The sequence below is a fragment of the Plectropomus leopardus genome, chromosome 17 (genome assembly GCF_008729295.1).
Source record: "Plectropomus leopardus isolate mb chromosome 17, YSFRI_Pleo_2.0, whole genome shotgun sequence".
Classification (NCBI taxonomy): Eukaryota; Metazoa; Chordata; class Actinopteri; order Perciformes; family Serranidae; genus Plectropomus; species Plectropomus leopardus.
In genome coordinates this window covers 16360764-16490627 of record NC_056479.1, presented here as the reverse complement: position 1 = coordinate 16490627, position 129864 = coordinate 16360764, and the positions used below count along the sequence as shown (strand labels likewise).

The following is a 129864-nucleotide window of genomic DNA, read 5'->3' as shown; positions in this document are numbered from 1 at the left end:
TTAATACTTTAAGTACATTATCCTCATTATCCTTACTTTTACTTTAGTACCATTTTCATAGCAGGACTTCTACTTGGAACAGAGTATTTTTACAGGGGGGTATTAGTATTTTTTACTTAAGTAAAGAATCTGTATTCTTTTTTCACCATTGTTAATATGGGTCTAATACTTGTTTTATGATTTGTATGACTCATGCAATAGGAACATTTAAAAATGGTGAAATACCATGATGATGCAACATTACAATAAAGACAGTGGTACATTCACATCTGATTTAAGCAGCAGAATTTGAATGCAAGAAAACACACACACACACACACACACACACACACATATCTACTGTAAATACACAAATGTTAATAAATAAATTGTGTAAATAGGTCAAAAGACTACTACAAATATGTTATGTAAACTGTCATGTAGTTTTCCCCATTTTTGCCCATTTCTAAACCATGCAATATTGCCACATGACACGATGATGCTCATGACATCACATGATACCAGTAAACCCTGTGCTCACTTTCAGTTGAATTATACAGTCTTGCTTTATTACACAGCCAATGAAGCAACTGATTGTCTGTTTACAATTATATAAACCCCCCAAGTTTTCTCCAGGTCAATGAGCATATTACACCAGTGTCATATGAGCCTGGGGTTTTCGTCTGCTGATGTTAATGTGGCTGACGGACTGATGCCTATTAAACTAAGTCTAAGTACTTTTTGTACGCAGAATGCTGTATGCTGCTACTGCTCTGTCTGGTTTAGTTTGTGTACGCATAAATATAACTCCAAAGATAGATAGATGTAGAGGGAGGGATGAATCCACCACAACTGCTCACAATAATGAGATTCACATGTGTGGCATGCCATTATATTCCCATCATTGTTGCTGAGATTCCATACTTGACCTCGTGGGATTCTGCAGCCATGTCTTAATCATTAATTCACACCCAAACCTCATGGGCATTCCCCAGTGTGAGACCATGTACAGAAACTGAGGCCAAGGCTTTTTTCACAGCAATTATCTGTATATCTATACATTTTTAATGTAACTGAAAGAAAATCACCAGTAAGACACGCAATTCTTCTGCTCTTTAAAATCTGACCAGTTGATTTTAATTTACCAGTTCTTTTATGCTTACTTTATATCTAATTGTGAGTTTACTTAAAATTTAGTTAAATCTACCTCATCTTACAAAGTTGTTGCAACTTAAAAATTATACATTTTATTAAATAAATATTTCTCATTTTTAGCAACTTAAGTAAACCAAGTATACTGTGCTATATTCTGTATTCTGCTGGTTGCAAACTAGTAAATCACGTTTGTATACTGTAAAACTTCAAATATAAGCCTGTCTCAGTTAAATGCCCAGTCCCTTTTGTGTGGCTACACATTTTGACAAATAAATGCCTGTCCCAAATAGAAGCCCAGTTACCATGATGTTCATATGTATAAGATACCAAGTAAACATTAATCAAGATTTATAGTTACATCCACTCTCCCTTTTTCAAGGCAACAGTTTCCACGATTATTTTAGGTAAGATCTACTTGTCAGATTTTACAGTATGGGGAGTTGCTTCTATTTTTAGGGTACTTTAATACATTATGCATTTAATAAACTACATCTGTCAAAAGTAATAACAAGGGTGCAGCGCCTAACAATCAAACTCACTTTGCTTTATACTGTAAAAGAGGAGATTTTCATTAGAGGAAATGGAGCTTCTCCACTGCTCCAGGTAATGCACGCTGCTGCTGCCGCTCCACCTAATGAAAAGACCATCATGGTGCATTCCATCATGGTTTCAGTGAAAGCTCAGATCCACCTGGGAATATTCTCCAGGAGAGAGATGGATGTTAGGAAGCAGAAGGTTTCTGAGGTGCTGACAAGGGGTACCAAGTGCACACTTTTCCTCAGATGCGGTTTCAGGGCACAAGAAGCTCAGGTTCCTGGAAAAGTCTCCCTCACGATTGCTTTGATGTACTTCTCGATTAAGACACTCAACCACTGAACTTTCTGCTATTAAAATAAAGGAAGACATAATATGATATCCTATTTTTATGCTGACAGGGTGGAAGATTTCTTTGTGTAACAAGGAATCATAGGGGGGCCTGAATTTTACATTCAGTGGTGTTTTCCAGACCTAATAAGAAGTATTCTGACACTTCAGATAAAATATAAGAAACAAATTTAGTGAGGTAAACATGGAAAGTAGAATAAAATGAAAATACTTACGTAAAGAGCAACCATCTCAAAAATGGAAGCTATGTAGAGTACTTGAGTAAATGTCACTATCCAGCACTGCTTTTTTAGTAAATGATGCTCAATCACATGTTGTACATTTGTTTGGCACAATGTTAATTTGGGGGCCTGTAAAGCTATTCTGAAGCTACACTATTCCATGAGATACACCAACACAATCACTAAAATAAATGTTGGCATTGTACGTTTTTGCAAACCATGGATATACATGTATGTTATGTGGCAGATAGTCAAATCTTTATGTTTCTTTGTGTTCCAACAATGCTGGGGTTAATTTGTGGGTATATTTAGGCACAAAAAATACTGGGTTAGGAAGAGATCATGTTTTTGCCTAAAATACCTGCCTCTGAAAGCACTATCTCGGCAGGAAACACAGTGATGTCTCAGTAAAAAACAACTGCTTTTCTGGCATTATTGGGTTGTCAAAAACCTCCACATTTTGTTGTTAAATAGCCTTTTGAAATGCAGCGATGGGTTGAAAAAAAAAAAACAACCACATTTTGTGGTTAAAAAGCTACCGGAAATGCAGCAACAGGTTGCGAAAAAATGCCCACATTTGGTGGCTTAAAAGCAAATGGAAATGCAATGATGGGTTTTGAAAAAACAAAACCACATTTTGTGGCTTAAAATGACTCACTGCAAAAAAAACCCATTTTGTTGTTTGTTGGTCTTGAATAGCTGTCTGCAGCTTGGCAGAAATCTATATAATCAGCAGAAGTCAACATAATTTCATGACATCTAACAATATTCTCGCTACAATATAATCAATATCATAAAGGTCTAAAGTGAGGCTTTGAAATTTTGTATCACCCCTCCCCCGCAGCTCCTCCACAACTCAACACTGTCAGTAGCTCTCCTCCTATAGAGAAAGTAATATCTGTAGCAAGAAACATCAAAACCAAATGTAGTCACTTCACACAAGAGGGTAACCCAAAATTTACAACAGGCTCACAGCAGACGATTCAGAGCTGGTCTTGTTTCTAGTCCATAGCATAAAAGGCTAGATCGTCCTCTCAGCTCAAGTCTCCTCTCCATCTTGCACCTATGGGTCTCGTTCCCCCTGCCAGTGTGACTGATAGCTGCACTGAAAATCGTGCTGATTCAGAGACATGTTACTAAACTAGTCAAAAGACAGCATTTCCACCACAGGAGTTTATTGGACTTCAACTCTTTTACAAGTACTTGGCTGTGTAAGGACCGTTCAGAGGGCCCACCGGGACCTCTGATTGATATACCATGAAGTTGTAGTAATTAATGGTGACGTTTCCCCTGGGATAGAGGAGGGTTGAAGCTGGGGCAAAGGCAGCAATTAGGAAGCGATGGAGGACCTGTAGGAGCACTCAGGGCCCCCTCAAGCCCCATCAATCAGACACAGATAAAAGGGTTGAGAGCAAGGGTAATGTTTAAGCAAAAGGACATCGTCAGATGGCCCATAAACAGCTTCCTCTTTCTTTAACCAAGCAGAGAAGTGGGAGGGAGGCCGTCATTTCTGGGTTAAGACCACAGAGGTTTTTACTTGTACATGGGTGACATGGTTTTCCACACCAACGAAATACTAAAAAGAAGCCAAATACTGTTAACAAGAATGTGAATCTCTCAGGATGATTTTATGGGTCTATTGTTTTGGGGTTTTTTTGTTTGTGTGGGGTTTTTTTTAAGAACATTTTTTAGCTTTTTGCCTTTATGAGAGATAGGACATCTCAAGCATGAAAGGAGGACAGAATGTGGGGTGACATGCAGCAAAGGGCCGCAGGTCAGAGTCAAACCCGTTGCCACTGCGGTGAGGACAGCAGCCTCTGTGCATGGGGCGCCAGCTCTACCAGGTGAGCTAATTTTTTTAGGAAAAGAAATGTCAGTCTATTCTGTCAGAATTGATGGCACAATCTTATCCCTGCTCATTATATGTTGACGCTTGGGCAGCTGTTTGCAATGTCGCTTGATGCAGAGGGGTTGCATTAAGTCATGTGAGTTGACTCGTGAGTTAAAAGGGGTCATTGGTTGGTTTAGGCAATAAAACTACTTGGTTAGGATGAAGAACAAGCAGCAACCTTTGTGGCTAAAAATGGAGCCAACACAGAAACTGCAGTTTGTCAAATGGCCACTTGAGAGTCCTCACAGAAAATCCTCACAGACACCCATGTTAAAATGCCAAACTTTACAGCAAAAATACGCATGTTTACAGCCTGGTAAAGAAACAGTTTTGCCCTCTAAAGACAACTTCCAAGGTCATAACAACTGCGCAGGGGGTGAGCCGAAGAGGTGACATGATTGAGCTGAAGAGCTAAGATACAGAGTTAGAGACAGGGCCCCATTGATGCCTATGAAAGTTGCTAAGTGGAACATGAAGCCAAAAAAGTTCAACTGCTATGTATAAAATTTCCCAGATGATAAGCACTGCTGTGTAGAGAGCACTAGAGACTTCCACCAGCCGAACTGGCTACTTCAGGTTTAGCACTCTGCTAACTTGAATGTGATACAATTATTAAATTGTGCAGCTTTTCTAGACCTCTCAAATGTTATCAGACAGAATGGATCAAATTCAAATGGTAAAAAAAGTCATTTTGCAGACGCTGTGAGGTTCAAAAGGAAATGTATCCAATAATCTACATACGTGTCTTTTTTCATGTAAGTCAATGGGAAGAAAAGTATTTTGGGGCTACTTTGTATCACATGACGGATGTAATGACACTGTTTAGTCACTACGAAAATTGGCTTCAAAGCCCATTAAACTTCCTGGGACCTGGTCACCACAGTCCATGAACCAGATCCACCCCCTTCTCCTCCTCAGCACCAACTTCTCATCTGAATATGGTCACTTCTGGCTCCATAAAACCAAAATGGCAACAGGCAAAATGCCAAACTCCACAAACCAATAGGTGACGTTACAGTAGTTGCGTCCATTATTTTATATAGTTTATGGTTAGGAGAAGATTGTGGTTAACATTAAGGGCGGTCAGTGATCATGATCAAAGTCCTGTGCTTGTAGGAACCATCCACTTCCTCTCCCACCCAATTCAACCTTGCTTTCATACTCTTTACACGACATGCAGTAATCCAAAAGTCTAATATTAATGCAGAGTTTGCTGAAAGCCTGGTGCATCTCATACAGATGCTAACGGGTGCCCCTGGCATCCCTGCCCTGGCAGCATGTTGTGATTCTCTGTAAGTGAGACTATGCTGTTTTCCTACAGTAAAGACATGCTATCTACAATAAAATTTAAGTTTTTGTTTGTAACACTGACCGAGCAATCCATAGATGGAGTGCGCTGAAAAACTAAAATACAGCACATGCTGGGTTTCATCACGATTAGACCAAATACTGTGCATTACTGGAAAAAGGTAATCTGTGCTGCTGCTAAATACCACAGCAGAAGGAAGCTGTTAAAGATATCAAAGTGGTCGGAAAAGCTTTTGCTGTGTGTTCATGTTGAGCGGATTTATACTCCCTTGTTTTGGCGATAAGACCAGTGAGATCCTCTCTGCCTAACTCAACGGTTGTTCCCTTGGAGAGCCACAGGTGTGAGCTGAGACAAGGAAGCTGTTATCAGAGTTAGACCACAAAAGGTCAGGGGGGCTGGAGGCTTTAGTGCAGGCTCAATCAATAAAGTAAACAGATGGAAGGCTGAGTTTTTGTCTTTTAATGATCCACTAAAACAGCCCTCAATCTCTTATTGACTCTTATGTTTGCTTTTAAACCGCTATATGGTAAAAAAAAAAAAAAAAAAAAAAAAACTACTGTGGGTTTATTTATTGTACTTGTTAGGTTTAAATCTAAGATTTTTGTGTTTGTTTTTCAATTGTCTCTCGTGCTCGACAGATACATTGCTCATTTTCTATTATGCAGAACAAAAATATGCTCGTGGTCTAGACAAATACATACAGTAGACACATGCATGCATGGTTTTTCCTTACCTGTGTTTATACTCCAGTGGTGCTCTTCAAACCAGAGGGCATTGCAGATGTGGAAGAAGAACTGTTTCTCCATAAGCATGTCTCTGTTTTGCAGGTGTCTGAACTCACATGGAACAATCCTCCTCTTTCTCCCTCCCAGCGAGAACGTAGCCACCTGTGCAGCAAACAAGAAAAGAGACTCATAAATCATTAATTGTCATCGATTAATAATTAATCCCATCAAACACCAAGGATGCAGATGACTACCAGACACTCACTGGCACAGTGAGGGAGAAGGCTCACTGTTGCATAAAATGATTGCAGTTAAAGGTGCTACTGGAAGCGTTTCTTTGAAGCCATTTCAGAAGCTGTAATTGAAGCAGCCTACCGAAAGATAATCTTTGTGTTTATGTTTTGGTATTTTTAAACGTTTGCTTTTACTTGTACTGCCGTACCTTGTAATGGAATGAGGACTGAAATCTGTTATAAATATGATCATGTCATGTAAGCAATGCAAATTTAAACTCAGTATAAAACAAGAGATTATCTCAGCACCTATAAAAGCTATGACACATTGCCACTAATAGTTTACAGTCTTTATTTAAAACAAAGAACATCAGAGACATCCTTTTTTAAAATGTGACTCTCATATAAAAGAGCTGCAGCAAAGTCTGACACAATTAGCGTTTGTCAATCATTTAAAATTTGTAATGGCAGAAGAAACAAACACAGCTTTAAGACAATAATTGTAGTTTTGACATTTTCTTTAAGTGCCAGTTTACTATTGAAAGCTTTCTGACTTCTGCGCTGATGGAAGAGTTAAGATATCATAAACATGGTGGGTCAAAATAGTGATATTATTTTAGTTCATCTTCTTCAGTCATGTGTTTGATGTAATATTTTCATGCAGCCAGATATAAACCAAAGATAGCAATGTCAGCCTGTCGTGGATTTGAAACCAGGGCCGGGCCAAGTGCATTTGGTGCCCTTAGCAAGTTTTCCCTGACCCCCTAACCCCACTACAGTCCACCCAAAAAGAAAATCTTAACCGTTCTACTGTAAAAGCATTGCAAATTTAATTGCAAAAAAACAACTAATGACAACTCAATGCAAATACAGAAATAAACAATAATATTAAAAATAATTAAGTAATAATAAAGTAATCTTGCCACGTGAAATGCTCATCTTGTGTTCGGAATACACCATAATGCTCTCCACATACACTCCTCTCCCTCATACCCATCAATGCTCTATAGCATGTACTGAGTGTGATGATCACTCAATGCTAACACATTAAGGTGAACTGCATTGCCAGGACTACAGACGGTACCTCAACAGACTGCCCGTTAGCATTAGATTTTTGGATTATTTTTCCCTTATGTTCAAATTTTTTCATTGTCAAAATTTTGTTTGCAATTCTGGCGCCCCCTCTGTGAGGCCTCTGTCGTCTATGGGAAGATGCTGAACACTATCTATGAATATGTATTTACAGATTCATGAAAAGTTAGGTCAAATTAAAACTTTTTACTGTGTAAATTTCAATCAATATAAAACTCATCTAAATAATCACAGCTTTAATCAAAAACAAATATAAGGAGTGACTTCCTGACTAAACACAGCATGGTGGGAGGATATTATACCCAGCAGATCAAACCTAATTCTTCATAGGATTCTCTGACTCATGGCGTAGTAAGATATTTTCAGTCTGCCTGCATTCTGCTCGTCCATCTGCACACACAGATGAGTCTCTGGCGTCCCTGATCAGCGTCACTATCACTGCGGTGACTGCTAGAGTTGAAAGTGATCCAGAATGCAATGCTACAGCCAAGCTGTAGCTGCTAAACTTATCAGTGGCAGCAACTATGAAAGCTGCCCTGCCCAGACCTCAGCATCACTGCTGACAGGCAGTAGAAACACAGTCCAAGCAAACAATGGCTTTCAGTGGTCCGCCAGCCATGACAAAGTCAACAACTCATGCCAGGACTGTTCTACTGAACACGCTCAGCACATTTCTGTCTGGATCATATCCTGGCTCAATAAATCTATCCAGTTCTTTATGTCTTTAATTCCTGCACAACTGCTCTAATCTTTCTTATTTGTGAATAAACAATGATTTGACTAAAAATATTATTGTATCTTATGATTTAGGAATATTAACCTCAAATGTTTTTTTGTTACATTTGGACAAAACAAAGGCAGCAATGACAGATACTACAGAATAGGTGCAATGCCAGCAAATGACTCGCAATGAAAATATTTGAACTTGGAATTTTTATGATGCTTTTTCATGTTGCCGCAGTATCTCAACTTACCCTCAAACCAGTGTCATGTACCCTTCACCTATTTCTGCAATGCCACACACGCACACACACACACACACACCACCGCCACTTCACCAGCATGCTGCACTTTCTGGCACCTCTCCAAACATCTGACTGGAGCCTCCGTGGGGAGAGAATTTTTTTTTTTTTGCAATATTGCTCTGTGTTTCTGTCCTTTTTTCATATTAATAAATAATAGGCTGAGGATAATTCACAATTTCTTATACTATTTGTAAACCTTAAAAAAAAATAGCATTTTTGGAGTATTAAAAGTAGAAATGAGAAAGTTGCTTTCTTACCCTGCAGTGCATTTATTCATATCTACCATGCATTCAAGTGTTTTCTCATTCTGACAGGTTTGGGAAACTAGCTCGGTGCACCTCCAATGTTGTTTTGATAAAAATACTCTGAATTAAAAGTAGAGTGCCCAACAGCTCTCTAACATTAATGCACAAATCACTCTCTATATTCAGTGCCTCTCCTGTAATCATACTTTTTTGATATATCAGGTCCACTATCAGACTACTTCTTCCAGATAACATTATTGTAGACGAGGTAAACAAGAATCTGCAGCACCAGAGCACCAGCTCAGCTTTAGGGGGCACAAAGGCTTTCCAGAGTAAAGACAGGGATGTATCAGGGCTCACTCTGAGCTGTGGAAAGCTCAGGAGGATGTGCACAAGAACACTGCCAAAGTTGAGTCCAGGAGGCAGAAAAATAAGGCTGCTGAACTGCAGAAATAAGAAAATGCCCATGCTGTAAATAAGGGTATTGTGAATTTCATTATGTGCAAAACTGCAGCAGAAACTGACAGCAGTCATGAAAAAGGCCATCAGTTTGTCTCCTGCAATACAGGGAAAAAGCCAACTCCCAGCAGACCAGGTTTGTATAAGCGGAAAAGATTGAGAAGGTCAATACCACAAGTGCAAAACATTAAGAAAAATAACTGCAGAATGCTGAACTCTAAGAAGCTGTACAGAAGAGGGGGCTACAAAAAGTTTGACAAGAAGTCCAGAGGAAATTTTACACTTTTTTACACTTCCGTGCATTAATCTGATGGCTGTTTTGGTTTAGTAGCCAAACGTGTGAAACACAAAGCAAAATTAGAAACATGTAAAAAACTATTTCCAAAAAAGAATCTAAAAAGCATAACCAAGGTTTGTTTTCAATCTTCTGTTAGCAATACATCTCCAAAATGTATCAATGTATTTCTTCAACAATCTAAATGACACAACATAACATAACATCTATATCCATTCATTCTCTCTCATTTACTCGCATCTAGCTCTTGGCCTGTCCATCCATTGTTACATTACTTAATGCATGCAGCCATTTCAGCTTCAGGGTGATCGCTGTGCCTCAGAACAACAACGCAGCAAACTTGCACTTTCCTGATAAAGTTGTGGTTTGTGGCATGGCACCATGTCACACACTGTTAGTCTTCCACAAAGCCACATGGCCCCATGATGCCTGGAGCCAAACTGGCGCCATCCACTTCCTGGGCACAAGCAGGCGAGAGCACACCAGCTCTATTTATAACCTCTTATTAAAGCGGAGTGTTTTCAAATGAGGCTGAAAAGATAAGACAGCTACAGGAAAAGGCCACTGTTCAGGGAGGTAACCTCTCAGCAAATTTGGCTTTTATTTGCAGCAGGAAGCAGGACTGTAATCATCACTGGGGGGGTGCAACTCAAATCGACACTTTCTATGACCTAATCCCTGACGTGTCTGGGGGGAATTACCCCAAGGAGACATTTTTAGAAATTTGGCAGCTTAACTGACCATTTTAGAGCAATTTAAAATAGAAGTGTCAGATCAGGGGTTCTCACAGTTTTGGGGACTTAATTGCCATTTTAGAAAACCAGTATATGATGAAGCCCTGCGCAGAAAAATTCCACATACTATGACTTTTTATGCCATAATATACTATGACTTTTGATAACATTTTTATTTTTATGGCATATCAACACCTTACATAAACTATAACAATCGAGTGATATTGCCAACTGGACAATCGCATTACATTCTAGTTTGCTTTTTAATTTATTTAAAAGTGATGAAATATCGAGACAATACAATGTTTTACATTGATTTCACGCCGCATTCAAGCAACAGCTTCTGCTGGGGTACGGCAACGCCCCATGCATTCACCACACACAGAACTGCAGTAAAAAAAAGGAAAAAAAAACACACCCAACCCCATCAAAAGTATTCTTAAAAAACACCCCAAAAACTCCAAATTATCTAAAAAAAAAACCCTCATTTTTTTTTTCAAAAATAAAAAACATAAACTCAAAATCCATTAAAAAAGGAATTGAAAAAAACCCAAAATGTTAAATTATCATATAAGAAAAAAATGAATCAATAAAAAAATAGGAAAAAACTTAAATGTTTATCAAAACAGTTGGCAAATTCATTTTCTATCAATCAACTAATTGATTAATCAACTTACCCTTGCAGCTGTACTTTTATAAACTGCTTGATAATTTTATTTATTTCAAAACATTGTGTTTAATTCTTGTAATGTTTTAATACAAAAATCTTAATATGTAATCTCACTAAAGTGCTCAGATAATTATAGTGAAGTAAAAAGTAGTGGGGTAAAAGTATAAAGTGGCATGGAAAAAATACTCCAATAAAGTATAAGTACCTCAAATCTGTACCACTGTCCACCACAAGCAAGAAGTAAATGTTGGACAGAAAAGTCCTGTTTGGGAATTTTTGTGGGGAAAAAAAACACATAAGCTGGACCTTCCTCCTCATAGCCTGGAAAGACATCCTTAATGGGAAACAGTAAACAGCAACATAAACAACATCAAAACACATATTTGCAGTGACGTCTATGAGCGTGAAAGGGTGCGCGGTCCCTTTAAGAGATACAAAACAATCGCTCATTTCCTGTATGTTAGCGTTAGCATTGATCGACCTAAAGAATCACATACATGATAAAGAAAATAGTTTAAAAAACACAGAAACGTGCTACAGCGTCATGCAAAAGACAGTGAGGGTGTCGTAAAAGTACTTTTGAATTTTTACCATTTGCGTTTAGCGGTTTCGTTGATATTATGATGGCAGGGAGAAAAAGAAAGATGCTAGCAGTAACAGTCGTAACAGCAGCTGAACAAACACTAAATAAACGCAAAAACCAGACGAATGTGACATTAAATGTTTCACCTATTGAGCTGAAGAAGAAGAAGTGTGAAAATGCTCAAAGTGCTGAGACGGAGCGAAGCCATTATTTCTCCAAAAACGGGCTGCAGCAGAGACTGGGAGAGGAGTTTTTCAACCAACCCTGCATCGGTTTAGCTAAAGCATTCCTCGGCAAGGTAATGCCGCCTCACCTGCGTTTTACATCCGTCTATAGAGTTTGGATGATTTCTTAGACGACCTAAGTCAACACTTCAACCTATCAAAGCTGCAATGGCCTGAGACAGCACAGCCTTATGTGAAAGTCTCCACCTCTGGTTGCTTTGTGTTTCATTCATGCAGGAGCTCCACTCAGTAACCTGTCAGTTCAGTCCATTTCATTTTTAATTGTAATAATGAAATATTGTATTTCAGTAGCTAAAGCTTTGCAAAATCTGAAATGCTTCCCCTTAATTGTAGGACTGTAACCAAAGATAATTTTATTTTCATGCTGAACCCTTTGACTTAGGTAGGCGATGATTAACAAAAGAAACGACCAAAAAAAGCAAATCAGTAAAAAAAAAACAAAAAAAAAAACAAACAAAAAAAAAAACAACAAAACAAGGTAATGAATGGGGGAAAGTGCTGAAAAATAACAATAAACGTGTAAAATAAATTCAAATATGTAATTATGATTCATTTTTTTTCTTTAAAAAAAAAAAACAATTCTCTAAAGCTACTGATTTCTTGCTGATTCCCCCCCATGATTTTATAAGAAATTGCACCAATTTGCTCAGAGTTCAAAGGGTTAAATACTTTCTAAAGGCATCTGAATGCAGCACAGGAAAAGTGATATGCTCCAGGTTTTGAAAGGGTTAATCAGTTATTTTTTTCTTTAAACATAAATATCTATAGTCTATAGACAGCAAATGTCTTTGTGTGTAATAATAAATTATGCCCACTATAAGTTCCCAGAGGCCATGATCACATCCAGACAGCTTAAAAAAAGAAAATATTCACATTTTTTTTGTTGTTGTTGCCATTTTGGCTTTAAAGATCAACATCACTATACTTGTGCTGCATTCGGACACCTTTCACAAGTATTCAATACTTTTAACCTTGAGCAAACTGGTTTAGTAAAAAAAAAATAATTAAAAAAAACATGAAGAAAAAAAGGCATTGAGCAACTTTGCAAGAAATGTCCCACAAATTGCAAGAGATTATACATTTGGGAAATCTTTTTTTAATATCTTTAGCTATGTGTATAGTTATCATGATATTTTTTTTTCTAAATTGCTATAATTTTAAGCTGTTTTAGGTAATTTCCTTGTTTGTCTATTTGTTTGTCGTTTTCAATTTTGTTTGTTTTGCTTTGTTTTGTTTTTGTTTTTGCTAATTTTCAGATAGTAATCTACTTGTACTTTTTACTCATATCTTGCTAATTAATTTCTTTTGAAGTTGCTCATTGCTTTCTTCTCGTGTTTTGAAAGAAATAAAGCCAATTTGCCCAGGTTTCAAAGGGTTAACATTCTGTCAATTGATTAATCCTAACAAAACATTAAACATTATCTGTCCTGCCTCTTGTGCCTGCAGGTGTTGGTCCGCAGGTGTGCAGATGGTGCTGAGCTGCGAGGGAGAATAGTGGAAACTGAAGCCTACCTCGGAGGGGAGGACAAAGCCTCACACTCAGCAGGAGGCAAACGCACTGAGAGGAACACAGCCATGTTCATGAAGCCCGGCACAATCTACGTGTATCCAATCTATGGCATCTACCTCTGTATGAACGTGTCTAGTGAAGGTAAAAGCGTCACCCACTAAAGGTTGTGATGGATGCATGCAGACAGAAAAAATATATTTGCAGTTTAATGTGTCCTCTAAGTGTCTAGCATTAATATGGCACATTAAATCAACACAGCAGTGTTTTTTTATCGTTGGTGGGTAAAAGGTGAAAGGAAGGAGACAGAGTGGAGCCTTACTGACTGATGCATATTGTGTGTTGTATTCGCAGGGGAGGGTGCTGCCGTGCTGCTGCGGTCCCTCGAGCCCCTGCAGGGTCAGCCCGTCATGAGGCAGCTGAGGGCGGCCAGACGCAAAGAGGGAGCCCGGCAACTGAAGGACAAAGAGCTCTGCAACGGACCTTCCAAGCTGTGCCAGGCTCTAAATATACCTCGCTGTTTTGACCGTAGAGATCTAGCGTCAGACCCCGAGGTGTGGCTGGAGAGGGACCCAGACACAAATCCAGCAGAACCACAGGATATAGTATCTGCACCGCGCATTGGGATTGAGTCTCATGGGGAGTGGGCCAAGAAGCCTTGGCGGTTTTATCTTCGTGGGCACCCTTGTGTTAGCGTGGTGAATAAAGAGGCAGAAAGACAGTCTCCGTCTGGAAATGTAATGAACAATTTAGGTCCCTCAGATGTGCAGTCTGACACAGGACAGCACAATGTCAAAATGACTTAACAGGAATATTTCTGAAACTACTCTGCCATCTGTTCCCTTTGTGGACCATTTAGGCAGTATAAAAACTGAAGAAAGTCAAGATGATAGAATAACCCCCAACAGTGGTTAAATGCCTATTCCAATCTACGGTAACTAAACAAAATGTTTATCATCCATTTTGTAAACTGCAATTTTTATCGACTATCTAAGGCAATGATAAAAAGTTATACTGGAAAGGTTAAGTTTCAGACAGCTAGAGCTTAATTAATCAGTGCCTATTAAAAATATAAATTCTTAAATGACATTTACTCACTAATGGGCATTTTTTGTCAAGGTCTTCCATCTGTGTTTTTTAATAAACATTCAAACTTGGGAAAGATTCTCTGCCGAGTGACTCAGTGATTTCACAGATGTTTGGATCGCTCTGCTTGAGCCTGTCTGATGTTTGGAGTCTTCTCTTTTCTTGCCGTCTTTCGCTCCCCACCTCTGGGATTCCTGAGGAGAGGTAGCTGGAGGTCTGGAATGATCATTACTCAGTATGCCCCTCTTTGGTCAGCACAAACGATCTCACACATCTGGGAGAGGGAGATGAAGTTATGCACTGATTATGAAATACTGGGCCGATACCACTGCTTTTTTGTTGTTATTGTTTATTATTTTTTTTATTGTTGTTAATTATTCCCTTTTTGTGCCAGGGAAACAAATAAATCTTCCTCGTAAAAAATAGCTTAAGTGTCAGTCTTTCGGCCCTTTAAAACCCTTTCTTAAAATGCACATAAACTCAATCACATAAACAACTTTTAAAATAAACTTCTTTCATATGAAAACATTCTTTTAAAGAAAGGTAACTGCTTCAAACGCTGCATATATCATAATTCCATTTCTAATAGGGATGATTTTTTTGTAGGCTGACACGGAGGTTAGTCGCCCAGGTTCCCTCTAAAAAAAGCCGATGGGAATTTTCTCTTGGATTATGGATAACTGCAGAAAATGAGCTCTGTGGCAAAAAAAAAACATGTAGGATACTTAAATGTTTTGTTTAGTAAGATGACAAATTATCATCACTTTAAAGCATAAATGCAATTGCAATAAGTAAAAGGCTATAATTAGGCTATAAACGAACTACACTGCAGTCACATGACCTAACGTCGCCAACACAACAAGGCTGTAAAATCGTTTTCGGTGTGATTTAGCCACCTAGCATCCACCATGTTAAAGACAAAAAGACTTTAAGGTTTGTAAGTATTTACTGACATATTTTATGTTGTTGAATAAAATGTGAGTCTCTTAAGAGGCAGTGTTAACCAAAAACCCATAAACTCAATAACTTCAAGACAAGGCAGCTCAAAATGGTAAATTGCTAACTCATTTCTAGGTTTTAGGACTCATTTCTGCACTACTCTGTATCTATTTTACATTGCTGTGAAAACATAGGAAGAACTCTCCTTTAAACAGCTGTATATATTCAAGTTTCTTGCCAAAAACAAAAGTCTACATGATTACAGTTGAACAAATCATTAGATCATTATAATTTACCTTTGGCCAATACTCATTTCTACTGAACAGAGCTTGAACACATAATAACGTAACTCAAGGCAACCCTGTGAGCTGTTAGCGGCTGCTACAGGCTGCTAATAGTTAATGTAACTAGCTCTACTGATGCTTTTAACACAGATTTGTAGCTCACACTGTAGCATTATCAGAGAAAAAATAAGGGCATCCCCTTACAGGTTGAAAGTGAGTCTACATCTTTTTGCCCTGAAGGATGTCCCGGGCAAGATCTCAGTTCATCCCAAACAAGTAAAACTAGTCTCAAGCAATGCTTTTTAAAGTGCAAAACTGACATGACACAGCAGAAAAACATTGGCCACTACCATCTGTCAATGTCATCTTATTTGCCAACAGGCCACCAGCAGCCAACAAGGAGAATATCAGGCGATACCAATGTGCTGCCAATCAATCATGCATCACTCAAACTACACCCATCTTTCAAATATTCAGAGTGAACAATTGAGGCGTTTCTGATATGTATAAAATAATTTAATATTGTAAACAAACATTTGGCCCATAAAGGAAAAAAAAACACTTTCTACATTTTGTAAATCTGCACTCATGAACGCAATCATTGTGTCAGTTCATTTTAAAAACACCGTTGAGCAATAGCACTTAGCTGTGAGCACCGCAGGCTAACTGCTCACAAGCTGACATTTCTTCCAGTTGGTGAGAGCTGATACAGTCGATATGCCACTACTCCATGGGTGACTGAAAGATTGAAATAATGGGATCCTCATGGTTGGTCACCACAAGGACACTGCGGAACTTGTCAAACAGCGTCTTGAGCTGTGAGCGCCTCATGTTCTCATTGTACATAATCTCTTCCAGGTGGTGATGTCCCCGGAAATAGTGCAGCAGCCTGGAAGCAGTCAACATAACAGGCGGACAAAATGGGTTGAGAGTTTCATTGAATTATTAGCTGTGCAAATCAACCATGAGACAGATTTTTTTGCAGCCCTGATTAAATTTTTCCTTACTGTGCAGCAGTAGGTAGCACACAACACTGATTACCGTACTGGGATGTTCTAGACATTTCCTATTTTAAACCTGCACTCAACTAACAGCTGGCAAACTATCGCAACTCTCCAGCCAATATTTTCTGATTAGATTTCCCAATATTCTGTGAATGCAATTAAGAGAAGTTTACTTTCCAAACCGATGCAAATGTCTTCTTTTTTTCCTGTGAGAGAAGGCATTAGCAGTGATTTATAACAACGTGAATCACTGGATGACTCACTAAAAAGCGCACCCCATCTGTTAAGGCGCCTTAAGGCTGTGTGACAACAGCAATCGTGGAAGGTTATTGTAAGTCACACTGTGTAAAATGGGTCTATCTGTTTTGGTAAATCTTGGTCTCAATCTGTGTCAGATTGTTCAATATCGACTGATTGACGACTGATGATTTCTCTCATGATTTTCAATATTTTGTCACAGACAGCCCCAAATTGCAAAGTGTGAAAGGGCATTTCATCTGACTGTCTAAAAGCAAACAGCAGTGGAGAGCTGAGAAACATTTAAAGGTAGACTATGTAGGAATTATTGGTTACCATTTGTGAACAATATCACGTGGAACAGGTATAACCAAACAACTTCATTTTAAGACTTCTAATGTTGTGTTCGCATTAAGATTACGTAAAAAGACAATGCACGACTCGAACAGACGCAAATTTGTAGCGGGCAATATGAATGATGCAATGGGAATGACACAAATACACAGTATTTTCTAGTGCATGAGAAATTAGCATGATGCTGTGTTTCAGAAACCTTTCAGTGCTGAGAAGTAGTTTAGATTTCCTGACATTAATGAGAATCAGAAAAGGAGGACAAATTTATTGTCTCTGTCTGCTCACACCCAGAGTGTTACCACTCTCCGTCAGTACTTTACAGAGGCTCAACAAACCAGGAGAGGGCTCAGAGATTAGTGACAGGAGCCATAGGACTACATGAGAAGCTCTGAAAATAAGTTTTGTGACTTGTGTAAGCTATTTTGTTGAGTTAATTCTTAGCAAAATGCTATTAGTGGTTTAAGTTGGTCTTTTATTGTGGAAAGTAAGCAAAGGAAGGCATGAAGCGTAATGCGCTGCTGTGACAATAGGAAAAATAAAGAGTGTTGTTGTCTTGTTTCATGTAGGTTCAAAGCCTGGAGCCTCTGAGTTCACTGTGTTTATATTATTTGATTCTAGCTATCGGTTGTACTTAACTACAAACCACTTCAGCCATTAGCCACCTGCCCCAGGACAAGGCCTAACAGCCACCCTTAAGAAAGCAAACCCCAGAATTATTCCCGTTCCCTATATTTGCATTTTTATTTCGGCTCTATCTACGAATTTCATAGCTTCCTTTGGATGTGTGCTGCTTGCAGTCTGGCACCTGTTGGCTACCTTTTATATAAAGTCAGCGCTGCGCCTAGAAACATCCCAAACGCCCAGAAACATCACGAACACAACAAAATAAGAAGAAAATTAAAAAAAAACAAAACAGGCAGAGGACAGTCTCTGCAGAAGAATAAACCGCTACACACTACTAGTCTGTCATAGGTAATCATTGAGAGGAATTACTTTCACATGAGTCTATACACTGTTTTGTTTTTAGAAAAATCCTGCATAGTGTACCCTTAATGAACAGATAAAAAAAGCACAGATTATGCACTAGGCTTCTTCTTAATTACCTGGCGAACATCCGCAGATCCTCTGGATTTTGTGCAGCCGGGATGTTGAGAATAACCTGCCTCTCATGTTCTGACAGGCTGGCAAGCAGCGTCTCTGTCATCCTCTTGTTTAGTGGCGAGTCCCCACCAGGCAGTAGCTCCGCACTGGAGTTGTCCATACTGGGACTGGTGAGAGTCATGTCATCACTGCTGGCTATACACGGGAGGTAAACATATGATCATAGGTTACATATTACCATGTTACACCTCTAAAGAGATGGGCAGAGAAGAGAGCTGAGTGAGGATATACTTGGGGAGCCAAAGCTGAGGGCGCTAGGGGTGCTGAGACTGCGGCCTCCTACTCTGGCTGCCAGTGGAGGGTCTTCATCCCTCATCCCGGGCTCATCCTCGCTGGGAGGTACCAAAAGGCAGACATAAGTGTGCAGCTGGATCAGCAGGCGGCGCTGGAGCATCCACACCACCATCTGGATCAGCTGGGCCTGGTCAAGAGCAGAGCAGCAAACTGCATCAAGGCTGAGCGCAGGATAAAAAGTGAAGCTCAGCACACTCCTGTCCCCAACCAGGTCAAATGTTTTTTATCAGCCGTGGGTACCATACGCGCTCAAAATAGAGCCAAAAGAAAGAGCCCTGGCTCTGATCTTGTTCTCATGAAAAATAGAGGCTGCAGAAGCTGGAGCTTATGTCCCTTTGACATTTATAATTCAGCGCCGACGCTCCAGCAGCTATGCCAAAACAAGACGAGTGAGCGGAGAACACCAGATGGTTCTGCTCTTACAACACAGTGTCCAAATTTACAGGAATGACTTTACACAAGGGATTAACACGGACACTATTATTTCACTTTTGTTTAACTTCTACAAAAATGTCTGTTGGTGTTCATAATGGCACGATCAATTATTCTTCAATATAAAAATGTGGTATTTCTTCAAACTAGAAACATCTCTTCACAATTACAATTGTTTTCAAGAGAGTTCACTTAGTTCAGTTTTTCAGAAGAAGACTGACAGTTTTTTTGTTCTTTCTGACTGAAAACGATACATATAAATCACATTATTCCCTCCGCCCCCCAAAAAACCATAAGAAAATAAAGCTGACTTACACTAAAAACAGAGGTATTTAGTTCATTTTTTCACAGTATAGTATAGTATAGTATAGTATAGTATAGTATAGTATAGTATGTATTTATTTAGGGCTGACCCGAATGCTTCAAAGCTTCAATCTCAACCCCTTCAAACCCAAAAATCCCAAATAGCTTATAAATTAAGAAATAGTAATTCATCCAACATTATTCATTATGCATCAATAATGATTATTAATTATTCTCAAGGACATTTAAATGTATATTTTTTCTATGTTTTATCTAGTTTTGTGACTCTGACAGTTTCACCACCTATAAAATTTTTTTAGCAAGATGTCAAAAAAGGTAAGTGCCTGGAATAGTTTCAAAATTTATGAAGACGACCCCAAAAAAGTTGTGTGCCAGACATGCCAAAGGAAACTGGCGTATCATAAATATATATAATCATCTTGGCAAATAATAATTAATATTATATTAATATTATTATTTATATTTTTATATAAATAATAAAAGTGTGGTAAAGGAAAATACTGAATAATTATCCAGAAAGAGCCTGGGAGAAAAGAAAAAGGGCTCTTTATCGAGACAATTTGTAAATATTCAGTATTTTCCTTTACCACACTTTGTTTGGTACATGCAAAACCGGAGAATGGTTCTAAAATAACGGTGTCCGGTAATCATGTATAAAGGGCCAAAAAAAGTGTGACACTTAAATAAAAATAATTAATGACAATTAATGAAAATACAATTGTCCTACCTCCTGTGCAGGAGCTTCCAGAGGGTTTCTGAACTCGGCCAGTGAGACAGGCAATGAGAACTTGGCTAACATGGAGGGCAGATCATGACCAGGAAACTGCTGTGCAAACTGCTCAGCCAACGGTGAGTATCTATCCGGGTAGAGATCGCAGACATTATTAACACAGCTTTTAAAAACATAATTTTCAACGATGATGTCAGGAAGAGGCTATTTAAAGTTTTATCTACACAGAGGAAAATTACAAGTGCTGCCAATTACCCAATCCAGCTCTTTCATAAACACATTTAATTTAATTTGTTAATTTAATTTAACAAGCCATATCATGTTGTAATATAACAACATGGTTAATATCCCATCATGGACACTCACAGGCAGATGTTGGCATGAGGAGACAGCATGTAGACGTTGTTTTCACATAGTGGGTAGATTATGATCGCTTTGCCCCAATAAACCAAGTGAGCAGCAATTTGAAAAATCTGAAAGGGAAAATGATTTGCACATGATGTAAAATAATCTAAATAAAAAATACTTTACACCTGAAAACCAACAGAAGAAGAGAGATATGAGTAACACGTTCTTTTACAGCTCAGACTTTAGTGGTCTTAGATGTACATACTATATTTTGTCCACTAGATGGGAGTAAGACACCATCAACGCAGTAATCTCTCTGTGTGAACAACTTCAATTGGTCATCATTTACAACTGGTTGACACTATTATAGACAAAAAATCATAACTTAGTTACAATGATATGGTTCATTTTATGGACAACCTGGATGCAGACATTTTATATATTGTTTGCTTGTGATTACTTTGGCTAAATATCACTCATACTTGTAAGTGGAAAGGATGTACTCCCTCTTTCACTGTGTTCTTAGCCAACTACACCAAGATGCTAAAATATATGGAGAAAATAAATATTAAAGCTAAAAAAACTGTAAATATTTATATCTAGGTCTTTGCTGTTTTAATGTCTCTACTTCTCTCTTTTGTGTTTTTTTATTTGTCTCTTCTTTTTGTTTATATTGCCTTTTGGTTTAAAAAACCTTTTTTCTTTTTTGTTACATTTTATTTCGTAATTTTCAATATATTGGTATCTCTATTGATCTTTTGTATTTGATTGAATTGTGGCTAAATTCTGTCCTTTGTCTTCATATATCTATTTCATGACTTGTTCTGTATATTTCCCTTATCTTAGGTATACAGTATTGTTCCTCTTTTTGCACCGTGTTTTCCTGTTTCTAATGGTTCTGTTAAAGTGCCACATACAGCTGAAGGTATCATGATCGTCTATTAAAAATGTTCTGTTGACATTCATTTTGTCTTTTATTTACACGGAAAAGGCTTTACAAGACAAAATAATCACTAAATTATTTATTTCTGAATGAGCTTAAGGACTGTACGCAGTTATAAATATTTAGGTGTTTCTAATTTTAAGATAGATTTTGAGATCAGAGAATGACATCTAGAGTTGTAAAGTGCGCTGGTGATGCAGGCGGTGGAACTGTACCTGAAGTAAGGCCAGGTCAGCATCCTGTGCGAGCTGCTGCAGGTTTTTCACAGCTGAGCAGGTTTTGATGAGGCGCACCATTGCAGGCGAGCAGTCCAGAGGCAGCTGGCTCAGCAGTGCCTTTTCATTTTCCAGAAGCAGCAGAGCATGATAGGGTCTGGAGGATCAAACAACAGAAGACACAGTCTATGAATACATAGAGCTCATCTTTAGAGAGGCTTCTGCAGAATCCATTTTAGCACCAGCCTGCACAACAGAACAACTAAGTGTATCTGAAAGCATGAAAGCAGCACTCACATTAATTACTTATCAAATCGTCTTTCTGCAGAGCTGTTACGATTTAATCATTTAAACGCACTCGCACTAATTTCACATGTGCAGCTTCAAAAGGCAAAAATGAGGAGACAATCACAACTCTGATGTAAGTATGCTTAAGTATCAATAGGTGGCAGTACGGTCCACAGAATACTGGCGAGGTCACTTAAGAGGCTTTGAATAGTAAGCCAGTATTGAAGCTAATGAAATACACAGCATTTAGTTAGCAATTAAACACGCAATACTACTTTGACATGCCAAAATGACAGAGGATTATACTCAGTTTCAAGGATCAGAGACTTCTTGTTAAGTAAGTTGGCCTGTGGGTCAGCAGTTGGGCTCAACATGAGGAAAACTTTGCGATTTGCGATTGTAATGTGATTACAATCTTACTTACAATAAATATGCATTAAAGTGTGCTCACCTCGCCTTTCTGCTGCTTTCAGTGCACTGCTAAAATACAACAAAGTGCTTAAAATTTTTTAAAAAAATGATAGGAAATTATTCCCAACAGTTTTCTGTCAAACAAATTTAACATTTAACTAAACACAGAAGGCACACATGAAACAAAAGAATGACAGTTCAGCATCTATATTTCAGCATCTATATGTGTTTAGTGACATTAAAGTGAAATTTTCTACTGTCATTTAACTAAAAAATCCCAGAGTGCAACACTGCAGTCTTTTGCAATGTGTTTATAATGCAAGTTTATGTCATGATGACAAAGAAAATGACTGACTAGGTTGACTTAGCGTATTCTACCTTTATTATTCTGAGATGACAATTACAGACTCATTTTGGAGTTTTGCAGCCAAGTCTGATTAACAAATTAACACTATGCTGCTTTCCGGTTCTATTCAGAAATAAGGTTGTTAAGTATGAATGAGTATAAATGAATATGAGAGCAAATAAGAGACAAATATTTCATCTTTCCTCAAGAAATGTTGCATTTGTAGACAGAGAAGAAGGAAACTACATTAATAACTAATAATAAATATTATGAATCATATGTCGTAAATTAAAATGTAGCATATTTATATGTAAAACCTCAATATCAATAACACTTATTATAGAATTTAGTAATCATTTCAGTCATTTTTTAAGCAAAACTATAAAACATTTGTTGGTTTTAGCTTCTTAAACTGGACAATTTGCTGCTTTACTTGTCATTTATGATGGTAAATGATGTATGAAGAAGTAAATGTGTGATAGATACAAAAGAAGAACTTTAAGGATGCCAGTTTGGGCTCTGGGATATTGCAATGAGCATTTTTCACAATTTTTGAGCATTCAATAGACTAAAAGATGAATTATGAAAATAATCGGCAGATGAAACAATAATGAAAATAATCTTAAATTGACAGCCCAACTCTACGTCTTTTCTCTTTCAGAAAGGCAACATTGGGTGGAGTATCTATGGTCAGTTATGATAGGCCTTTTTTTCAGTGTCACATCCCACAACTGCTGATTGAGGTGTTGCCAGAAGTGTAGCTCTGAAAGTTTAAGCCCACAAAAAACAGTGTAGAAACTAACTATTCTGTGCATAAGAAGTAAAAACACACCTTATAGCCTTAAGGCTGCGCTCTAACGCCTCAGGGGGGATATAGTTGCCGCCAATCCTGTGGATCTTGTGTGGTAAACAGAAGCTCACCTCAAGCCAGTTGTTAATATGTAGTCGCACTACGCCGGTTGTACAAAGGCTGCAAAAACATGAATATTAGAGTCAGCTGTTTGAAAAATGTATATTCTACATAGTCAGAGAAAGGGAGAAATAAAACAATATAAAAACAAATAAAATAGTAAATTACACACCTGTCATAAGCCTCCTTCAGGTCTCTGGCTAGTTTGCATTTCGGAAGAATTTGTCTAAATGGGGACTGAGGACTTTCATCCGCTTAGATCAGGAAAAACAGACAACAAAAACAACAATCAAAATAAGCTTTCACAATTGTAATACATCATCACAACATCCTGACAGGCCACATGGTACTATAACAAATACAGAATTATACCCAATGATAGTGCAAGACCTGCGTATCTTACTTTCTGTCACAGTGGTGATCTCATCCTGGACGGCCAGCATCAGTTTGGCCTCTCTGGTCAAGTACTGGCAGCGCCGCTCCTCATGCTGCAAGGCTATGGCAATACGGCGTGACAAATTATGCATGCAGCTGATCACTGATGGGTCAGCATTTGCCTGTAGAGGCAAGAGATGAGACGAAGGGAGACACTTTTAAACTGTTGTATTTTTGATAGAAACATTTAAGTAATACATATACAACTTGGTGATTAGTCTTTGACATTGCATTTGGAATAAAGGTGCTTTTATTTGTAGCTCAGTTAAATTAATGTCAGCCAGTTAACTTTTAAACATGAGCTTTTAATATAAAAATGATTTCTGTGCTCTTTCAGGGTAAGATTTTAGCATGCATGTAACTTAAAGATCAATAAAACTATAAAAAGATCCAATTATTACATACAATTCAAATAATAGTTGCACTACATATGTTGACAGCTACGAGTCACCACTGTGTAATACAAACATAAAATATTATAAAAAATACACAAAAATTACCCCCATTTGCAAAAACGCACTACTATATTAAAATAACCCATCTAGTTAACATTATTTTTATGGAAATGTACGGGTGCGAATACCACAGTTACTAGACAGATATAGTTGAGAAAACATGACTAAGCACTTCTCACCCCATGTCAGCTGTACTGGATACAGTGACTCAGCATGGGCAGGGACAGGCTGTGCCATGTTGGGGCAGAATGATTACGCAGAGCACATAGGCCCCTACTCGCTCTGACTTCCCATGCTCTCACAGATAGGGTATACAAGAATATTATCACCCATACACACCTCCTCCCACTTTCAAGACACACAGATTAAAAGACAAAAAATGTGTGTCCCACCCACAGCCAGCTGACTTAATGGTGCCATAATTTAAAATGAAAATATCAATTCACAATACTATAACTTTTATACACCAATTGTTTTAACTTGTAGAGCAAACAGCTAGAGAATCAATCTTTAAAATCTGTCTAAAAAAAATATAATAAGAGTTTTCGTACCCGTAGTGCAAACACCACATTAAACAAGATCATCGTAGGCATTTCCCTCTTAGGTGAGGGATCTGTCTTAGAAACCTGCACAGAAAGAAAACAAGTTTTTTTAGTGTTTTTTTTTTTGTTTGGTTGTTTTTTAAAGATGCATAACATGAACATGTTTAAAAGAGAATTATAACTGTAAACCTACAGTGTGCAGATTTAGATATGACATGTCAATACTGAATGTAAAATACTGTTAAATTCCCAAATATAACACAATAAAAGTTGCACCAGCACAATGTTTTGAAACAGAGTACAGTATCTCTGCCAAAAATCAATGTTTCTAACCTGAAAAATTCAGCTTTTATTGACACTGTGTCAGCGAGGTGTTGATTAAGCTCTATTCATGTACAGTACATGTTGTTATATTATATGACACTTAACTGCAGGTTGTTCCTATTATTCTCACAAAACAACTTATATATTATTAGACTGCACTGTTTTTCTTTTTTTGTTTTTTTTTTTTCGGCTCCTTTGCTCTGTTTTGGTCTCATTGGCTTTATCTCTTTCAAATACCTTCATCTTGGCAAAACCGCAGCAAATTCATCATCATACAAACAAACAGTCAGCAGGGGGCGCTGCTGACTGTTTGGACTTTTGTGCCAAATTTCAAAGCTAAAATAAATTGAGAGGATCACGGTGAAATGAAAACAGCCTTATCGCCTCACAAAAGCCAGAAAAAGAAAAAAAAAAACAGAATGTGGTAATTTTTAATCGATATTATCAATCATGGGAAGAGCTGCAAATATTCATCAATTAATTGATTAGCTGTCAAGTATTTAAATTAATTGCTAATCAATTAAAATGTCTGAGTAATTTTTAAAGAAGAAAAAAATTTGTAATTCTCTGATTCCAGTTTCTTCTTCTCTGTGAGTACTTTCTGGTTTCTCTCCTCCTTTTTGAAAACAAACTGAATCTCTTGGGGCTATGAACAAAACGTGTTGTCTACAATTTACTGATGTTCCAATGGACATCTTACGTATTGGCCAATGCTACTGGTAGCAATAGATGATTGTTACGTCCAGCAACTCCACAATTCTGCTTGAAACAGCATTTCATACGGCTACTGTTTCAAAATCAAAGAAAATATTTTTTAATCACCGAACTCACTTAGGATTGTGGTACTACGCATGCAGCGCTACATATTTTTTGAATTTATGAACGACTGTCAAAATCAGCAGAGAGAAGTTTGTAGGTTTGCAGCATAAAGGCAGAAGTAGCAGCTATATTACCTAAATGTATTCCCAAGTGGGGCACACATGCACAGAAAGAATATCTTTACTCCAATCACAGAGAAACGATCAGATTAAATGTTATCGTTACGAGGAAAATTCCTACCGATCAGGCCAGTCTCTTCCAACTGAGGTGGTTGCATGAGGCATTTTTATTCTGATCTGACTTTTATTCTGACTATTAGGGGAATATTAGGGTCCATATAAATGTATCTTTGTGACAAGCTATCTGACCAGAGGAGCACTGCATAACATCTTGTTTACCCTTGGATTTCTGTACAAATCTAGAATGACTTATTTTAATGAGACTCTGTGAGTTGCTTGCCTGGATGATGGGAGGATGCTGAAGGAGAGTAGGGTGACCCACAAATCGAACATTGTCTATCTTCAGTTCAAACTTCTTCCCGCACATGTCAGATTTGGTGGCCAGGATGGTGGCGAGGATGATGTCCGAGAACCTTGAAGAAGGAAGAACAGCCCGAATAAGAGAAGTGTGCAGGGTGTGATGAGAGGGGCAGAGCACAGAAACAGCCGGGATAAATAAGAATGTTTTAAATTAGCTGTTTGTTTACAATTTTCACATTCCTGTCTATGAAAGGGGTTACGTTAATCAGATGCATCTGCCTGTAATGTAATTGAACAGTACAAATAAAAAAGCTTGTGTGGCTACTGGAGAGGAGAAAAGAGGAAGAAGCCTCCTTGCAGAAACAGTGAAGTCGCTGTATGAATTAAGAATGTGAAAGACACATGCTGGTTTGACTTAAGTAACTCATGCTGCAGTCAAAGGGATAAAAATCATGGCGTTAACTTCCAGAAAAAAAAAATCAAACACACTATAGACTTACCTCTCCAACGCAATTTTAAAAGAATGTGTCATAGTTAGTGCAGTTTGCATTTGATTTATATGTTGTTTTGTAATGCTGACTCTACATGCTAAAGGCAATATAATCAATGTGAATTAAAACTTTAATTATATTTTTAAACTGTTGGATTTTTATTTAAATGGCATATAGTTAAGAGGAGAACAAAACTGAAATCCTGAATCAACCAAAGTACCGATTCACTGGATCTGCTGCTGATAATTTACAAGGATTTTACTGAGATCAGAGTTGGGGATCCATATAGGACACAAAATAGGAAAGAAGGGGATAAAAAAAGACAGGGGTGATCTAAGCGAAGGAAAGGTGGTTTAGAATGATTTGGTCTTACCCTGCTACCAACTGTTCGTCAGTTAGTGGAGATTGTTCTCTGAAATGGGAATTGGGCCATAAAAAAGAAGAAAAAAGCAAACAAAAGGGAAAATGCAACACACAGTTGGGCTGAATGCATAAAATGGACATCAGAACAACCCAAACAAACATGTGATACTGTGATGTGAAAATGCTGGTCTGCATGTTGATTCGAGAAAATTAGCAATTTACCCTGACTAAGCCTAAATGTCATTAAAGTTGAAATATGTGAGATTAAATGCCAGTTCAAAACTGCCATAAAAGCAAATAAAAATGTTAAATTACTCAAAAAGATACAGTAAAGCTACTTAATGTAGTCATGACCAGCCACTTAAAGGAATACTTCACCCCCAAAATGATCAATTATGTGTCAATTACTCGTCCTGTGTTACCATGCATTTGTGAAGAAAACATTGTGCCTCCATGGTTAACCATAAATCCGAAAGCAGAATTTGTTTGATGAATTGGAGTAAAAGGGGAACTATGTTAAACAACAGCGACACTATATTAAAACATAGAATTACAAACTCTCACACAACTTGTGCAGTATAATCAGAGTTTTGCATGAACAGCGTAGGCGTGCTACTCGTCCCTGCATGACAGCATTTATGTTAAAGTGTTTTAAGCCCTGTCTGCAAGTATACAACTATTTAAAAAATTTTTTTTTTCCTCTACATATTAGCCTCTCGTCCATGTGCAAACAGAGTTAAGGTCAATAAAATGGAGAATTTTGAAAATGCCCTCTAGAAGGAAGATTTTTGTAATCTTCTTGTGTGTGAATATGTTAAACGAAGTGTTTGGGAAACGATGACAACAATAGCTATGGGTGACTAACATCAGTTTGTTTGCGTTTTGTTAGCACTGCTTGGACTAATGAATACTTTGGCGTCTGCTGCACCCTGTAATATTTGGTTCACCTCAGCAAACGCTGTTTAATGTCCACCAGAAACGGCAGTTTTGAAACAGACCCGGATGAACCAGCAAATGATGGAATCATTTTAAGAGTGTGATTGTTGCTGAAGGAAAACTTTTGTGTGTCCAGAGCATCACTTGTGTCTTTGAATTAGCTCCTTTGGCCTCATATAGAAGTGAAATCCACGGTGATGAGATCCACAGTTGGTGTTTTAGAGAGGTAACGTTGCATATACACTTCACTACCCTTGAGACACGGGGAGACTGCAGATGACAGCGAACACCGGTGGGCCTTTGGATTCATGTTCGCCTTCTAATGTGGACAAAGTTATTTTATAAAACTAAGATTGTATGAACAGAATTTCTTTTAAACAATTTTAAATATATCGAAATATGTGTAGACGGGGATTCAAATAGTAAGGGCACCCGACTGGATAAATGAGATTACACTGCACAAGGTGTGTGCGAGTTTGCATAGAAATGTTTTGATATAGTTTTGCTGTTTTTAAACATGGCCCACTACTACCAAAATGAATTTGTAAAAAAAAATCTGTTTTTGATTTATTCATTCACTGTGGAGAAAAGCAGAGTTTTCTTCACGAATTCAACAGAATATAACATGAATCAATATACAAAACGATCGTTTGGGAGAAGAAATATTCCTTTAAATGCTGCACATCATTTAATACTGTTTTTTATAAAGCTATTACTGTGTGACTTCAAACTGTTCAAAAGGAGTCCACAGGATTTAACAAAGACAAAAATGACATGTGTCCTATATACTAAATGCTCAAATCATTCCGATAAGGTTCTGTTGTGCTGTTAACAGTTTTATATACCCTAGTTTAACCTCTCTAAAAGGTCATATAAGGTCATGCTTTTTTTCTTGTTTGAAATGGGAGTCTGGTGGGGTCAAACTGAGCGAAAGAAAAAAAAACTTGTGCCTGTTTGCCTGTTTTATCTGCCTGGTGAGCTGTAGTGATAAAACAGACTTTAAATTATCTGCTTCTTACAGCCCTGTGAAGTAATTTCAGCCAACCAACAACTGACCAGCATGACCATCCATAAAGCAGAAGCAATGATGAAAACTAAATGCTGTTTCAAACAACAGGCAAGACAGAAAGGTTCTCTGTCTGATATTTTCATTTTATTTTTATTTACAGGCATCAACAACAGTGAGGAGATCAAATTCTGTCCATGTTTCCTTGTTTGGGAAATTGTCCTTTCCTTTTACACTTGCTGCTAATTTTATAGTGTGCATTTGTGGCTACATAATATTTTAATTCTGCATATTTTTACTACTTTCAGTGGTTCTATGCATGTTCATGTGACTCAAAGCCAGAACATTTTATACCATAAATAACAGAAGATCATTGGTTAAATATCTGCCGCATCCAACAGCAACCTTCTTTTACCCTCTGGATAAACAAGTAGTCCTCTCGTTTCATCTCTTAGCTTTTGTAAAATCATGATGTACCATCCTTTTTTTTATATGATCAATGCGCATTTATAATCTTATTGACAGCTTCTCACAAACTTATTGTTTAGTTTAAAAAGAGTCTAATGTGGTTTAACTTGTTTATTTAAGCATGTGGAAACTATTTGTGCCCTGTTTTCTGATGACCAGGGCTAACAAGAAAATAAAGTCACTTGAAGGGGAGGTTTTTTTTCTATTGCTAGTTCAGATAAGCAAGCGTATTCCAACAGCAGCTGGCGCTATGACAAATTTCAAGGGACATTTCGACATATGGTGAGACGATAGCTTTAGCTTTAGGAGCACCACCCATACAGCATTTTCTTTTAAGTATATTAAGGAGTTTAATGTTGCTCACACCACAAGGGTTAAATAAAGCATGCTCCTCAACTCCTCTTGAAAAATACTATGAGGTTTTTTGGAAAAAAAAAATACAAAAAAAAATCAAATAACTTGGGGAGGAAAAAGCTAATGAGAGTAAGTGGCTTAAAATATCTTCAAATTGGCAGTGTGTCCACCTACATTCAATTTACAAACTAATTCAAAATCCACAAAAAGAAATGAAGACCAACTAAATACCTTGAATCACCATCCTGATCTTCAAGACCATCCCCGGTTGTGTTCAGAGCATATGGACTCCGTTGTTTCCCTTGTGGACAGAGATAAACGTGTTAGTTTACATGATTATTGATGCCAGTTAAAAACAAATTTTAAAAAAACAAACAGGTGTCAAACCAGTGTGTGTGTCAAACGTGTCAGAGATGTGTTATGTGACCTCAATATGCTCTTTTACTGTTTAAATCCCAATAGTACTGTTTGTTATTTTTGAGGGTCGGTCTCTGTGTTGATAAAAGTCTAATCCAGACATTTAATTCTCTTTGCCAAAGCAGTTTTGCAGTCATTCTTGACCTATTATTGCCATTTTAGGCATACGTCCAATTTATGATATGCTGCAATGACAACAAACTTAAATGAAAGTTATACAAAAGTCAAATCTCAGACATATTACTAGGGGTGTAGATCACAACATTATATGATAATATATTGATTCTTTGGAAAACAATACAACATTTACTGATATCACAAATATGATAACACTGTTTGAATATTCGGGACGGGGTTGCACTTGGACAGAAATGTTGAGACAGATGTGCAATGAGAATTTCAAAATAAAGGCATTTCATAACGATTACAATATGTATCAATATTTTCATTTTGCATCAGTTATATTAGATGGCTACTACTTTGTAGTCAGATAACTCTGTTTTACAGGGTGTGACTCTAATAGGGATGCACGATAATATCTGCATGTCATCAGTGTTGGCAAATAACAGCTTTAAAAGGAAATATCAGCACTAACCAGATATGAACTATTCTGCCAAAATGACAGGCCGACAAGATGACACTTTAATTATGCGACTTTAAAAAGTTGATATAGGTCAAATTTGCCCTGATTTTAGCTATTGTCAGGACTGTCTTGGGGAGACCATCGTCCAAGCCTGTTAAAGTGGGAGGAATTTAGCATTTTTTGTTACAAATTTGATGCATAAGAATAAGTAGAGCAGATTTCTTGTTTTGCCCAGTGAATGTGTAAATTTCAAAAAGCATTGTATTTTATGTCTACATCTGCCACCAGTGGGTTATCGCACTAAGAGCAGACGTAATATGTAAATTCCACAACAGGAGAGACTTGATGTTCTATGCAATTAGGTAGAAAATATAAGCACATATGTCATTGTCGGCATTGACAATCACCCAACATGTCGCAAAATATCAGCATATTGGAAATCAGCGAAATATTGTGCATCCCTAGACTCTGAATTTGAAGTAATCATCTAAATCACAGTTTACTGTAAGCTCAAACAACCTATTAACATACCAGTGTGCAAAACAACAGGAAGAGTTTTTCAAAAAAGGGGAACAGTGTACAAAAGAGGGGTTTTCCATCACATAATGACAGAAGCGCCATGTTTGCTTGAAACTGAAAACTGTGGCTTCACACACTCCAGTCAGTAAAATACATATAACTAGGCTGCTGTATGGAGGTGTATCAATGCTCAGTGGATTCCATGTTCCCCAGCATAGTATCCTCTTAATATCACAGGTTAGACATTTTTAAAGAGTTTTCTGTTGTAGTCAATGTTTCCACCCTAAGTCAAATGTTCAGTGCATGTTTTCCGGAGTCAGTATGTTGAAATGGCTCACCTACAGCCATTGGTGTAATGTAACGAGGTGAAAATGACTTATTACAATGCTTTATATATACATATATATCAAAAGGTGTCGACCAATCAATTTTGAGCTTTGGCCTTGTCTTGAATGCAGCCTGGTATAAATACACAAGAAGATTAGTATTGTGTATCTCATATTGTCTGCTCTAGAGAGTTCAAGACATGCTAAGTGGAAAGGGAGGTCACACTAAATAAATGCATCTTTAGACTGAGTTAAGGCTGAAATATGCACGTTTTTAATACTGTGTACATATCTTCTGTTATTTTAGTAAAAAGAGTACTGAGAAAATAAACATTGCTACAATAACATAGGGGCCAAAGACTTGTACACAGTACAGTAGGTTTACATCAAGAGACGGATGCTCAAAGCTCTACACATGGCTAGACTAGGCCCTCGGAAACATAGGCATGACCCCCAGCTGTATAATATAGTGAGTGTTTGTAGCCTTGCCCAGCCTCTGTAGGTGTGTAAATATGTGAAAGTGCGTACACGAAGCCACCGAGTTTATCCCCTGAATAAAGTGTAACTCATATCAGCATTGATTTCTCGGCTAATGCTACTTCAGCTAATCCTACCTTTAAGAGATGACGGACATTCAGCCACTCTTTGGAAAGGGTATCGGAAAAGCAGTTTGTTCCCTCGACTGCCAGAGCTAACCAGTATGACGCTAATCGGGCTGGTCTTATCGCCACTTTTGTACACGCTGTTTTGTGACTGACCGTACATGGATTTTCGGTCACCTGGTAACCCGGCTAATGGGTTAAACATGATGTTAGCATTCTAGCTAACTTCGCGTTAGCTGCGACACAGTAGAGTCGGTCGCGAGCTGTGACTGTTTTCTACAACCAAACAGTGGCTTTAGCTTGTTGAAGGCGAAATAATGTATGCCATGCAATAGAGACGAATACAGTCTGACTGGTTTTGACTGGAAGACCTGGTTGTAAAGTCTATCCTACCGCACATCCATATACTGTCGCTGCCATTGTTATGTGTCACCTTGAAAAATGTCCGGCCGGAACAGAATATTCGGCGATAGGATCCCCCTGCTCCAGCAATAGCTTTCCTGAATGCCAGTTCAGGTATCTAGCCATTTATCAGTCTCACTGACAATAGCTTGGTGTTTAACGATGAATTACAGATATTCTACAACATTGTAAAGCAACGTGTTATCCGCATAAGGGAAACAATGTCTCATAAAGCGTGCAATACAAAAAAAGCTAAATCTTCAGGGTCAAAACATGCAGTAGCCACATGATGTTACGAACAGCGTTAATCAGTTACACTTAACAGTGTCACGTAATCAAATTACAGAATAAATGTAATTGTAATCCATTACAAAAGATGTGTCATTTAATAACAGTCATCTATCAAGATGTTGGTTACACAAAGGGGTTACATCCAAATATATTTTGAGGGTAAAAGCACTGCAACCAAACACTGCAGTGAAATGAATAAAACCACAACCCACCATACTGTACCTTAGGAGATATCACTGCACAGTCTTATATATGTAGGATACTTATCAGGGTGCACGCGCAGCAGCACCTGAGGATTTATATAACTTCCGGCACCCAAAACCCAGTTACTATTTCAAATCAGTAACATCTAATATTTAATATTTAATATTTAATTGGCTAGACCAACAACTTTAAATTGATAAGATAGCCTAATGTAAAATCCTTTAGCTGGCCCGGGGCTCGAGACCCTCCCCTGGAGTCAGTTTTAGGGTTAGTCTTTGGCGCTGGTCCGGCTTCAGTGACTTTTGACTACAATGACTGATTGTGGGACACTAGGCTTGTGAAAATCTATTTTAATCCAGAAAATTATACCCCAGATCTATCAGGGTTTTTACGTCACAGCTCAAAAATCCCAAGACTCATTGATTTCGATCTCGAAATGCACCGTTTTAAATGAGCTGGTGACTTCAGTGAGTGCATTGTATTAGGTGCACCACACAACCTATTTAAAAGTAATAAATAGGCTACGGTAAAGCCATTAAATTAATTAATTTATATTTTTTAGGTTAATGTAAAACGAAGAAAAAAATACTGTAAGCTTATCATATTGTTCAGTCATTAGTTCCAGACGCACAATCGTAGAAGATTACAGTCCCTCAAATGAAACTGAAAAATACCTTGCATTAGTAGAAAACCAGCAGTTCCACAATTTGACAATTTGTCGCACTCATATTACAGCACATTTCAATGAACCCACAATGACTGCCGAAATTAATTTCCTTTGCAACAAAATATGCCATAAATAACCAATAAAGTCATTTACTCCTGACTCAAATGTCGAAACACCTTGAATTGATCACAGTGGCGTTGTTAAAAAATCTAACTTTCCAGCCAAATCGCATGCCTGCACGCTCACTACAGCACAGGCTCAATGCTTATCCATCAAACATTGACTTTCTCTGCAGGATTTCCTTAAGAACCTTTGCATAAAACAAGACCTCTGATAGCAGGTTGTACAACTAAAGCAGAACGTTAAATCGTTACTTGCAGATGACGTAGTAGTGATATTGAATATTTTAATTTGTTATTATAATTTACTTTTTTTTTGAGGGATAAAGAAATACAAAGAAATTGTAGAATGATTTGGTTTATAAAGAAGCTAGGAAGGGAGCTGTCCAAGGTGCTGGTGTCTGTCAAAATGAGGGGACGCTAACAGTTTTCCTTAATAATGTATCCACCTCTTTGTTTACTTTACATAAAAGTGAAACGCCTTTACCAACTGATGCAGTCAATGCACGTCTAGTGAGGTCAATTCTATAGCCAAATATCGCAGATCACAACTCCAGGAGGCTTTACAATAAGCTGTTACACTCTTTTGGATCGTCGTTTTGGAAATGCACATCTATAAATTTCACATTCACCTACTCTGAGAAAGGAGGGGATGCAACAATATCTGCCTGTAAATAAGCCGAAAATTGAAATTCTCAAGTTAAGTACAATATTTTGGGGTATCATATTTGAATAAATGTAACTTATGTTCCTTTACAGCTGTTCAGGGCACACCCCACACATAATGTGGATCACTACCTGACCCTAAATTCAGATTGTTTTCCAGTGTGTCTCAGGTTTAATCGCATCGAAAATGGGGGGAATGGATTAGGAACATGACGCTATATTTCAGAATAGGACCATCGATACAGGACATTTCATTTGAAGATTAAAATGACGTCAAATGGTAATCACTTGTGTTTTTTTGTTATGTATTGTGTTGTCTGGAAATCTGATAAATGCACAGGCTAAACTGAGCTCGGGGAGAAGGCGTTTGTCATTTAACAAAAATGATTTTACACTGACTGACAATGTTTCTATGTAATGTAAGAGACACTTTCCTCATCATGAAGTTATGGTTGCATAGTGTCCAGTGGAGCGGTCAAAGCGACCTGATGTATAGAAGCGCCCTCTACTGGATTTATCACCTTCTCCTGTGGACACCACTTAAATAGACTGGATAAATTATAATGTACAACATTAGTTGTACGTATGGTAAATGTCGCCACATAGAAAGCTGATATAATGCCATTTAAATTCAAGCTAATTAAGAATATTGTAGTCCAGTGATTCTCAGCCTGTGTCGTGCCAGAGACCCCTAAACTGATACACATAAAGTCATGGACCCTATCTGATTCCACTTTAGGGACCTGAAAACATTTTGCGCGTTATATATGATTAAGACCAGCATTTAATAGTTGTCAACTACAGTTAAAGTAATAACTGCAGAGAAAGTGAAACCTGTCATCAGAAAAGTCACCCTTATGACTTCTCACATTGGTTTCACTTCAATAGTGAATTAGTGAAAATAAAATAGCACCCATTTTTATTGGGGCCCCCTGGATCTCCCTCAAGGACCTCTGGTTGAGAACATCTTCTGTAGCCATCATTTAGTTAAAAATTGAGAGTAAAAACGAGGTATGCTCAAAGTATTCGAAATGTAAAATCGTTCTCTTTTTTCATATGAAATTAATCATTGGATAACATCAGACCGCATCCTTTTTAAACAGCAATGTGTTTTTTGCACCTCTTTTGATAACACTTCACACAATGAAACCTGAGGAAATGTGCTTGATTTCTCTCAGAAACATGAAAATAAGGCAATATTACAAGCACAAAAATTAGTTTGAAAAATTCAAATAAAATAAGTTTGAAAAAAAGAGGAATAACTTGCTTAAGAAATCACAATTTTCTGTCAATTAAATGATAATTATAAATACAGTTGAATGGACATTTTCCCCTGGCTTTTATTTATTTATTTATCTATTTATTTATTTATCTAAATCCACTCATTTCTTGCAATTTGCAAGACATTTCCTGCTTGTTTTGGGCTGTTTATTTTTTCAAAAGAAATCAAAACACTTTTCTCCGGGTTCAAAGATTAAAATACTTTTAAAATTGCATCTGAATCCAGAACGAGAAAACTGATGTTGATCCAGGTTTCAGAGTCGTTAATATATCATTAATTTCTGATCAGGGCAGACGAGATGGTTCCAGTAATTGCAGGACACATACAGCGATATCTTTTTCCTCAGCTTTGGGCATATCTAAGCAGAGCAGATTAACACTTTCCTTATCATTTTTGCAAATCCGTGATACTTGGCCGGCCCACTTCCCCACTTCAACCAATGATTGAATCGGATTCCAAGCACATCATTTGGGGGAGGGGTGAAATGGCCCTTTTAAAAGTTGCATCTTTCACTGACCAACACAGGACTAGTGGAACAAACCAACAACCAGCAAAATGGTCGAGTGGACAGATTTCGAGCGCTCCACCATCGCGGACATCTTCTCCAAGATTGACTATGAATCCGTGGGCCCTGCAGCTCTCTGCAGGTGAGACACCTTTTCTGTTTTTTTGTTTGTTTGTTTTTTCTCAACACGAATGCGCAAGACGAAGTACATTGTGCATTTACATTTTTCATATATTTTGCAAGTTTTTATGTTTTTTCGTTTTGTTTTTTTTTTTGCTGTTTTTTGTTTGTTTGTTTTACAACTTATGCATGTTTTTACGTATTTCTCAGGTGTCTGATCGTCTACCCCTGGACTCAGAGGTATTTCGGCAACTTTGGAAACCTCTACAACGCCGCTGCAATCATGGGAAATCCGTTGGTTGCAAAACACGGAGTAACTATCCTCCACGGTCTGGACCGGGCTGTGAAGAACATGGACGACATCAAGAACGTCTATTCCGAGCTGAGCGTGCTGCACTCCGAGAAACTGCACGTGGATCCTGATAACTTCAGGGTAAACTGATGAAACTAATGTAACTTTTCATAAAGACTATGAAAAAAAAAAAACCCAACCTTTCATGTTGTTGATGTTGTCTGATGCTTCTTGTGTTGCAGCTGCTTTCCGACTGCCTGACCATTGTGCTCGCCACTAAGATGGGCAAAGGCTTCACTGGTGAGGTCCAGGCAGCTTTCCAGAAGTTCATGGCCGTGGTGGTGTCCGCCCTGGGAAGACAGTACCACTAGAGAGATTCAGCAGAAGATCACGCAGAGCATAAGTTCTTTTTTTTTGTCATGTCTCAAAGGCAAAAATAAATAAAAGAATACGCATATTCCACAACTCTGTGTCTGCATGTGTTTATGGTCAAATCAGGAGCAAAATCAAGTAAAATTATATTATGAATTATGAATTATAATTATAAGTTTTTTTTTTTTCAAAATGTATGTCGTTCAGTGGTGGATGGGGGGAATCCATTCAAAGTTTCAAGACCATAGGATTTGAGTTTTAGTCTTGTTAAAAATTACGAAAATGAAAGAACACGTATTATAAGGATAATATTAAAGTGAGGAATGGCCATTTTCAAAGTGTTACATCATGATTAATTATGATAATCATATGCGACATCACATTATTATAATATCTCTCTCTGAATGGGGTATAAGGGCTAAAATGAAAACATTCAAATAAAGCACAAATCACCTTAATCACACAACCTGTGAATATACAGTAGGTATTTTTATATACACACAATACATAAGCTGAGCTGAAGAATTTGACACAATACACCATATAAGCCTAATATTTTTGTTATTATTATCAGTAGTAGTAGTAAACCTGGTAGTAGCAGTATAGGCAAATGTTTTGTTGTTAATAATAATCATCATAACATGACATTTTGAAAGTGACCATTCAGCATAATGAGATGTACAATGGCTATTAAAAACTTGGGATGTATACGTATTCGTCTCATTTATACTGCAGCTTGTAGCCTAACTTTGACTTAAGGATCTAAATTCCATTGATAATTTTTGCCGCCATATAAATCCGAGCCATTAATATAATAATATAATAATACTACTACTACTACTAATAATAATAGTGATCATTATTAGTAGTAGTAGTAGTATTAGTATTAGTAGTAACATTTGTTTTGTGTTGTTGTTGATTGAAAAAATAATGATGATGAGCATGTGCATAATGAGTAGGCTACTTGCCTATTAAAAACTTCGGATGTATTATTTATTTATCTCATTTGTCTTTTGACTAAAGGATCTATCTTTGTTGTATGTATTTCTTATTATAATTGTTGTTGTTAATTTTATTTTTTGTTATTACATATTTTACATCTAACAGATTTCTCATACAAAAATCGGTAATTATATTAAGTGCAACTGCAAATTGTTAATAGAATTATCTTTATTTGGTGTGCTGTTTTAATTTTGCACCCTCAAAAAAAAAAAGAAAAGAAAAGAAAAACCACTTAAAGCATGTAGTACATAGACCTAATATATCACTCTCTGTATAGTATATTTATATTGTTGTAATAGTAGTAGTGCTAAAAAAGAGATGCATGAGCATGTGTTCTTTGGTTTTATGTGTAGAAATTCTTATACTCATATTTTCGTATAACTGGTAAATTAATACATGTGTTATTACAACTATAATGCTTATTAATTTTGCTGTACAAATGATTTTTATTTTTTCCATAGCATTTTTAGATTAATATTGTTAAAATATTGTAGACATGCATTATTCCTTTTCTATTTCTTCGAATTTTATTCCACTTGACTTGAAATCATATTAATTTGTACTTCCGCCGGAAAAGGTACTCCACCACACAAACACTTTGATTGCATTTTGTTTTTTTAATTCATTTTCAGACTGACAGAGAGTATTCAAGTACATGCTGCATGTGTCCGCCATCTGCTTCTCCTGCTTGCAGATTATCGGTATTTTCTCGGACAGGGCACGGGCCAGAGCAGCCAGGAACTTGTCAATGGACACATGCACCTCGGGGGTGAAATCACTGGGGAACATGATGGCGAAGACCACCATCATGCAGTGAGCGAGAATCTGTGAAAAGACGATAATTGCATTTAGACCTACAGAGTACAAGACCCAATATCAATATGCTGAGAAGCTTTCTTTCTTTTTCTTTCTTTAATTAGATCTTGAGGAGAAAATCAAAATGTGTGCATCATACCATTTATTCAAAATGAGTTAAACCTACCTTGAAGTTTGCGGGGTCCACTCGCAGAGTGAAGGCATGCAGCTCGCTGAGGCTTAAAAGACCCCCAGTGAGGTCGTCGATTTTACTCACAGCTTCTCCCACTCCAGCCATCACAGTTTCTCCGTGCTTCACCGCAGAAGCGGAGGTGGGGCTCTGGTCCTTCCAGTGGGAGAAGTAAGTCTTGGTTTGCGGGTACGCAATCAGCATCCTGAGTTAAAAAAAATACATAATATGATTTTAAAAAAAATGAGTCCGTGAGTCAAATAGATGGATCTTTTTAAAACGAAGAAGTAGGTTTATTTACCTGCACACAGAATCGCTGCCGATTTCCGTAGCACTGCCGGACACTTTTTGCCAGAATTCTCTGACTACTTTCTTGTCTTTCGCAGAGAGACTCATTTTGCCTTTTGATTGGGGGGTCAAAGTAGTCAAAATGGTCAACTTTGGCTTTTTATACGTGAAACTGGACATGGGCACACCCGAGACCACCTCCGCGATAGGCTGCACAGCATTTGGACGAATTCCAAATGATAGGTTGCAGCTTGCATGAGATAAACTTCCCACGAGGCTCTGAGTTATACTGGAAACACCCAGTTAATCGAAAGTAATTTTCTAATTGTTTTCACTCATGGAACTCAGTTATAGAATTAAATTAGTGTGCATGCTATTACAAAATTCACAACAACATTTTCCAGTGACAGCACTGATTTGAAACTATGTCTATTGAGACCTGCGTGTTATTGAAACAGGGACACTAAAGAAATAAGATAAAAAAAAAAATAAATTCATATGCAAATAGGAGCTCCTGTGTGCGAGCTGTTACAAATATGCATCAAACAGTAAGCTGAGAGATTTTCACAGAATCAAGACCCTGAAGTGGTTTATAAACAACTTCCATTTAAATCCACAAACGTTTGCTTCCTGTTAGATTTCATTAGATAAAACAATTATTTTGACTTATTTTTTTAGCTGTCTATATCAGTGATGACAGACTTACACTTTTTCAAAAATGAAAGCTATTTCATTGTTTCATCACGATAAATATGTAATATTGGTATTAATTTAAATAAATCCAAATGCTTAATTTGGAGAACATTAGATTAAAGTATGAAAATTTTCTACATAAAAGGATATAAACATCTATGACTTAAGTTCAATTTTGCTGATTTGAAATCTAGGCACTGCAATTAATTAATTAATCTGTGTCCCAGAGCCTTAAGGGTGGAATTAATTCTTAAGGAAGTAAAGATTTTGCAGCTGATATAAATAGCAAGGACTTAAGGTCATTTGCAGTGGAGTGCAGTCATTTTATTGTATAGAGCCTTAAGGGGTGGACCCGCTTGACAGGAAGTCAGATGCAGCAGCAACACTAACATTTGTGATTGAATATGTGCATTTTACTTTAATTGCAGCTATGCATTCAGTTGGATCAAGGCAGACACTTTGGGAGTCAGGTAAAATGAAACAAATAAGGATTGGGCTTTTTCAGTATAGGCAGCCAGTCACTTAACGCGTTATTGCATTGTTTATACAAATGTGCTTTACCTTAAACAATTATGTGTTTATCAATCTGGGATAACTAAGGGCAGCAAAGATTTAAAAACCTGTAAGGCATTTTTCTCTTGATAATAAGAGTACTGCAGCTAAAACAATAAGGCTATGACAAAAAAAAAACAAAACCTACAGGATATTGCATTTTATGAAATGGTTGGCTTATACTGAAAATATTTTTACAGTTCATATAACATTTTATGGGAAAGGGTTTTGAATGCATTCAGGTAAAATGACTCAGAAAATTAAGCTGAAGTGGAACATTTTTCTGAATTTTTTTGGATAAATATGGTTGATTTGTCTTTGTTAATATGTTTAATTCATATCATTGTATATTTTCTGATATATTTGTTAAAGAATAATAAAATAGAAATATTAATTACTATTATAACTATTGATATAACTATTAATCAAATTTTTAAATGATTGGGTGGCCCAGTAACTCTGAGGACCCTCAAAGGGTTTCATCATCATTTGAAGACCCAGAATTTAACAAATTGAATATTTAAAAGACAAACAAACATGCCTGTCCTACACCTATCCAATTTCCCCTGAACATGTAATTGGAGTGAGGTAGGTGTCTGAAGCTCCACAGTTTCTTAAATATTTTACATGGCAACATATTTTCTTTATAGAAGCAGAGCTATAAGCTCTAAAAGTAACAGTTAAGTTAATAATCAGAATTTTAGGTTTTGGTAATTTACCAAAAAGTGTCCCATTTTACTAATATCTGCCTGAAATTCCTAGGCCATTTATGGGGCCCAACCTATGGGCATTATGGAAATATGGGCAATGAAAAATGATAATAATAATAATAATAATAATAATAATAATAATAATAATAATAATAATAATAATAAAAAATATTATTATTATTTGTATTATTCCTATTTTAAAAAAGTTACAAAGTGCTTCACAGAGTGCATAAGAATAAAACAAATAAATAAATCAATGTTTAGAGTTAAGATTAACGTGCACTGGGACAAATCTAAGCAAAAGAAAATAAAACAAAAAAATAAAAATAAAAATATGTTTTAAGCAATGATTTAAAGACAAGCAGTGTGTTAGCTTGCTTAATCTTCTCAGGCAGAGATTTCAAGAGGGTAGGGGCCTCTACAGGGCCCATTTCAGCCCATTTACTACCTACATGGGCCCCATATAGCTTTATTAGGTTTCTTGCACATTATGATGATTGTTTCATAAATCAAATGTCTCCAAATTGCATATATTTTTAGCTTCAGTTCTACTGGTTGGGTCTTATGAAAGATGTGCTCCTCATAAAAACTGAAGTCCTGCTTACAGTAGTCATTGCACCTGCTAATTCGGCTCACTGAAAGTGGGGGTGGAGAGTTAGGCACAAGGGCGGAACAATAAGCTCCATATCTGCTCACATCTGTCTGTCACGTCTGACTGTCAGTACCAGAAACAAGGGATTGATGCTGAGCGTCGCAGCAGAGGTCTCATGTACCTCTCACCTTCGGCAGGTAAACACAAGATCTATTCAACCACATACTAATGCTTCAACAACCCGAGCTGTTCAATTTCAAGTTTGTAAATCTAAAATAGCTCACAAGAGGTCTGTATTTACTCTTTGGACCAAGAAGCTCGTTAAAAACACACACAAAAAAACAGGATAACCTACTTTCTCCTTTAGAGCCTTTGTAACAAGCACACGAGAACAGTGAAAAAAAATCAGGTTTATCCAACACAGAAATTCATTTGTTTGAAATTTGTTTTGCCGATGCATTTGCTTATTTGCATGGTAAAAAAAAAAAAAAAAAAACTGCTTCATGTTGGTATTAACAGTCCGCCATACCGCAGTGATTCTGACTCTGCTGTTGACAACAATTCTTAAAAATGAAAAACATTGATCGAAACTTTTATGTGGCCGTCAACAGAGATATACTGTATATAGAGCACACTTGGTCACATGTACTGGCTTTAGAGCGCCATCTAGAGGATTTGTAAGCACCCATCTCCTTTTCAGACGCAGATATTGCACCTTTCGTTCGCGCTCACATATCGTCCATCTTTAAATATTGCCGACAGTCATGGTCGTTTATTTATATAACTAGGGGAGACCGGATATGTTAGTAACACTTTTTGTCCCATCACCTAAAACTTGCTTAATTTTTATGTTAAAGATCTTACATATGCTGACATAAAGTACTCTTATTGGTCTAAAACAAATAGCAATGTTCCCAACTCCTCTGACTATATCACAGCATGCATCAACTGATGTCAAATACAAGAAGGTCTGTCGTTATCACCTGCCCCATTACAGAGGTTCGGTGTGACAGTAAAAGTGAACAATGAAAAATTAGAGTTACAAAATATATACACAAAATCTGATAAATATACTGATAACCAATTCCTACTAAGGTCTAATTCTTAAACACATACCTCTTTATACCTCGTGTGGAGTGAGTCCAAAACACAAGCCTGCTGCATCAGTAAAGAAACCAGTCAAGATACCATCTTGCTGTGTGTTGAAGATAACCACTCTCCTGGCATGCTGTGGGATAAAAGGAGTAAAGATTAATAAGTAAAATGTGTTCAGGTGTCACTGAGGTTACTTGTAACACTTTTTAAAATAAAGACTTGGTCCAAAAAATACTTTCATTCCTGAAAATCTGTGTTTTGGCTGTGAATCTGTACACTTAAGTGGTGCTGTGACAACCACCCCTTTGTTACAACTATACCCAGTATAAGATTATAATGATTAAGATATACCAAAATCAGCCCCTGGGTACCCCCACGAAGATGAGGACCTGCAGCTGGATCAGGACTAACCGGGTCCTGATCCAGCAGCTGTCAGCGACCACAGGGAGCTGTCCGAGGTCTTTTCCTCGCTGTTAATTGCTAAAGGGCCCCCCAAGCCAAAGACCGAGCATGTTTTATCATTAAAATCATGTGTTTGTCTTGAGTATAACCAGCTGTATCCTTTGTGTTTTTCTTACAAAATATTAGCAGCTCAACCTTCTGTTAAATGTTACCAATGTCCACAGCAACTGTGTGATACATGTATCATTTTTCCAAGACAATAAAGCGTTTTTTTCACATCTTCTGTTTCCTGTCTTTTACTGTATCTGCATGGTTAAACAAATGTTAAAAAAAGATTTATGCCTTGGTTAGAGAAATCAAAGTACAGTATTACTGCGCCATCACCACTTAGTGACGGTAGGTATAAAGTCTAACACAGCTCTCTGGTGGTTAATTCTATATTTTAGCTGAGCAGTTGCCTTTGAATCAGATCATGAAGATGCACTTTTACCATTTGCATGGAAAATCAAACTATTTCCTACTTTCCCTTAACCTTTTTCAAGCAAATAAGTATCAAACATATGACTACTGACAAGAGTGTACCTATAAAGATGTAGCCTACTTGTAGTCATGGAGAAAAGTGATGATGCTCCACACATTCTTGACTTAATTCATGGATTTACTTCCAACACCCACGGTGAAACAATTGTAAGTGACTGTTGATGAAGTAAATTCCCTGCTACAAAGAGAACAATTGTGTCACAATGTCTGCCCACAAACTTTTTTAAAACACTGTCCAGAACATAATTTTTAATTCTGAAGCAAAAAGCTGGCATTCATTCAAGTTAATATCATTTAGAGTCTGTGTGTGTGATCATGGAAAAAGCATGATTTTTTTTTTGGGCATCTTTTGTGTGGATGCAGGATGAGGAACCAAAATGCAGAACAGAGCTTTAATGTGAAGAATACCCACCAAAAAACAACAAGTGAACAAAAATACAAAGTACAAGTAAAACATGAAAAAAAACTAGACTGAAACAAACCAGATTGATGAAAAGAACCTCGGGTGAAGAACAGGGCACGAATGCGACAGGGAGAGGAGCAATGAAGCTGCAGGGATAACAGGAACGTGGCGAGGCAAACAGGCAAGCTGATAAAGGACGAAGGGAAACAGGTATATATACAAAAAGGCACTAAATGACACACCGCTGGGTAGGTGGACACAGGAGCAGGAGGGAAACACAGGGACTGGTTAACTAAAGAAGGTGTGACTGAAAACACTGGGCTGGAGCAAATGAGACTTCAATAGAAACAGGTGTGCAGGGGAGACTGACAGGGAAAGACAGACAAGACTGATAACACAGGTGAGATAAATCAGGGAAATAGAGACAGAGGGACACAGAATCAGGGGAACACAGAGACAGGGAGAGAGACACAGAGACAAAGAGAGATAGAGAGAGATATACATTGCTCATTTCTGGGATCATATTTGTATTTTGGGAGTCTACTAAAATAGGTTTACATGCTCTTCAAAAACACATTGTGTGTCTCATATACTACTGCCCTTTGCTTCAATACCTCTGTCTGAAACCGTCTTTCTGCACTTATGTCCCACCTCCTGGAAGCCCACTCTGCTTTGACTGGTCAGCTGGCTCCATCTATGCACATTAAAACATTGAAAATAAACACTGAAACTTGAATGAGCTGTTTGAGGAGTGTCTTTTGAGGGGGAGAGAGCACTCTTTGGCTTGGATTTTGGGCTGTATCACCTGGAGACCTTTTAGAAACACAAAAATTCTATACAGACCAATAAAGAAAAGGGACAAGCCCAAAAAGCATAATAGAGCCCCTTTAAGGCTCAGCGTAGTGAGCTACGTGGGGGCCCCGTAAAAGCTGCATTGAGACTTTTGCTATGTATATATGTCTCTCTGTCTGTCTGTAGACAGATTTTGTCACTGCCGTAGTGTCACAACTGTGCAAGATGCAGTTACTTTACAGGTGTGTCACTTCAGGGAACCCTGCTGAGAGTTATTTGTTGTTACATATTTAATAAATCCAACATGTGGAGGGACAGCAAAAAAAGTTAAATATGCTGTATGACAATGATTAAAACCCTGCAGTGTTTATACAGACTATAAATATAGACCTTTAGGTTGAAAACATTCAAGCACTGAAAATACAGTTGATTCATAATGTAGAATACTGATATTCTATTGACTGGCTCCCCCCACTGAAAATTACCTGTAGTTCTGTTGAAGACCTCAAGAGGTCCCCAAACACCAATTTAAGAACCTCTAAAAGTGTATTTTACCAATGTCAAACTGCAGTTTCACCACATATTGACCTTCTTACTACATGAAAATGGAGTATTACTCAGTTGCTTGATTTTAAGAAACTGCCTCTTTAAATGACCTCAGGTGATGGTCAGACATGCCACTGAAACAAAAACGAACCCTGTGTTATAAGAGGTTTTTTTTTTTTCTCCATCCGGATTTGTTCAGTTATTCTGTGGTGTCCTACTGACTCCCAACTACCAACATCTGGGGATTAAAAAAAAGGAATGGTGCCTTCAACAACACCTTGCTCCAGGTAAAGCTGTGGACAGCTCCCGGTGCTGAAAAGAGGCTGCAATGCATTCACACCTTTCAGAATAAAATCACCTCAGTTGAAGACGCAATAAAGACCTGTCAAAGGTCGAGGTGAACCCTTATGACCTGGAAAGGACACTTAAGGACACAAAAACATGTCACTAAAAATTGAATTTGAATCATTTTAAAAAGGCTTTAGTTTTACATATATATATATATATATATTCCCAGTGACTACTTAATTGTCCCTAATTTTGATCACATAATTAAAATATAACCTCTAAACTTTGTTAAGTTTCTTTGATGGTCTGAATGGAATATCAGCAGAATAATAATGTAATGCACAGCAGATTGTGGGGAACCGCTGAAATATTTATGGATTTATAGTAAATTGTATTGTAAATCATTCGTAATTATTCCTGTCTGAGCTAGAGAAGTGCCCTCTTCTGGTGATTTGACATGGATTTGGGTTGGAAATTAAGGGCTCTTTTCCACGAATTTGAGTCATAGCATCCCAACATTCTATATTTATTATGTGCAATAACCATTACAATAGCCTTTTAGTAGAATAAAATGCTTCCTTTTCTGTGCAATAACAAAAAAAAAGCAATTTCTGCTCTATTTTTGCTCTAGCCCTTTTAGATGTGTGGCCCATATTTTTTTGTTTGTGTCGTTTCAAATATCTGCATTGTTTCAGAAGTAGCACTTTTAAATATTGTTGTACTTGTACAGTAACAAAGGTTTTCTATTTCTAGTTCTATTTCGCTTGACTGTGGGACACAGCCGCAGCTATAGTAACACAAACCCTGTATCATTTACCATATTCAAATAATTTCCGTTAGCCTAATTCTCATTAAAAATTGCACCATTTAAAACAAAAACACGCCTGATATGTTGACAGTGAGCAAACAAATGATTGTGCTCAAACACCACCAAGAAACGGTCTCTGTTTCGGCACACTGTAGGCGGTGGAGATACCCTTATCATCGTTACAGATCCGTAACACCGAGAACATGTCTGGCCCAACGCCCAGCCAATCGCCTTCTAGAGGGAGGGCAGCAGAGTTGCTTTAAAAGCTGCATCTGGTGCCGGAGACCACAGGATCTTCAGACCCACAAAGACAAACCAAAATCCGGCAAAATGGTTGAGTGGACAGACTTCGAGCGCTCCGCCATCGCGGACATCTTCTCCAAGATGGAGTACGAGGTTGTGGGCCCCGCAGCTCTTTCCAGGTGAAACACCTTTGTTTTTTTCCCCCGTCTTTTTTCCGCATTAATAATATTTAAGGGTTATTATTCACGTAGTGTTAGCAGAAATGTTCATTTTCTCGGCTCAGATATTTGCTCTCCTGATCCAAACCTGCAACTTTTTATGTTTTTACGTGTTTCTCAGGTGTCTGATCGTCTACCCCTGGACTCAGAGGTATTTCGGCAACTTTGGAAACCTCTACAACGCCGCTGCAATCATTGGAAATCCGTTGGTTGCAAAACACGGAACAACTATCCTCCACGGTCTGGACCGGGCTGTGAAGAACATGGACGACATCAAGAACGTCTATTCCGAGCTGAGCGTGCTGCACTCCGAGAAACTGCACGTGGACCCCGATAACTTCAGGGTAAATTCATTCAACTAATGCGACTCTTAACGATTATTCTAAAAAAAAAACAAAACAGACGAACAAACAAAAACCCACCAACCTTTCATGTTGCTGATGTTGTCTGATGCTTGTTGTGTTGCAGCTGATTTCCGACTGCCTGACCATTGTGGTTGCTTCTCGGCTGGGCAAAGAATTCACTGGTGAGGTCCAGGCAGCTTTCCAGAAGTTCCTGGCCGTGGTGGTGTCCGCCCTGGGAAGACAGTACCACTAGAGAGATTCAACAGAGGACCATCAATGATCATTTGCTTAAAAGTTCTTTGTTTTTGTCTCAAAAGCAAATAAACAATGAACAAACCCGCAAATGTGTGTTGCCTGTGATTAAATCTAATGTAGATGTATATACGTATATGAAAATTAATGTATTTGACATTAAAGAATAGAGGCCATAGGCTTTGTAGTAAGGCTGACCTTTGGACACATGACGAGCGTCATGGGACACATGACATATGCTGATGGAAAAGATGATGACCTATGATGAGAGAGAGAGAGAGAGAGAGAGAGAGAAAGAGAGAGAGAGACATAACAATGTTTTAGTTTAATACTGCTCACACATGATGTTCAAAAGTGAGGTTCAGTTATGTATTTGAGTTACAGGCTAACAGTAAGCTGTTTAAGGTCATTCCGAATTTTAGAAATGTTGTTTCATAGACCATGTTATTGTCGTTCAGTGCCCATAACGTGGATTTTGGTTAGTCACTTAAAAAAATAGAAAACTTTTAAAAAATTAAATTTAAAGGAAAAAGTTGTGGGGAAGTTGGGAAATGTAGTCAAAACGTCAGGCTCATTGTAAAGTCTTAAAAGAGGTTATTTCCTGCGGTCTCTTGTGTCTTGAACATTGTTATTTAAAATGTTCAACTAATGTATTATAATTATTATTATTATTATTGTTATTATTATTATTGTTAATAATATCGGTAATCATGACAACATTTTGAAAAAATATAAGAAATACATCAATTAAAAATATAATTATAATAATAATAAAATTAATAAATTTAGAAATAAAACAATATTTATAATAATAAAAAATAATAAGAATGTAAGTATTATTATTATTATTATTGTTGTTGTTGTTGTTTGTTGTTTGTTAACTTTAAGTGTTTCTTACTCTTGTTTTATGAAAAAGTTTGACATCAGTAATTTTTATGTTATGTTTAGTGTTGCAACGATTGTTTTTATTATTACTTTGTCATTTTTGTGTAAATTAACCAATGAATCACTTTTCATTCATAAAAGAGGGTCCGGACTGAAATATTTTGTTTTGTCGTACCATCAGATATTGAATTAACAATCTTATGAAAAAAAGAAAAGGGAAAATTCTCATACTGGAAAATCTGAAACGTATCGATTTTGTCTAAAATAACAATATAATCAATGCCCAAAATAACTCCCGAATAATTTTCGAAAAATTGTTCTACTACTACTTGCTTCAGCTCATAAGGTAAGTGTGAAACGTGCTTAATTTTGTGCTGTATATGTGACTTTTTATCCACTCTCACACATTACACAAATCATCACAAACGAACCACGTTGTTTTTGCATCAATGCATTTATTAATCATCATGCAATGTGTGAGCTCGTGCTGCAGGCTCCGTCATCTGCTGTTTATCGGTATTTCTCAGACAGGGCCAAAGCCAGAGCAGCCAGGAACTTGTCAAAGGACACATGCACCTCAGGGGTGAAGTCGTTGGGGAACATAGCGGCCAAGACCACCATGATGCAGTGCGAGGCAATCTGTGAAAACAGGACAACCACACAGATGTTACAAGGCGTTTTTAGCTCCCCGCGCACCAATCACACATGAGGCGTTGGGTGCATGATAGACATGTCGCGAGGAAACCCATCAAGGTCCTAAACGTGAAGAACACGGACTGTAATATTTAAATGCTTTTGTGTCTGTACCTTGAAGTTGGCAGGGTCCACACGCAGAGTGAAGGCATGCAGCTCACTGAGGGTCAGGAGACCTCCCTTCAGGTCGTCGATTTTGGTCACAGCATCTGCAATTCCACCCATCACAGTAATTCCGTGCTTCCTGGCAGAAGGGGAGGTGGGGCTCTGGTCCTTCCAGTGGGCGAAGTAAGTCTTGGTCTGAGGGTACACAATCAGCATCCTGGATAAAATGAAAAAAAAAAAAGTTACTGAGTGCGAATACAAATGAATCAATGAATGTTGAGACAGGTTAAATCACACAGTTTTACCTGGACAAAGCCTCCGCGCCGATATCCTCGGACTTCGGGGCGATTTTGGCCCAGAAGGCTTTGACTCTGTCCTTGTCCTTAGCTGAGAGAGTAGTCATCTTGATGAGTCTTGCTGAATGCTGCGATGAGCCTAAACCGTGAGGGGTTTTTATACTTGAACCAGAGCTTAGACACACCCGGCACATCCTCCAAGATTCGGCGCAAAACAAGGCGTGACACCTTATAGGTTGCCGCCTCCATGAGATAACCAAACAAACAAAAATAAAATTCTCACGATGACTCTGGAGCTTCTTTGAATTTGACACGATGTTCTCAAATCACATGCATTTCTGTGTGTGAATTCAATCTAAAAGTCACGCTGATAACCGCTGAAAGGTGACCTAAACATTCCCAGCATCACTGACAGGATCATTGTTTCAACCTCAACTTTAAATTAGACTATTAAGAGTGCATGTTAAACTTAATCATTTAAAATGAATGCGATTCTTTCGGCTGTATTGTTACTTTTGGTGACACTTAATTGAGATAGTCCGCCTTCATTAAAGAGTAACATTTCAGCAGCTTACTGTCTGAGATTCAACAATTCAACAGTTTCACTTCATTCGGTAGATGTTAAACTATTCTTTATAGAGATTATATGAGACAATTCATAAACATAGTTACATATTCTCAGAGTTACTTGGTTGAACTTGAATGATTCACTCGACAAATGCAGCATGGACTGAGTGAAATAGTTCAAGTTCAACTACATCATCATTATTTTATTATTATTATTATTATTATTATTATTATTAGTAGTAGTAGTAGTAGTAGTAGTAGTAGTAGTATATTAAATCTGGGTTATAGTTGAAATGTCATAAATACTCCATCCACTATCTGTAGGTGGACAATCGGATTAAAGTGCTACCTCACTTAACATAACTGCAAAATCTGAGCTCTGTATGAACACGTCAAATCGGGACTGATGAGCTTGAGCTTTCACTGGCAAAGACAAATTAATTTACGCTACACTATTGGTCTATATACGCATGAAAGATGGAGGGAAATCTGAAGGTAGTTTCCACATATGACCCCATGACAACTAAACCAGGGAGTTTTCTTGATGTGCTTTTTAAAATCAAGAAATGAAACACAGTAGATGTTTGCGCTGACAGAAATGAATCAGGTGATCAGTCAACATTCGCTGTCCAAGGTGCTGAAACTGGGACCTGCAGGATGTGGGAGCTGTCCAAGGCACCCACGATTTTAACACTGATGGGCACGATTCAGACTGTGCCAGGGTTTATCCAGCTGTAGCATGTGCCAAAAGTTTATGATCTGAGGTCCTTTGTATCATTTACAATAGATGAACGGCTGTAGGTCTATGGGGCTGCGGGGAAACTCTACACAGCGGAACTATCTCCTCTATCTCAGGGACGATCAAGGCGGCGCAGAAACGCCCTTTTCCTATCGGTGCTGCAAATTCATGACACGCTTATCTGGCCCACCGCGCAGCCAATCACAGCTTTCTGGGAGGGGAGCAGGGTTTCTATAAAAGCTGCATCTGGTGACAAAAATCTTCAGACCCACAAAGACAAACCAAAATCCGGCAAAATGGTTGAGTGGACAGACTTCGAGCGCTCCGCCATCGCGGACATCTTCTCCAAGATGGAGTACGAGGTTGTGGGCCCCGCAGCTCTTTCCAGGTGAAACACCTTTGGTTTTTTCCCCCCCTTTTTTCCGCATTAATAATATTTAAGTGTTATTATTCACATACTGTTTGCAGAAATGTTCGTTTTCTTGGCACATATATTTGCTCTCCTGATCCAAACCTGCAACTTTTATGTTTTTACGTGTTTCTCAGGTGTCTGATCGTCTACCCCTGGACTCAGAGGTATTTCGGCAACTTTGGAAACCTCTACAACGCTGCTGCAATCCAGGGAAATCCGTTGGTTGCAAAACACGGAACAACTATCCTCCACGGTCTGGACCGGGCTGTGAAGAACATGGACGACATCAAGAACGTCTATTCCGAGCTGAGCGTGCTGCACTCCGAGAAACTGCACGTGGACCCCGATAACTTCAGGGTAAATTCATTCAACTAATGCGACTCTAAACGATTATTCTAAAAAAAAAAAAAAAAAAAAACAGACGAACAAACAAAAACCCACCAACCTTTCATGTTGCTGATGTTGTCTGATGCTTGTTGTGTTGCAGCTGATTTCCGACTGCCTGACCATTGTGGTCGCTTCTCGGCTGGGCAAAGAATTCACTGGTGAGGTCCAGGCAGCTTTCCAGAAGTTCCTGGCCGTGGTGGTGTCCGCCCTGGGAAGACAGTACCACTAGAGAGATTCAACAGAGGACCATCAATGATCATTTGCTTAAAAGTTCTTTGTTTTTGTCTCAAAAGCAAATAAACAATGAACAAACCCGCAAATGTGTGTTGCCTGTGATTAAATCTAATGTAGATATATACGTATATGAAAAATAATGTATTTGACATTAAAGAATAGAGGCCATAGGCTTTGTAGTAAGGCTGACCTTTGGACACATGACGAACGTCGTGGACACATGACATATGCTGATGGAAAAGATGATGACCTATGATTGAGAGAGAGAGAGAGAGAGAGAGAGAGAGACATAACAATGTTTAGTTTAATACTGCTCACACATGACGTTCAAAAGTGAGGTTCAGTTATGTATTTGAGTTACAGGCTAACAGTAAGCTGTTTAAGGTCATTCCGAATTTTAGAAATGTTGCTTCATAGACCATGTTATTGTCGTTCAGTGCCCATAACGTGGATTTTGGTTAGTCACTTAAAAAAATAGAAAACTTTTAAAATTCAATTTAAAGGAAAAAGTTGTGGGGAAGTTGGGAAATGTAGTCAAAAGGTCAGGCTCACTGTAAAGTCTAATTTCCTGCGGTCTCTTGTGTCTTGAACATTGTAATTTAAAATGTTCAAATAATTTCTTCTTCTTATTATTATTATTGTTGTTATCATTATTATTATTAACAACATCGGTAATCATGACAACATTTTGAAAAAAATATAAGAAATGCATCAATTAAATCATAATAAATTAAAAATAAAATAATAATAATAATAATAATAATACTAATAATAATAATAATAATAATAATAATAATAATAATAATAATAAAAAAAAAAATAATAATAATAATGAAGTGTTATTATCATTATTATCGTTGTTGTTATTATTAACTTCTTTAAGTGTTTCTTACTCTTTTGTTTTATGAAAAGATTTAAAATCAGTAATTTTTATGTTATGTTTAGTGCTGCAACGATTGTTTTTTTATTATTACTTTGTCATTTTTGTGTAAATTAACCAATGAATCACTTTTTTAATCTTAAAAGAGGGTCCGGGCTGAAATATTTTGTTTTGTTGTACCATCAGATATTGAATTAACAATCTTATGAAAAAAGAAAAGGGAAAAAATTCTCATACTGGAAAAACTGAAACCAACGAACGTATCGATTTTTGTCTAAAATAACAATATAATTAATGCCCAAAATAACTCCCGAATAATTTTCAGAAAATTGTTCGACTACTTGCTTCAGCTCATAAGGTAAGTGTGAAACGTGCTTAATTTTGTGCTGTATATGTGACTTTTTATCCACTCTCACACATTACACAAATCATCACAAACGAACCACGTTGTTTTTGCATCAATGCATTTATTAATCATCATGCAATGTGTGAGCTCGTGCTGCAGGCTCCGTCATCTGCTGTTTATCGGTATTTCTCAGACAGGGCCAAAGCCAGAGCAGCCAGGAACTTGTCAAAGGACACATGCACCTCAGGGGTGAAGTCGTTGGGGAACATAGCGGCCAAGACCACCATGATGCAGTGCGAGGCAATCTGTGAAAACAGGACAACCACACAGATGTTACAAGGCGTTTTTAGCTCCCCGCGCACCAATCACACATGAGGCGTTGGGTGCATGATAGACATGTCGCGAGGAAACCCATCAAGGTCCTAAACGTGAAGAACACGGACTGTAATATTTAAATGCTTTTGTGTCTGTACCTTGAAGTTGGCAGGGTCCACACGCAGAGTGAAGGCATGCAGCTCACTGAGGGTCAGGAGACCTCCCTTCAGGTCGTCGATTTTGGTCACAGCATCTGCAATTCCACCCATCACAGTAATTCCGTGCTTCCTGGCAGAAGGGGAGGTGGGGCTCTGGTCCTTCCAGTGGGCGAAGTAAGTCTTGGTCTGAGGGTACACAATCAGCATCCTGGATAAAATGAAAAAAAAAAGTTACTGAGTGCGTATACAAATGAATCAATGAATGTTGAGACAGGTTAAATCACACAGTTTTACCTGGACAAAGCCTCCGCGCCGATATCCTCGGACTTCGGGGCGATTTTGGCCCAGAAGGCTTTGACTCTGTCCTTGTCCTTAGCTGAGAGAGTAGTCATCTTGCCTTTTGTTTGACTGGTGTTGACTGACGTAAGGAGCCCAAACCGCCGGGGTTTTTATGCTTGAAACAGAGCGTGGGCACCCGGGACCTCCTCCGGGATAGGCTGCTTCAAGGCGCACCACGTGAGGGGTGGCAACTTGCATGAGATAAAAAAAGATCTTCCAGTGTCTCTTGAACAAGACCACAATTTCTCATCATCATAATAATTATAAGCAAAAGTCTGAAATTACTTGCCCATTTAAAAAATATATATTAGACTTATTTATTTTTAATGGGTAGGCTCACCTATATGAAACAAAAAGAAACAAGAAAATTACATTAATAGTGTGCTCTAAATAAAGTAAAATAAGAATACATTTTTTTTTCCTGTAAATTAATGTAAAAACTGTAATTACAATAATTAAAAATATAGATCTTTGGACATTTTCCATGACAAAAACCCTAAAAATATACCTAAAGCTAAGTCATTTAAATACTTTCCTTGTAAGCTTTTTTTGTGTGTGTGTGTGGTTTCAGGTGTCTGAATGCAGCACAACAAAACTAATGTTGATCCAGGTTCTATGGGGTTAAAACATAATGCTGCCTATTCTCATTAACAATCTGATCTCACCCCCTTGCAAAATTTCAGCAGGTACCCAAGAGCAACATGTTTACTCACTACCCAAAATAAGAGAAATGAAATGGCTCATTAGTGTCTGTATGAACTTTTTACTATCCCGTTAAAAACGTTCAAACAAGCAGAGACCAAGCATGCAAACTGATTTCAAATCCAGGCTCTGCAATCAAGCTTTACACATTAATAGATTAAGTTGAAAACCTTCCAACTTTTGGACTAACATTTTCTGCTGCCTGCCATACATGGTGTGTTTCTAAGGCTTATCTCACCCGCTACACTGCAGCTGAAAGGGTGGATCCTCTCAAAAGAAAGAATAGATAAGAAGTGTAGCTCAGCTGATATCTCTGCCGACTTACACAACTGGAAATCAGCAGCCAATTTCAACCAAATGAGCAGAGTCACTGTTTGACTTTTGTAAGGTTCAGTGCTAAACAAGGCCATGTTTCATTTTGTTACAGTCCAGACTGTTTGGCTTTGTATGTTCATGTAGTATATAGCATGTTGTAAAAAATTAAGAAGTCATAAAAATGTATAATGTATAATGTGCCATACAAATGATAAAAATTAAATTAATGTAATTTTATAGTTTTCCATAAAAAGACAATAAAAAATGACATATTGTAGTGTGTCATAAAAATGTGATGCAAACAGTGTTGTACAGTATGTCATAAAAATACAGTATAAATGTCATAGTTTAGTATGCCACAAAAATGTAAAAGAAAATGTCTTAACCATAGACATTTGCTATGTCTATGCTAAGAGATAGTAGTCAACTCTAGTCTATTAAACTCAAATAAGACTCAGGAGAATTAGTATTTTTGTCAAAATAATTCAGAATATTCAGTTTTGCTGTTGTGCTTCTAAAAATGTCTCATAACAACGAAAACACACACACACACACACACACAGAGAGAGAGAAAAAGTTCATGCACACAACCTTGCACACTGCCCTCATTGTCCAGTATCATATACTATGTAATAAAGACAGTTACTGTTTCCCTATAATGAAAAATATTCAAAACTACTTTTTGCACATTTACTCTAGGCCACACAATTTATATATATATCTTGCTATAAAATTATTTTTACACCGATGCAGTTCCTTTAGCAATAATAATAATAATAATAATAAATAATAATAATAATAATAATAATAATAATAATAATAATAAATAATAGTAATAAATAAAATCTCAACAAATGGATTCCACTGATTGATGACTGATATGCAGTCTTCCTGCACTGTGAAGAGAAAACCTAGATATTCACAAAGTTTGTGATGACTGACAGGTTGTTTCTTCATGCAAAATAGATTTGGGGTTTAAAATTCAATCAAACTGCTTTACTTAAGAGGTTTAGTGAAGGCAGGTCATTTCTGACCTGTAGGACAAGTGGTGTATAAAGAAAATTAAGACAACACAAGGGCTGTCATTTCTCATTGGCTGGTAGATGTCCTCTAAAAAGCTATATCGTCTCAAACACAGTTCATTTATTTATTTGACTAGAGTTATTTGAGAGGCACAGTACACATTAGTGTTTCTGAACATATGCCAGAGTTATCCAGAAAAGCTCATTATCATTCGTCACAGGCAGAGAATAATTAAAAGCAAAACTATTAAGAATAAAAACAGTGAAATGGACAATAAAAGGCATGATGCTCTGAGCCTGCACTATAGAGACAAGGAAGACAACGTCTATCACAGAATAATTCAGCAAATATATTAACAAAAAGGGCAACGCATCCAGTTCATGACAACAGCAGTACCATATGAGGGAGAACATTCAGGAAGATTCGTAGGGCCCATGACTGATAGGGGCCCTAAAAAATTTTAACATTATGATTTTTTTTCAATAGAAAAGTAAATGCTACAAGAGAACTGCAAGCCTGCAGAGGTGGAGTTATATAAAGCTTTGAATGGGTGGATTGGGTTCTGGCAGTGTGGTTGGCTTTGCTTGAGGTGGTGGGGTCTAATGTTCTATGTTTTCAAGGGAACAAATTTCCCTGACTGCACCCCTGCATAACGGCAATGTCATGGTGCAGACTGACGGCATTGCTTACACTGGTACATTATCTCATCAACCTCTCCCAAAGACAAGCAGCTGTCTGAGGAAAACAGCTGGTGCGATGACAAGTGCTTTTCTTTGAGACTGTGATAAGTGAAGACTTTGACAACACCTCACATCATCACAGACTTTTAAAGGTCCAGTGTGTAGGATTTAGTGCCAACTAGTGGTGAGGTTACAGAATAGAAACTTCTGTGCACCGTGTGTGGTGGAACAATAGTAGCCTTCACAAAATAGTGAATGGCCCCCGTCTAGAGTCAGTGTTTAGTTTGTCCTGTCTGGACTACTGAAGAAACAAACACAGCAGACCCATGGAAGAGGACCTGCTCATTTTGTAAACATAAACAGCTCATTCAAAGGCAAAAACAAGATTCTTATTTTCAGGTGATATATAACCGACTACATGGAAGTGTGGGGAAATACATATAAAACAAACACAAATCCAATCTTGAACCTTCCAAAAACGAACAAACAAACAAAAAAGCCAAAGGAGTTGTAAACAAAACCACTAATGGAGAACCAACAAACCCACGCTCTATCACATTAAAAGCTCTCAATTCAAAGATCTGGTAAATGTCAAAATGGTTCAAATCATGAACAATTAAAAAATCAATCACTTCCTAATAGTATCCGTGTTGTTTCAAATAAAAGAAAGTTTGAATGATTTGACAGGAATTTGTATGTTCAAGACACAGTTAGTAATGTCTCATGCTAATTATCATTGTATTTAAGTCAAAGTAGGTTAATTTATAGAACACCTGTAGTGTGGATTTGAAAAAAAGTAAAAAATGTACTAAATTTAAAGACATTTTAATAATATATTGAAGGGATATGAGATGGTAGAACAGACAGAGGAACAGGCACAGCAGGACAGGGTACAAGATAGGTAGGTTGTTTACGATAGTGTGACTTTGTTTTCTGTTTTGATGTGTTTTTTTTTTGTTTGACTTTTGTTATGTTACATGTTTGCTTGTTTATTCAAAGTGATCTGTTCTTACTGTGTCTTAATTCTTAGTTGATTTGACCAAGGTGTGTATTGTGTTATCCTTTTTTTTTTTTAATAAAATGGAAAAAAGTGGGTAGGACTTCTTCCTACTCCATTTCAGACATGAAATACTTATGTAGTTTAACTGAATATGTCCAATGGGCATTTTGGTGTTGTTTTCTTATCTAGAATGTATTTTTATGCTCCCATTTTATTCAACTTGTTCGAAATAAAAATCAACAACTAAAACGTTCAATTGTAAACTAAACAAAACACAGTTATGAATACTGTACATAACTATTGCGAATAGATAGCCTCTAAATCCTACAAATTGGAAATTTACAGGAATGTGCATAGCTGTCCAAATTTTTCACAAATAGTGAGGAGAAAATCCACATCTTATAGCCTGCTAACACAGATGATTGTAGAGCCTAAATATAGCACCAGCACGCAAAGTTCAAACAGCAGGAGAAATCAAACTACTTCTCTTCCTCCGTTCTGTCAACATGCCAAAGACCGTTGGTCACAACGCCACATGGAAACCCAACCTCATCTTGATTTTAGTGATTGTTTCGGCTTGGCTCTACACCGAACAGCCTCGCTCCCAAATGCTCTTTTTGTGCTGAAACCCAGCATGACACCCAGATGTGCACTACTTAGTATGTACTTACATTCTTGCAGGAGTCGCCTGAAAAAGGCCAAACTGGCTCCGAGGTTAACTTGTTTGTGTCTGTGAACACAGCTGGATACAACTGGTGAAGAATGTAGAAGCAGAGCAGGGATTCTCTTCACAACCTCACCTACTTCCAGGGCGCAAGGAGAGGGGACAAAGTCAGAAGAGGTAAAACTCCAGCAACACTTGTAGTACACAGAAGAGCTTTATTGTAAGACAAAAAGGCGTTTTGGTTTTTGGCAGATGAACCTGACAAAGGCTACACAACGAAACGCTTTTGTCTAACCATAAAGTTGTACTGTATACTATGATACTATGTGTTGTTTGACCTTTAGCTCTTTACATTGGAGACATCAACATGCTGAGCCATTTTTAAACAGGATAAATAGCTATGGTGTCTTCTTTCTCACCTGGTTCCATTCAAGACTCGTCCAACTGGTTCCCTAGTTGGACCTCAATGTTGTTTGTGACGTACTAGAAAACATTTAGAGCAGATCGGCCTGAACGCCATGTTTTTAAAGACAGCGACTTTTTCACTGAAAGAGAAAAGATACGTGCATGTATCATCAGTGAAGCATCTTTGCCTAAACATTATCATGGAAGAATAGCAGAAACACAGGTTAACAGACAGCACCTTAACAGCGCTGCGAACAGCCAAAAATGAGCTGGCAAAATGAAAAATAAACATGGAAAACAAAAAGTAACACCCACATACATACTTCATGCCACATTTCCATCCTACTTGGACATTTGTTAAGTCAAAATTTTGTTTTGGGGTAAATTGTTTCTTTTCTTTTTCCCAGGTCCAAATTGTATTTTGACTTAACAAAAATCTTGATTAAACCTTTGTGGCATAGAGTAAGAGTGCAGACATTATTTATTCCCCTATGTAAATTTCTTATTGATAGCCTTGTACCTAGGATGTAATCAGTGTTGTTACTGATAGATATACAACTATATCATTGTTATTTTCCAGTAAGGGAGAATGGTGTGGGTGTGTGTTTTGTAAGAGGATAATGTAAAGACAATAACATCATATTATAAATGCTATGTATACTGTATTAGTATTTTTTGTTGTTGTTTTGTAGTACTTACCTAAACATATTAAGGTTAATTTGGGTTCACAGGAAAATTCATCTCACATTTACTCTGCTGTTGAGACAGAAATGAATGAAAGTAGAAGTGTGCATATGAAATAAAAGTGATCACTAAATGGGATAGTTTTGCTGGTTGATGGGCATTAAAATGATCAAACTGTGCTCAGTACACAAGGCAGGGATGTGGTGAGAGAAGGAAATACCAAACTGTTTGTGTTGGAATGCCCTCTAGTGGACATTTCCTTACATGCACAATGAAAGCTGCATTAACTGACTTCACCTCTGTAAAAAACAACAAAGCAAATATACAGTAGAACTTGAATTACTGCTTGGCGGCTGTATGCTGCCATGATTCAGGCAAGTTGCAGTTTCAGTTTACATCCTTTTCTGATCAGACTTAACATGTTGCCATGACAGATGACATGCAGATGTTGCTGCAAAGAAGATGCAGACTCGAAAACACGGATGCTTCTCACACATCTTCCCCTTTGACAACACAGAAGATGTATATGATCAGCTCAGTTTTCAAGGTGGGAACCCAAAATAAAAATAAAAAACGTAATCATATCAAAGACATTCCTATAATTTCTCTTTAAAGAATTATTTTATTATTATACTGTACCTTTCTCCCAAAATTGCACTTAATTCTTGCACTGCTTGGTTTGATTTTAAATTAGTTGTTTTTTATATATTTTTTCTGTGTTGTATTTTTAAATTTTTTGTTTGTGTTGAGTTGTTGTGTTGTGTGATTTTAAGTGTTAAGCACTTTGGTTTTAATAGGTGCTAAAAAATTAACATTATTTTTTATAGTTGTTGTTGTTATTATTATTATTAGTAGCAGTGGTAGTAGTAGTATCACCTTTTCAGTATTTGACCAAATGTCTCTACTTCTGTCTACTGTTCTGTCTACTTGTCTACTGTCATGGCTACATGAGTTGGGACAGACACTGATGTAAACTGCAACGTGACTGATTGGTGGAGGCATACAACCACCAGGAGTATTAGATCTTGTTTTACATCAATGACAAGATGAGATAACCTTTATCGATCCCAAGAGGGTAAATTCAGGTGTGGTGATGACAACTTTCATGCAAACAAAATTATCATTGAGTAAATGCAATCGAAACAGTGTGGTCCACATTTATTAATTCATTGTTTTTTCCAAAATGCAAAAATTAGAATAGGAGAAACACAAACCTTTGTAAAACATAAACTAAAGAGCTGTGCCATTACGTAAAGTAGGTGTGAGCTTAAAAATTCTAAATGTATAAAAAGATTGATACTTAAATTAAAAAGAATTGAAAGTTTATCAAAAATTCAGTTGCTTTAAAGTGAATATGAAAATTGTGAAAAAATCTTTAAAAAGTAATAGAAATTTTGACATCAATAGCCTATGCACTTTTGTTCAAGGAATCCGATTTTAGGCATAATTACTACCAGTTTATATTGACATATATTATTCTGATATTCACATCTTGCACGGCACGTCCATTAACGACCCCTATCAGTCACTTTCTGGTTCCCTGACAAATCTAACCAGCATGACCACAGCGGAGGTGGAAACACCAGTGCTCTCAGTCTCGTTAAATCTTAAAAGCACAGAATATTACAAACACAGATACTCTCTAATCTTTCCTCACTACCATCCAAAATACTTTCACGTATAAAAATACAAAGACCATAGTACCGTAGCCTTCAGAGAATAATGTTGACCTCTCTCTTCCCTTACACTGATGCTAGACCTGTGCTAATATTATCACCACGACATACAGTGTCACAGAGCGGATAGGAGAGATACATCTTTGGGTTTATTTTGGGAAATGTGGTCGACACATAAAAGTTAGCTCGGGAAATAAAAACCATGATTCTTGGAGTTCCTGAATTCAGTCAAAATTTTTAAAAAATCAATATCAAAAATACTCTAGAGTAAATAAATCTTGTGTATAAATATTGGTCTACTGCTGGAGTGGTGTTTTCTGTATTTAGATTTTTGTAGCACCAATGAGCTACTTGATGCAAGGACACTTATCCATGAGAGGGGTGGCTTTTGTTATTCCAAGTGATGGTCACACACATAATGATGCTACTGTGTAAGAGCTATTGTACACATTACAATGAAAACACATCGCTCTATAAAGCAACTAATATGAGAGTCATATGGAATAAAACAACACGTGTATAATAATGAACTGTATAATGACATTTAGGGAACAGTTTTGACTTGTAAGTGCCACTAAAAAACAGTGTTGACAACTGGATCACTGCAAGACTGGACTGATGTCTGTACAGCTGCTCGATGTTCAGTTTTTCTACCACTTAACAAATCCATGTTTTCAACCACTACTGTGATTTACAGAGACCACAGTGTACAAAAAGCAGTGGATAACAATGGTACAAGCTGTCATGTAATTATCTGCACATTATAATGTACTTAAATTATGGAGGGTGAAAACAAAACACGCACAAACTTGCTGTTGCTCTTATTTGCACAGATATAACTAAAAATATCACACTGTAATATGAGTAGTTACTGTGGATTGGCTGTAGTAGGATTTATTTTGTTTCACCGGCCGGAGGAGAGGAGCCCAAGAGAGGAGACTTCGGGGAAACCTGGACAAGTTAAAAAAAAAAACAAGGTATAATTGTTGAAAACTTTGATATTATCCGTGAGTGCTGGTGAGATTTTTTAAATCACGGTGGTGGTGGTGGTTTACAACAAACTGTAAAAACAGAAATTATTGTTGGATTTTAACAGTTAACCATTAACACATAATGTGCGATGAAATTCAGGAAGCATAACAAACTCTGACCTTAAAATTGTGATTTATTCTACGTTTCTCATTTAAAATTCACCAAAAATAAACCATTTGCAGAAGACTGGTCCTGTTATAAAAAAAAAAAATCTAATGTTTTGCTCCTGCATGCATGACATAAGTGAAAACACAAAGGCTCTTTTCAACTTTAGGATTTTGTTTTCAATTTTGAACTGAGGGCTAGGGCCTATTTATGGCGGAGGGAGGGTCATGCACTTCCCAGGTCACTCAGAGGAAAAATACTTTGCTGAGCATCAAGATAAAAAATAAATAAATGAATAGAAAATTTAAAAAACACCCTAGCCACCTTCCTCTTCTAAGGAATAATGTATAGCCCCTAAGCGATTTGTGATGTTTAGTCTTTTCCATCATTGTTTGTACTAATTTGCTATTTTCTTGTACTATCACATCTTCAGTTAGTGATTCCCTGCATTACACTGAGCCTTACGTCGGCCTTACACCAAACAACGTTTTAACTGGTTTCACTGTTACTGACAAATTTCCAATGTGGGAATAAAATCACAAGAGTTATAACTGAGTTTGTGTGCTCCTGTGATCTTAAACATTAGTGTAAGGTGGTTGTAAAACTCTTGATTATTAAGGCATTTTCAAGATAATTTTTAACCAAATTTAGGGCAAATTTTTGGAGGTAAGTTGTACATATGTAGTCCCATGCAGACATAGATTTTATGTTGGAATATAGTTATTAGAGAAACTTAGGTGAATCTAAATTTTACCAGCAGATAAGTGTAAGTATAAAGCAAAAAGTTAAGTTTTAGATTCATTTGTAGGTTTAAAGATTTATAACATCAGACGTGGGCTTTTACACAGAAAGGCTGGACCAATTTTGACAAAAAGAAATAAATTTGTTGGAAGGTTTGTGGTGATTATGACCTCACACATTCAAATCTAAGACTATTTAATAACTTTTAAGACCTAATATTTATGAAACTGAATTTAGGACTTGGTTCAGGAAAATACTGCAAGATACCACCTAAAAAATCAAAAAAACTGTGCAACTAAAAACTCTGTCTTTTGGTGTATAGTAGGCATTATTGAGGACTGTAAGTGGACAAATGAGTCACCAATATCACCTTCTTCTTCTATATGACAGATTTCTCCCTGTATGATGGCTGAATGTTGGGACAAAACTTTAAGTATAAAAAAAGGCCCTTATGACACCAGTAAGTGTGCATAAGCAGTGTATCAAAGTACTCACAGGGGAAGGAGGCTTTGCAAAGTTGAGGTGAGCATACAGCAGCACAGCAATGTCGTTCTGGCTGGCCTCCAGGGCTATGGACAGAGCAGTGCTGCCATCCTTTTGGAAAAGAAAGGATAATAGTGACATAATGTTTTTGGGCAGGATTTGTCAAAATAAAACAAAAGAGCGACAGAAAAAGGAAATATATGCTTACATTGTCAGTAAGAGTGGCATCACAACCCGGCACAGACAGCAGCTGACGCACAATATCCACGTGACCGTGTTCGCAGGCACACATGAGTGCTGTGGAACCGTCATCATCTCTGATGTTGACCTGTGCCCCGCAGGACAGCAGCGCCCGCACCATGTCGCCTCGACCGTGGCTGACCGCCAGCATCAACGCCGTCTGACCGGCCTACAAACACGCATTTAAAATCTTTAAACTCTTCAACAAGCAGCTCTAACTTCAAAACTAAATCTGTCATTTAGACTGCTTTATTTCTTTTTTTTTTTAGATCAAATGTTTTTGTTCCCAGCAAAGAAGAAACAACTAATAATAGCATAGTGTCAGTGTGATATTATTATTATTATTATTATCACCCTCCTCTCCTGCCCACCCCACAACCTGGACAACTCAAAGAAGCAGAATAGTAAAAAAGAAAGAAAGATAGGAAAAAACAGCCAAAACAACAAATTTTTAGTTTAGTTCAGTCCCCCAATTTGGCTTTAATTTTCTCAGTTGCCGCATGACGAGACATAACATTCTCTTGTTTTGCATTGTGGTTGTGCGCTGTGGTTATTTCCAAGTAAATAACATTGAGGAATGCAAGACAGCATTGTGAAATGCTAAGTGTGTGAGGTGGTTTCCATCTTAAGCAATAAATCTTTTTGCTGCCGTTAAGCCAGCAAGTAATATTTGTTTGTGACACTGCGAAATCTTAATTGTGGATTGTGTATTTAAAATAAGAATTAGAGACTTACCAGGATAATCATTTAGACTGCATTTGTTTACATGCTGCATCTGACTAACTGCAGTGTAATCAGACACATCAGTGAGCTGAGTTCAGGTGTGCACGCTCGTTAAATCACCTGGGTTTGGTTGTGTGGAGGTGCAGTAAAACCTAATGAGCAGAAGGGGGCGCACCTGACTGGCCTTGGCGTTGACATCCCCTGTGCGGAGCAGCTGCAGGACGGTTTCAAGGTCACTGTCAGAGTGGAAGGCGGCCAGTGCTGTCAGCATGATGGCTGTGTAGCCTGCCTTGTTCTGCTTGTCAGCGTTACACAGGCCTGTCAGGGATATAGGGCAATCAGTGAGACAGGTGATACTACAGCAGCACAAATAGTGACAGGGATGTTTGACGTGTTGGAGACGGAAATGTTTTTGTTTGAAATCTGATGATTTAATAGAGGAAAACATTCAAGGATCTGACTCAACAAGATAAAAACTCTTTCATACATAATTTTTAATGCTTTAACCCTTTGAACCCTGAGAGAATTGGTGCGATTTCTATAGAAAATAGAAAGGGAAAAACTATTTTATTTATGTTATGTTATGTTACAAAATGTCTACGAGAGGGCCACACTGTGAAGATCTGGAAAAAACTGCAAACAACCGAGTGAAATGGAAGACATTTGTCAATGGCCTTATGCTCCATAGAGGAGGAAAGGGCTAAGTAATGTTAGAAAATTATTACAATTTTTAAGCACTTTTACCAGGTCACTTCTCTTTTTTTTAAAACTTTCTTTTTCATTTTTTTTCACTAATTTTCAGGTAATTTTCTTGTACTTTTTATAATTTTCTTGCTAATCTTTGGGTCATTTCTTTTTTCGTTGCTCATCACCTACTTCCCATGTTTTGAAAGATTTTTTTGCTTAGTGTTTAAGTAATCTGTTTTCACTTTTTTTCCAACACACAAACACACACACACACACAGAGCTCACCAGTGTCCAGCAGCAGTTTTACCACGGGGAAGTTGGAGTGGGAGACGGTGTAGTGAAGCGCTGTGTTCCCGTTGCCGTCTGCCATGTTAATCACAAACTCCAGCAGCTGAGGAGAAACTGAGGCGAAGGTGTTCATATAGGCTTTGACAACAGCCGTGTCCGCTGCTTTGTGACAGGACACGCGCAGCCACTCCTGCAGCACAGTGGTGTAGGCTGCCCTCTGAGATCAGACACAATGAGGACGATTAGAGACACGCTTGACAGACTGCTGGAGAAATGCAAGAGCGCAGGCATGCAGACTGACCGTGATAAGCACATCAAAATCAAAAATGAGAGAAGGGATTATAGGAAAACAAAACTCAGGAGAAACACACAGGAAATATGTTGTTTGCTCTTGTAGTACTTGCAAAAATGCAGAAAATGTGGGCAGAAAAGCATCTGAAAAACACTGTTTTGTGTGTGAAACAGCTTCATTCAGTGTTTTTCAGTGTTTGTTTTTGATTATCCACCAGAGTGGAAATTTGTCTTCAGCCCACCAAACATAGAAGACAACATAGTAAATAGCAGAAAAGCAGATAGCAAATAAACTCAAAGACATTGGTCATTGTTTAAATGCCCCAAACTTTTAATCAATAGAAATTCACATCAGATATGGTCCATTTATTCTGGAGAGAAAAAGACCTGATAATGCGGGCTCCTCCTGTTAAAACCCTCCTGAACAAAGAACACTGAAGGAATCCTGACCGGGAGAAACTGACTACAGTGACAGAAATGCTTCATCTTTTGTTACTGTTTTTGATTGACAGAATAAAAAAATGACATATTTTACATTTAAGGTGAATCAGCTCATGAGGAGCTGTGTTTTTCTTTTGGCTGTGTTTCTGATTGTTTTTGTTCATGTGGTTGCTTTGAAAAAAAGGACTCCAGCATTTCCTGGACAGCAGTATTGATTCTGAGTGGATAACCCTGGTTAAATAAAGTGAATTAAATGAACACCTACTGCTCCTTGCTGACTGAAGGCATTAGGTTCCCCCAGGGCTTTCTGCAGGGCATGAAGAGCTGACATCAGGCTGTCACTCAGGTCCAGTCTGACAGACAAGGAGACAACATCAGTCATTGATGCTCATGCACAAGCTTGATAGTACCAACACTTTTATACCCGACTGTCTGTCAACCATGTGTGTATTTACCTGACTTGCTTGGCAGATGCTGTGGCGGTGTCATGTGCGATGCTTTCAGCTGCTGGCTTTGGCTCTGTTTGGCTGGAGAGGGCGGTTGTTTCTGACTGGACAGTATGTCGCTGCTCAGTGGTTTTAGTGACACACAGCGATGAAGAACTGGTAACTGAGGATGTTATGGAGCTTTGCTCAGGCGTGGATTCAGTGCTTGATGACGTTGAGGTGATCTCCTGGGTGATGGCGAGTTTCTCTGAAGACTGGTCGGCAGTCTCTTTAGAGGCATCGTTTGATGAACAAGAAGGTGTTGGAGTGCAGTCAGGGGTCGTTGCTGGTGACTGGAGGGGTTTGTCTGGTAGTTTTGTGTCTGCAGTTGTGGGCTGGCTGGGACTCTGCTGTGAGTCTGGAATGACGGCTGGTGGTTTAACAGCAGTTTGTTGAGGTACACTGTTGCTTTCTGGAGGCTGGTTGGCCTTGCTGTGGGTGATTTGCTGGTGCTGGAGGGCTGACTCTGGTAGTTTTTCTCTGGCTTCATGATATTCGCTGGAGTCGCTCGCCTCATCTGAGCTTTCGCTGCTGCTGTCGTCTGATGATGTGGACTCGTAGCTGCATGACAAAAACAAGTTTGACGTTAAACAACTCCAAGTTTTTGCAACTCTCATCTGTTTCATCACTGAAAACATGAGCAGAATTTCTGCTCTATAACTTTGACAGTATAATTAACCCCTTCCAATCTCCAGGTTGTCAAATAACAACACTTTGTCTCACGTCTCTGTATCTGATAGCGAAGCAAAGGGCACACTTTAGTGAATCTATGTGTTGCACAGCTGAAATATAATGTAACCTTTGATTATTATTGTGAAATGATTGTGGTTTGGTTTAGGCAACAAAACTACTTGGTGAGGTTTGGAAAGATCATGGTTTGTGTGAAAATAATTACTTTTGTGAGTGTGCATACAGAAATTAATACATTAATTTACAAGTTACATTAATCTGCAAAAAGATCACTAAAAGGTGACAAAAAATGACCTAAATACTAGCACTGTTGCATATTTCAGGTAATTTTCTTTTAGCTTTTTATTATTTTCTTGCTAATTTTTGGGTCATTTCTTGTTAAGTGCTCATGGCCTTCTTTCTGTGTTTTTTTTTTAAGAAATCAAGCTAAATTGCTCAGGTTTCAAAGGGTTAAAACAATAGTTACTTATAGTTTCACATGGAACATAGGTACGTAAATAATGTAACTTAACGTTAAAACGTTGCAGAGTGAAAGTCTAGTTTTGTTTGACCCATCCACCTCTCTTCCTCCTGCCCTATATGGACTTTTTCACTCTTTATACTGTCATTTTCTCTCACTGTAAAGTATTGCAGCATATGGGTTTACATCGGAGTTAGCCGAAAGCCCAGTGTGTCTCATACAAATGCCAAAGGGTGACAAAGCGGAGTTCTCTCAGATGAACTTGGAATGAGGATGGACTGGTATACTCTTGGGGTGGGTATACTGGATCAGTGGGTGAAAATAACAGACACCTACCCTCCGTTGACTCCAATGAACTGTAGGTTCTTCTTTGTGAAGGGAGATCCTGGTTCACCCTCTGCTTTCCGCTTCATGATGGACCTCAGAGAAGACTGAGGTGATGAGGCTGAAAAAGATATCCGTGAGAATTCAGAGTGGGACATTGACGTGGTTAGAACAGAGTTAGAATGATGGTCAAAGCGTGTTTCAAACAGAGTTCAGTCCAGTTACCTTTTTGAGGGCCTTCTTGTGACTGGACGGCCTCTGTGGATGTATGCAGGTGTGTATCTTCCTCTTTCGAATGCAACAAACCAATCTGATTACCAGGCGTGACTACAGCAATGGCAGGACTAGCTACAGGTACAGAAGTGGACAACTCGCTCTTGAGGACATCCCGCACCTGCTTGGAGCTGACTGCAATCGGCAGTTCAACTGGAACATCTGTGAGACAGAAAGAAGACATTAACTTTTCCACCTAAAGTAATCAAAACAAAAAATAAAAGCATTTTTCACAAGTTGTCAACACAAGTTTATATACGTCATGTTGTCAGTTCACTAGTTACACTTGTATAATCTAATGCTATCCAATATTCCACCTTTGTAATCTTAATATTTAGTGTCAAAAACCTTCAGCTTGTCCTCTGTGGTGATCCTCCACGACTCCAGCAGCTGGTTGAAGCGTCGGGGAGCTGCAAGTCTCTGCTCGGAGCAGTGTGCCCACCTCCACCACAGTGGGCTGCTCCAGTGTGTACACCTGGATTCCCACAGTTCTCTGTTCCCTCTGTTGCGGCAGCTGTGTGAAGCTGACCAGAGTGTGCAGGCTGCAGCTTTGTGGCTCCTGCCAACCCATGCTGGTAGCCATGACTGGATGCTCCGCCTGAGGGGCCTTCTGGACTGCTGCAGCCTGCTGCTGCACATCCTGCAGCTCCTGCACCGTCCTCTTTAGTTGGCCCTCAAGCTGACCCACCTGATTCCTCAGAGCCTCTGTCTCTGGCAGCAGCCCCAGATCCTCCTCTCGAACCCCAACTCCCACCTGACGACTGCCCCTCAAGTCCTCTGGTCCCACACCGATGGTGCGCAGTTCCCTCTTTGCATCTGGTCGCGCTCCACCCACAATCACAGTGTCCTCAATCTCACACCCTGAATCTTGAAGCTTGGAGCCCTCGGGCGTGGTGGGAGACAGTGACCCTGCTGGTTTATTGCTGCTCTTAGCTCCAGCGCTCACCTCTTCTTCGGGGATGTCGATATACAGCTCTCCTCGGGAACGACCTCGGTTGAATCCCAGACTGTGACCCAGGAACTTCTGGCTCTTCAGCTGGACGCTGAGCTGCCGTTTCTCCTCCTGCAGCACAGAGATTTTGACCTGCAGCACAGGGATGGTCTTCACCTGCTCCTCGAGCTCCCTTATCTTCCTGAGGGCTGCAGCCATCTGCTCCCTGACGTGCTGCAGGTGGGCTGGTGTTGGGGTAACTGGGGTGGACAGGCCAGAACTCATTGGGGTGAAGGATCCACCTCCACCATGGGCTCGGTTGAAGCTGTGTGCACTGCTGAGAGAGGTGTTAGAGCCTGCTACGCTGCTGTGCATGCTGCCCAGGTTGGAGAATCTTCGTCCCTCTTTCTCCTCCTCCAGCTTCCTTCGTGCATCCAACAGGGTCTTCTCCACCCTGGCAGTGTTGAAGCTGGGTCTCTGCGACGTGTGATAGCCCGGGGCACAGTAGGAGAAGGAGGAGTGTCGGCTGTCCATGCTGGTATTGGAGCACAGCGACTCTGTGGAGGTCCACCAGGAGCCGGTGTAGCCATAACCACGGGGCAGGGAGCCATAACGCGGCCGGCGTTGGATAGGCACCTTCTTGATAGTGTTCCCTTTCTCTATGTCATTAACATATTTGAGGAAGTCTAGGTCCAGACGGTAGCCATAGGGGGTCTCCACAGAGTAGGGTGCCTCCTGTTCTTTGCCGTGCAGCGAAGGGGGAGCAGGTGGGTTGAGTTTCCCTAAGGGGGAAGGAAATCAACATAAACAAACGGAAATCTGCGTCTAATCTTGGGCTCAGACATCAGAAAAAAAAGCATTAACTTTGGGCTGCTGTGTATTTATGTATGTACTCTGAAACAATCAGCAAATTAGACACAAAGTAGAATGTTACAGTTACTATAACCTGACCGTGTAAAGTGTGCAAAAGTGTTCAATTTCTTAGAAGCTTATTAACAAAACATATTATCTTTAAATTACTTTATTTTTCTGTGGAGTAATAATATAATAAATAAATAGGTGCTGCACCTGGGAAGCCGGGGTCCATATGCAGCACCTGAGCCATAATGAGCCTGTGGCTGCTCCTCAAACAGTCACCCACAAACTCTCACCTGTGAAGAGACAGACACATGTTGAATTTATAACAGACCACACCAAGTATCTTCAAAAGAACAAGATTTGCTTTTCTGGAAGTAATAACACAGGGGTGAAAGGAATAATACATGCTTGTGTCTTCTTTACAGACACAACTGTGTTTTTTATATGGACATCTTACAAATACACCAGATATTTTGACTCGTCATGGTATGAAAAGCACATGTGTTACTACCAACACAAAGGATGGCTTTGTATTATTCAATTATTTTAGTGAGAGTGACAGTAGCCATGTATGCACATTACCAGGACCCTAAAATCAAAACAGCTGAATGGAAATCAGCAAACATTAATTCTATTATTCAAACCTGTGTTGTTCCTAATGTGACGAGTCAAATGTCTTCCACAAAAAATGCATTTGGACTACATAGATGTGAATACTCATAACACATGTGGTTTGGATTCTGGCAGTAAATGATTTAAGCGATATCACACACGAGCAAGTGCTGTTGTTGAGAATATCAGCACAGCTGTGATTCAATCATAGGCATAAGGCCACTTTATATACAACAGATCTACATGCGCCATTTATTAGTGAACAGCAGAGGGGTGGGCTCAAGTCACAAGATTTGTACTCGAGTTAAACTTTAGTCACAAATTTGATACCTTTATCCTCGACAAAAGTCAAAAAGATGCGCAAAATGACTTGGACTTGTCAGATTTTACAGTGCAAGGTGAGTGATACATGCATAATCAAAAGTCTGAGCTGAGTGCTGTTATATTTCATATCAGCACTCAGGGAAGGAATCGTCCAGTCAAAACACCTGATCAAAACTAACTGTTGAATCATGCTCTTTTCGAACACAGTTGGGTTTTATTTTTGTGTAATCTTAGTGTTTCTTCACCCTCCTGCTACATGGTCTAATTTTATCTGTTCATTTTTGGGAGCATAGTGGGTCACAGTCGACAGTGTGTTTGTTTCTGTTCTTAGCGTTCAGAGAAGAGGAGTTACAGAGGAAAGTTTCCTGGCAGCTAACTCCAGGACAGAGGTTTGAGACTGCCAGTTACAACCTTATTAGGAATCATCCGTGCACGCTAACTTCGCCTCTCAATTTAGGGTTTACACTCTCTCTTCTTTCTCTCCCTCACTTTCTTCACATCTCTCCCCTCCTGGGTCGTCTCTTATTTGTCTTCTTTTTGTGTTTTTCTGGTTTCTCTCTCTCAACGTCAGCTGACGATCAGGAGGTTTCAGCTGGTCACTGGCTCCCTCATTCCCTCTACATTCACTTGTTCAGTACTTCAACACAGAAAGCACAGTCAACTGCTGAGAACTTTGGTACATTTTTCTCACCAAAGCCAATATGTTTTGACTCTGTATGAACAAAAAAATGTGTTTTCTCCTCCCACGGAAAAAACACAGTGCAAGCAACAACAGAGCCCACAACTCCAATGTCTCTAACTTTGTGTCTACTTGGAAAAGATTAACTTTCTAGGTCATCACTTTGTGGGAACTGGGGATGTAATGTTTAAGCCATCCACAGCATTACCCAGTCGAACATCGTTATATTACTTTAGACTTAAAGCAGTTAAGATCAGAAGTTTGGACTGCAAACTACCACTTTGTTTTTGTAAGGGTGTGCTCAGTTCACTTCACTTTTAAGGCTGCTTCTTCTCTTTCTCCAGCAAAAACGGAGTCTCTCCTCACTAAGTCGAACTCTCTCTCTCTCTCTCGTGCTATCTTGTGACCTTAGTCAGTGCTTGCTCGTTTGTGAAAAGTAGGGCACTTGGAAACGCTGACTATATTGACTTGGTATTTTTGAAGTCCTTTAGTCAGTTTAATGTCCTGGTGCGATTCCCCTTATCTGTGCCCCTTCATCACCCTCTCATACCAAGACTGGGACATGGAAGTACTGTATACATGCAGATACAGACTCATTTTGACATCGACATACTGGCTACTGTGATAAGAAAAGATTAACAGGGCACTGACAAGCCAAATATATTTCAACTTACAGCTGAGGAATTCATCAGATGCCCTACATGTCAGTATTAAAGGGACAGTTCACACCACAATAAAAAAATAACATTTTTTCCCTGACCTGTAGTGCTTTTTATCCATCCGGATTGTTTTGGTGTGAGTTGCAGAGATTTGGAGATATTGGCCCGAGAGATGTCTGTCTCCTCTTAAATTTAATGTAGCTAGATGGCACTCGGCTTATGGTGCTCAAAACGCCAAAAAATACATCTGAAAAACTCAACATCAGTGTCTCTTTCCAGAAATAATGACCTGGCAGTGTTTCCTACACAATTACAATCTATGTGTGGTTGATGGAGCTTCCGTTTTTTGGGTTTTTTTTAAATCATGCTTTCCACTCTCTCTTTTTTTTTTCGGGTCCGTGAATGCAGTGCAGGCAGAAATGACCATGAGTTACTTTTTATCTCAGCAGCAGTTTGATGAGTTTGAGTTGCAAGGTGGATAATAGATCTGTCAAACTGGTTAGAGCTGATCAGATCTATGGATGAGAGGAGCAGCTGCTGCAGACGTTTAGACCCAATGAACAGGTTTCACTTTCAATGATTTTGTTCTGCTCTACTTGTGCGATGGGGATGCTCTGCTCTCAGAGAGTGTGGTACAATCAATAACTAAACAGTATATATATTTCATTAGTGCTCCTAATGAATGGTCAAGCTCCAAAAATATAAAATCAATATGTGTCAGCAGATGTTTTAATCCTGGCAGGCTGGCACAAATAAATAAAGGTGTGGGAAATCCTGCCCAGTTAACATCAATAGTAAACATAATCCACAGAAATTGTTGAGAGCAGTTTCTTGTAAGAACTATTTTCTTTCTACCAAACTACATCTGCTCACTCACCACTGAGCTAGCTACTGCTACAGCTCAGCCGAGGAGGACACCATTAATGTTTACATCTCTTGCTTTCATGAGCATGCGTCTCTCGTCCATGAGTAGATGCACGCTTCCTTCTGTGTGGTTGGTGGGTGTAGTTCACTAGAAAGATAATAGTTCCTACATGAAACTGCTCATATCATGGTCTGTGGATTATCTTGAGTCAGGGGGTCATGATTTCTGGAAAGAAACATTTCAGTTTTTCAAATATTTTTTTTGTAACTTTGAGCACCACAAGTCGAGTGCAATCTACGCCGGAAATCTCCATCACTCAGCAGCTCACACCAAAACAATCGAGATTCATAAATAGCTCTGCGTGTAAGAGGAAAAATATGTATTTTTGAGTTTGGCATGAACTACCCCTTTAAGGCTTTCCTTTATGAGATTTGTAGAGAAAAACTTAAGGATGGGAGCATACACGCACAAAAAACAAAACAAGTTATGATACAAAATAAGAATTACAGGCATCTGAAGCGAGCCAGCGTAAGTGTCTTTTTATCTCCAGTATGCCATGAAAGTGCTGGACTGATTATGTGCTGCATGTTGTACAGTGCGGTCAGGGTTTGCCTACATGTGTGAGAAAGTGAGAGCAGGACAGAGAGACGGGGAGTGGTTGGGAGTAGGCAAGTATGACTGTGTGTGTGAGAAACTGAGTGTGTGTACAGGAGGGTGGAGGAAAGCGTTGACAGGGGACAGTTGATGAGATATAATTAGAATCAACCAAACATCCCAGCCCAGCAGACAAGACGGCCGACACTGTCCACTGGATTCCTCTTTGAATGCAGTCCTTCGACTTCTTCAAATCATATGAACTCAAAGTATTCTCTGCTTTAAAACGTGTCTCTCTTCTGCGGGTGCCATTCCTCCGACATCGCCCCCTCAAAAACACCCACACCACCAGGCCTCCACATCTGCCTCTCTGACAGTGGCTCATTGGGTGTTTCAGATGTGTTAGCATGTGTGTACACACTATGAGTGTGTGTTTGGCTCGGGTGGAGTGGTTGACCTTCCTCCCTCTCTCTCAACTCTCAAACAGAGTTCCTTTGAGATGACATCTGAACAGAAACCAGTGTGCGCCCTTCCCCAGCATCACACAGCCATTCTTCAGACGACTTTTCCCCCGGCCAGCTTCATCTAGGACAAAATGCCTTGCCTCCATTACACCCCCCTCTACCTCCCCATACAGCTGCATACCATACTAACGGAAGTTAACATTGCTTGGTGTACTCCCTCCATTCCCCGCTATTAAGATTAAGACCCTCAGGGGGGTAAGATGCAGGTCACCGAGCACAAATTACATGTCTGCGGCATCTCCTGTAAGATGTCACGCGAATAACTGCATCAAATTGTAACGTCTGTGACCTCTCACAGTGGCGTTTGTTTTTGTGCAGCTTCAGGTTTATTCATTTACGACCAAAGTCTTTCTGGAGGATTAAAAACTGGGTTTGATTTACAGCATGTGTATAGATTCTTGTGCCTTAGCTGTTTCAAAGGATTGGGACCACCCTGAAAAGTAATTTAAGATTCCAGGCTTCATTTCGAGGTCAGCTCTCTCAAGTTTATCCAACTCATTGCTTCCACTCATTGAGTCACCTTATTATTATTGCCATTGCAAAGGATTAGAGTATTGCAAAGTCAGAAATACCACTCTTCCCACCACCCAGAGAAGATCTTTATGGATTTTTCCACTGCCTTACTGACTCTCACAGCCTTTGGTGATTACTATTCTGCTCGAGCTCGGGAATGGTTTGTGAATTAGGAAAAGAGGGATTTATTTTCCGCTTCATACCAGCTGCTTGCGCTGCGAGGACGGGATCTCTCCTCCCCAGGCTGCTTGCTCTCCCTTCCTTTTCTTGCGCTCTAACAGTCAGCACCTGTGGGAAACAAGAATGAAAAACCTTTGGCGGTCACGGCTTTTGACTGTAGCAGCTCATAGCCCAGACTGCATGATAATAAAAGGATAGATCCAGACAAGTAGTCATCATGTTAGTTAAACTCCATTAAAGGTGTGTAGCTCTGTTGACGCAGCGATAAAAACAGACAGGTTACAAAAAAGTGGCCTCCACGAGACTATAAACACAGGTTGCAACGCCAGAAAAAAACGCTCCAAAACATTCCAGTGGTTTTGACTGACACGCCGGATGTGAACAATATACCCCCATGAAATGACAATCACTCTCTGACCTCCTTGTTGTGCAGCCTGGGTGAAGCCTGAGCCATGCATAGAAGCTTTCTAGAAACACTTTTTCCCCACCCCATTCCTCTCTCTCTTTCTCTCTCTCCAATTCAAGGTTCTCTAATCAATTCAAGGCTAGGAGCCTCCCTGACATGTGATTGGGCAATGTTTTCTGTTTTCTTGCCTTCGCGACTCCCAAATCCACGGGCACACACACCCAGTTTTTGTGGGAACAGCCCGTCATCTGCACAGATCACCTTAAAGCCAGACCGATTTCATGAGCCTTTTAATGCGTTTCCTTCATGGGCAACTTGAAGCTGTAACTTCTGCGTGCGTGTCCACCAGATAAGCTGCATGACTGTGTCTGCTGATTCTCATACATTCTGCTCCGGCTGCTCAAGACTCAGGCTGCTGTGCGAGTGTGGTCGACATTTTGTCGGGGGGGTCTCGCAGCCTCAAAAATACACTTATGGGTGACCTTTACATAATATGATAACAAGATTAGCTGTTGTTCAGTCCATTGTTTCATACTGTTGTCATGCCAATACCAGAGAGGGTGGAGGGGCAGGGAGAGAAACAGACCTTTTAGACTGGAACGACAGCCAAATCACAAAGAGCCATTCATTCAGCCCCTGGTTCCACAGCTGGTTCTAATATAAAGCAAGGAGGGGCATCTCAGAGAGAGAGAGACAGAGGGAAACGGTGTGTGTATGAGTGTGTGGTGAGGAAATTTGCCTCAAAACAAACAAACAGTTGATGAAGTGCTGTTATGGACCCACACACTGACAGGAACGGAAAGGACTGAGTGACTGATATCTAAAAACGCCCGAGGCTCCAGAAATGCGCTGCTAATTGTCTCAGATAACACAAAATTATGAATGCATCTCTAGTTGATTATAGAAACGCATATATCATTGCCAAAAACTGCTCTCAAAGCGTACAATTGAAGACTATGTGAACTATGTGGTTGCCTGTGTAAGATAAATACCAAACGCTATAGGAGACAACTTGAACTCCCATCGACTCCCACACAGCACAGATGAAAACACACAGATCTCCCCAAACTGTCCGCGGTCTGAAGACTCCCACAGATCAACAAACACAGCTGTAGCCCTTAAGTTGATTTATTCAGGTTAGGGCATGGATGATACGAGCGCCAAGTGATTTAGATGTTTTTAATTCGTCAGTGTTTGTAATGATAAATCCTACAGTGTGGTGATAAATTTCTGATTTATTTTCCTTTTATTAAGTAGCAACATTTTGAAAACAGATGATAAAATGCACCATTTTTTAAGTCAGTTTAGCGCAGAAAGGCTCTCAGTTGATCACTGCTTTGCAACTGCATGTGCCACTTTGGTCATACCAAGCTAATTGGTGTGGCAAAACAGATATGTGGCAATAGTCTGAGGTCTGATGAAGAAAGGGTTACAGGAAAAGGGAGCTCCATCTTTCTATTCCCAAAGGATCCAGAAACAACCCAGTCACTTCCTCCCAGCCCAGGAGAAAGAGTAACAAGGGGAGTGAGCGTACATTTTAAAAAAAAGGAGAAGGGGTAAGTTGGAGAGAAAGCAGAGGAGTGGTACAGTATGTGAGGGAAGAGAAAAGATTGAGAATGTGAGGAAAGAAGGGCAAAACTGCAGGAGGAGGGGGGAAGAAAAAAAGAAATGCTGCTGAGAGTTTTAGATGGAAACTTCTCGAATGAGAAGACCATGACTGTTCTCAGATTTGGACTCCACCAGTATGAATCACTGCAAATCCTGCTGCTGACATCGAGTGTAGCCTGCTGCTGTTAACGCAGGAAGAACATCAGAAAGATAATATAAGCGGCGAGGACTCCTCACAATGAGTATAAACAGTTTCAAAGGACCTTTTCTCATAATCTTAAATGGCTCCGCCTAGAAGATTACCATCACTGGTGCATTCCACCCCTAAAAATAGGCCGACAATAGAGAATCCCTATGAGAAGCTGCACTTTGTCTAGCTAAATAAAGCCGATTGTTGTTCAGAGGTTTTACTTCTTGGAGTAAAAAGGCCACAAAGACCTTAATATAGACACAGAGAAGAGCTTTAAATGTTACACAAAGATCACAACAGGAGACATGCTTGTTGATCTATCTCTTAAGACTTCTTTGTCCTCCTCCTCATGCTGCAGCACAGATGGCTTCATTCAGCCAAATGGTCCGGCATGAATAATAAATCAGAAAAAAAATTACAACAAATCTCTACCCTAAACAGCTAAAGAATCCTTAATGTAGACGCAACAACAGTCGTTTGTCACAGAGTATGATGTGGCTGAACGGTGTACGTCACTGCTTGACAGACAGGGCCTTCGCCATGTGTAACGGGGCCCGATGATCTCATATCAACATGGCAACACAGTGTGCTCTTGTGCTGCTGGCTGACATGTGGTTTTTTGACTAATTTGGGCTTTTAAACTCAGGACAGTGAAATCATAGCCCAGTGGGACGTCCCCTCCAGGATTCTTTGCCCTTTAGCAAAAAGCCCTGTTTTCTACATTAAGGGGCGGTGGTATGGAGGAGCAGACGGCGCTGGGCTGAGCAGTCTGGTGCTAGCTAGAGTACGGCCAAGGGGAGGGGCTGGCCAGCTCCCATTACTCCTGGAACAGGAGCAGAGTAAACACCCGCCAGTCTGCTATTGGTCATTGTGCTGACCTCCAACAGGAAACTGAGCAAGGGTGGAGTTGAGCGGCAAGGAGCGGCACCGGAAAAAAAAGACAAAAAAAAAAGGGCATTTGGGAGAAAATTCCTGTGCAGTTGTGGAGGTGGGGATTAAGAATGATGCCGAGCAGAGAGGCCAGAGCGCTACACTGCTTCGAAGGAACGGCAGGGTCTGAAGGGGAGGACGACGAAGTCCAGATGGCAGTAAGATGGGCGGTGGAGAGCCGGTCAGAGCAGTGTTGGGGTTAAAAGCTCAGGCCAGAGTGTGTTGTTGTAGAGTCGACAGCACAACAGAGCAGAGGAAGTGACCTTACTGCAGCGGTGATGTATTTAAGTGATTTCCTCTCTGGGATATAATCAATTACTTCCTGATTCAATGAGAGCTGTTGATCAAGAGATAATAAAACAGCCACATAAACATTCACTGCACTGACTATTCCAACATGTTTATGTACTTTGCTGGCCAGAAAAGTCCATCTTGCTTTTCTGAGTGATTAATGTATTAAAGGAGATCAAGATGGATTATTTATGCAGATAATCACGGTCCGAGTACCTCAAAAGCCAGATTAGACCATATGTTCACTGTAAAGTTAACACACGGGCTGCCCCAATCAATATAGTTAAGTAGGAACATTAACCCTTTCTGCCTCAAACAAATCAGACTGATGGAGCATCTGCAATACTGGACTGCATGTTTATCCCTGCTTTATAAACTAATCAACCTCTAATGCAATTAACAACTTTGGGTTTATTCATATGATAAATGATGGTGATGTGATGGTGTGCAAAACAGACCGACATATGCTGCTTTGAAAGGTGGGAAACGTACGTACATACAGATACAAAAAAAAAGAAAAACACAACTTGACTGCATTTTTGTTCACTGAAAATATGACTGTTAACAATATTATAGATCCTAACATTCCTTATTTTGAAGAGATGAAAATGAATTTTCGGTAAGCATTGTTTCAGGGGGTCTAAAGGTATCCAAAACTTCAACTTAATAGTTTTAAAGACCTTTTTATTATAATTTTTGACAAAATTTAAAACAAATCTTTTTCTTGGTAAACTAAGCAATTGACTTGAAGATCTCCGCGTTAATTAAGATTCTCTTAATTCATTTGCATTTATATTTTGCAGATGCACATATTCCATATATTTCCATTTCTATTACTACACATTATTTTCTATAATCTGTGTTATATATTGTAGCATAATGCACACTTTTTTCTTCTTATTTCTATTTTCTTAGAATTTCTCTACGTCTGTAAGCAGTAAGACTGCAACTGTAAAATCCTCCAGTTTTCCCCAGGATCAATAAAGTATTGTGAATCAGAATCATAACACACTGCAGGTAGGTATAAAGGTAAGAGGTTTATATGTGCAAAGGTATTTTTATGTAGAAATATGGTGATTGGAGTGAGTTAGAATAATGTACATTTGGCCAATAAGTAAGTGCAAGCATAAAATAAAAAGACTAGTATCACGTTTAGAGGTAGACCACACAAATTGAACTTTAAGACATTTTTAATAACTTTTAAGACACTAATTTAAGACATTTAAGACTTTTTAAGTACCGGCAGACACTCAGTATTTTAACAAAGCAGTTCATTCATCAGATGGCAAAACTGTCTGGAAAAGCTTATCAGAGGTAGACCCCGGACAGGGACAGACAATCTCATGCAGGTTCATGGTGTAATTTCATTAGCCTTCCACTAAACCATTTAAATACCCGGCGTGTGGCCCAGAGTTTATAACCCTGCATTCCTCAACAGCACCCCTGGGTCCAAAAGCTGTAATGAGACAATCACATTCCAGCTCAGTTAAAAAAAAAAAAGACAAACTGCTGAAGGAAACTCCAGCTGCACTCAAACCTAACCAGAGAATCCAAGGTGGAGACAGGGGGACTCCCAGGGGTCTCCGATGGGATTCCTGGGGGGTTCCCAGACACACGAGGAAGAGTCACATTTCACCATTGTTACACTCACTATATCTCAAAACAATCAGGAAATATTTAGTTGCCAGTGAATTAGGTACACCTGGCTAAAACTACCACACGATCTTTACAGTAAACTCAATATTAGCCTAAATATTGAGTGTGACGACTGAATGACATTTGAGTGCCATGCAGCTGCTTCAGTCTTCTGCTGCTAGGTGATTTAATACAGCCAGCAGCCCATTACACAACAGCAGGACAGTGGTGTATTGTATGATGCAGTGTAACAGGCTGATGACTACACCCCCACATCCTGCCAACTTCTGCATGTCCTTCATCAGAACAACATCTGATGTGTTTACTGAAGAATCAGGACAGTCCACTACACATATCATGAGACATTAGGGCTTGGCGATATGGCGGAAATGAAATGTCACCATATTTTTTTTTTTTTACCAAATACCTCAATATCAATGTTGCCACGATATTAAAGGGTTGAATGGTGGTGTTTTCACTAAATATTTACACAATAGAGGACCCCAGAGATGACGCTTTTCTGTGGGCCAATACTATATTTTGGCAATTTTGTCAAGAATCTTTTTCCATAATAAAAATTATTAACATTGCAATTACAAATTAAACTTCTGATAGCCTAGTAAAATAATTGAATAAACTTTTTCAGTCCACTAGATACATTTTGCTGCACTAAAAATGACTGAAGAGGGAAACAAATCGCAATACATATTGCTAAATACGTTATGGCAACACTCAGCTTATCGCAAAACATTTAAATCCCAATATCATATGTGACTGAAGTACTGTAGTTATATTGTATAGCGGGGCCTCTGATTCCCAACCCTGATGGGGTAAAGGCAAACAGCTACAACAGTCTGATAGGTTAAGAAAATTATGCCACTTTACTGTAATACAGCCTTTAAAACCAGGAAAAGACAACACCTACCTTATATATCCAAAATCTAAGATATCACAATATCGACATGATTATCTAGGAACTGCCAGTCAAAGAATATGTGGTGATTTCAGTATATTGTACAATTATTATTATTATTATTATTATTATTATTATTATTATTATTATTATCATCATTGTTATTATTATTATTATTATTATTATTATTATTATTTTATTATTAAAACCATTTACAATGATCCCTTAGGGAACGAAAATATATTTTTTTCTTTTTTTGAACAAAAGCTTTATTATAATTTTATGACTAAAAATGACCTTTTTAAACGGAAGTAGCTCTATGTAAAAAGTCTGACCGGCATCGCTGCATCCCTGTAATTTATCTAATAAGCACAAAATGTGGTTAAATGTTGTTGCAAGTGGTTTTACACTCCTCCTGTCTAGTTGACATACAACAACTCCATCCATCCTCATCCATCTTCTGAGTATACAAACTCCCCTCAGTGACCACTGGCCGGCTACAGGCGGCGAGACGAGCAAATTTGAGGGCAAGAAGCGGCAACGAAAAGCTGACGAACATCTGGAAGTAATGAAAACTTGCAGAATGCACAGACCCACCCTCTCCCCCGAGTCTTCAGTCTTCACTGAGCTCTTTTTTGTAATGAAATTTCCAAAAAATGGTTAGAGAGTTGCTAAAGATCATGTGTGAGGCATGAGAAATGTTTCCTAATTAAGGGCAAACAGAAACAAACACTCAAATGTGTTGCTCCTTTAGAAATGACGTGTGCACGGTGGGAAAGATTTGGCAATGCAACATACAGTAAGCTCGCTGCAACAAACTCCTGCTTGAATCACTGTGGACAAAAGTTGAGGTCGCGTGGCAAAATCCCTTCACTATGAGCCCTCGGCGAAAACAATACAGACAGTACATGGTGCATATGGCAGGGACACTGTATAGAAAATGCATAGCTTTTGTAGGCATTTTTCCTGTAGCTTATTATAACAATCAAGCCAAAATGAAATGTCATTGCGACGCACACTCGCATTTCAGTTTCCAAGACTCATTTTAAGTTCACAGAGGAATACTGTTATTATTATGATATTATAGGGATTTTTCCGTTGACGGCACTTCTCGCCTTCCTGCAGCCTGAGTTAGCCCCCAATGATGCTCTGAACAAAAAAGGCACGCCACCGTGAGACTCCGTTAACTCAAAAGATGAATAAATACTCCTGTAAAATTATGAAACCAAATTGGTCCGAGTAGCAGTTAGTAATATAACTGAAGCTTGGGTGTTTTTTTTTTTTTTTTTTTTTGGAAGATAAAGGACCCGTTACTTCGCACAGAGAGGACCGGGAGAATGGGCAGGACCGACGCTTCACAAAAGAAGTCACACTCACAAGGAGGCGCCTCGTCTGGAGCGCTTTAAAATAACAGTCTGACAAAGAGAAGCTGAGACCATTTTCAAACAGAGGAAATGTAACTTGTAGGCTGCTCTTACCTGCCCTCTGGAAATCCTTTCAGCCGCCTCGGCCCAGGAGCGCTCACTGACAGAGAGACAAAAACACCGCAGCCAAGATGCTCCGCGCCCCCTCCCGCTCCTCTTAAAGGGCCAGCGGCCACGAGGCCGAGCAGCGAGCTCACCCAACATCTCACAGGAGGCCCCGGACATCTCAGTGGCCTTCATTTTTCCTCCATGGACCTTAAAAGGGGACTTAAATATATAAATAAAGATAAACACCTCCTCCACAAACACTTTAGTGATTTTAAAGTAGGTGTTGAAAAATATTTGTTTTTTTAGGGCAGATACTGATATCAGTAATGAGATCGATAACCCATATGCATTTATCATACAAAATTAAAATATTTGTCAAATTTTAGAATTTGGAATATAACAAACTCCAACATAAAACTTTGTTTGAATGCTTTTAGCAAATGTTTAATCAAAACAGAAATTTTCCACATCATGGAGCTACAGCAAGTTCCCTGCAACTTTTTTAAAAAAAATAAAGTTTAGTGAATAATTTACAAAAAAATGAATGAATAAAAAGAACTACCTGAGGTTTTACAATGTAAAAGTTCCTCCCATGCTGGGGAGGATGTGTGCACTGATTATATTTAGTTTCAAAAATCATAAAAGTGGGGTTAATTTGAGATTATCTAGTTATCTAGTCTAGAGATTATCTAACATAACGTGCAAGTATCATAAATGAGTTAGCTACAGAACTTATTTTCTGCAATAATCCAAAATCTTAAGGGGTTTTAATGAAGGAACCAGAGTTACACCACCTTCTGGTCTTCAGTCTAAAAAAAACATCATCCCAAGAGCACTCTATGGATATCAAAGAACTTCAGGAAGGATATGCCAGATCCTCATAACACTTTAAGATGTCAAGGTTTTCCAAGAACTTTCAAGGTCCATTACGGATCTTTCAAGACTACCACAGACATAATGCAAGTACAGTGACCTTTCCAGGAAGTACACGAACTTCAAGGTACCAGGAAGGAACTCAAAGAACCTGTAACGGAACTGCACAAAATACAAGCACCCTCAATGAGAAAAAAAGAGAGCAGAGCTTAAACACAGACCGATACACACCAAATGTAAAATGAAATCTAATAATAAAAAGTTAAGGATTATATGTTTACAATATAAAGGCTGAACACTCACAAAATATGTAATTGAGATACATTGAGAGAAGTCAGTCTACAACTTCGAAACTTTTCGAAATTGTTTTTTTTATCTAAAAGAAAATGTGTCTGTATAAGTTTGCACTAATGTACTAATTATGCACTGCCTTTGTATAGTTACTAATATTTCTATTTTTGTATATATTTGCTAATGACTTGTAGAAACTGACCCCACTATCAATAAAATGCTTCAAATTTACAACTTAGAAACAAAAATTTTGAGAATCACATTTGGAGCTTGGTATTTACATGATTTTTTACTTGTCCACAGCCAATCTTCAGTATTGAGAACTGACACCGGAGGGATCTTGTTAGCTGAAAACCCTACAGTCCTCAGCTCTGACTGAGTGAGCCATCTGCAAGTTTTTATAAAGTACCTGAATACAAACACGAGGCCCTTCATTCTGGTAAATTAGACAAACATTGCATGCTATAATATGGATCATCCTACCACCACAGGAAATTAAGACTAATGTTTTGGAAAAGGAAGGCCAGGAAGACATCTGGATCAAATACATCTTTGTCCTGTCCTTATAACCATGTAATACAAACTTTAGTGAACAGTGCAGCAATGAAATTTAGCACAGGAGATTTAGTACAGTGCCCTAAGTGCTGAGGCTGTCAGGATGCATGTTTTAATGTCGACCAAATGCTACAGTAGATGAACTAATCAATGAATCACTGTGTTTTATAAGATAGTTGATGGCAGGTAATTTACCACAGGAATATATCAAGTGTTTGTGGTTAAAGGTCAGTGAGGTAGTCTTGCACCAGGATTGGAAAATTTAAATATTTAAGAAAAACATATCAATGCACATTTTTGCCTCAGACTCTTTATTCTAAGAGTAAGAGTTAATGCACGTAGCATGAAATTACATTAACTGCCTTCACTAAAAGAATTGCATGAAGCTGTATTAGTTGTTAAACATGTTTGAGTGTTTGCTTTATTTACCTGTTTCGTTTTTGTTTTTTTCATGCACTCCATGCATCCATTATCTCCTGTTTATCCAGGGCCGGGTCACAGGGGCAGCAGGCTAAGCACAGTAATCCAGACGTCCCTCTCCGCAGCAACATATCCCAGCTCCTCCCTGGGTATCCCAAGGTGTTCCCAGGTCAGATGAGATATATGATCCCTCCAGGATGTTCTGGGTCTACCCTCGGGTCTCCAACCAGTTGGGCATGCACCAAAAACCTCTAATGGGAGGCATACTGGTCTGATCAGATGCCCTAGGTACATAACTGGCTCCTTTCGATGCAAAGGAGCAGCGGCTCTAAGCCAGGCTCCCTCCTGATGTTTGAGCTCCTCACCCTTTCTCTAAGAGAGAGCCCAGCCACCCTCAGGAGAAAAAATATTTCAGCCACTTGTATCCACAATTTCATTCTTTTGGTCACTACTCAAAGTTCAGGAGATTATGTGAGGCTCAGAGCACAAATGGACTGATAAATCAAAAGATTTGCCTTTTTGGCTCAGCTCCCTCTTGACCTTGATGGTTGAGCACAATGCCCGCATCATGCTGCAGTGATTCACCTGTCCCTCACACGCTCCATTTCACACCTAACTGTGAACAAGACTAAAATGCTGGAACCATGGCCCCAGATTGAAAGTTCTGACTCTCATTCTGACCGCATTAAACTTGGCTGCAAACCACCCAAGTGCATGACAGAGTTCACAGTCCGATGAGGCAACCAGAACCACATCATCTGCAAAGAGCAGAGATGCTATACTAAGGTTGCCAAACCGGACACTCCTCCGCCCAGCTGCGCCTTGTAATCCTGTCCAACATTCACTGAGTATACCGAGGCCTCAGTGAGCTTAAGCAATGGTTTACTGTTGCTCTGAAAATAGGTTGAAGGTGTGCAAAGCTTTGCCAAAATAGAGTCAAGGCGAGCGTTTTTTTCAAACAAGAGGCACACAGAGCAGGTGTAGACATCCTCACTGGGAAATACAGAAACAATCTAACTGATTTGCTGCTTGTTTGCATCGCATTCAGTCAGGAAGAGGGGTCATTGTGGACTTAAATACAAACACTACACAGGTTTGCTATATTATAACGTGATTACAATAGTAGAGAGTCACTTTTCAGGAGCACAGACTAAAACCTCAAAGGGAAAGTTACATATTTTTGGTTACTGTCACGACAAAACTCTTTAATAAGCGTATTATACAGAGTGAAATCCACAACAGTCTATTCTTCAGCTCTGTAGCTACACAAATAAAAGCTGACCAGAAGCTTAGGAAGAAAAATTTAATAGAAGGCAGTAAAAAAGACAATGTAAATAAATAAAAAATATGTTGATCTAATTGGTAAAAAAAAAAAACATTTTCCAGCCTTGTAAAAGTAACAAAAGCCTAAATATTTAAGTAGTTACAGTGTTAATGTGCTGCAGTTTGCTTGCAATAGTGCAATATAATAGAAACAGTAGTTGGAAATAGCTACAAAGAATAGAAATCTGCAACAATTAGAAACAGACAAGACATATGGAGAGCTTTTTGACAGCAGTTCAAATGCAGTCAAACGAGGACTCGGCTTATACCACGCAGACGAAATGTATTCAGCTATCAGACTGTGCTGCAGGGGCATAGTTAATGTCACAGTTTGAACATATTTGTGTGGGTGAAGGAGATGGCCTGGCCGACGGCAGTGCGTCTGCGATAAACATCAGATGTGCAGTGCATTACAAGATAGTTTCACAGTTTAAAAAACATATTTATACATTACATCCTGCCCTTTTCCCCGCTAGAATAATCATTTTCCCTCTAAAACTGCTACTACAGTTCACTGCTGCTGTACTCGGACTAGAGCGGAGGTCTGAGCTTGGACAGAACGACCCCACCTCCGCCTTTTAATGAATTCTTATAACAAGAGATCGGCAGATAAAGGTGACGACTTGAGGAGGAAGGAATGTTAGTTATTTGGTCTGTTGATAAAAAAAGAAAACTCCCTGGGACTATTTAATAACTAAGTCTGGCAGAGACTACTACCAGGCATAGTTTAGGAAAAAGATCTCTTACAAATTAAATAAGGCCACGACACAAAACAGACAAACTGCAGCCTCTTCAAAAGCAAACACTAGAAGCAAAAGGAAGACAGATCCGCTCAAGCCCCAAACTATTTGGATGCAAAATGTGTTTGGCAGCTCGAGACCTGTAAAAACTTAAGTTAAAACCAGATCAGGCTCAGAGAGATTACTGTGAGGAGACGACTTCTGAAGGCTCGGTTTAAAACACTGACATGTCTGAGCCTCGCTCCAAACGTCGATGTTTACAGTGCAGATAACCTTCCAGTGTAAACACACGGGGTTTTCTCCTACTGAGGTGTGAGAGTGGTGGTGACGGCAGAGATGCTTCAGCGCGGGAAGAGGGGACAAGTGTGTGTGGTGGTGGGGGTGGGCGGGGGGATTATGGTGTGCCGGGGGGGCCAGGGGGTGGGTGGGTAAAATAACGAGCTAGATGAGGAAGAGGACGGTGCGTGTGTGCTTGTGACAGTTGGTGCAAAGTACAGTGGGGGAAGGGGGAAAGACGGGATGAGATGTGGCTAACTTATAAAGCTTTTTCTGTGTTGTTATCCAGTTTTGCTTTGGCTCAACAGTCGACTCTGCGGAGACTGGACCTACTGTAGGAGTTCCTGCGTGAGAAAAGCAAGATGATAAAGACTTTTTACTCCAAGTGTTTTGGGTTATTTTGCTGTAAAATGCATCTGAAAAATGGCAAAAACAACTGAGGTGTAATGAGTTCAATATTGAACTCTGTGACTTGTGATTTTTTTTTATGTTTATTTTAAATTAATTTGAGACATGAAATCTGACCCAGGGAGTGAAGGAGTTCCCATGAAACCTGTGAATGTCTGTGGCGTCCCACTATAAGCCTAAATGACTCTGAATGAGTGTCTATTTTCAAAGATTAAGAATGAGGTAGCCTCGTGTAGCCAGACCTATCTCCAATGTGCTGTGTCAGTGCTAGATAAAGACTTGGAATCTCACATTATCATTTTGCTTTAGGGAAAATTCTCCTGCATGTTTTTATGTATTTAAACCAAGTCTTGGGCGGCGCTAAGTTCACGATGCAGCAACTGTGCCCTTGCAAAAGTGTTTGGGGGAGGGGGGCATTTGTTTTGGTGAATGTTTTGCAAGAAGGGAGACAAACGAGAAATGATAATAACAGAAGTATGCCGACTATAGCCAGAGGAGCCCGACTATACATTAGCTCTGGAGCTTGATGAACTCGTTAAAACCATAGTCGATTTGTCTGCTGTATGTGGCTCTTGCAGAACTTCATTACGACAATATCACAGGGACTTGTGTGAAGTGGAACAAGTAGTACATTTGTGAAGGCTTGCTGCTGCCACTAAAAAAAGATGTGGCAAATCAATTCACACTGTGTGTTAGAATACGGATCAACATCAGGCACACAGAGTCCTGTGAGATGGAGTTTTCTGAGGTGCTATCACAGATTGTTTTATTTGTAATCTTTGCAACTATTGTCTGCACTTTTGCTATGATTAGCATTTAGTAACCAATCTTACCTTTTCTATCTTTTCTTTTTTATTGCAAATCTGTATCCTTTATAATGTCTGATATTTTATTGCTCTGTGAAGCACTTTGAACTACCCTGGTGTATGAAATGTGCGACACAAATAAAACTGCCTTGTTTGCCTTGAAAACAATTCACCAAAACAACAAAGCAGACATGCCTTTTGCATGATCCAAATCTTCATCAAAACTTGTAATTTTCAGCTTATAGGTTATTATTAGATTGGAGGTTGTTGTTTCCTATATCAAGGGGATTTTGAAACTGTAACACGCAGATAGCGGCCAATAGCAGGCTGACAGCCACAGTCTACATCGGGTGTGTGAGACTAACAATGAGTTAAAACCACCTCATCAGTTTATACAGTGTGTGTTGTCTGTTCACTGAGTAATACAACTAAGGGACATTTTGTCTCGATGTAATGTTTTAACATCTATTTATATTTAGTTAAATAAATGGAAGAATATCCAGCTCTTTTCTATACATGTGTCCACATTATGAAAGCATCGCTATGGCAGGTGCTGTTGACTGTAGCTCTGCTTTTGATTATGAACCAGCAGTCCTCAGGCTCTCACATGCAAACACAAAGCTGATGCCAAAAGCAAATGAAAACAAAACACATATGGTGATAGTTTCCGTAGTCAAAAATGCTGCAATACTTCGAGAAGTGCATCAACTTTCTTCTATAAATGAACACAACCTCTCTGAGAAATGTGTCAGTTTCAAACTCACTTTAGTTTTATGTGAACAAACACAATGTTTGAGTCTATGACCTGGGGTATGATAAAGTTTGGTTTTAAGTTACTCTTGCATTTGATGAAGTTAGAGAAGCAGCATGAGCTCATTTTGTGTGTGTCTGTGCGTAGGCGTGTGCGTTGAGTGTCTCAAGTTACCGTTGTGTTTGCGTAGTCTGAGCTGGCAGGGTTTTGTATAGCTGGGGGATCTTGCGGTTGATGAGAGGACCCAGAGCTTCTTTCAGTTTATTGTAGTTCCTCTCTAGCTCTCTGTGGTACTCCTTCTGATCTGGTCCAATCAGGGCTTTATTCTTCCTCAGGGCGTCCTCACACCTGCACGAAAAAGAGAAGAGTAGACGCAGGGTGTTGGGGTTTGTTTTTATTAGTCACACAGCAGTCTGCGTCTGGGTTGTGGAGTGTGTCATCACCTCTTAGTGAAGTCTTTAAAGCAGAGGCGCAGTTTGTTGTGATGGCGAAACAGCTTTGGGTCATCAGGAATGTCGGAGAGAAAGACCTGCGCCACCTCAAGGGGGCCCTGTGAGGGGAGAAACTGTTACATATCTGCTAAGGAATGTCTGTCATGACTTAAAACAATGAACCAGACTTTTAACCTCATTTGGGTTGGATTCATATTGCAGCAGGATGTGGGATTTTGACATGTAAAGTGGATTGCGGTTATACATCATTAGTTGCATGTATCTAAACCTGGTTGACAGTGGTGCCCACACAGCCCTGCAACACCATCTGCAGCATCTTCGCGTCTGCAGGGTCTTGGTTTGTGGCGAAGGCGAGCTCCTGAGTCTTCTTTTGCATGTCCTCAATGGCCACCTCCATCGGGACAAGAATGATCTAAAGAACCAAAGACAACACACATAGTTGACTTTTTTCTGCTATTGTGCTACATTATTTTAAAAGGACAGTCCACCCCAAAATCAACAATACATATTTTCTTATACCTGTTGTGATATTTATCAGTTAAGATGGTTTAAGTCTGAGTGGCAGAGAGTTAATTGCCTGATATCAGACAGAACCGTAAACTTGTAAAAATTAATTTCCATCTTCAGTCTGACATTGCATACACTCTAACTGATATATGTAGGGGAGGAGGACCACGTAATCGTCTGAATTGAGCATGATTTTAAGACCGAAGTGATGCGTCTCAATGCTAAAATACCAATTTTGACTGAGCTTTAAGAATATAGCGGAGCAAAGTAAAATGAAACTACGATGTTGGCAATGTTGAGAAGACAGTGATTTAGAACAGCCTCCATAGCAGTGTTTATCTTGTTTACAGCGCTCATCACTGTTGTTATTACACCTCATTGTTTTCAGTGCTCTGCTCATAAGATTACTTTTTGGGCTTTTTTGGGAGGGAGAGAGAGAGGACGACATGCGGCAAAGGGCTCAGGATGGAACTGAACCTGCGGCTGCCACAGAAGGGGCAAAGACTTTGTACCTGGGGCGTCTGCTCTACCAGGTGAGCTAATGGGCGCCCCATTGTTTATTTCAAACAAGAAACCGCTATGTCATGTTACAATGCAAAACAAATGTTTCAGCTCGGTGGAGTGGGCTGATTCCAAGGTCTGGATCCAGACAAGATAGTTGGAGAAATCAGCCATAGAGATGTCTTCAACCCGAACTACACCTGCCAACCATATCACTGTGCAGAAGCAAGCTTGCACCTACTGCTAGCTCACCTAACACCACTGCACAGCTAACATAACAGCTCAGCCGAGGAGGACGCCACTGACGTCTACATCTCACGTCACAAGCAAGAGCACGAGCCTCTCATCTGAGTTAATGCATATTTCCTGCACGGTGATACAGCTGGTGGGTGTAATTTGGTAAAAAGAAAATAGTTCCAACATTAAATTGTCCACATCAAGGTCTGTAGATAATTTTGAGTAACCAGGTCGAGATTTCTGGAAAGAGACGTTGCTGTTGAGTTTTTCAAATGTACTTTTGCTGCTTTGAGCAGCACAAGCCAAATGCCAACTAGTTCCATTATATTTGAGACAAGGCAGACATCTCTGCAGCCCACACCAAAACAATCTAGACTGATAAACAGCAAAACAGACGAGGAAAATATGTAGCTTTTTTAAGTGAAATGTCTTTTTTTAACTACTGACCAAAAATACCTCCAAAACAGACACCCACCTCCTCCTTGTGGATAACATTGATGCGTGTCTTGATGTAAGGGAAGGCGTGAGATGTTGTGAGGATACTTTTTCGTTTATACTGCTCATGCAGGTCGCCGTGGGCTCGGCCATCCAGAGTGAAGGGAGTGCAGTACATGAAAGTACGCAGATTGTAGTTCTTGTCAAAGTATGTGATTCTCTCCTTTAGCTCGTATGTGTCGAAGAATGGTTCAACGTAGGTGATCTGCAGGTAGGCCTGAAACAAGCACAAACAGTCATCAGCACAATTAGATCTTTTGCAGAATTTCTACTGATATAAAATTAGTCAATTACTGCATATAAATATCATATTACCTTGTTGGGATCCAGTTTGTTTTTGTCCACGGGGTTTGAGTCTTTGATAATTTCCACCGTGTCATCACCAAACCTCTCTGAGTAGAACTCCTGTGCACAAAAAGCGATTCATCCTTAGGAATTTGTTTTACCATAAATCACTAACGACATCTTTATTAGCATCCATCCCGACAAGTTAACATGCCTCAAGTCTGTGGGAGATCTCCGCTAATTTGGTGATTGATGGCTCCTTGTAGACGAACTCTTGTTCATCCAGGTCTCCGAAGCGGCAGCCGTAGAAACCCACCCTGAAGTAGGTCCCAAACATTCTCTGAACACTAAAGACAGAATGAAAAGATGAGATGATTTACTTGGAGCAGACCAGGGTTAAATGTGTAAACAGAGCAAAACTCAGACAAATAAGACATTATGATAAGAGAAACGGCAAGTCTATCAATTCCCTACATTAAAATATCAGAGATAGCTTTTTGTAGTTTGTGGTGTGGTTAATTAGACTGTCATGATCCAAATTCAAAGACTGGTATCTGGGACGATAAAAGCATTTTTAACTGATCGGGATCGGCTATATTGAGCTATATAGAGGCTGATCCGTTGCTTTGTTTTATGTCAACTGTCACACAGGTGTTTTTACTCGCTAAGTTTTCATGCACAGCAACATGAGAGCAGTTGTCATCAACTTTCCACCTCTCCTCTGCTTTGAATCCTGAAAACACCATATTCAGTAAACAACAGCTTAGAGCTTATGATGAGAATTAACTCTGAATGACATACAGTTCATTTAAGTTCTCGATCTGCATGTCAGATTCCTCTGCTTGGATTCCCATTATGGCAAATTTAATCTTAAAATCTTAATTGGAATAAAACTGACTCAAATTAATTTTTCAAAAGTCTTAAAAATGATCAGACTTGGATAGTAAGATTTTATGAATTGTTTTTTTCTGATATTGCATTGCAAAATCTCATAATGACTGGATACATCTATTTTTTGTTAAATAAATTAAATAAATAAGTGTCCTTTCTTGTTGAATTCAATGCTTTTTAAAGGATCCACAGAAACCCTGAAAAACAATGGAGGATATTTTCAAATAAAGGATTAAAGTTCCTCAATGGCGACACAGCCAAAAAGATTAAAAACACTATTAATTTAAAATGAATTTATGATCTGTACCTTTTTAAAAAAAGGTACGCGTCAAGGCGACACAGACGACAAATAGGCTGAACTGACTGGTCTCATGTTACTGTATAAAGATGACAAAATATTAAGCAATAGAAGAGCGACTCTTTGAGGACAAAGAGAAAATAAAAATCCTGGCTAAACTATAGTTTCCCACAGTAGGAGAGTGGCAAAAAGGGATGGAAATTGTTTTGGTTCGACAGTGGTTCGACTATGTCAAAGTGTGAAAACAAGTTTTGCATCACTCACCAGTAACATGTCATTCACACCAAAACAGCAGTGGACAAGCAATGGGGAGGGAAAAAAACATTGTCAATACAAATTAAAAAGAAATTGCTTAATTAGTTTTACCTTGACTGTAATATAGTCAGTGTAACAATTTAATGTTTTACCTCCCATCCTGAACTCTGTAAAAGTTTAAAAAAAAAAGAAAAAGAAAAGACATATAAGTAAGAATACAGGACAAAACTCATTTTCTCATCTGAACTAACAGCCGGGGGTCAAACTGTCAACTCACTTGGTTGTAGACTTTGTTGAAGGCATCCTGCAGCTTCCCGTGGACAGTGGCCAGCTTTTTGAAGTCTCTGTTGGCTTCATGGATCGGTAGCAGTATCTTGTACACTTCATTTATGGCCTCGTACATCGCGGCCTGGGGTTACAGCACAACGGAAAGCCAGTTTCACACATACCACCCGATCACATAACACTCCCTTCAGCCATGTTAATGCTCTAACCTTGTGCCGTGTTAACATACAGTCTGTCACCATGTGGTCGGAGAATATGAGTCGTACCATGTTAAAAGAGGCAGCTGCTTGCTCCAGGAGGCCCACCAGACCAGACTCACTGAAGTACTTCCCAGCACAGATCCCCTCCTCCTCTGGAGATAGGACGTCATCTGATACAGCCGACTCTTCCAACACGTTGGATGAAATATTCTGATGGAAAAACAGAGAAGTCAGAACAAAAAAAAAGTTGTTTTTTTTGTAGTTTCTCTTTTCACTAATTGCAGACCTCGGTCTTAGTGCTCCAGTTTTGGGACAGCCTCCTATAAACACACTGAGTCACCAAATAAAACGTTAAGCACTGACCTGAAACGTGACACAACCAATTGGTAGGTAGCGGCAATCCTCCAGCATGTTGAGGTATTCTGCCACCAGTGCTGCACTGTGGACCAGACAGTGTGCAGCTTCAGCATGGTTTCCTCTCTCAGAGTGTTTTCCTGCCATGTTCTGGAGCCACGTCAGACGCAGGTCAGGGGAGTTCTGGTAACCCTTTGCAATCCTGGAACAAACACAGAGAATATCAGATATTTTATTTGTGACACGTTATTGTTGTATGCAGTCGTTATCAATAGGCATGACAGTACCTGTACATCAGGTCGATGAGCATCTCTGGATCCTGCTGATGCTCTTTCATCTTAACAGTGTCAGTAAGAATCATGTGCAGGTTGAACACCAGATCCTGGACCTGCAGTTTTTAAAAATGCAACACAGCACATGAGTATATAAATCCACTCCAGCAGCTCCAGAAGGATCTACGTACAGCAGCTGTGACATACCTGCTCTGGGAAGGGCGTGTCACGCAGCTCCAAGTCCTCTTCTGCATACGTCAGGATGGTCTTGAGCGAGCGGCGAAGATGCTCCTCATTGAAGTTTTGTGATGTTCCCACCAGTGATGACAGGGACATTGTGACTTGCATCTTGACTCGTGCAAAGTTCTGATCCAAAGGAAAAATTAGGACAGATTGTGACTCAACATAATTAAAGCATCTATTCCTTAAACATCCTGTATGTGTCCTGTAAATCCATTCTGTTTTACAGGCAAAGGCTTCTGTTATGAAAAAACTGGTCCCGATTCACGTGTCATGGAAGTTTTTAATGTCCTGGATAAGTGGGTGAAATTTCAGTCAAAAATCATCTGGATTTATTGAGCTTAAAACAACTGAAAGTACTGTTATGCCGTGTAAACAAAACCTCTGCGCACTCCAGATGCAACTGGAGTTGTGACCACTTAAAAGATTTAGCAAAGTTTGTACATTTTAAACAGAAAACACACATTTATATTATGATATTTACTAGAAATTACATACAATTTAGCCAACAGCAAGTAGGTATTATTAGCAATGGTGATTTAGCACAAACTTTCAGCTTCCAAACAACCTTCCTCAAGTCAACTGCCACCTTATTTAGGTTTTTGTGGTAAAATTAGAAGGTATCTTACAGATAACTGCTCATTTCAACTTCACAAATCAGCTGTTCCTCCTCCATTGCGGTGCTTTCGAACAACAACAGGAAAAAAAATAGAAACAGAGCGTCCAACAAAAGTTTAGCTCAAAAGGATAGTGCTGCGACAGTGCTGCATTGCATCGCTTGCAAACAGTTAGGACATTCCAAGATAAAACTATGCAATCGAACTGATTTTGTCACTGATGCTTGCTCACACTGCATTCACTGGGGAAACAGTGTTTTAAAAGGAATTATTTCAGTGGTCATTTTGACCTTACAGATTTAAATATGTTGGACCTCAACAGATTTTCTCTGTCAAAAAATGGAAATTACCTGAAACAATGTTACTGGCATGTCACTGGTTATAACAAAAAAAATGAAAATACAAATGATCTACAATGCAAAGAGTCTAGACTCACATTTCCGATCTCAAAGTTCTGCCTCATGAGCAGGTAAAGAGAGGCAGAGGCGTGACTTCTGACAGAGCCCACACTGCTGCTGCAGTGACGCAGGAGACGCAGGCACAAGTCCGCACAAAGCTCAGTGTCCTCTTCAAACAGCATCTCTGGGAACTAAACACACACAAGCACACACTCTCACTTTGCATACTCCTCACACAAATATATAAAGTGTGATTTGTAACTGTTTCTTTAAAATTCAAGTTCTTTGTAAATGAATAAAAACACATGCAGAGTCAATATAATTATATAAATACACAAATAAACTAATTGATTTTTTTCCCTCTAAAAATTGTAGGAGGAATATCACGCGTTACTGTAACAACATTTCAAGCAGCATTAATATTACATAAAAATCAACTAATAAATCAACAGAAAACTGTAATAGAGAGATTTATACCTTGAAGACCAGAGCTCTTTGTGTAGTGAAGCAGTGCTGCAGGAAGAGGGCGCTCTGGTTGCCTGCCATGCTGTGAAGGAGCACTCTCAGCACTCCACCCAGAACACTCTCCTTCAGCTCTGACGCCACCACAGTCTGACAGAGAGACACAACAAATTACAGAAAGCTAAAATAACATAACATGGACACTAAAGTGTGTGCTGATGATTCCTTCACCTTGACTACAATCTCCAGTGTGTCCAGAACAATCAGAGAGGCCTCAGTAGCTAAGTTGCCATCCACCACAGACTCCTGCTCCACCTCAGCTTTAGTCCTGTAAGGAGTGGGGAGAAAATGCTGTATTACTGTCGGTGATAATAATTTCATGACAGTTTTATGATTTTCAACAACGTATAATCTGGTGTTTCCCTAATTTCTTCAGAAGGAGTAGAGGGGATATGACGCCATGGACGGGCGACCAAATGAAATGCAATGTCTTGAATAAATGACACATTTCTCTTCAGTTTTGATATTGGAAACATTTGGGATAATGTAAGTACACAACTCAACAAAATATATGACACACTGTAGGTCTAGTCATTTTTAAACATGTTAATGTGGAAATGTTGCAAATTATATCTTTAAATTATAATCGATAAATATATTGGTAACCGATGTAAAGAACATACTTGTCAACTCTGTCAGTATTTTGTCTCCAGTGAGTGACATTCTTCCTCCACCTAACATTCTCCTGGCTCCCGTAGGGACTCCTTTCTGGAAGAGTAAACAAATTGCAGTTTCCATAAACACAAACTTGCCTACATACACGCACATGCGTGCACGTGCACGCGCGCACACACACGCGCACACACACACACACACACACACACACACACACACACACACACACACACACACACACAAAATACGGTGCTTTCATGTAATTACCTCTGCAGCGGCGCACCATCTCCTGACGAGCCCCAATGGTGCCCAGTATGGCCTCCTCCAGTCGGGCCTTCATGTCCTGAGACTTTTTAAATGTCAGGCTGTTGATCCTCTCGAGGGCCTTCTTCCCCTAAAGAAACCATCGAATTTTACAGTACAGGTACAAATAACAAATAAAAGAGATCAGGGAAAAACAAGATCAATTTATTTGAAATTTGTTTGGTCCAAAAAAAAAATAATTGAATAAAAACCTCCTGTAGAAATGAGCAGGAGCTGCCCATGTAGTTAGCTTAGTTAGACTAAATACACAACATAGACACTTGAGCTCACAAAAAAACACTTTTCATCTTTTAATTTATCTTCTTATGCTGTCTTGATCCTGCTTATCATTAAAATTTACTTTTACTAAAATGTTTTTTTTAATAATCATTTGTATCAATATTCACAATAATCTACTTTCTAATATGTGTTTGCCTCTGATCTCTTGTTTATTTCTACCTTCATTTTTGTACAACCTTAGTTCTGTATTATTGCTTGGCTTCTTTTTTTATATTGCCTTTGAGGCTTCTTGCTCCTGCTTTGTTTTGTTTGTCAAAGCACTTTGTAAAATCTGTTTTAAAAGTGCTGAATACAATTATTATCATGAATGTTTTTTGGAAAATGTAACTCCAGCATGTTGCATTGTTGATAGATGATGACAGGCAAACTTCTTGAAACAACTACTGACATATTTGTAATGATGCTCTGTAGCTCTGGCATGTCCAAATTAAGCTGTAGATGTTTTTTTACTCAGAATGGGTGTAAAAGACTTCCACAGTAGTGTCACTGCTTGGTTATTTTACCTTGTATTCAAAGCAGGAGACACAGAGATGCAGAAGATCCAGCAGGCGGTTGATTTGCAGCACAGACAAATCAGACACCCAACGCTCCAGGAGAGCAGCATCTGCATTCTTCAGCACCCACAGGAAACTCACCAGCAGAGTCCTGCTGCACTCGGCAGACAGAGAGCTGGACTGGCGCCCAGCCTGGTGAAGACAAACACACAAACTCAGTGCCAGTCTTTTAATCTGCTTCAGTACAAAATGGCTGTTTACAGAGAGTTTCAAAGGAAGAGGACAGAGAGCCACCTACAGGCTAAGAGGAGCAGTTGTACTTCAGGGAAGAACAACAACATTGGAAGAATGCAAATGCTTTTTGTCTGTTAGAGGAAGGCGAGAGTGATCGTCTCTTAAACTGAGGCAGCAGCCTCCCACACAGAGGCTGATCTGTGACCTGTCAGTGTGCAGGGCCCGGGGGAACAGCCTGACCCCTGCCGCTATCACTCACCACTGTGGGCAGCGCGAACGGGTTGGCTTTGACATGCGGCAAAGGGGAGCCGGCAATCGCCATGGCAACAGACTGACTGATAGTGTTGCCGCTGTCTGGGTCAGCATCGTCAGCGTGGGCTGAGGCATGGCGGACCCGAGCAGGCGAGGAGTCTAGAAAGAAAGAAGAAAAGCACTCTCAGGTGCAATAATACTGTAAATGAAATAAATGTTCAGAGGAGGTGGACAGCCATAACAACATAAGTGGGTTGCATGTATGTTCTGCTGACCAGAGAAGTCGTGAAGCTGATGCAACGTCTCCATGACGATGGGGATGAGGGGCAGGTAGAGCTGAGCAACATGCGCTTTGACCTGAGGGTCTGTGTAACGAGGGTCTGCATCATGGCTGCACAGCAGGGAGTGAACAGCACTAATGGCCTTTTTTTGAAGGAAGAAAACCCTACAGGTAAAAAAAAGAAGTATATCAGCACATTTGGTCTGTTTGTTGCTGCATGCATGTACTTTATGCCAGAGGTTCCCAACCTTTCCTAGCTTGAAACTGCAAATTTTTAGGTGGTTTGAGGTGGTTACACACTGATGAACACCCTTAAGACCTTTAAGATCCACTTCTAATTGTTAAAACATTTCCGAGGACCACCTTCCCACAAAAGTGATATTTAAAAAGAGCAATATAAAATGAGAGAAAAATAAACTGGACTGTAACATATACTGGCTGGTCTGTGTTTAAGTGTCTCTGAAGCTTTGATGGTTTTAGGTTCGCTTCCTGCCATTATGAATCCAAATTTAATGAATCCATGTTTGGTGGCAAACTCTTGCCTCTACCTGATGATGCATTGGAATTGGCAGGGCAATATTAAAAAATAACTAGTGACTGAAGTTATGCATTTTTAGTCTTGATGATATTTAGATTTTAAAGTAACTTTCTTAATAATAAATAAAAAAATATATAGTTTTATTTAATCAAACTAATTGACAGTGCCACAAGATGGCACTCTGAGGCCTTTGCAGCTTTATGCGCTGGTCACACTGCAAGTGACACTGCGAATGACGGCAACCTCGCTGAAATTCTGCAGCGTGCAGGCTTGTGGTGTCCACATAGAGCATCGTTGCTGTGGTGCGCTGCTGCAGCAGAGCTGCCTGCTGTTATAACTACTTTCCAAAATTAAAAGCGCATAATCCACTAATTTATGAAGCTGTGCAAGCAACGGCATCGTAAACAACACAGTCATGCAGATGTTTCACAGTAAAATTATTTGTGTCAACAACTGAAGGGATGAAAAACATTTCCAGAGGGCGTTTACTTTGAAACAGACACAGGAAAGGTTGAGTTTAATAGATAAATTTGTATTTCCTTATGTATGTGGCAAATAAAGACACTGAAAGTGCAGTCATAGGTGGTATGGAGTCCAAAGAATTATCAAAAGACCACTTTCACTGTCTATTTCTGCTGAAAATCGGCAAGACTCCATTTCTTTCGATGTGCTGCAGCTGAACAGCAGCTGAGTGGTGCGTGATCAGTGCTGCTCACACTGGCATTGTGGCTGCTCTAACCTGTTAACACGGGCTCCAAAATAAAAACGACAGGTTCAGCGAAGTACATTTGCCGCTGACACAGGCAGTGTGGCCCATGTGCATGCTATACTGTACAAAGTTTGAACTCTGATGATCTCTATGCGGAAACTGAATGAAAACTGCTGATTCTTAAGTATGCAGTGAGTAATTGCCTACCCTTCTCCTTCAGGATCAAGGATGAGAGAGAGCTCAGTAAGCAGCAGGCCAGACAGGAAGTGCTGCTGGCGGAAAGGGACAGAGAGCTCAAACATAGTGACCACACCCTGGTCTTGCACCATACTGGAAAAAGCTGAACTCTGTGGATACAGAAAGAAGGATAGAAGAAAATGAAAATTATATATGAGCAGTTTAAATCTGTTGTATAGCATATTTCAGCCTGCTTCAGTACCTGTGAGGTGGTGGAGGAGGTGGACGGGGAGGGGGAGGCTGGAGGGCTGAGGGTGGAGCACGGCAGGTTGAGGGTGACGTAGTGCTCGTGGCTGCAGACAATACGAGTGAAGTCCACCCTCAGGGCATTCAGGGAGCTGGGGTTTTGCGCTGTGTGAAGCTTGTTGGCGATCTGTTTGAGGCACAAATTTGTTTGAGACTGTTAAAGCTGTTTTTTTTTTAAATATGCCTGGGAGCACTGGGATTTAAAGTGTTTGATATTAAAGGAAAAGGGGGAGGGGGGCAAAAAGCACCTGTTTGTAGTAGGTGCGGATGAGGTTGAACACAAAGCCCCGGTCCATTAAAGATAGCAGGTCATACAGGAAAAAGGCCAGACTGCTATTCAACCGCTCCACAAGCTCCACATCCTGAGAGAGATTCATATGAACAGAGAGGGACAGGAATGAGGAAAGGTGCATATGATTAGAAAAAAGGGAAGCTATGATATCATCAGAAAAACAAACAATAGGTTTTTTTATGGTCACTGCACATTAGATTTTATTATTTTATTTTATTATTTAAACCAATGTTGCCAATAACAATCAAGCACTGGGTAAGAGATATGGTATACTGACAATAAATAGACTTCCAGCACTTCATTTCTTGAATGGCTTTACCTTGTGGTATCGACTGGCGATGTCTGCACTGATGGCACACACAAGTGCAGCGATGTCGTCCACAAAGCGGTCTGGAAAACGCTGACGCCTAGCAATGTCTAATTTCGAGGTCAGGAATAAGTGATGGGTCATGCTCTTTGTCTAGAGTCAAGAGCAAATAAGAAAAATTGTTATTTAATGAAATTATTAACTATCCTGCTTTAATAACGGTTTCTACTGTATTATGCTTGGTTTTTTTTTTGGTATTCTCTTTAGACTCTTATAAAGAGGTGTCAAATTAACATAAATGTTCAAAGACATACTCACCATAAGCTGGAAGAAAAACCAGGCCTGTTGCAGCGCTGCTTCCCTCACTGTGCTGGTGCTGACAACCCACTGCAATGCCAGCTCCTCATGAAGCAGCTACGTATGAACCAACACAGATCCAATGTTATCTTTCATGCGCAAACCATTTTAGAAACTAGATGAGCTACTAAGATTTAAGTGACAGTTCACCCCGGAATTAAAAATTACATAATTTTATTTTTACCTGTTGTGCTATTTATCAATCTAGACTGTTTTGATGTGAGTTACCAAGCGTTGGCAATATCAGCCGTAGAGATGTCTGCCCTCTCTTAACTATATGAGAACTAGATGGCACTCTGCTTGTGGTGCTCAAAGTGCCAAAAACATGAATAGCTCAATAGCAATGTCTCTTTCGAGATCGTGACTCAGTGACTCAAGATATTCCACAGACCATGTTGTGAGCAGTTTCATGTAGAAACTATTGTCTCTTTACCAGACTAATCCCATAGATTGTACCACTGGGCCAAAAAAACATGCATCATGAATAAGGGACTTGTGCCAGCACCAGATCTAAACATTAATTAATTCACTGCTGAATGTTCTGAGTAAATGATTTCTGGAAAGAGCCGCTGCTGTTGAGTTTTTCAAATGCTGAGTGCCATCTAGATCATTACATTCACGAGAAGGCAGATAGAAAAGGCCAGACTGATAAATACCATTGCAGGTAAAATGTGTATTTTTGATTTTGGGGTGAACTGTCCCTTTAAAGCTGTGTTTGTTTGCTTTCCAAAGTTGCAACTGTGGTTTGTAAAAGATAACAGTGCAATTATTTGATAGTTATTCAGTCCCTATTTCAGGTAAACAACTTTAAATTAAAAGCTTTATTAAAATGATTAATCAAGTGATAAATTATTGAGCCTAAAAGTGATAAAAATAAATTTAACACATTTATTAGTAAATCTGCCACAGATTGAGTCCTGAAATCTTTAGACAAAAGACTATTATATGTCAGTGTGTAAACAAACAAACAAAGAATATCACACCATCTTACAGAGAGACAGAATTGTTAAAATGTCATGAGTGGTGATTAATGTTAATGACACTGAAAGTTGATGAATGTTAGGACATCAAATGAGTTGTTGTGAAGGATGTCACTTTTACAGTTTGTTATTGTCAGTTTACCTTCTTGGTAATCTGCCTTGTGGGAACTGAAAACAAGGCCACGCTGTCCAGAAAGGCAGACATGCGATTGCAGCTGCGGTCGCTTGCCTGACATGGAGTGATGGTGAGGTGAACACACAGAAATGAAGACAAAGTGATGTGAAAATGGGTGAGTGGAAATGGATGAGTGGCCAGAGAACCCTATGAACTCTGGTAAGAAATTTGACTAGCCTCAGGCAGAGATTATGTCTCTCACACACACAACTAACAGGTATGGTCTGTTAGTTGGCAGTGAGAGGATGATTTATGAAATGCATGAGATGCGGAAGGTGAGACAGCTAGGACATGTCTTGCAGAGTGAGAGACAGACGGAAGCAGATACCGACACAATGCCTGAGAAGTGAGGTAGGAAATGACCCACAAGTGTTGATCAGAGATGGTTCAGGATGGAGGTGGTGAGGAGGTGAAGGTGAGGAGGAAGGAGGAGGGATTTGGCACCTGCTTGAGCTCACAGCTGGAGTTGGGGTTTCGGCGTAGCACAGATCTGGAGCCCCCAGGTGCATAAGCAGAGTTTACCCAGGAGTGGGAGCGGTCAATACCCTGCCGTAAGCCACCAGAGACACAAACAACACACACACAAACACACAGTGCAGCAAGAGGCAAGGTCACAGTGAGTGAAGGGAAGGTAAATACCACACAAGGTTATTTGTTGAAGGATAATACTGGGAAAGACAAAAGCAGAGTGTAGAAACGTGAGGATTGAATCCGCAAAGAAAACAGGAGAGTGGAGAATAAATGAGGGGCTGGAGATACTGAATGAAACACAAGGGACAGAGGCAGAAAGCATAATTGCATCTCTGAAATGAGCAGCATCATTAACTGTTGGCACAGAGTTATCAGTCAACCTGAGATTATTGAATCTGCTGCGAAAAGCTGAGACACTGTCATTACAACAAAATAACAGACTGATATGGGACAAACAGAAAGAGGGAATGTGTCACAAGGGGTACCATAAAAACATACAGTTAATCATGTTTTGTGCAGTTGTATCTTTTCTACTCTACTATAACAAGATGGGGATTCATTATTGAAAAACCTTGAATGCAAAACCAAACAAAATATGAGACAATTTTCAAATGAATATGCACATTAAACAACATACACTCAACAAAAACACAAAACAAAAGTTAGACTGAATACATTACTCTCAAAGCATAAGGGGGAGACCAAGAAATGCATAACTTTAAGAACTCTAAAACTGTATATAACCTGCTTTTATGACTTCTATGAAAATTACTTGAGGCTTTTCAGAACATATCAGCTACAGCACAGCTATATAGCTCCAATGAGAATAACATACAGTATTACAAAAAAAACACGTGGAGCTCACCTTGCTCCCAATGATCCTCTGCACCTCCTCATCAGGAGAAACTGGAGTGCTGGCCAGGTCTGGGTTGGAGTTGCTGATACTTTTGGAGCGGGACAGGTGGAGGCTGCTTGGGCGGGCTGTCGCTCTCGACAAGGTGGCGTACTGCATAGGCATCTCGTAGGACTGTGTGCCAGCTACTCATGGAGATGGACAAATGAAACAGAAATGTCCAGCGTTTTCACATATTTTACCAATGAACTATCAAAACCTTTCCAGAATATTTTACCCCATTTCCATAACCTGATTTAAGTAGTTTAAAATAGCCTGCCTGAACACCACTGTGACAACAAGTGATTTGAAATACGGCTCTGTTGCAAACACGTAGAAGTATGCACACCTCATTTCTCCACAACTAATTCGGTCACTATTCTGCTGTCAGGGAACAAAGCTCTGTGCAAGAGCTGTGCAAATTTTGTGAGTCCATCACCTTCAGTGCCCACATCACTCAAGCCCATAGCAGATCATGTGATGTGGCACTGGATTGGTTAGGTGTTAGTTGAAGTTGTCTCGCAGTTAAAAGTGATGATTCCTGTGCCGGTAGAATGGTAACATTATCTGGCTTTGGTACAGCAGGTGTGAAATACTATGTGCCAATGTTGGCAGTCTACATTTAGCAGCCTTTTGATACTCTTGATGCTTTTTCACCAAGCAAACATCAAACACTTTTGGGCAGGGTCTACATCCAACACAGCTAGGATCTGCCTTTCTCTTGAGCCATGTATATTATTTGTTGTTTTAAAGCAATGCATCATTAAACACACACTTAATAGGCAATACAGATAAGTAAACTGCTAGTGCTTTCTAACTTTCTAATATGCATCACATAATAGTGATGCTTCAGCAATCCGGCAATGCAGCACTACATTTTTATTAACATAAGGAACATATTGTGCATAATGTAAGAACATAACATAATTGAGGATTTTTATAGACATATTTTAAACAAAACTTTTCCAAAACAGAAGTTTAATTTTATTGAGTTGGAAACCTCCCACCTACATTATGTTGATAAGAGATGTTATGCAGCACCTTAAACTAGAAAAAAAATCTGATTTATTTTACAAGGCTCTGCTGACAAATTTAATAAGACTGGGAAACCCTTTATTGATTACGTAGAAGTGTGGCAGTAATAATTCTCCCAACTTTATACTGTTGCTTCCAAGTTAAGTGTGGTGTCAAAAGTTACCATGTAAAGCAACCCTGTGTTTTAATTAAGATTTATACTGCATATTTCATACTATGTTGTCTTTGCCGAGTTGTGTCTGTATGTGTGAATTTCTCACATTTCTGTTGCATTTTGTATCATTTATTGTCAATCTGTCCAGTCTGATAATTAAAAAAAAAAACAATAAACAGAGATAAAAAAAATAAAATAAAAATTAAGAAAATCCAAAACATTCTGTTAATTCCAAACCATTTCCCAGTCTGGAAAACAAAGTTTCTAATTTTCCAGGAATTTCATGACTGTTGGGGAACACTAAATGTCACATTATGAAATATTAGTGAATCAATTGCTATGTGCCAGATCAAATGCCTGCCAGCGGTTCAGTGAAAGGCTCTGCACACAGTTCACTGGTGACTCACCTGTCAGGGGCATTGCAGGTTCAGCGGTTGGCAGGCGGAAGCAGTAGTGGATGTAAGACGCCAGCAGGTTGTTGCGGCCGTGCTGGTCCTGGTTCCCCTCCAGATTTTTGTGGATCTGGTTGACCAATAAAGCCATCGTCTCGAAGGCAGCCCGGCCAAGGTTTACTGTGGGTAAATTAAGAGTGAGAGCAGCAAGAGGCACCTAGCATATCTGATGTCCTGTCTTTGAAGTTGAAAGTAATAAAGGTTTGGAGGCTTAATAACATTTTGCTAAAGGACAGCTGATGAAAACTAGCCTTTCAGCTAACGTGGGTGCATTAACACTTGTTTAAAAGCCAATTAAATTACATTTTGCCTTTTCAAATAAAAGATAAACATGATTTGGATGTACAGTAAGTTCCGTAAATCAAACAGTTCAGCTCTCCAAATCAAGAATAGTAATTGTTAATAATCATCGCATTATCTACTCAAATGATCAGTTAGCATTTTAGCCTTGTTTCCGAGAAGTGCACTTCAAATTTTAAATAGCTGTCCTTCAGAACTCGCTCACCAATTTGGCCAGCGATGACCGGCGGGTAGACGATGAGCTGAATGAGCTTGTTGAGCAGCTGGTGCAGGAACCTGACGCAGGTATCCAGCAGAGCCCCTCTCAGTGCAGCCATGCTGGCCTTCAGCTCCCCCTCCATGTTTGCCTCGGTGATGATGACGTCCTTGAGGCGGAATGGAAAGGAGTACTCCTCCAGAACATACACTAGAGTGAAGAACTTATCCAGGTGGGGGTCCTAGAGTTAACAACAGAATTATTATTAAAGGGATGGTTTGGATTTTTTTAAAGTGGGGTCATTTTTTAGGTACTTATCAGTAGTCAGTAAATTAGCCCTCAGTAAATGGCGGTTAGCACGCTCCCAGTTTGGAGATGCAGGCAGGAGTGCCAACACAAAAGCTCAGCAATATACTGCTGTGGAGGAGTGTAAGCAGCAAAACCTATTTCAGCTACTTAAAACAAATCTGTATTAGGAGGCTATATTGAGAATATTTTCTTCATTTTTCCTTGACGTCAGACAGGTCTTTCCTTCGAAACTACATTTTCTCAACCTTCAATAAGCATAACTGTGCTGTACACTTTATTACGCCACAGATAAGTTGTTTTTGTCAGCGTTTTTTGAAAGAGGCAACAAATACAAGAAAATATAAGCAGAATGTTTTTGACAGCAAAAATGAAAAGCCGTTCACTTTGGGGACAAAAGGATACCCTTTTGGACCACAGTATATGGATGAAGTACTTTTGCAGTTCTATGGTTGAGAAAATGTAGTGCCAATGAAAAGGGCTTTCTGACAGCAAGGTAAAGCTGTGAACATATTCTAAGCAATAGCAGACTGATACTGATGTTTTTAGTAGGGCCTTTTTTTAAAAGTGGCTAAAATATGTTTTGCTGCCAGCCCCCATACACAGCAGTGAATTGCTTATCTTCTGTGGTGGTTCATCCGTCTGGGAGGGGGTGGATTACATTGACATTATATGCATAAACTGCTGATAGTAATTGCAGGCTTACATATATGTTATGCACTAATACACAGTAAAGATGTACTTAAAACAGACTTGTCAGTATTTGAAAGGTCATTCATATGCTCCAGTTGATTTTATTTTCTCTTCAGACAAAAAATTGACATTTCCAGTCACAATAGCTGAAAGCTATGGATGCTATTTGTAAAAATGAATTACAATTTCAGAACCTGTACCAGCAACACTAACCTAATTCCAATAGGTCTTGATAGAGTATATAGAGTTGTAGAACCAACAGGATAAAAAGCAACATTTGTTTACCTGAGTGTGAACCGAGGATGCCGCTGTCACCTCAACATTGAACACTCCTTTGTGATTATCCACCCACTTCATGCCTGGGAGCTGAACCTGCCGCAGAGTGACACCCAACTCCTTTAACCCTCTGTCCTATCACAAATGAGTAGGTAATGGCAGGAAAACTGATATTAACACACTCACATCAGGGGTGAGTACAGAGTAGCTGGGTGGAGGCTTTTCCACAGAGACAGGCAAACTGAAGGAGCCGGTGCGTAGTCGGCCGTGCTGCATCAGAGGGATCCACTGCAGACAGAAAGAGAGGCACGCGATCGCTCACCGATGGCAAGACAACAGAAGAAGCTATCAGACAAGTAAGTGTGTAGGTGGAAGAACTCACGGTGTAGCCCACAGGAGTCTCCAGAGGAGTGTTCTGTTTGGGTTGGCAGCTGATGTGGTAGAAGGTGAACAGCAGATGGTGGTTGTCTGTCAGGTTGGCAGGAATCTTCATCTTCATCTCCTCATAGAACTCAGGAGACCTTTAGAGCAAAAGTTAAACACTGTGTTTAAAGAAGACATGAGCTGGACAGACTCCAGTGGAGAGTAAACAGGTTATTGATGCTTACTTGTTGTGGTAGATGATGGGAGTGTACGCATCCTGCATGAACTCGGCACAACTTGACTTCCCGAAGATGACCTGGTCAAACAGCAGAGTGTAACCATAACCATTACCATAAGCATAACCAAAAGGAGAAAGTCCTTGGACATAATCATCCTCATCACAATCATAGTCAGTCATCTAAAAAAAAAAACACTGTCAGAAAAAATTAACTCTCCTTCATGGTAATATTCACCATCTATGAAAAGATCAACTACTGGACAGACAGCCTTCTGGTGTCAAAGTCTGCACAGTAGGGATGCAACAATGAGGTAAAATTTCCAACCAGTTCATAAACTCTTGACACTACTAGTGTTACCAAAAACACTGAGGATTTACATGAAAAGATACTTATAAGTTACATTCTATATCTGTAAAGCACTGTGTTAAGTTACTCCTAACAACAACCTAACATTTTCTACTGCCCCAGCTTCACATTGACAGCATTTGATTCATGAAACAGGACGTTTATCATGAATTAGTCACAAGGAATGTAATATGTTTATCTGTGAGATTACCACTATTGTCAACAATAAACAAACCCAACAATTATTTTCAGCATTTGTTGACAACAGATCCGTTTGATATCAGGGAGCAATAGAACAAGAGGGAGCTTCCTTAGTGAACAGCTAGATATAGAGCTGCAGGCAACAGGATGCACATGTCCAAATTCTTAGAAATGAAACCAATTTCTTTTTCATCATTAAAATTCTTATCTTCTGTGTTAGCATTAGGTTCAAATCCAAAATACTGCCAAACAGGCAGTTTCGCTTTTTGCTTTGACACTAAATCCTCTGTCACTGTCTTATCAGTCAACTCTGTTTCTACTCTCATTACAAGATAAGAGAAATCTGACTCCCCGGCAGAAGCTTTCAGTTTATAATTGTAGCATCCATCATCTGACTTAGTATTGATAAATAAAGCAAAAATGACGGTGGGGGTAGTGAGCAAGCAATGTAACCGCTGTATGCCTGAACACTGACTACACAAACTACTGCAAACTACTACTAACGCACATACACTATTCTGCACAGCGTAAGTCAGACATACAACAAATATCGCACACCTGTAGACTTAAAAAGGTGCCTGTAAGAGATTGCAACATCCAAGCATAGTATTTAACAGCATTTTGGCAAAATTAATTGTTTTGAATTTAATAAGTGTGTGGACAACAGAGGACAAGTGGATTATGTTGGAGAAGTTTCTCTGGATGTTTTGACACCTTTTCTGCCTTGACTCACCAACATCTGACCACAACTTGCCTTCGTAGTATACCAGAGGTGAGTTTTTGATATTCAAAAGGTAGATTTTGGGTGACTTTAAGCAAGGAATGCATATTGTGAATCAACCATTTAATAGTCAATACACAAAAACAGTTAAACAATGAAAATAATATAATGTAACTTGACTTTCTTTCCTTCTGTGCCCCTTTTAAGAAGTACATTTTTCAAAGACAACATCATATATTATTTCACTGCCTCAAGCTGTTCTTTGTGACTAGAGTTTCATTTTCCTCAGAACATCGCAGTCACTTATTATCCTTGACTGTGACTCACCGGCAAAGCTTGACTGGGGTCCTCTCCTGCCATGAACTGAACTTTCACAGTGATGTTTCTCACTGAGCCCTGACGACTGCTGAAGTTTAGACTTTGTGGGTAAACATAGAGCAGATTCCTGAAAGGCAGAATGATGTAAGGAGAGATGAGAAAGATGACAAGGACAGAATTAAAACAACAAAACAAAACAGAAAACCATGAAAGAGTTGAGAGAAACATTGTTGGTTAATCATACCTAAATGACAGTCACATAATCATAATATACAAGTTGTAGGGAGGTAGTTTTACATCCCAGTGTCAGCTGGTTATGTTACCAACATATGGTAACAATAACAAATCACTCCTGACAACCTACGAAAGTCTTATTCTCAGAAAAGAAAAAGATAAGAGCGTGTGTACATTGGAAATGCGTGACCTAGTATTGGCTCCCCTTGGTGAGAGTCACCTTACTCTTTTCCAAAGCAAATATCAGAGGTAACATTTGTTCAGCTTTTAAACAGCTGATTTTATCCAACCATCAAGAGGCAACAAGGCAACATGAAATCATCTCATTGAAATAACATTAAATAACATTTACTATACTGATTATGTAAAACACAAGAGTGTTACATAGATTCTTATGTATGTCACATGTGTTTTTGACCTACATGACAAAATGAGTCCCTCAGGGGTTAAACTTCAAAGCGGGGTCACTGAGACTAAGGCCATGCACAAGACCTGCGATCGAACCACAGCCTAGCTAATGTTTTACCATGGTATTGCATGTACACATGCAATATAAGGCGCACTGATTGCCCTGCAAATTCAGCATCCACTGGGTATTCTGATGATGCTAACGTCGGCTCAGCTGCGATACACAAATACGTATTTTCCTCCTTGCCGTCCTAATTTTTGAGACTTTACATAAAGCAAGTTTCACTGGCTAAATTGTTGAAGGAAAAAGAATTCTCAAACCTTTGAACAACTGAGTGAAACAGAAAGCTCAACTACAGTTTGCAAGCGACTGGTGCTATGAAGATGATCTGGGGTCTGTTCCTGCTTTGTTTGGCCTGGGGTTTAAGAGCAGTCCATGCTGGACCGATCAGGAAGATAGAGGACAAGACTGCCCCACAGGAAGATGTCAATGTGCTCATGTTTGGTGTCATACAGTTCAGCGAATCCCTAAGACATGTTCATGACACCACTGAGGCAAAGATAGCTAAAATCAGCCAGACTCTGAAAAGCCACGAGGGGACTCTCGAAATGCTAGGAAAGGAGACTGAGCAGGCTGCAGAAGTGGAGAGACAGATAAAAGAAGTGATACAGCAGCTAAAGGTAAGAAAACCTTGAAGTATGTAAACAACAAATTCCCCATGTGCTGTTGAATGGCTGTGTTATAGGAAGAAAGATAACCATTGAGAATCACAATCAAACTACTGATCTCAAAGGCACAACATGCGGGAGCAGAGGGAGACAGAGGCAGTAAGTCAAGAATTTAAAATCCCCATCAGATTAAACTGATTTTGTCTGTTGAGCAGACATAACAAAGCAGCAGTTTGCTGGTTTGTAAAAGTGTTAAGCAACACGAGGCTGCCCATACCATTTCTCATGAACTCTAATGTAAATGTCCATGCTTGAGCATCTCATTTTTCTTCTTCTGTAAGACCCATAACCATCACATAATTCTTTCATTTATTTTCCTGATGTATATGGATTAATGTAACTCTTTCATCTGAGATAAGAGACTGTGATTAGAAAGCTGCATGTCACACTGCAGGGCAGGCAGCTGCCAGCTGCACTGGGATCGTTGTCGGGGGAAGAGGATAATATGGGCAGATGCTCTTTTGACAGGCCCAGATGGCCAAGCAACAGGCTCAGTCCAAGATGACTAAAGAACGGCTGGCCAACATTGAGCAGGAGGAGGCGGAGCTGGGAACAAAAGTGGAGAAGTTGGAGATGCATCTCAACACCAACATCAGCATCAAAGAGCTGAAGGTAACAGAAATCTTAAAATCTTTCTAAAGTCATAAGAAACACCCACACTGTCAAAGCAGTTTGACACTATTAAACTTTGGTTAATGCAAAAGCGCCACGCAACTAGAAACGTTTGAAAACCACTTGACACTTGTCAAACAGTAAAGAGGTTACTTCAGCTACATTCCTATTTTTAGGAGAGAGCCGAGGAGCATTCGTACATCTTGAAAGGTTTGCAGCATTTGAACCAGTTCCATAAAGAGAATATTGAGATGCAGAATGAGCAGCTCTCCAAACTGCTGAAGATGGTAAGTCTCTTGTTAGAAACATGAAATGTTTTCATTGATGTTTCTATTTAATTGTAAATAGTTTTGTTTTCCTCTCCCAGAGTGAAGCTATGGCATAGTCGTGTTGAGATTCAGCACTGAGGTCTCATCGCTGCGACATTACTGCACTCCCTTCCAACCCTGTAATGTTTAATATCTGTCTACTGTATGCCTGGTAAATATTTTTCGTTAGTAATCTTAAGATTATGTCATTGTTGTTTCAGCTCACATATATATATATATATATATATATATATATATATATATATATATATATATATATATATATATATGTGACATTTTTTGTTTCTTTTGTTTTGTGTCTTGTGCTCTGTAAACTGTTTTTAAAATGAGCCATTCAAATAAAGTTATTAAATTATTTAAGCTTTTTCAAGATTATCTTAGTATCTTGTGTTGTTTTTAAGCACATGTATTAAAAAAAAACAAATACATCAAAGATAATAACTTGTTTTTGTATTTATACGTTTTACAAAACGATGATATCAATTAAATGTCTTTCAATTTGAAATTCAGAACCTGCTGTCCTCTTTGCTTAAATATACAGACTAAAGCAAAGGTACAACAACAAAAATCAATACCCATACAAACACAGCAACCCCAATAACGGGGTTAGTGTATTTTTGTCCTATGGGCCAGCTTACAAAATGTGTGTATACATGTGTGTGATAAGTGAAGGCTCACCTGTAGGTGGTGTGCGGTGTGTACACATAGCGAGCAGGGAACTCCAGCACATCTTTGGTTGGGCGAACACGCAGGTCAGGGTAAGGCTTCACGTGTAGCAGCTCTGGTGACAGACAGTAATGAGGCGAGTCTGGAGCTGGAGAAATGTCAATCTTCAACTGGGCTGAGGGACGAAATAAGCCACGGATACGAAACAAGACAGTAAAAGTTTATTACAGATCATCCACATACCTTTCTGCATGAATTCAGACGATTTGTCACAAACACCTTGATTATGTATTGCGTTTACCTGTGACAGGCCTCAGTCGTCGCAGAACAGAGGACGGTCTGCGCATATCCGCCAGATACTTGTAGAGGTCCTCATCGCTCAGCCTGTCCCCCTCCTTCATGTTAACAAACAGAAGAGCAGAATGTGTATTAGGATGTCAAACATCTCATTATATTGTAGCTATAATAGATGTTACCTCTAAAATAGCGCAACAACAGTTTTATACTACAATTGCCAAGGTCCAGACCTTTGAATACGCCCACTTCACTGAGGTCGAGTTGACTGGTTTGTCTGGCATCATGACACGGAAATAGTGGTTTATGGTCAGAGTAAAAACGACCAGTGAGTGCTGGGGTGGAACTCCAGTATATCGATTATTGTTGGTACCAATAAGGATAAGACAAGATAAACACTGTTATGGAGGTTTTTCTAAATCAGCATGTCTTCTCAATATCACCCTACATTGTAGTTTGTTTTAGTTCAGTTTGCTCCACTCTTAAAACACCAGCAAAATATTCAAATGGATGCACTGGTCTCTAGTAGGGATGCATGGTATTGGATTTTTTTTGCTGATATCCAACATGCCAATATATAATTGGCTTCCGATTTCAATATATCCACTTTTTCCCCACCTCATTTTAATGATCAAGTCTCTTCTATAGTGGAATTAACATCAAATTATGCGTATACTAACCGTGGCCCATCAGCACATGAAGAAATAAAATTCAATGCTTTTCAGTGTATGTAATATTAATCTGTTATTCAAAAGAAGAAAAATACTTCAACTTGGGGTTGATGTTTTGTACATGTTCACTTCATCAATAAAAAATAAATATTGGTTTGTCTTATCAGCAGAAATCAGCATGTTGGACGATTCTGATATTTCATTTCCAAGCCAATGTCTGCAGATACCAATGGCAAACTTACGATGGAAATTCAATATAACGAGTTGACATTTCTTTCTGATATAAGACACGCACTACAATGTAGACCGCTAATAAAAGTATTTGTGGTTAAAGCATTTTGCATGTTTTTCAGGAGGGATAGTGCAAACTACAATCTGCATTTGATTTTATGATTAATAGAACTGTAAAATATTTAACGTCAAAATAATGGATTATACTTGAAAAACTACGATTTTTAAAAAAAATAGCCTGAATTTCTTTATTTAATGAATTTCTCTGTATTAAAAAAGCTTTCTCATTGCCAGTTTTCCACTTTTATGATAGCAAGTGTCCAGCCTCTTTTAATGACTCCGTCCTTGATTAATACTTTGTTTGTTTCCAGGTCAATGGTCAGTGTTGCATCTTAACTTGTGTTATTTCCTGTGTCTCTTAAGTGAAATGTGATGTAGTTCAAGACTCAAATCTAGACTTTTTTCCTATGAAATTATTAGTAATTGTTGGTTCCTCATTTTTTTGTCGTTATAGTGATTATACTGAGCTCAACCAGTTAAATGGTGAGTAATGTGGCCACATTACATCACAGTCTGCATAATGGTAACAACATTCACTTCTAAATGAGTCATAAGACAGAGTCTGACCTGTTTGAAGAAGTTGGTGACGGTTAACGTTGCTGGACGGAAAGTAGCAAAGTTACACATGTCGTCCCCAACGCTCATCCGCTCAAACCCCTTCTTCTTTCTCTCATTCCAAGTTCCATGACCTTTTCTCTCTGGCAGGAAGGAAAATAAATAACATTATAGAGGCATGTGAATGAATGTGACTTCTGCAATATTTTTGTCAACGTAACCAGTTGAACGCTCAGTGTACGTGCATTTGTGAGACTGTACAAAACTGAGGACGTGTCTGAGGTCAGCAGTACCAGAGTCAGAGTCGGGGTCCGAACGATCCAGACCTCCCACACTGCTGACGATGTTGAGAAGATGAATGGCTGTCCAGGCAAAAGGCATGCGAAAACGTCCGAGACGACTACATGACTGCTCCGCCTGCAGACGCAGCTTCTCCAGCTTCTCTTTGTGCTGAAGTGGGACAAAGGGCAGACAAGATGCAATAAAAAAAATCAAAAGATAAAGAAAGGCTTAAAATATCTGCAGTTGCCAATATGTTTTGGCCTGTCAAAGGAGATGGTAAATATTGCAGCTACCCAGACAGAATTGAGTAATTTTTATGACTAGACAGTAAAAGGATCCCACGTGTATTGGCCACCTGCCCTGAGCATTGCAACAGTTTAAAACACATTTTTGGCTCCATTACCTTGGAGGAATCTGACTCTTTCATAACCATGTAGGGTTCACAGCATTCTCCAATGTCTCCTTGTTGAAGGACTTTCTCAAGCTGAAATATACATGCACAATGTTGTTACCACATTTTTTTTCCGAATTCTAGTATTTGAACTTCATTTTTTTAATTAATTCTAAGTTAAAGTAGCACTCTAAAATTCCAAATAAAAGAGCAAGTGACCTATGCACCAAAAAGAAATAATTATCATTAAGTCAGACTCTTCAGTGTATAAGAGGGTTCTCTCAGTACCTTAATGACCAAAAAGATATCAGCTGAAGGGTATGTGATGGAGAAAATGGCAGAGCGAGCCAGTGTGGAGATGGCTATGTGAGGTGTGTGGGGTTTGAGCAGCCCTTTCATCTGATCCGAGTTCAAGTCAAAGTAGAAATTCTCAGAGATCTGTTGGAGGGGAGATTGAGATTAGCGGGAAACAGCAGAGGGAGGGGAAGGAAAGATGATAATGGAAATGCACGTCAAGGGATTTTAATTCAGTTTTGACTCAGTGATCTAAACCGCAAGACCACTTAGACCTTTTTGAGACAAAGGAAATTCAATTAGTTAAGTATGAGCTCAGCATTACGTAAGAGGTTCTATAGAGTCAAAGTCATTGGAAGAATACTAATTTTATCAAATAAAAAATGATCTACTGCAGCAAAACAAATACCTTTTTCTTTTCCTTGACGTCATATAGGGCAAGCGTTCCAAATATTGGCTCAATTTCTATTTCAAACCTGGAAAAACAAAGAAAATATAGCTGTCAAATATAAAGAGCATTGATGGTATTTCTAATAATGAATTAGAGCGTGAAAACATAAAGGTCAGCTGTTGTTACTCACTTCAGAGACAGACACTTGACCATGATCCTCTGGCCACAATGTTCCTTGGGCACTTCAGGAACAGAGCATCTTTCCACTGCTTCATCCTGCCACACACACAAAAGCCATGTACAATACACACACCAGCATAACATTTACACAGATGCCATGGCAACGTAGCGGCAGAGAAAGTGACAGTGTGTACACAGATATAAAGGAAGAAGGATAAAGCGGAAAAGGAGAACATGGAGGAAAGAAAAGCAAACAGTTCTGCAGAAGTGGTTGGATTTGCAGACATTATAGATGTTTACTTTATGGGGAAAATTCAATAACGTTACTCTGGGCTGAACAAATGGTGACGATATTTACCAAATATGTCCAACCAAATGTTCTGTTGGTTGTAGCTAAAAGTTGTTATCTCTGAAATTAAGATGCAATCAGTCTGTGTCGTCACACGCTAACAACACAGTTAGTAATAGTTACTAGATGAAGGTTTAGATGATCAGTTCACATATTAAAGCTGGAGCTGGAAGTTTTCTGGAACCGGCAGAAAAATAACAGCAGGGTTTCCCACAAAATCATTTATTTTGGGCGTAGGCTGCCACAATCGAAACTTCTGCCATCCTGAAATGATGTTAAATTTAAAGCTGGACTGTTCATTAGGAGTTCCATTGCTCTGCACTTTGCACTGGGTCTTAAAGTTAACCTTCACTTGTCTTTGTAGCAGCACCTTCTCTCATCCATAGATCTGATTTTATCAGCTCTGACCAGATTGACAGATCAATTATCCAACCCATGAATCAAACTCCACAGCCTGCTGCTAACGGAGAAAAATTATGGTTTCATGAAAAGGCATATGTTTGGAAAGTACTGAGCATATGACTGGATGAATGAGAGTTTAAATACACTGCGTGAGTTGTGGGACAGTTTGCAAATGTACATTATCCTATAATTGTGTTATTGTTCAGTTTTCTCTATTTTTCAATTCTTCATTCTTGTGGAGGAATGCGTGAAAAAAAAAAACAGTTTTCCTCACAATTTCAGCATTACCTAGGTGAGCAATTGATACACAAATGATTATTTGGGGGGAAGAAGTATTCCTTTAACATAGCCTGTGCCACAAAAGGGGTGGATACAATATGGTTTACTACAAACCTCGTCAGGGGGAGGGTACAGGCCCAGCAGGTCATTGTGGCGCCCCTGCAGGCGTGCCTCAGTATTGCGGCGGTCCATGTCCTCTACAGCCGCACGTTCCAGCACAGACGGCAGGAGAGCGTCTGGAGAGGAATTCTTCAGGTCAAAGATACTGGAGGCCCAGCTGCCTCGAGGGGTCTCATCGAGGCTGACTGATCGACGCTTTGCGTCATCCTGAGGCACATGAGAGTGAGATGAGGAGGTGAGATCATGTGTATTTTTTACCCTCCAGGCAAAGATGTCACCTTTAAGTGCTCAAAGCAGATGTTTTAGAAACACAAGGAGGACAATATGCTCCAGATCCCATTACTGTATTAACAATTTAATATGATTCATAAGGTGACTGTGTAATGGCTAATGGACAAGGTATACACCCATTTATCCATTACTCATTCTCCACATGACCAACTTGCGGAGCAGAATACAAGTCATACTGCCTTTCCCATCATAATGAGACTCAAGCTCCATTTAGCAGGCTATTCCCTTCATCTCTGTGTGCCGGTATTAAATGATGTGAGTTTCAGGACAGCGATATAACCTCTAAGCTTTTGCTCCTGGCAAAACTGTGTACAGTGGATCAATAAAATTTGTTTAATGAACCTAAGCATTTAGATAGCGAGTCCTTTGGACATCACCACCAGGTACCTGGTCGTCCTGGCGCTCAGCAGCAGCAACCTCATCCAGTTCAAAGGTCTGTTTGACCAGCCCTCGCTGCCTCTCCCTCTGTCGCTCAGAGTTGTGAGGTGTGTATATGGTGCTGTAGCGCTGATATCTACAGGAAATCAGAAAAAAGAAAGTTGCCCCAGTAATAATGTAAATGTCAATCACATGAACAGTGAAGATGGAAAAGTGGTTCACATTATTAAACAATAGATGAAACATGTACTGTAGGTAAATTCAGCTGGTACCACACCGACAGCTGACACCACTTACTTTCTTTGAATGACGAGCCAGTCATCTGTGTAGACCGCTAAGGCGTCTCTCACTCTGGGATCCAGACAGCTACATAGAAAAACACATTAATAATTGAGCAAAGCATGCTTTTAATATTTATGTTCATTCAGTTTCACAGAGAGAGAGGCTTTGTTCCTATCTGTGATGATGTGTGTCCTCCATTACAGTTATATGAATCCTGTGTGTGTGTGGCAGTTTAAAGACCAGAAGAGGTGTGTGTATTACAGTATGAGGGTTGTGCTGGCCATTAGCAGTCAGACTTACTCTTCCTCCTCAGGCAGCGGGGGCTCCAGTGTAATGCATTCTTTGTCCAGCTGGAGGAGCTCCAGATCATCCTGGGGGAACTCCATTAGCTGTCTGAGCGGGCCAGGCTCCACCCCAGGAGCGTGGCTGCTCACATACTCCTCAAAGTCCACGGGCTCAACCACCTCTGTCAGAGGCAACTGTCAATCCAAATAAATTATTATGTACCAATAACTATGACATGGACGTAATGACAGATTTGAATGTAATGAGGAGGATCAGGAGGTCAAGAAAAATATCATCACTCTTGCTAAACAAAGACAAAGGCTAAAACCTGCTATTTTTAAATATCCCATCAACTGGGACAAAGATTGTAAACACTCACGCCTGCTTTTTATTCAGAAAATGTTGCTGTACAATCCTGTTCTGTGGACACTCAATGAGGTATAGATGTTCCTCTGCATCGTTGGTGAAGAGGAAATGCAGCAAGAGCTTGGGCATGCTGTGCACTATTTTGCTTAGATTTCCAGGTTCAATTACATGTTTCCTTCAAAAGATGTGAAATAAATAAATGTTTGTTTAAACTTTTGAGCCCTGAGAAACTTTGTGCATTTTTTTTCAAAAAGCATATTCCACGTACTGCAAGGAATTATTGAATTTAGATTTTACTGAAGGGAAAAATGTCTTGGGGGAAAAAAGAAAAAGTGAAAGTGTTTGGTGGAAGAAAAAGTGAAAGCGTTTGTCATAATGCCATTATTATGGCATTATGACAAATATGGGTTATTTGACATTTATATATGACATACTACACAGAAACTGGAGTAAATAAAATAAAACCAGTACACATGTTAACAGATATATTTAGTGGTCAAGTGGCTATGTACACAGAAAATTATTTGTTGATGTCAAGTAATGTTAAAAAAAATCATGGCCCTTTCTCACTAAACTCACAGTATGAAAATATATATTTAGATGACTTTCAGCACATTTTATATGTCAACATCCACAAGATTCTAAAGGATAACATTAATGTTATATTTGAATTTTTGGTTCTCAGTTCTTCAAATCTTGATGCACTTTCTTAATTTACATTGTTTATGTTACCGCCAACAAATCTGCCACAGACACCTCTGCTGGCAATCACTTACTATATGTGGAATCACTCTGTGTTTATATAAGTTATAGTTTAATACAATGTCTAAGAAATATTACCCTAAGACCTCATCATCTCTGCTCTTATGGAGCACCTCTAGACTGTGTCCAGTTACTGGTTCATAGTGGAGTCTGCGCAGTTTTGTTTTTGCTGGGCTAGTTTAAAACTTCCCCTTCATTCTTGTAATGTTGCAACAGACATTTCCCAAAACACAGGATCCTACACTGTATTTTGGATGAGCATCCATGCATAATCACTGCCTGGCTGTAAACAACACAGCTGAGCGAAGAGCAGGTAGATCATATTTCAAAACCACCTCATGTCACGCCTGCTGTCACTACCAAAAAAACTACTCTCATCTGCACTCCATGTTTCTAAACTTAAACCTGATTCAAAAGTTACACCAATCAACTTCTGGCCTTGGTAATTGGAGCTTTAAATCTGCTGGCTTAAAACTCTGGCAGGTTAAATGCAGAGTGACTCACAGGGTGGTGCGCGCATCCTCGTTTCTTGGTCAGCTGAGGAGAGCCATAGTCTCTGGACACTTGTTTTCTGACCTCTGCAGCTACCGTCCTGAGCAAGAGAAAAGTAGCACAGATTTGTCATCTTGTGAACAGAAAACCAAAGCACACATTTACAGACACCCAAACTGACAGTAAAAACACCATTAATGGTTATGATGTGCAGTGTTCAATATAAATTAAATACAAAGTGACAGATTTTGATGCATGAATCTCATAATCATGACAATTTGAGATGTCCCGATCAGATCAGAAAGATCGAGCACGTGCCCCGCTCATGCCTTTGTTTACATCCTCTGTCACAAAGGTGTCGAAAACGGAGAGCACGATTTGCAACAGATATTCAGGTTTAACTGTAATACAAGTTAAGTAATAACAATACTTTGAAGTTCAGTTGTGATTGAATTACTCATGTATAGTGCTCTGTAATGTTATTACATTGCTACACTAACAGAATTTGAGAGCAATTTCTTAAGACACACTTTGTGACAATTTAGTTTGTTTACTTTGTTATTTTGTTAAAGAATAAATAAAAATGCTGCACTAAGTGGAATTGTAATAAGACCCATATAAAATATTTTTAGTTGGTTTATTTTCTTATTTTTGTGAAAACGAAATTTTAAAAACCCTTGCGAACTATCTGAACACAGACCTTTTTCTTCTATTGATTGTATCTATTAAAATGTCAAGCATGTATGCTGGATTGACTTAACTAACATTAAAGAACTTTAAGTGTGCACTGTGCAGCTGTATCATCCTGGTAAATATGGATTGGATCTGGACTTAGTATCAGCAGATACTCAATATCAAATTACTCGCATAGAGAGGCAAAAACACTTTCCCTAATGCCCGTGCTTGCATGCTCCTCTTAATTATGCCGGAACTTAAACCACTGCAAAACAAACTAGGCTACAACACTGGAAAAATCAGCATAAATGAAATGTTTTAGATTGATGATTCTCATTTACATTTCACAGATTCCTTGTTAAAACTCTTTTAGGGAAGTGCCAAGTTAATCTGCACTTGCATGGCTCAACCTCTAAGTTTCAGAGACATGTCCTGTACAATCTACAAGCAGAAGTGTGGAGCTTCTGGTACTAGTAGCGATGCTCAAGGCCAGCAGCTGTTCTGAATAGGGACTCAAGCGGATCTCACAGAGAGGTGACGAGCTGGCTCCAGGGAGCGGGCACAGAGCCAGAGCGCTGTCCATGGCCTTTATGGACTAACGGCAAATGGAGGCTTAAAGAGAGACAAAGCAGGAAAAACAGAAAAAAAAATCCTCTTACGAAGACAGCAGGCAGCTGCTCTTTTAGAACCACAAAATGTCTGTTCCTCTCATATACACAGCTGCAAAGGCTTGAACATCTCCCCAACCAAGCTCCTCATGATTACATAGCTATGGTTCATGCCTTCATTCCATCAATACAAATGGACTGCAGGGCAGAAACCTATGACCGCTACTACTCTCATCTCCAAGACGTAGCAAGGCTTCCAGATGAGGAAATAGCATTCTTTGAAATCCATCTTTTTTGCATGTTTATATATTATGAGCGCTTTGTCCTCAAAAGATGTGGAAACAGTTTCTACAGCCTTCAGTTTAAAACAGGAAAAAGGAAAGCTATCAACTGCAAGGGCAATAACCAGAACACCCATTTCCCACCCTTTCCTGCATCCGGCACCAAACAATGGTCTAGGTCCCACTATGAAGAGGACTCATAGGATTTGGGGAATGCAGTGCGAGACTGTTCAATGTAACTAACATCTCCACAGGATATGTCACTGACAGTGGAGGGGAATACAAACAAAGTGACAGGCTACCTATAGTGCAGTATCTTAATAAAAATAAAACCACCTTGCGATGACGGTGCTGTACCTACATGGTTTTATTTTTCACAAAAGTGAGAAAATATTCATCAGCAGGTCAATGATAAGAATCTGTCACCCTGTTAGTTCTCACATACATCTGGTGACCATACCTGGTATTGTAAGACTAAGTTGTTTCTTGATGAAATTAAGTGTAACAACAAGGTGGTTTGGTGCAAAAATAAAAAATATAATGCAGAGACAAGCACAATGCTAGACAAAATCAAGGATTGTAGGAGCCTGATTTATAAAAAGATCTACAGCAAACAGGGATACAAACTGGCTGCAAATACACCCACACCAGTGTTGTTAAAGAGTCAGTTAACAGATGTGTCATGCCTTTACAATTTCTCCTGGAATCTGATCAATATTTATTTAGGATAATAAGACATAGTAGATCTCCAGTCCGTGCAGTACTAACTTTGCACCTTTTTGTGAGGAGGGAAAACCAGTTTACAACATGTGGAAACAGGCTGCTACACTAATGCTCGGAGGCGTTCACACGACACAAGAACAAAACATCATGATGAATGTCACTTGTAGTGTGTAAAGCTTTTCATTAGGTGTTACTGTGCTTTAATACTCTCAAATGGCAAATCTGAGTCAGTAGATTAGCCCCAAGTGTGACAGTGTTATCCTTAAGTAGCTCAATCATTGTTGGTGACAATGCTCTCACGACGCTACGTTAACATACACAAAACATGCTATTAAACTCTTCAAAGTACCTTTTATGAGAGCGAAAGCAGCTTCAAGGTAGTTTTTTAACCTTCTGGTGAAGTAAATGTATTAATATTAAGCGCTTTATGGTAAACAATACCTTAAATCCTAGCATACTTGCTATATGTGCCGTGTGTCCAGCAGGTCACTCTCACGCACTGCGAGCGGCACAACTGTTAAACAATAACTTCAGTTAGTGTCTCACCGGTTGATTTTATGAGCAAATGCCCTCCTTTCGCTCGCTGTAGATGTCATTTTTTGTCCCCCATGAAAGGAAGCTCTTCGAAGTCAAACTGAAAGTACTCCCCTCCTCCTGTGCTTTGGCTAGGTCCCGTCCTGTCGTGTGGGGATGCGGACTCACTCAGACCGCTTCCTTCTCCACGCTGGGACCGGGCACGGATCCCTCCTTGTTCCTCCTAGCGGCTGGGAGCCAACCGGCCGTCGACGTCAAGTCTGCCATGACACGTGCACTGCATCCGGCGGAGCTTCAAAATAAAAATAAAATAAAATGTCAGATTTGATTTTATTATAAAATCTCTATTAGGTTACACGCAGTGAGATAACACTGCTTTTGTGACACATATTTTGCAATCCCTTTTATAGATATTAACAATTTAAAATGAGCGTGTTGATTTTTTTTTGTAAATTTCTTTACTTAATACGAAATCATTACAAAAATACATACAGATGTTACACCCACCACATGCCTCTATTATGAGAAATGACAGTAAAGGGGGTCAGTTACAGACAATACTTTAATGACAAAAATTAAGTTTACAATTCATATTCTCCCACTTTGTTCTCCTCAGGATTTACCCAGGCTATGACCAAACAAGGCAGGGGTTAAACTTCACTTCACAACAGTGCTCACAATATGTTGGCACTCTTTGTTAACACATTTCCAAAGTTTCCACACGTGATTGTTTTCATTTTCACTGCAAACTATGAGCCACAGCACAGATTAGGCCTGCCCTGACTGTCCAACTGGACCCTGAGTAAAGGATTGGTGGGGGAAGCAGGAAGATAAGACAAGGTAAATTAATAAAATTTAAAAAAAAAAAAAGAAAAAGACCAAAACAAAGAAAAAGACTAAAACAAAACAAAATCATACAATGCAAACAGTCCCACTGCAGGAGCAGCAGACCACCAAAGCTCTGCAGAGAAACAAATGAATAATCTTAAATCTGCTTTATTATTAAATATTAAAACACATACCAAGCCTCTGTTCCTCTTATAGGTAGAGGTATATATTTAAAAAATGTCACCAGAGGTGCCACCTGCCACACAGATATACAGACAGGACAAAAACTATAAATTATTACGTGTAATGAAAAGAAAAAAACAAAAAAGCAAACAAACAAAAAATATATTTACATTTCATTACACCAGATTACATCCTATTATAATCATTTCATTAATTTTATGAATTCTGGTCGTATCTAATGATTTTATTATTTTCAGAACTTAATTTTTTTGTGTTAAACTGTTTTTAAATGTCCTTTTATGCTGAATTGCCATGCTGGCCTGTTTTCATGTGAGGCACTCTGTTGGCTAAGTGTCTGACCATTTTTTCTTATGAATATAAATGTTTCCAAAAATAATCAAAAAATATATGATATACAGTTTGTTCCAATCTTATATTGCCAACAGCAAGACATTACATGAAATATACTAATTTTAAAAGTATCCTAAGTCTCTATTTTAGAAAGTTGGCAACATTAATCCAAAGCATTCTGATGTAAATACACTGAAAAAAAATAATTGACATACACTTTCTTTTTCCAGCCCACAAAAATGAAATATATAATAAATATTCAGCTCGTTTATTTCCAACACAAACTCTAGTGGATAAACTCTATGTAATATTTTAATGAGTGTACCGGTGTATTTGAATACCATAGCGCAGTTGAAGTCGTCACTCCACTTCCGGTGTTACTCGTCCTCCCCGCTGTTTTGACCAGCTTGCACTACCCACCATCTGCTCATGCAGAAATCTCACCTGACCGGTTTACAGCGACCTGCTGCTGGCGCATATCCACCTCAGTTTAGGGTTTCACTGGTTTCAATTCTGTATAAAATTTAGGAAGCAGGACAGAGAAGTTTCAAGTCCTCCGTTTCTCACAATGTCAAGCTTTAGAGATGAATCATACACTTGGGGACTTATCTATATATCTATAGATTGATAGATAGATAAACCTCTCTTTCTCTCTCTCCCTATACCATCACACTATTTATCAAAGCCAGAGAAGATGAAATGTGGTTATTCATTGTGGAGGGAGAGCCACGCATTCTCACCCAATCACTCAGGGTAGTTTCATCTCTAATTTACAAATATTTTTCCGTATTTATTCACTGAGGGACTGTTTGTTATTTATGAGGGAGGAGGAGGTGGTACAAACATGGAGGAGCCACTTCAAATATTTGTTACGCCTTGGGGAGGGAGTTATGCTTTTTGATTTGGCTTCGAGTTTGGACGTTCAACTTTAAATATTCTGAATTTATTTTAAATACCCTTAAAACCCAATACTGGGTTTGAAAGGCATGATTCTATTAAAATTCTCCAAAATCACATAATTTATCACAGCCAGAAAGTGTGAAATATGGGTATATGGCGGTCACTCGGGGAGGCTCAACAAACAATATTTGTACTTCCAGGGAAGGTTATGATATAACAATATATGAAAAAAAACAAAACCTGAAGACACTCCCAAGCTACCCTCTACTCAGATAAATAAAATACAGTCCCTTAGAAAACATGACTTTGATATCATAATATCTTACGTTTCTCCCGGAAGCTTCAGTTCACAGGGATGATTCTAATTATTGATGCCAAGCTTATTCTCATTAGAAAACAAATGCACAACAGCAACATCTAGAGGACTGCTTGCACCACATCATGTCTCTCCATGACAACAGGGCATGTTGTATCCACATCACACCGGCAGGTGGGGGTATTCACCACGATTGGAAAAAAAAGAAAGCCTTGCCTCATCAGTGATTGCTTAGGATTCAGTCCTCAAATTTGACCTCTACACAGAGATGAGAAATAGCTGCAGCTTTGTTTACTGGCCTCCTGCCTAACAGTGACTGGATGTCACATTAGTGGGACAACTGATAAAAAAATTTTCACAATTTTTTTTAAAAAGTTGCCATAAAAGGATCCTCTGCATTCTTTAAACTAAACATGTCAAAAGCAATATATTTGACAGGGCTCTTTCTGTGTCTGTTGGAACAAATAAGAAATTACTTTGCCAGTGAGGCCTCCCACTAATGGAGGACTTGTCAGTTTATTGTAATGGCAGATCTACATCTCTCTCCTCCCTGCCTGCAATCACTCCATACCCCCATGCCTACTATGAGGAATTAATATAGCAGTGCTCGCTGCAGCAGCCCTCCCCCCCCACTGCTCACTCCTTTTACCCCACAGTCGTCCTATTCAGCACCCTGGAGAGCTGCTGCAGGTACTCGGGCCGTCCTCTATGAGATGGCTGATGAATGGCAGGAATTGTATAGGAGGGATGTGAAAAACAGAAAGAAGGGAGACGGAGGTAAAATTAACCTTGCATGACCGAGGCTTGGCTGTAGCCGAGCAAGGACAGACATCTCAGGGTTATATGTTTATGCATGGAGCAGCATCACAGCTCGCAGTAGGCATGAGTCTAGTGCATGAACACTGCTAATGAAAATAAACGAAGCTAACGCTCTTCATCTCACCCCTACACAGACACACTTCCATCACAACGCCAAAACTCAACTTTTATTTTTCTGCTGCTTCAAGGTTCAGGAAATTTAAATTTATTGTGCAATAGTGCTTTCCATAATTGAGTTGTTTATTTGTTCTCTCCAAGCATACATATGTACACACATCTCACATCTCCAACAAAACGAACCTGGAGATACATATATAGTGTGTGTTTGTTTGACATTGCAGTGTCCTTGTATAGTTGGAAAACGCAACTACTATTAGTGGGCTGAACCAATGCCTGCTTTATCCTTCCGTCTGCACCTTCCCTGCGTGTTTCCTTGCCTTTCTGTTCATCGAAGGCTTTCAATTCCTAGATCGGCACTATTGTTTGAGCGCCCAGCCCCCACGGCAGCGAGAGCCCCCACCACCACCACCATCACTGCTGTGTTACCAAAGAACAAAAGAGAGAGTGTCAGACACCACCCACTAGATCTCTTTCACACCAGAGCCCCCACCTCAGTTCCAGATGGGGTTGCCTTTTTTCAGGGTTTCTCTCAACCCCAAGAGTCCTCCAAAATGGAGGCCCCCCTCCCCCTGGAGCCCACTACTCAGCTGCCCGTCATCCACCTGCTCCGCCGCCACGCGCCCGTGGCCAGGGCACATCCCCTCTCTATCCCACCCCACCAGGGAGTCCTATTAAAATCATTAACCACTTTTTTACTGGGGTCTGCTTCCAGGACATTACTCCGCCAGCAGTAAAAACTTTAACAACATTAACTCCTAAAAAGGAAGGACAAACCCACAAGATATCTTTTGGATAAAAAGGAAATTAACAATAATGGAAGAAAATGCAATCATGGCTTAAAAAAATAGTAGTGGTTTCCTGCAACATTATGTGATATACTTTTAAAAAATATATGTATTGCACAGGTCATTCTAGGTCTTCCTGGTTTAGCTGCTCTTAAGCAGGATAGAGGAATTACGCCAGACTGAATGTTGTAATCAATAATGCTAATTCTAATCTATGTCCTGTGGTGGTGTCCAATACAAGGGGCAGGCAGATGCTCATTTATTTGTTTCTGTCAAAGCATCAACATGTAGCATCTTCAGGAGAATCTCTTCTTTGACCTCCACCCATGTCTTGACCTTTCCCCTGCAGGGACAGAGAGTGAGGTGTTACAACAGGACACATCTGCTACGAGACAGCTGTTGTGTCTCCTAATGTTGATCCTACAGTCGAGGTTGGGGTTGAGGGGCGGGTTGGGGGGCGCAAAATGTAATCATTACTGAATCACTTAAAATCTGCTTAATTGCTAAAAAACTCTCTCGTCTTTTGAAGGTAGAAGAAGATAGAATGAAATGACATTGGTATGCACACCTCCCTCAGCCACAAAACAGTGTATTGAGCTAATCAGACAGGAGAAAACTGTGCTGCAGTTCTGCGCTTATCAACAGATAAATGGTGAAGAATCAACTGAATGTATCTTAGAAAGCAATATATAAGACTGAGCCACCAGTACGCAGAGGCACACTTTCTCTTCTGCCTACATTACATGCATGGATGCATGCTATTCTGTCACTCACTAACCAAGATTTATGGTAATATTCCCTCTTAGCTTCACTCAGTGCAGCGCACACTGCCATTAGTGTGCTCAATGTCTGAATATATGCAGATATATGCATATAATATGTTTATGACTTCTTTACAGTACTTACTTTAGACTTTTTACAGGTTATGAGCTGCAGGAAATGACTAAACCTCCATCACCATTACCACCACCCCCATCCCACCACCATCCTCCAGTCCCTAAGGGTTCAAGCACCCAAATCAATTGAAAGAAAGAAGAGTGCACTGTGGTCCTCCCCCTACATCTGTCAGGGAGGGAAAGCAGGAGGGGCCGCACTGATGGGCCATTCAGGGGAACAATATCACTCCATCTGTCACAAACCGTTTCATCTCTGATGGGATGAAATATAGCTCACAAATACATCTACCTCTATATCATCAGTGTGTATTAGCTTACCGGTGCCCATGCCTCTGCCAATTCCCAGAAGCATACGCAGTGGCTTTTTGTCTCATATTACTTTCCTCCCACCAGCCCGCACTCTCCAACCACCTTGCAAATTATGCTTTTAAGCCAAACAGCATGTTAAAAGAAATTATTCCACTTTACACAGAGAACCAGTTAATGAAATGGAAGACTACCAAGTAACAAAATTTGCATGTAAAAAGTTCCAGAATGAATGTGCAGAGCAGCAAACCTGAAAGCTTAATGAAAGAGACAGCACATATTGTATTTGGAGGAAATACTGGGAAGAAGAAAAAAAAGTTAGATGCAATCTGTTAATAACCAGAGAGCTCTTTCATATTTAAATGCTGCTGCTGCTGTGTTTGGAGGATGGGTGTGGCCCGTTGATTCTTCTTGCCTCCTGAGCTGTCGCGGCTTAGTGACGTCCACGATCCCATTTGCTCTATCAAATTATGCTATCGGACTGGTCACCGTTCAGTGCTGAGGACGAAATGACAACCCCGACAATGCCTAGCAAAGTCTACAGCGCTGCACGTCGACAAAAACAAGGTAGCCCAGTGATCCGGTAAGCTGTAAGAACAGCACAAGATGGCTCGACTGTTTACTGAAGGGAAGGACGAAAAAACTAAAACCCATATCCCCAAGAGCCATCATGCATCTCTCTCGGCAGCAGGTAGAGCTGCAATCTCAGTCATTCATATTTAATTCCACAAGAGTTTCCGGCCAGACTAATGTGCTATTGATTTCAAGTCTCCTATTACTGAAACGGGGGAGGGCCATGATGGGGAGAGAGCTGGACTAAAGGGAGTGAGAGCAAGGGATTGAAAGAGGAGAGGAGGAGGGATGAAGATGGAGGGGGAGAAAATGGAGTGCAATGGCTAAACCAGAGAGTTTCTCTAGGAAACATTATCATATTGCATTTGGACTGCCAGCGTTATCAATCTAATAATCGACTCTTTCTTTGTCAAGTAAATACGGAGCAAATTCTACATGGAAGCACAATCCAGGTTTATATTTCTGGCTCTATTATTTATTGTTAATTACAAGTCAGATTATTAACATAGTTCATGAAGCTAAAAACAGCTCAGCTTAACAGAGGCAGGCACACTTGTACCAATTTTATCCGTTTTGTGTCTGTCACTTGTGTGTTTTGTTCATGTCAGATAGAAAGAAAGCAGCAGGAAGAGGAGCGAGGAAGAAAAAACAAAGAGAATGTCTAAGAGCTTTGTGTATTTAAGGTCTCTCCCTAGATACCAGCTCAGACAGGACAAGATGAAAGATTAATAACCACGGCTTTATATTTAAAAAGGTTTTCAGTAAAACATAGTCTCTGTAGGAGGTTAGTCTTGCTT

The 129864-nt window shown here is 39.2% G+C and overlaps 10 protein-coding genes across 15 annotated transcripts; 4 read left to right on the top strand and 6 right to left on the bottom strand.

Annotated features, from left to right (window-relative positions):
• Nucleotides 1-11080: 11080 nt before the first annotated feature.
• mpg (N-methylpurine DNA glycosylase) lies at nt 11081-14653 on the top strand. The gene is made up of 3 exons (XM_042504218.1): nt 11081-11799; nt 13193-13397; nt 13608-14653. Exons 1-3 carry the CDS (start codon nt 11539-11541, stop codon nt 14057-14059), a joined length of 918 nt encoding a protein of 305 aa, XP_042360152.1. The 5' UTR covers nt 11081-11538; the 3' UTR covers nt 14060-14653.
• Nucleotides 14654-16060: 1407 nt separating this feature from the next.
• Nucleotides 16061-33090, bottom strand: nprl3 (NPR3-like, GATOR1 complex subunit). 2 transcript variants are annotated; one of them, XM_042505659.1, is made up of 14 exons: nt 32691-33090; nt 30463-30532; nt 27478-27516; nt 26594-26726; nt 25001-25075; nt 23963-24116; nt 23732-23813; nt 23482-23619; nt 21605-21761; nt 20465-20571; nt 20096-20225; nt 18550-18739; nt 18261-18453; nt 16061-16451 (listed from the first exon to the last, which is right to left on the bottom strand). In XM_042505659.1, the coding sequence occupies exons 1-14, from the start codon at nt 32881-32883 to the stop codon at nt 16286-16288; spliced, it is 1827 nt and encodes a 608-aa protein (XP_042361593.1). In that variant the 5' UTR covers nt 32884-33090; the 3' UTR covers nt 16061-16285. The 2 variants fall into 2 exon arrangements, with proteins under 2 accessions (XP_042361593.1, XP_042361594.1); XM_042505660.1 differs by lacking the exon at nt 27478-27516.
• A 3732-nt stretch (nt 33091-36822) lies between these two features.
• Nucleotides 36823-37691, top strand: LOC121956415 (hemoglobin subunit beta-like). Its single transcript, XM_042504608.1, has 3 exons — nt 36823-36956; nt 37145-37367; nt 37469-37691. Exons 1-3 carry the CDS (start codon nt 36865-36867, stop codon nt 37595-37597), a joined length of 444 nt encoding a protein of 147 aa, XP_042360542.1. The 5' UTR covers nt 36823-36864; the 3' UTR covers nt 37598-37691.
• Nucleotides 37692-39152: 1461 nt separating this feature from the next.
• LOC121956248 (hemoglobin subunit alpha-2-like) lies at nt 39153-40068 on the bottom strand. Its single transcript, XM_042504380.1, has 3 exons — nt 39887-40068; nt 39583-39790; nt 39153-39425 (listed from the first exon to the last, which is right to left on the bottom strand). The coding sequence occupies exons 1-3, from the start codon at nt 40051-40053 to the stop codon at nt 39153-39155; spliced, it is 648 nt and encodes a 215-aa protein (XP_042360314.1). The 5' UTR covers nt 40054-40068.
• Nucleotides 40069-47610: 7542 nt separating this feature from the next.
• Nucleotides 47611-48435, top strand: LOC121956472 (hemoglobin subunit beta). Its single transcript, XM_042504708.1, has 3 exons — nt 47611-47716; nt 47877-48099; nt 48224-48435. The coding sequence occupies exons 1-3, from the start codon at nt 47625-47627 to the stop codon at nt 48350-48352; spliced, it is 444 nt and encodes a 147-aa protein (XP_042360642.1). The 5' UTR covers nt 47611-47624; the 3' UTR covers nt 48353-48435.
• Nucleotides 48436-49671: 1236 nt separating this feature from the next.
• On the bottom strand, nt 49672-59721 carry LOC121957164 (hemoglobin embryonic subunit alpha-like). Of its 2 annotated transcripts, XM_042505688.1 has the most exons (6): nt 59511-59721; nt 59099-59227; nt 54761-54898; nt 50340-50437; nt 50044-50251; nt 49672-49875 (listed from the first exon to the last, which is right to left on the bottom strand). In XM_042505688.1, the coding sequence occupies exons 4-6, from the start codon at nt 50435-50437 to the stop codon at nt 49747-49749; spliced, it is 435 nt and encodes a 144-aa protein (XP_042361622.1). In that variant the 5' UTR covers nt 54761-54898; nt 59099-59227; nt 59511-59721; the 3' UTR covers nt 49672-49746. The 2 variants fall into 2 exon arrangements, with proteins under 2 accessions (XP_042361622.1, XP_042361620.1); XM_042505686.1 differs by lacking the exons at nt 59099-59227; nt 59511-59721 and having other exon boundaries at nt 54761-54929.
• LOC121957163 (hemoglobin subunit beta-like) lies at nt 51918-52747 on the top strand. Its single transcript, XM_042505685.1, has 3 exons — nt 51918-52024; nt 52183-52405; nt 52536-52747. The coding sequence occupies exons 1-3, from the start codon at nt 51933-51935 to the stop codon at nt 52662-52664; spliced, it is 444 nt and encodes a 147-aa protein (XP_042361619.1). The 5' UTR covers nt 51918-51932; the 3' UTR covers nt 52665-52747.
• LOC121957165 (hemoglobin embryonic subunit alpha-like) lies at nt 53997-54773 on the bottom strand. Its single transcript, XM_042505689.1, has 3 exons — nt 54663-54773; nt 54369-54576; nt 53997-54200 (listed from the first exon to the last, which is right to left on the bottom strand). The coding sequence occupies exons 1-3, from the start codon at nt 54758-54760 to the stop codon at nt 54072-54074; spliced, it is 435 nt and encodes a 144-aa protein (XP_042361623.1). The 5' UTR covers nt 54761-54773; the 3' UTR covers nt 53997-54071.
• A 1600-nt stretch (nt 59722-61321) lies between the features above and the next one.
• kank2 (KN motif and ankyrin repeat domains 2) lies at nt 61322-83457 on the bottom strand. 3 transcript variants are annotated; one of them, XM_042505076.1, is made up of 13 exons: nt 83310-83456; nt 75882-75966; nt 71119-71201; nt 69468-70832; nt 69072-69281; nt 68859-68967; nt 67343-67933; nt 67153-67240; nt 66153-66372; nt 65356-65498; nt 64426-64626; nt 64230-64328; nt 61322-62807 (listed from the first exon to the last, which is right to left on the bottom strand). In XM_042505076.1, exons 3-13 carry the CDS (start codon nt 71153-71155, stop codon nt 62751-62753), a joined length of 3120 nt encoding a protein of 1039 aa, XP_042361010.1. In that variant the 5' UTR covers nt 71156-71201; nt 75882-75966; nt 83310-83456; the 3' UTR covers nt 61322-62750. The 3 variants fall into 3 exon arrangements, with proteins under 3 accessions (XP_042361010.1, XP_042361011.1, XP_042361012.1); XM_042505077.1 differs by lacking the exon at nt 83310-83456 and adding an exon at nt 76277-76298; XM_042505078.1 differs by lacking the exon at nt 75882-75966 and having other exon boundaries at nt 83310-83457.
• A 3408-nt stretch (nt 83458-86865) lies between these two features.
• Nucleotides 86866-123198, bottom strand: LOC121957213 (dedicator of cytokinesis protein 7-like). 2 transcript variants are annotated; one of them, XM_042505744.1, is made up of 49 exons: nt 123003-123198; nt 120182-120269; nt 118565-118743; nt 118280-118348; nt 117992-118118; nt 117308-117520; nt 116174-116259; nt 116002-116068; nt 115587-115736; nt 115311-115391; nt 114919-115075; nt 114638-114768; nt 113116-113209; nt 112827-112989; nt 109846-109963; nt 108258-108328; nt 108032-108170; nt 107836-107937; nt 107659-107745; nt 106384-106615; nt 105834-105998; nt 104211-104383; nt 103319-103420; nt 101681-101776; nt 101375-101515; nt 101012-101125; nt 100720-100890; nt 100488-100627; nt 99029-99198; nt 98761-98912; nt 98277-98459; nt 97438-97564; nt 97179-97263; nt 96727-96823; nt 96511-96645; nt 96072-96224; nt 94986-95144; nt 94794-94894; nt 94516-94708; nt 94219-94362; nt 93945-94076; nt 93820-93834; nt 92438-92563; nt 92254-92343; nt 91919-92155; nt 90467-90610; nt 90190-90296; nt 89921-90094; nt 86866-88125 (listed from the first exon to the last, which is right to left on the bottom strand). In XM_042505744.1, exons 1-49 carry the CDS (start codon nt 123050-123052, stop codon nt 88083-88085), a joined length of 6273 nt encoding a protein of 2090 aa, XP_042361678.1. In that variant the 5' UTR covers nt 123053-123198; the 3' UTR covers nt 86866-88082. The 2 variants fall into 2 exon arrangements, with proteins under 2 accessions (XP_042361678.1, XP_042361679.1); XM_042505745.1 differs by lacking the exon at nt 103319-103420 and adding an exon at nt 102842-102928.
• Nucleotides 123199-129864: the final 6666 nt, after the last annotated feature.

Coding starts and splice junctions, on each gene's coding strand:
- mpg (XM_042504218.1), top strand. CDS start 11,539: ATGATGGCAGGGAGAAAAAGAAAGATGCTAGCAGTAACAGTCGTAACA. Junction 11,800..13,192: donor CTAAAGCATTCCTCGGCAAG/GTAATGCCGCCT, acceptor TTGTGCCTGCAG/GTGTTGGTCCGCAGGTGTGC. Junction 13,398..13,607: donor TATGAACGTGTCTAGTGAAG/GTAAAAGCGTCA, acceptor TTGTATTCGCAG/GGGAGGGTGCTGCCGTGCTG.
- nprl3 (XM_042505659.1), bottom strand. CDS start 32,883: ATGTTTAACCCATTAGCCGGGTTACCAGGTGACCGAAAATCCATGTAC. Junction 23,814..23,962: donor GATCACCACTGTGACAGAAA/GTAAGATACGCA, acceptor TCCTGATCTAAG/CGGATGAAAGTCCTCAGTCC. Junction 23,620..23,731: donor CTGAAGGAGGCTTATGACAG/GTGTGTAATTTA, acceptor ATGTTTTTGCAG/CCTTTGTACAACCGGCGTAG.
- LOC121956415 (XM_042504608.1), top strand. CDS start 36,865: ATGGTCGAGTGGACAGATTTCGAGCGCTCCACCATCGCGGACATCTTC. Junction 36,957..37,144: donor GGCCCTGCAGCTCTCTGCAG/GTGAGACACCTT, acceptor CGTATTTCTCAG/GTGTCTGATCGTCTACCCCT. Junction 37,368..37,468: donor TGGATCCTGATAACTTCAGG/GTAAACTGATGA, acceptor CTTGTGTTGCAG/CTGCTTTCCGACTGCCTGAC.
- LOC121956248 (XM_042504380.1), bottom strand. CDS start 40,053: ATGTCCAGTTTCACGTATAAAAAGCCAAAGTTGACCATTTTGACTACT. Junction 39,791..39,886: donor GGCAGCGATTCTGTGTGCAG/GTAAATAAACCT, acceptor TTTTTAACTCAG/GATGCTGATTGCGTACCCGC. Junction 39,426..39,582: donor TGGACCCCGCAAACTTCAAG/GTAGGTTTAACT, acceptor GTCTTTTCACAG/ATTCTCGCTCACTGCATGAT.
- LOC121956472 (XM_042504708.1), top strand. CDS start 47,625: ATGGTTGAGTGGACAGACTTCGAGCGCTCCGCCATCGCGGACATCTTC. Junction 47,717..47,876: donor GGCCCCGCAGCTCTTTCCAG/GTGAAACACCTT, acceptor CGTGTTTCTCAG/GTGTCTGATCGTCTACCCCT. Junction 48,100..48,223: donor TGGACCCCGATAACTTCAGG/GTAAATTCATTC, acceptor GTTGTGTTGCAG/CTGATTTCCGACTGCCTGAC.
- LOC121957164 (XM_042505688.1), bottom strand. CDS start 50,437: ATGACTACTCTCTCAGCTAAGGACAAGGACAGAGTCAAAGCCTTCTGG. Junction 50,252..50,339: donor GGCGCGGAGGCTTTGTCCAG/GTAAAACTGTGT, acceptor CATTTTATCCAG/GATGCTGATTGTGTACCCTC. Junction 49,876..50,043: donor TGGACCCTGCCAACTTCAAG/GTACAGACACAA, acceptor CTGTTTTCACAG/ATTGCCTCGCACTGCATCAT.
- LOC121957163 (XM_042505685.1), top strand. CDS start 51,933: ATGGTTGAGTGGACAGACTTCGAGCGCTCCGCCATCGCGGACATCTTC. Junction 52,025..52,182: donor GGCCCCGCAGCTCTTTCCAG/GTGAAACACCTT, acceptor CGTGTTTCTCAG/GTGTCTGATCGTCTACCCCT. Junction 52,406..52,535: donor TGGACCCCGATAACTTCAGG/GTAAATTCATTC, acceptor GTTGTGTTGCAG/CTGATTTCCGACTGCCTGAC.
- LOC121957165 (XM_042505689.1), bottom strand. CDS start 54,760: ATGACTACTCTCTCAGCTAAGGACAAGGACAGAGTCAAAGCCTTCTGG. Junction 54,577..54,662: donor GGCGCGGAGGCTTTGTCCAG/GTAAAACTGTGT, acceptor CATTTTATCCAG/GATGCTGATTGTGTACCCTC. Junction 54,201..54,368: donor TGGACCCTGCCAACTTCAAG/GTACAGACACAA, acceptor CTGTTTTCACAG/ATTGCCTCGCACTGCATCAT.
- kank2 (XM_042505078.1), bottom strand. CDS start 71,155: ATGGCTCAGGTGCTGCATATGGACCCCGGCTTCCCAG. Junction 66,373..67,152: donor CCTTCAGTCAGCAAGGAGCA/GTAGGTGTTCAT, acceptor GTCTGATCTCAG/AGGGCAGCCTACACCACTGT. Junction 65,499..66,152: donor AAAACTGCTGCTGGACACTG/GTGAGCTCTGTG, acceptor TATCCCTGACAG/GCCTGTGTAACGCTGACAAG.
- LOC121957213 (XM_042505744.1), bottom strand. CDS start 123,052: ATGACATCTACAGCGAGCGAAAGGAGGGCATTTGCTCATAAAATCAAC. Junction 112,990..113,115: donor ACGACTGAGGCCTGTCACAG/GTAAACGCAATA, acceptor TTCGTCCCTCAG/CCCAGTTGAAGATTGACATT. Junction 107,938..108,031: donor AGACTCCTGTGGGCTACACC/GTGAGTTCTTCC, acceptor TTCTGTCTGCAG/TGGATCCCTCTGATGCAGCA.